Source organism: Aulostomus chinensis, chromosome 6 (assembly GCF_037954235.1).
Source record: "Aulostomus chinensis isolate RoL2024-O1b breed Wild chromosome 6, RoL_Achi_v1.0, whole genome shotgun sequence".
Classification (NCBI taxonomy): Eukaryota; Metazoa; Chordata; class Actinopteri; order Syngnathiformes; family Aulostomidae; genus Aulostomus; species Aulostomus chinensis.
The window spans coordinates 28974314-29099212 of NC_141325.1; the positions used below are offsets into that span (position 1 = coordinate 28974314).

At 45.8% G+C, this 124899-nt stretch overlaps 7 protein-coding genes across 11 annotated transcripts; 4 read left to right on the plus strand and 3 right to left on the minus strand.

Moving 5' to 3' along the window:
* Positions 1-2574: 2574 nt before the first annotated feature.
* Positions 2575-12555, minus strand: ppp2r2aa (protein phosphatase 2, regulatory subunit B, alpha a). The gene is made up of 10 exons (XM_086207415.1): positions 12225-12555; positions 11721-11798; positions 8965-9062; positions 8311-8476; positions 8047-8159; positions 6452-6629; positions 6011-6175; positions 5751-5920; positions 5490-5581; positions 2575-4323 (listed from the first exon to the last, which is right to left on the minus strand). Exons 1-10 carry the CDS (start codon positions 12229-12231, stop codon positions 4044-4046), a joined length of 1347 nt encoding a protein of 448 aa, XP_086063541.1. The 5' UTR covers positions 12232-12555; the 3' UTR covers positions 2575-4043.
* Positions 12556-15262: 2707 nt separating this feature from the next.
* vps33a (VPS33A core subunit of CORVET and HOPS complexes) lies at positions 15263-22332 on the minus strand. Its single transcript, XM_086205511.1, has 13 exons — positions 22196-22332; positions 21951-22016; positions 21549-21676; positions 21264-21450; positions 21003-21119; positions 20736-20910; positions 20452-20645; positions 19460-19586; positions 18838-18905; positions 18506-18643; positions 18121-18258; positions 17875-18043; positions 15263-15762 (listed from the first exon to the last, which is right to left on the minus strand). The coding sequence occupies exons 1-13, from the start codon at positions 22295-22297 to the stop codon at positions 15569-15571; spliced, it is 1803 nt and encodes a 600-aa protein (XP_086061637.1). The 5' UTR covers positions 22298-22332; the 3' UTR covers positions 15263-15568.
* An 858-nt stretch (positions 22333-23190) lies between these two features.
* Positions 23191-45271, plus strand: LOC147260708 (rabphilin-3A-like). Of its 5 annotated transcripts, none has more exons than XM_086207418.1 (20): positions 23192-23753; positions 25036-25154; positions 34663-34753; positions 34866-34877; positions 35051-35176; positions 35267-35396; positions 35549-35632; positions 35722-35890; positions 36020-36058; positions 37796-37975; positions 38086-38238; positions 40210-40289; positions 40428-40502; positions 40868-40977; positions 41094-41220; positions 41703-41759; positions 41898-42052; positions 42598-42679; positions 42791-42887; positions 42991-45271. In XM_086207418.1, exons 3-20 carry the CDS (start codon positions 34680-34682, stop codon positions 43119-43121), a joined length of 1881 nt encoding a protein of 626 aa, XP_086063544.1. In that variant the 5' UTR covers positions 23192-23753; positions 25036-25154; positions 34663-34679; the 3' UTR covers positions 43122-45271. The 5 variants fall into 5 exon arrangements, with proteins under 5 accessions (XP_086063546.1, XP_086063544.1, XP_086063545.1 ...); XM_086207419.1 differs by having other exon boundaries at positions 23192-23694; XM_086207420.1 differs by lacking the exon at positions 25036-25154 and having other exon boundaries at positions 23191-23694; positions 37799-37975.
* A 468-nt stretch (positions 45272-45739) lies between these two features.
* Positions 45740-50788, plus strand: LOC147260709 (uncharacterized). Its single transcript, XM_086205539.1, has 6 exons — positions 45740-46220; positions 47532-47664; positions 48088-48222; positions 49317-49773; positions 50065-50260; positions 50655-50788. Exons 1-6 carry the CDS (start codon positions 45740-45742, stop codon positions 50786-50788), a joined length of 1536 nt encoding a protein of 511 aa, XP_086061665.1.
* A 4554-nt stretch (positions 50789-55342) lies between these two features.
* hectd4 (HECT domain containing E3 ubiquitin protein ligase 4) lies at positions 55343-91792 on the plus strand. The gene is made up of 76 exons (XM_086207421.1): positions 55343-56018; positions 60102-60655; positions 62199-62288; positions 62379-62506; positions 63806-63914; positions 64509-64647; positions 64856-65026; positions 65119-65311; positions 65423-65584; positions 65902-66015; positions 66098-66238; positions 66330-66565; positions 66666-66808; positions 66921-66991; positions 67080-67185; positions 67301-67421; positions 67508-67636; positions 68001-68125; positions 68795-68948; positions 69043-69146; positions 69376-69574; positions 69677-69796; positions 69871-69975; positions 70066-70229; positions 70344-70589; positions 70970-71162; positions 72295-72399; positions 72497-72589; positions 72680-72848; positions 72965-73100; positions 73440-73584; positions 73696-73862; positions 74040-74186; positions 74275-74459; positions 74539-74692; positions 74776-75056; positions 75149-75335; positions 75419-75500; positions 75615-75817; positions 75995-76130; positions 76288-76470; positions 76552-76716; positions 76808-76977; positions 77157-77272; positions 77357-77460; positions 77684-77845; positions 77981-78129; positions 78250-78329; positions 78457-78620; positions 78754-78991; positions 79145-79281; positions 79359-79485; positions 79627-79764; positions 79885-80021; positions 80114-80274; positions 80363-80544; positions 80624-80829; positions 80927-81057; positions 81166-81371; positions 81475-81654; positions 81988-83402; positions 83500-83707; positions 83797-84020; positions 84127-84272; positions 84363-84466; positions 84840-84963; positions 85288-85478; positions 86613-86759; positions 86864-86983; positions 87070-87225; positions 87318-87421; positions 87556-87777; positions 87852-88018; positions 88122-88317; positions 88401-88623; positions 89031-91792. Exons 1-76 carry the CDS (start codon positions 55872-55874, stop codon positions 89165-89167), a joined length of 13374 nt encoding a protein of 4457 aa, XP_086063547.1. The 5' UTR covers positions 55343-55871; the 3' UTR covers positions 89168-91792.
* A 1206-nt stretch (positions 91793-92998) lies between these two features.
* On the minus strand, positions 92999-95099 carry LOC147260711 (L-serine dehydratase/L-threonine deaminase-like). The gene is made up of 8 exons (XM_086207423.1): positions 95050-95099; positions 94732-94948; positions 94615-94654; positions 94395-94534; positions 94214-94305; positions 93679-93906; positions 93485-93609; positions 92999-93398 (listed from the first exon to the last, which is right to left on the minus strand). The coding sequence occupies exons 2-8, from the start codon at positions 94882-94884 to the stop codon at positions 93205-93207; spliced, it is 972 nt and encodes a 323-aa protein (XP_086063549.1). The 5' UTR covers positions 94885-94948; positions 95050-95099; the 3' UTR covers positions 92999-93204.
* Positions 95100-97322: 2223 nt separating this feature from the next.
* Positions 97323-116626, plus strand: txnrd2.2 (thioredoxin reductase 2, tandem duplicate 2). Its single transcript, XM_086207422.1, has 17 exons — positions 97323-97449; positions 98270-98335; positions 98422-98478; positions 98613-98757; positions 99643-99717; positions 100792-100870; positions 101125-101187; positions 101970-102040; positions 105146-105165; positions 105437-105528; positions 105612-105786; positions 109688-109824; positions 111054-111149; positions 111694-111786; positions 113587-113658; positions 113921-114018; positions 115422-116626. Exons 1-17 carry the CDS (start codon positions 97374-97376, stop codon positions 115549-115551), a joined length of 1545 nt encoding a protein of 514 aa, XP_086063548.1. The 5' UTR covers positions 97323-97373; the 3' UTR covers positions 115552-116626.
* Positions 116627-124899: the final 8273 nt, after the last annotated feature.

Below are 124899 nucleotides of genomic sequence, written 5' to 3' on the forward strand. Positions count from 1 at the left end.
TTTTTTTTCTCCCGATAAATTTCCAGGACTTTGGTACCACTTTGAGGTCAGTTTTTATGACCAGACATTTTCTGAAACATCCATTTACACATGAACCAGAACGTCAAAATTTGCCAGCAAATATTTTAAAATATTAATGACAATCTACACAGTCTGAAAGAACATAAACATATACTGCTATATAAAATTGTGCAAAGCAAATTTCTGACTTTTAACAAAATTGATCACGCCTTGGAATTGTCCATTTCCAGTTCCATGTCTTTTCCAGGTTTTTCATGACCCTACGAACCCTGAAAGCAATGCAAGAACACGAAGAAGCCATTTATGCAACCGATAGCTCACACTCAACACAGAGAGCACTGCTTCATTCAGAGTTCAAGTTTGAAATTCTTTATTACTTTTCATCTAAATTGTACTTTATTCCATTTGACAAAGACAAACATAGCTATACAATGAAACATTTGTAGTTCTTTCCCCCTCCCCGAACAGATCACCAAAACTCTCCTTCAATCTTTATTCAAGAGCCCCTTGAAAGAAATAAAAAAAAAAAAACCAAACATACAAATTAATGAAATACACAAAAATAAAAGTGCATTTTGTTTCAACTCCTGTGATACATTAGACATATAATGCTGCTGCAAGTGGAAAAACCTCATAACTCCAATGTAGGCAGTTTCATTGTGATTCCAGTCTTTAAGTTGAAACCAATTCAAATGCTATAGTAGAAAATTCAAAGGTGTGTCTGCTGGACCTGTAAATAAGGCAGTTGTTAGTTAAGTACTGAAGAGCTGCTTGCTTGAAGGTACAAGGTTTTAAAACACGGAGCAGCGGTAAATTCCCCTGAGCAGTCTCCCGTCTGGCTCGCCAGAAAGTTCAAGAAACATACTAGATTATCTGACTTCTCAACGCTTGAAGAAAGGCAACAGGGTTGTTTTGAACGGGTTTAGTGGTTTGCACCTTCGCCTTGTACAGTAGCTATGAAGAGAGTGAAGGAACAGAGATTTAGTCAGTAGGGGAGGGCCCCCCATACTGAGGAGGGCCCCCCCCCCCCCCAGTCCTGTTTCATTACGTGTGACACTGGTGACCGTCTCTGCTCAGCTCAACGATGGTGATTCTTCATGAGGAAAACTCGCCATTTCGCTGTTTGCGTGTGCGAACTTTTTTTTTTTTTTTTAACGTTTACTGTCATAAGAGCAACTGTAAAGATTAAACTGGAAAGAATAAATGTTTCCTTTGGATGAGCGTCAGGGCGAGGCTGACCACTGATCTCACACTCTCAACCAATGTTTGGCGACGTCCTGATGCGGGCGGACACCCGTCGCCTGACGACCCTCACACGTTCCTCGCATCAGACGAAGAAAAGATTGTACGAAGATGTTTGAAAAGTGTCTCATTACTAGAGGACGTTAGCCAGACCCTGAGGAAGTAGCTGAACACCACCTGGTGGATGGTTATCTTGTTGGCGTGGTTGAAAACCAGGAGTGACACGTTAAATTACATAAATATGATCCAGCAGACCAATAAATTTCATGCCCTGATTTAATGGCTTCATCTGTCATTAAAACAGTACTTTAAGAAAGAAAAGTGGCATAACAAAGCTGTTTGCTTGTGACTTCAGAGTCAGAAGAACAGTAGATGTTTAAGTATAAGAAGGATTTCCCATGTCGTCATTCATGACAGCTCCCACACAACAATCATCTGCAAGTGCTTCACAAACTCTCGATGGGAGAGGGCCCCCTGCACCACAGGGGAGAGAAAACCTATACAATAGTTGGAAGCCAGTAACCCTGACTAGTCAATCAACTTGACTAGTTTTAGAGAGAGCCTGGTTCAAAAGTTTCGTGTTGATTAAAAATGCCTTTCCCCAGAAGGCCGACGGGGGGCCTCCGCTTTCACAGCGAGCGAAAAGATTCAAAACCATGGCACGAAAACAGAATCTAAGTCTGAAGCATCCAGATAAGTTCTACATAATCACTTACAGTCAGTCAAATTAAAAAAATAAACTGTTACAGTGCCTTTCTTTCTTTCTCTCTCTCCCTCTTTTTTTTCTCCTTTGGACATCACATGTCAGAAATGACACACTTCTCCTCGATGTCACAAAAAAGTCTCAAGACTGCCAGAATGAGCAACATGAGCCACGGGTCGCCGGCGCGGGCGACCTTCCATCTACAATCACGCTGAGATACTACAGTGATCAGACTGTAATCCTATTGCCTTTAAGTTATACAAAAATAAATCAGCTATAGTGATTACTCTTCTCTCTTAGAGGTAAAGTACAAAACATCATTTAAAAAAAAAAACCTACTAACAGAAACAAGCTCCGGAGGGTGAAGCGTTCATCGGGCAACACAACAGGCTTCGTGGGGAAGTTGGCAGCAGCCACAGAGACATGGCGCCCTCTCCACCTGTACCAGCTTTTGTCCTGAGCTTTTAATGGTGGTCCACACATGTGCAAGGGTGACCAGACTGATCAGGGTCCGCAAGACAGCGTCTATCATAGTTTACAAGAGTAGAGTCCTGGTTACTTTGGCATGATCAGGCCCCCCCCCCCCCAACCCCCCCACCCCACCCCATTTCCCACGACGACAATAACTGCCCGATGTGTGGCCGAGCTGTTCTTGTGTCCGTGCTTGAAGGCCAACGCAGGTGTTTTTGTTTTCGCCCATTAACCATTCGTCACATACACACTATTGCAAACCATTTTCCAAAATAGAGCCACTTCCACGTTCACGGTTAAAATGTACTGAGCTCAACCACCTCTGAACATTCAGTCACGCTGTAATAATGCAGCTGCGAGCAGGAAGTGTTGAGGCGCGTTTTCAACCCGAGATGTTTGTAGTGACCATTGTTATTACCATTATGAATATTCCTAGGGAATAAATCATTTGTATTATTACTATTTACATGGACGCGTAGCGCATTCATCCAGGCAACGAGAAATCCCCCCTTTTTTCTGAATTAATGAGAAAAGCTAGCATGGCAAATTTCTCATTAATTCAAATAAAGAGGGGTTTTTCTCCTCAGGTGATGCAACACACTTCCCTAAGAAAAGTAACAACTATAACAATAACAATAATAATAATAATAATAATAATAATAATAATAATAATGTGCAGTTTTCAACTCTAGTTGCCGAAAAAACACTACAAGCTGGGCAGGAAGAAACTGAAGCCAAAAGAAAAACTTTAAGAAACATTGATGTCATGTAAAAAGCAAAAAAAAAAAGAAAAAAGAAAAGAAAAGAAAGATGAGTTTATTTGTTGCGTTAAATCAATGTTGAAATTTTAGATGCCAAAAGACACGAAAGTAAAAACAAAACAAGCCTCCCTGCTAGCGACTGCATTACCAACAAACCTGGACAGAGACGTGGAGTCAGCCTCTTTCTGAGGGTCAAATAAATATTGGTGTGCTGTGGAAAAGGGTTGGCAGTAATGTTGGTAATACACTTGAGTAGACAACGAGCTCAACACGATGGAACACCAGAACGGCCCTTTGTGAAGGTACTGTACAGTAGCGAGGAGTGGTGAGGAGGGAAGTTGGCAACTTGACAAATACTTGGGAGAAAAATATGGAGCGTTGTACTAGCAGTGTTTCCCCTCAGTGCAAAAAGGAACTTTGTGACAGAAAGATGTATTCACATGAAAAATAAACTTCCAATTAAAACTAATAAAAAGGTGGTAGCTAGAAGAACTTACGAACAATTAGAGCTTCAACATAAAAAGGAATCGTGTCACCATGGCACTAAATAATAATGAAACAACTTGAAATGTGTGTGTTAAACACATTTTCCCTTTGGTTTGGGATGTAGTGGAGTTGTGAACGGCAGCTGGACGAATACTAGGAGATGAAATCCTCCAGTCTGGGCCGAGCTCTGCTAACCCGGCGTGCGTCTTACACACGAGCATTGCGCCGGCCGTGTACTGAGAGGATAACTAAGGCAGAGCGTGTCCAGACCGGAGGATTTAGCCTGATACATTGTTGGTGGCGTGTATTGGAGCGGTGGGGCTGAAGCAGAAACTGGGATCTGAGCGCTTCATCGGACGCTAGTTGAGTTTTTCCTGGAATATGTACAGATTATTGGTGGTGGCCACAGCAATGATGTTGTCCAGGGGATGCCAAGCCGTGTGGAGGATCTTCTTGTTAAAGTCCAGACTGTCTACACTGATCTCATCCTTTTTACGCTTCCCACCTGTGCTTACTTTGCGAGGTTTAAGGACCGACCGTGGTTTGCTGTACTCCCGCGACGCCTCCAGGGTCACGTCCTGCCGGTAGCCTCGGTCAAACATCCTGAAGAAGTTGTTGTAGGAGCCCGTCATCACCACACTGGAGCAGGCCAAGACACAGTCGACGCAGAGACAGATTTGAGTCTCAACACATCAAATATACAGATGACAAGAAGTGTTCCTGCTCAGCGCAGGACTTTTAAAGCCCTCAGTTTAGTCTTACAGATGGGAAGCAAAGCCTGACAGCTATTTATAACTCCTTGCTCCTGACATCTCTGGTGTGGCTCAAGCCTGGTTGTGCATAAACACCCATCAGGCTTTGCTTCCTGTCTGGAAGACTAAATTGAGGGCTCAAAAGTCCTGAACGGAGCAGGAACAGTTCCTGAATGAGGACCTTTGTAGTGTTTGATTACTGATAGACGGACACTCAGCTAACATGTCAATAAACAGACGTGAACTCCTGCTGATACATCGGCCATCACGTTTACATGCATGTTTGCTCCTTAGAGAACCTCAACTACATTTTTTTGTGGTCAAATTTATATAGGATAATAATTTTTAATCACTCCTTGAAAGAATGAAATATTAGTATTATGTCAGTCATATAATCCTCTTCAATAATAAGACCAATATTGTTTATTCTAATAATTTTGAGACAGTTTATCTCCTGCAACCGAACGGACCGAAGCTCTGCACCCTGCTGATAACCACAGGCCACGATAAGGCCGGTGACTCCGGCGTTTGGTGGCGTCACATAAGCAGTCAACCCCAACTAATAACTCAAAGCTGGGAAGTATTTAGCAAAACTAGTCCAGTGCTGTCTGCCATGACCCCAAAGCTACCAAATGTGAAAACATTCCCGCCATTTATTAGTGTCTGATTACCGGAAGGGAAAAAACAACAACAACAAAAAACGCAACGTTCCCCAAAACAACGAGCCTCTGATCCAAATCTTGACCGGTAGCCCCCACTGAGGCTCTTCTCCATGATGGCCAGTGATAACGAACGTGCTCCACCTCCAGTCACTCTCCCTCCCCTGCCGACGCCCACCTCCCACTCTGAAAACCATTCCTGTAAAACTTCAGATTTTGTCTTTTACACGAAAATATCTAAGTAAATTCAAACTCCAAATATGTATATTGTTGGCATCATTTTTTCCCCACTTTGACATCATACCCACAGTGCGATTGGCTTATGCCAGTGTGAGCGGAGACTTGACAATTAATGCAGTCATGATTGCATGTAAGAAACCCAAAAGGTGCCCACCTGTCGTTCCCATTCCAGCAGCACTCGAACTTGTCGAAGATGCAGTCGTTCTCATAAAGTGAACACAACTTACTTCTGAGATATTCATGCACCTGCCAGAGGAAGGTTTGTAGTTAGAGGCGGCTGCAGGATTCAACTCATCAATGTTTCCTTTGCCTAAATTAAACGATTTAATGATTCAAATCACCAGATGAATGACTTGGCTTCATAGACCTGAATGAACTGAAGCCAGACTATCACACGCAGCTTACAGCTACAGACCTGATACGTCTCTACAGGCCGGGTCTCCATGTTGAGGTCCCAGATCTTCACGGACAGGTAGTCGCGGGTCATCATGTAGCGGCCGCTGTGGCTGAACTTGACATCGGAGATGGACGAGATGATTTCAGAGAAGAAGGAGCGATTGTTTGGATCTTCTGGCTCCTCAAACACTACGAAGAGAGGAGAGATGTATTTCAGCCGTCCTCCCAACAGGATACAGTTTTGAAGCAGGTACACACACGTCAAAGAAACCTGCTCACGTTTGGCGTGCTGGTCACACAGCGCCGACGCCCTCATGTCACACATGCGGATGGTTCCCTTACTGCTGCTGTAGACAAACGTGTTGCACTGGTTGGGATGAAACTCGGCTGCTGTGATCACCTCCGTCAGCTCCTCCATGTTGGCTGGCTTAATATCCACAATGTCTGAGGCAGGAAGTTCAGGGCAAACGGACGTTCACGCCGTATATACAGTTTGTAATTCGCTCCTCCCCTCAGGTAGTGAGGACAACAGCAGGTTGACATGTGACCAGCTGAAGTCTAAAACCGAAAAATATACGAATCAAAGTTGTTTTTGCCGTCTCTAAGTTTGGAAAAACCTGTACTTTGACAAGATAAAGACAATGTGCTGCTGCTCCACTGTAGAAATATTAACTGCAGATAAAACCACCAATGCTTCCTCTTACAGAGGAGAAAGGATACTGAAGCTGCGATCGGTGATCTCCAAATGCCACAGGTTGATGCGAAGGTCGTCTGCAGACAGGTAGGTCTCGCAGTCGCTGTTGACGGAGATGGAGTTGATATGGTAGGTGTGAGCGTTGGCAAACACCCTCCTGGGGCTGGCCTCCACCATCAGATCCATGGGCCTGAACACTGGTACCTGAGGAGAGTCGCTGGGTTAATATCACTTCATCTTTGAATCCCGTTTGGTTAAAAAACAAAAACAGGCCCAAAAGCACAAGTGGAAAGAAACGGATGGTGCAGGAGGGGCCATGTGACATGAGGATATGCATCATGGAGACTTTAAACGCGCTCCCATTAATTTCATTGAAGAACAAATCTACTTAACATCAATGGATGGAGCTTCACGTTCTTCTGCACAGCCGAGCTAAAGACACAGCAGCGCAACAGCCTCCCGGTGTCATACTGATCTGGTTTACTTTACAAAGTTGGACACGGACAAGAAAACTGACAAATGCTGCATCGTACACAGCTGGCTGGTCCCAGCAGCTACACACTCACACACTGCTAACCTCTTTTATCAGCTCTGCCAGAATCATGTCAAACATTAACTCATGGAAAGAGTCGATAAATGACAGCAATAAAAGCAGTTAAATGCAACGTTTAAGTAAACAGTACCATACTGAATGTGCAGTGAATGGGCTGCATCCTGATATGCATGAAGGGCAAAGCCCAAGGTGCAGGAACTGAGATGCTTGGATTCTAGATTTCACCTGCATGGTGATGAAAAGCTACACTGTGATGCTGCGATGACTAGAAAATCAAGTATTCTTACTGTTATCACTTCCATCTGCGTGTGTGTGCGTGTGTGTGTGTGTGTATTACAGGTTGATATATCAGCATGAATCTAAACAACTGGCATCTCAGGCAGTGCAGGAATGATTTGATCCCGTACTTTAGTCAGGACAATAACACAGCTGTGGGGTCAAGGGTCAAGTCAGAGCTACTCCAGTTCAGCCCATGTGAGCTACAAAATGCTGGATGCCAAGTTAACAACTATGGATCATTCTAGTTGATTTCTGCAGCCATGTATCTCTGGGATCCCACAGTATTAATTTTCTCCAGCCAAGTAACAACGAACCAGGGGCGCCCCCATGTGGACAAAATAACACACTGCATATGAGACATCTGCCGGCTGGCTGTGGCAGGACCAGCCCAACACACCAGACAGGAAGTCTGTCTATTGTTAGACATTATTAAGAAAATAGTATGAGCACAGAAAGCAGCACAATCTGCAACTCAGCTTTCTGGAGTGCAGTTGGTTCCTGCATCTAAATATTCACCACAATTTCTCATAACTGTTACACTCATTTCTCAGCTTTTTTTCTATCTACGTATAAAATTCAAATATTTTAAAATTTGGCAGGTGTTTTTTTTTTTTTTTTTGCCAAAGTGCATGACACTGCTTCTAACCATTGCCAAACGTGTCGACATAACAGATCAAAAGTTCTCACGGGAAACATCTCCATTTTGTGTCATTCATCCAAGCAAAAGACGGAACAGAATGTGCCACTAGAAACAGCTCAGGTGTGTGTTCTCTGTGTGCTTCTACACACCCGTAGTGTTGTGACTGTATTTGGATCTCTGTATCGGCCGTCCTCCTCCTTCAGGTTGTAGCCCTCAGGTCTCTTGTCACGCTCGCTAATTTTCCACAGCTTTATGGTTTTATCTAAGAACGAGAGATCAGAGGAAACTGTTGAAGCGGAATCAGTTGTGACGCTTAAAATAGCGCAATGTCAGCAAGCGGAAGAAAAACAAAAATACTAAATAATAAGAACAAGTTCTGGAGAGGATCGTTGCGGTAACAGGAGTTAACTGACCATTTGTGGACAAGAGGAACTGCGCAGCATTCTTCTGAGGCAGCCATCGAATCTTGTTGATCTTCTCCTCGATCTCCAAGCTTTTCAGGTAGTCAAACTCTGGCTCGTGGCTCTGGAAAGTGCTGTAAACATTGTATTCCCCACGGCACTGCGGCTGATTCTTACTCTAAACAACAACAGACAACAGGTCAGCCTGCATTCAAGTCCAGCTATGACAGAGAAAACAACAGTGCAAATGACAGGTCACACACAGCGGCGTTTCCTCGTCTAGTGGCCTGCTGTCACGTGTGTGGAATCTTCATTTTTTAAATATAAAATGGTTTGAGTTCCAGAAATGTTCAGCTCAAAATGTGTAAAATCCTATTATGCAGATTTGTGCCAGCAGCAGGCAGATGTGAACAGACTCCACAGAATCATTCCTGACAGAATATTTTTGCTTTTTTTTGGTTGTTGTTGTTTTTGTTGCTGCAACCGCGGGGCTGTGACTCATGAGAGTCAGCTTGGGACACACCGAGTCTCCCCTGTGGAGCTTTATGAGTTTCCCGCAACCAACAATTAAAACTGGTCTCATTTTCATTGACCAGTAGTTTAGCCGACTTTTAGGGGCGGCACTGGTTTGTCATTGTTCATTTCAAATGAATCACTTGAACTCACCTCTGGCTCCTGCTGAAAGATGACGACACGACCTCCTTTGTCTCCAGTGGCTAGCAACTCACCAGAGTGGTTGAATTCAACAGTAGATATGATGTCAGCTGTCAAAGAGGTCGTACAATCAAATGTCATTAATGCTGTACTACTGAGATGCACCACTACATCATGAAGGTGAAGAAGATGTGTCCTTGTTTTGGTGTGTATGAGCAGGGAGACCCTGCCAACAATGAGGAAAACACAACCCAGCAGTGACGTAAACCTGCATGCACACCACCCGGTCCTGGTGCAGCGGAACCACACCAACGCTCTTTTTCTCCCATTAGCAGCTCGACGTCACTTGTCAAAGACCAGCATTCTCATCAAATGCTACAATACAACAATCCCTCCTGTTTACTGCCTGGCACTATTCTGAGCTATCCTTAATATAGGCTAAGAGCTCGGTCCTCTTAACAGCACACAATGTGCCTGATACCACTGCACCCAACACACACACACACACACACACACACACACACACACACACACACACACACACACTAAACCTAACCAGAACCTGATTCGAACCTCGACCCTAAAACCAAGTCTTGACCTTCAAACGAAGTGAGGACCGGCTAAAATGTCCTCACTTTCTAGAAATGTCCTCACTCTGTTGGTTAAATACGTATTCTAGTCCTCAATATGTAGCAACTACAAGAACACACACACACACACACACAATTTCTGCAGGAGTCAAGTAAAACCAGCACACGCTTCTCGATTCTATTGCTGAGCCTTCAGTCTACGTTTGTTTCACTAACCTTCAGTTCATGTGCACTCGCTGAATGTGGGGGGAAAAAATAAGGGGGGGGGGGTTAAAAAAAAAAAAAAGATGGGTTATCACATGGGGAACATCAGGTGCCAACACTGACATTATTCCAACCATGAACCTGCCGGAAAATTAGAAACATCGCCCATCATCCCAGGTCAAATAAACTACTTTGGAATGTGTCTGAATTTAGTGCATTTGTCCATATTTTTGTTATTTTCATCAGAAGCGCGGGAGCTCTGGGTTCAGAACCGGTACCTGCAGGTTGTGTGGCAGAATCAGAACAACTAGATCGGTGCATCTTTACAAAAACAAACCACCTAAAAAAAAAAAATGGAAGAGTTGCATTTCTTTCAGGATTATGAAATAAGGCTGTTTTCCAGTAGTTGAACGGCCAGCAGTTTTTCTGCAACAACGGAAATAAATGAAACCTTGAATGTTGACGCAAACTATTCCTACAGGTGTCCCAACTTCTGCCTGTATCAAAGAAGCGTCGACAGCCTGCGTTACCACACCTTCTCAAGTATGACTTGGACAATATCTCACTGCAGGAAGTCGTAAATTCTATAATGGCGAGAGAAAAGTATGACCAACAATGGCAGAAGGACCCTGCATGTCTTTCCGCTGCAGACACAAAATGTTTCTCCAGCATCACACAGACAAAGGAGGAAACTAGGAAGGGAGGTTGTGAGGTGAACAGCTGACAGGCGACTCGCAGGACAACCCAGCGTTTAGCTGCATGCTAATACCAATAAAGACAGGGGTGGGGGGGCGGGCGCAGGGGCGATCTTACACTTTTGACTGGTAATGTGTGTTATATTGACTGAAGGAGAAGCTCGTATTTATACTTGTGCCCATGCAAAGTTTACTGTAAACAAACTCGTGGTCCTTTGCACACCAATAAGTCCACTGTGTACTGTCAACACCAATACGTACGAGTTATGAATTCTACTGCAACCTTACAGATTTGAGTTTAGCATTGAATAATGACGTGTGTGGGGATGCACGCAGCATTAGCGTTAGCATCACCTGGCGTTATTGTACATTGGCGTGCTTGCAAGTGAAGCCCAGGCTCACTTGTTCCAATTCTTGGAACTGCATTCAGGGGTCAGTTCCCCTGAAACTATTTTCACACCGTATCTGACCACGATGGCGGCAAAATAGCACCGACAGATATTTAAGGCTATGGATGATCCTGTGTTTGTGTGTTTTTTCCCCGTGTTGATGATGAAATTGAAGTTTACCTCAATTTAAAAAACAAAAACTGTGATACCATTTGAAATCTGAGTGACAGTATTTTTACAACGCAAAACACAAAGTCTTGCCGAATGCATTTTTCTACTTTAGAGAGTCAAAAAAAAAAAAAAAATCTTATGACATTTAATATAAGACAGCTTTACTTACTAGGAGAGTAAATCACCCTGCTGGGACTTCTTTGTACTCGCTATGAAAGACATACTTTCTTTCTTGAAGTAGGATTAGGTTGTTTTTAAGACTGGCTCTTTTATCAGAGATAATTCTTGTTAAGTAGCTCTGCCTCGGTTTAACGCTGATACATTTTCTTACAATACTTCAGCATGGCTTTGCGTTTGCGGTGCAGCTGAGGACCACAGGTGTGGCCCAGATGTCGATGTCCTCTCATGCACATTTAATTACTGGTGCTGAGGGCTTCAAACTAAAGCAGTGGCTCAATAACTTACCGTTTTTCAATTCACCCTGTGGAGTGCAAATCAAGTCGTAGTACCAGGGGATTTTACAGGAAGTACTGTGAACATCACCTCTGCTACTGCAGCTGAACAGTTTTTCAAGTACATCAGTAATATTTCAGCGTCCCCGATACTTCATACATGAGCCGAACACAGCGCTGTTAGCATGTAGCTTTACTTCCAAACAAGCGTGCAGAGGATGTCAATGAGCCAGCTCGGATTAGCAAGTGTCCACCACATGGACTCACCTTCAGCGACGTCGTCGTCTATCGCTCCTTTGACTTGGGAGAAGCACCACTGCACCTCAGTGCTCCCACCAACGGCCCCTGCAGGAGGCACACACCCCGGGGTTAACACACCAACATCAGGGAGAACTTTACATTTACGTTAGCTTGGCGGGTGCTCAACTTAGACTTAAAAAAATAAAATAAAAAGGTGAAGTATAGACAAAGCTACGGCTTCATGCTAATGTTCACGTTATGAATAGCGTTAGCTCACAGTAGCGGGAGACATTTGGAGCTTGTTCGCGGGATTCGAGGGGAGAAAAGCTCACTTCCAACTGTCACTGACACACAAACACACACACACACACACACACACACACACACACACACACACACTAGCATCTGGACTAGCATGCGAGCTAACCTCTGCTGGTTCATCTCAACAGTGAGCGCTAGCATCTGGGCTGAACACAGTCGGGATGTAGTCAGGAGCTACACCCCCCGACACCCGTGCCTTCCCCGTTTTACCTGCCATGGTGAGCGACTCGGAGAGTGGGGACCTCCGCAGCGGGCTCGGGCCCTGGACTGGAGCAGTGCTGACCCTGGTCGGTTGGGTGGTTCTGACCGAGGAGGTGTGGAGGAATGAAGCTGTGTGCTGGTAGAGATTTGGAAGACCATGCAAGTCCTTTGCCCGGGAGATACAAGCAGTTAGAACCCGTTTCCAGCCAAACACTGTAGGCTGCGATCCTCGGCACTGTTTTTAGACTTTGCACTCTACTTTGAGATTTCCCTCGCCGCTGCCTCTCCCTGCATTACACTTTCAAAATGGCGCTAGGCGGGCGGCGTTCAGCAGGCTTCAAGCGGGGAGAGCGGCGAGGGAGCACCAGGAAATGTTTCCCTGCCCGACTCCCGAGTCGACCGTTTATATGTATTCCTTTAATGTCTCAATGACACAATATGATTAGTGGCTTTATATCACGTTTAATTTTCAATGAAAAATCTTAAGGATCTTTAAAGGAAAGCTGGTAATGGCTTAACCCCGCCCACGTGAAAAATCCCTTGGAAGGAATCGAACGTCCTAACGTAAGCAGCCTTTTTTTTCCCTCAGCAAAAGCGTGTGAAGTTAAAACACAAATTTCCAACTTTTGGTGAATTTTACTTTTGAATTTGCCTAAGTTCAAATTATAAACATTGAAATTACTATTCAAAAAATGTATCAGTTACATCAATCATAATAAAATATGTTTTTTTTTTAAACGCTGCCCACGACACACAAAAAAAGTCATATTTATGACTTCCGTTTGTTCCTGCAACTGTTTTAAACTGCGCCAGTTTTAAAGTATTCTGGTGCATGGATGCCACCAGTGGGTCCAGGCTCAATGGCCCCTGGCCCCGGGAAAAGAATAGCCAGGGTCCTGGGTGATTACTTTGCAGGGTTGATGGTTCCAGCTCGTCAGGTAGTCAGTTTATCTCTGTCTTTCTTTTTTTTTGTCACTTCCTTTCTAAGAAATTAGGGCTGTCAAGACAAATATAAACACCTTTAAACACACAGGCTCCACCTGACATTGCTTCTGCTGATATGCCTTAAACACACACACACATATTACTGCTGAACTTTGTATCTTTTGCCCATGAAAACACAATTTTAAAGCTCTTGAAAAACAAGGACACACAACAGTTGTGTGGGTTTACATAACCACACACACACACACATTTTTTGATGTGACTTTGCAATGCAGTAAACACAGTTTCTAGAGTGTACATTTAAAGCCATAAATAAGCCAAGTGGCCTCTCGTTGCTCTAATTTCCTCCAACACCTTGTTTCGATTATTCAAAAAGCAACACTGCATGATAGTGGCCTGCAGAGCAGAGAGTGACCAGAGGAAGGTCAGGAACCATCACTTTAACCATTACTGTTGGGTTTGGATCGCAAATCCCGCAGTCATTATTCGCCTCCAAGTCCGAGTGCAGGCTCAATCTTTCAGCATCTTTTTAAAACATTTTGTTTGTTACTTCCCCACCATGAAGTAAGTGGTCCATCGGGCGAGAAGCAAAGCCCCGAACAGCACGGTGTAGCTGAAGAGGATAAACTTGAGGATTTCTCTGAATGTCCGGAGGAAGCGGATGAACAAAGGTTCCACATCCAGAAGCTCCCGCTGCCTCTTCTCCCTAAGACCTGCTGCGGTCGGCCCGGGCCCCATGTTCCCACCTCGACCCATTCTGCAAACACACACATTTATTATCCACTGATAGGTGACACTGCTCACGACAACTCCTAAACAAACATATATTTAAATTCTTTGAATGTGATCACTGGGGCAGTTTCTTTGTTGCCTGTTTACTTAGAAGGCACAATTGCACATTTAGGTGAGCTGCAAATAAATATTTTTCATTGCCTAATGTATTATTAACATTTTGCATCAGCGGTAAATATAAACCTTTTTGTTCTCACTAGATGACTGTTAATAATTTATCTGCAAATTGCACTTAGTGGGTGTCGTATTGATCTGCTTTGCTTCTTGTTTCCAGAAACAACAGAGACTCTAAAACCTCCAGCTTCACTTTTAATGTCCAAATTCACATTCTTTTAAACCCATGTGAAGTAAAGGCAGATTAGAATCCTGGAATAATGATGATGAAGATCTATGAAGATTTCTCGAGTTGAAATGCTCGTGTACCATTTCTACCAGTTTAATCATGTTCCAGGATTTCAATGTGGTTGTTATCGACAGTAAAAGCTTAAACAGACGTCACCTACAGTTAAACAGACAAACCTGAACATGCAGGAGTCCTGTAGGCTGAAGGTACCATTTATGAAGAATAAGATCATACCTCAGTGTTGTTGGAGCAGGGTGGGAGCCGTCCTCAGGGTGGGTGGGCTCCTGTGTTTCCAGCCCTCAAGTCCAAGTTGGTGAGTGCTGCCTCCAGCTTTTCAGTTCCTCATGGCAGAGGAGGAGCCAGTGGATCTGAGCCCCCTGGGATTGATCTAGTGGTGGGTTACGTCTCCTGTGCACCTGCTCCTCAAACAAAGACTTTCTAGTGTGGAATATGAAGCAAAGCTCATATTTGAAGTGTTTTCTTGTGGGTCTAACCAAACCAGATTCAAGCGGTTTAACACGACTGAGGAGGAAATTAATATGGAATGACCAAAGAGGAAAAACTCCCAAAATATCAGCTGTCAGCAGCGCTCCCTGGGTTCATAGTGTAAGGCAGGGAGAAGATATTGACTGAAGCAGATCAAATACCCTCCCGCAGCACAGTTATCCTCAGCCGGAACATGGAGCAAATGGCCTCCTAATTCAATCAGCTTCCTTTGCTGTCAAATCACGGGCTGCTGTGGGTTGAGCTCTCCAGACGGCGCAGGGTCATTATCGGCTGATCGGGAGGCCTGTTGCTGCTCTAATTGCTGCTTTGGAAAGCCGGACCACTGCTGATGGGTGCACTCCCACTTTCATCTCCTCTCCCTGTGATCACAGCCGTGCTTCTGAAAATGATCTACTCATGTCAGTAGCAGCGGCGGCGGCGTCCCTCATGAGCAACCAATACAAAGACTAATTTCACTTCGTTAGGACTTTATTTAATGGTGGTTATCAGGGGAAACACACAAACACTTCAAACAATGGCCAGGTTACATGAATCAAAGTGCTTTTATTAACATACATTAGATATGACAAACACTATTCATACATATTTACAGCAGCTCCGTGACTTCTGACATGTAACAGGACAGAAGGATACACAGATTTATTTATTTCCTTCATGCGACTCAAATACAGGAAACAAGTTATCCAGGTGTTTGACCAGCACAGACATCAATGAGACACCTGCAGCCGCGTGGCGTTTGATGTGATCAGGTGGAGGTGCAGGTGACTTAGGCCATCTGAGCTTCAGGCCGGTCCATGAGGGATTTGATCCAAGTCGTACCATTAATCAGTTTTGTCGTGGCTATGATGTACTCCATCCCACTGTCTTCCATCTGAGAGAGGAAACGCAGGGCAGCAATTTCTGCATACGTGACCCCTCCGAGGAAAAACACCAGCGTGGTCCGATTCTCCCCCTGCTGGCCTGTAGGGGAGGAAGAGATGTCACAGAAAGACGGACTTAACTGAGATTTATGAACGTTTTCCGTAGCAACCTAACCACATTTGTGCAACTGCTTAATTTAATGCAACCCAGCCGGCTGTAAAAGACAGCCAAGTCCCTCTAGTTTAATATTTTGATGTGCAAACACTGATTTAGACGCCATCCTGCCCCTAGATGAGTCCTCCATTATCACCCTTTAAAAAACTAGCGTTACGCAGACATGTAGAAGCAAGTCAACAAGTCTAGTACCGAACCTCACAGTTCTAATTAACACGTTTTAAATTGAGCGCGTGATAAATTCATTATTCACAGCAGTGTAACGCCTCCTGCTGCAGAAAAGAGGGGACGGAGAGGGAGCGAAGGAAAGTCCAGGTGGAGCACAGCATGTTTTTATCTACTGTCCTCCTAAACACAGACGGCTACAAAAAAACAAAACGGACAAACAGACAGCGGAGCCGTAATGCTGTCGGCTTGGTGCAATCAGCCTGTTAGCGTTCGGTGTTTGACATAACGTGAACAAAGCCTGACTCTTATCTCCATGAGGCAGGCAGGAGGCTGCTGAGGAGAGCAGGGAAAACAGAGGAGCCAGGCGGCTGTCGGAGAGTCCCTCCTCCATGAGCTCCAGCAACAATACGAGGGGAAAAAAAATGACCGCGTGGCAAAAAGAATCCAATAAGCGAACGTAACTATGCAACAGTGCGCGCTATTGACAAGAGGAAACTACAATGCTCCAAAGATGGAGTAGTAAAAGCGCACTTCAGCCTGTCACTCGTCACCAAGATTGGAATTTAAATAAAAGATGTTTTTTTAGGATTGCAAATGTGAATTCATGCTCCAATTTAAATGTAATTTTTGTTGGCTTGTTGATAGTAGATAATTCCCAAACTGAATAGGCCTTTTAGGTGTCAGGCAAAAATTGAAACTGCAGCTTGACCCTGTAAATCATTGTCCTGAACGTTAAATTGAACTGGAAAACCGATTACTTAAAACCCTAGACGGCATCTTAAAGAGATGAATGCACGCTATATTCAAATACAAAATTAGCTTTGGAAGACAACTAACAACTCTTAAAACACGCAGAGACCACGATGACACAATGGAATGACGCTGCTCCATTTTAACCCTTGATTTAGCATTATTTTTACAGTATACAAATGAAATGATTTTTTTTATGCCACTCTTAAAAGAAGCAGCCGCTGGAGGAACTGTCCGTCAATCACAGGCCAACTTCAACCAATCAGTCCTTGTTGATTTCGCTGACGCTGGCAGCTTCTACAGTGCGGTACATGCTAATCTCATGATGATGGTTTTCTTTGGTAAACAACAATCCAATGATGTAGGAACGGAAACCCAGAAGTAATTCAGCCCTGTTGTTTGTCCGCCTCCCTCGTCTCAATGTCGATGTGAGGTTGGAGAGCTTTCAGCTCAAGCACAAGCTTAAGGTACTTGCACATGTTGGTTTACTGCATAAAATACATCAGTAAATACCACAACTTGTGAACTTTGAAGGGTGTATGTGTCTTTAAAAAAAATAGCTTTTAAACACGACCATAGAGGTTGCTGAGGTCATTAAAAGGTCATCAGGGGGAAAACAGAAGAAGCGTGCAGCTTAGCTGTGGCGATGTAAAAGTCATGTGACCGTGGTGTGGTTCCTTCGTAGGCTAACCTAAGCTTTGTACTGCTAAAGATTGCATTTTGCCTCTAAAGTCATCAAAGTGCTGTTCTCTGGTGAAGATGATCTTGCTGAACAAAACCTGCAAGTCTCATCAACTTTTGTTTTTCTCCACAGAGTTGATTTCCTGTTTCAATCCACCCATGCAACAGCGCCTCTGGCTTTTGGTTGTGGGAACTCAGAGAGGTGCAAACTAAAATACGTCCACCCTGCGGCACTCATTAGCCCATAGCTTTAGATGCTGTTGTCGTATTGAGCTGTGACAACATCTCTTTTCCTTTTTGTGCAGAATTATCAGGGTGGATCCCGTGTTAGAAAAACCTTAGAAAGGAAGCAGGAAAGCACCGTTCCAGCTCTTAATACGGCCCCCACAGAGATGTAGAAAGAACCCTTCAAACAACCTCAGTTCAAATGGTTCTCACGTTTTTTGTGGAGTCCAGCAGGCAGCTGTTGTCTCTCCTCAAAATGCGGCCCCGGAAGCATCTTCAGCACCTCTTCAATGCTACGCCAGCCCGGCCGGGCCAAAACCTGGGTCAGTCGGATGCTTAGTGGAGCGTAGCCGCTGTACACGTACGAGATGTCGTTGGGGTTCTGAGGAAAGTCAGAATGCAAGAGTCAGAGGCCCAGGTCCCCCTCACATCCTCGTGTTTGCTTTATAAACCTTGTACCTGCTCGTTGGCATCCTCCATCCACAGTTTGAGTGTCTTTCTGATGGTGGGGTAGTTATTCCTGGAGCTGGTCTGGGACTTCAACAGACCCCCCTTCTCTAGATTGTTCAGTGTAAGAATGTGTTCATAACCATAGGTCTTCATGAAAGACAAAGGAGGGAGAAACAGAGTGGCATTATTTAGAAACCTGATGTCTGAGAGTGTCATCACGACATGTTCACTGACCCTTCCCGTCTCCCAGTGCAGTGAGTTTCTACTTTTATCTACTGAACTGTTGAGATTTGAAACAAAGGACAGAGAAATGTGGGATTTGAGAAACTTGACTTCAGACAACGCGGTCTTCTCTGGATAGTCACACAGTCATGGATGGGACCGGCGCCTCTACCTGGAGAATCTCCCTCTTGTAGTAGTCAAACACCTTCTGCTTGAGGCCGTTGTTGCAGACGGACTGCATGCACACGAGGCGCAGAATCTTGATCAGGGGATCTTTTTGGGCAATGCAGTCTTCGATGTACGTGTTCACCTGGATATTCAAATAAGTACGTCAAAGTACATGAACCAGTTTGACACCACAAACACATAAACAAGAAATATACCCAATAAGAGACACCTGTTTAATAGTTTTGCCAGTTAACTGAATAAAAAGAGTAAATACAAATACTAGTTTGCTATGTTTTAATATCTAGATGCTGGGGATTCGGTTACAGGGTGATCTACCTTGTCTGTGTCCACCCCGGTCATGAACTCCTGCTCCACTGTTAGGTTGTCAAAGAAGGCCTCAGATGCTGGAACGAAGGACATCGCGGTAAAACAGATGAGCGAGAGGAACATTACCAGCGAAGGCTGTGCAATAAAATCAATACAGCGACATATGTCAGAATAAGTTGCTTTCACAATACTGCATCAATATTATATCGTAATACATCGTGATAAATCGTGACCCATGAACAGTGTGTTACAGCAGCTGTATCTGGTGTGTTCAGTAAGAACGTACAACTTGGAACTTTGGCTGCTGAGTGATCAGGACTTGTGTTATCGTGTTATTACACTACCCAGGTGGTACACAGCAGGTTGTACTGTTGATGAATTATGTAGAGTATTGCAACATGTATCTTATCATAACACAATATATGGTGACATGAGGCATGAGGTTAAACCTGAGGCACAGAGGACACACGACATGAACGGCGTTAAAGCTCTACTCCCCTGCAGAGTTGAATGACGGCAGCAAACTTGTATCTTACAGAGATCAAAAGACGTTGTGAGAATTGTTCCTAAAATTCAGAGGGTGTAAGGTGCAATGTGGTCAAAGGAAGTAAAAGAGGAATGGGCGGCGTACTGGTGATGTCCTTGATGAGTTCTGCGATGGACGTGTGGTTGGCCAGCGAGCTCCGAGCCGCCTGCATGTGAGGCAGCTGAGACACAAACTGCTTGATTTCTCCCACCGTTTTGGCGTTGTGACGCTCCTGCCGGCAACACACAAACATGACCGTTGGTACGCTTGATGCTGCGGCTCAAAGAAGCCTTTAAAACACAAACCTATATTTGTAACCACAAAAAAAGGCTCTGAGTTCAACAGAAAACACGAATTTACCATAAAAGGAGTATAAAAAATTAGTGAGTGATTTATCTGAATCTGTGTAGGGAAGATTGTCACCAGATTTTCAACACACCATGAAAGTCCCTAGAGAACACACAATGACCAAACACACACGCACATCCTATAACAATACATTCCCTAGCCCCTCACCCTAACCCTTACCATCTCAACTGACTGCCTGACCCTAACCACGACCCTAAACCTAACCTGAACCAGGATTCTAACTTCGACCCTAAAACCAAGTCTTGACCTTCAAACGGCCCTTTGAAGATGTGAGGACCGGCTAAAATGTCCTCACGCTGTTGGTCAAATACGTATTCTAGTCCTCAATATGTAGCAAGTACAAGAACACACACACATACACACACACACACACACACACCAAATTACTTTTCAGAACCTCTCTGCCTGGTGGGCGTGTTTTTCCTTCATTAGCAAAGATCTGCCTGCTGATGCTCGCTACTCTCCAGCGTCAGTTAAGAGCATCTGACTGCTCACCAGCAGTCTAATGTAGTTTGAATAACGATCAGTGCATCTGTCTTCCAGGCTGATGAGAAACTAATAACATCATGGCTTTTGTTATCTTGTCTCTAGTCATCCTTTGACCTCTTATCACTTTTGTGACAAAATGCCACAGAGATGCCAGATCAACTGAGATGTTCTGGTGGTAAATCACACATTCAGGAGGACAGCAGGTACACGTGGAGTGGTGACGTCGAAGCTCCACCAACCTCAAAGGCAGCAGAGATGATTTTGGCCTTCTTGCTGAGCGCCGCTCCAACGGCATTGAAATTTTTGTCTCGGATCTCTGCATACAGCTCCTCTGCCGAGTTGAGCTGCAACTTCTTGGGCTCGGTGGGTAAATCTTTACTCGCCTCACCTTGTTTCTTCTGTGCAAACTTCTCTGGAGGCAGCTTGACATAACCTGTGAGGAGAGAAAGCAACAAGGAGGGTTTGGAGCAGTCAATCAGGTAAACAGAAGTGATGTGAACAGGTAGGAGAAGCTCATCCTGACCGTTATTGATTCCATAGATCTCATCGATTAGACCTTCGTAGGTGAGCTGAGTGGCCAGAGGAGTCAGCAGGTCAACGTTACGGTCCAGGAGGAGCAGAGTGTCAAACACGGGCAGGATCTGATTCTGAATACCAGCAAACTCCCTCTTCATCCTCAGCATCATGTTGGCAACATGCTGAGAAGAAGAAGAAGAAGAAGAAAATGTTCTCTAAACATCTGACTGCAATATTTCCAGTCAATAATCATCCCTGCCTGGACCTTCCTCACCCGAGCGCAATCTCCTTTGCCATAAATCTGTGGGATGGTGCCGTAGAGCGCCTGTAGGGTCATGAGGCCTTTGGCGGTGTGGAAGAGGCTGGTTTGGTCGTTTTCCAGGTAGCATTCCTGTGTGACAGCAAACAGATGATCAGATCAGACATGACCAGGAACAGAACTCTGCTTTCTGCTCTGTGACAACACACGCACGCACACACACACAGTGTTTGCAGCAGAGTGGTTACTTTACATGAATATCCAGGCGCTACACACCCTGAAGGCACTTTCATACTCCATGGACAGCAGGTCTCCATCATAGGGAATCAAGTCCAGGATGTACTCATCTATGTTAATGAAAGAGCCCAGCACGCCCTGCTCCTTCAGCCGCTGCTCACACAGCATGCTCCGCCGTGACACAAACAGAATGTGGAAGTCACGTGACGAATGCATCTTATCCTCACTGGAAACAGTGAATGCAGCGAGGATTTGATATACCACAGAACATGTTAGCATCAGCATATAAAGCATGGATTCTGAAACTGAAACCCAGAAACGAACCTCAGCACATTGTCAGCAATAATATCCATGAGCTCTAGCCTGGGACGGACAAAGAAGATGATATTTTTGACATCAGCAGAGGGGAGCCGCCCACTCTTAAGGGTGAACATCTTTTCCACTTCATGTTCCTGAGAAAGGATGATAAGAATACACTTTTTAAAAAACATTTTTCAAATAAAATGGCAGCACTAAGTGCTTTCCAACAAGAACATGAAAAAACACGATTAAAATCAGAGAATGAAAACAAGAATTCACGACACAAAATGGAAATTAAACTATAAGTGCAGATTATAATGTTGAACAGTTATATAGGCAGGTGCAACTATTGGGTGCTGTTTCCCACAGCTCAACAAAAGAACAATAAAGTGGACTGTATGGATAAAATGTGATAAGAGCACTTACCTTTAGCAGAGAATACTGTGCTATTAACCCAAAAGGTCCCGTCAGATATTCATCCCAGACTATGGCCTAGAGAACAGGGCACACACAGTATTCCATCTTTGAATGAAGATTCAAACCAGTTGAGTGAATTGCAGGATGTGTTTACCAATGACAGCTAAGGTAGAAGCTAGACAGGCTAGCTTAGCCTAGCGGCGCTGTGAGTTCAGCCTCGCTGCCGAAGCCATGTTTATTTCCGTGTTTATTACCTTACTCCCCGCACATTTATCCAAAAACTCTCGAAGCTCTTTCCTTGCTGCTTCTCTCAAGATGTTTAGATTTACCCTTCCGTACGATAGGTGCGCAGCCATTTTTTTTCTTCAAAATGAAAAAAAAAAATGCCGCAAATCAGGTGACTTTAGTTGGGGACTGAGTCACGTGACAGGAAGAGTTCACGATTCGATAGAATTCTCAATAGAATTCGGTCTTAAAATGATTAAAGCGCCCATCTAGCAAATACCAGCGTTTAACATGTTTGCTATAATTTAACCTTTTCGATACCGCTCTAATAGATGGTTCAACATGATTTAAACCGGCGAACGCGACAACTTTCCGTTGGCAGGATCGCTAATTCGTAATACGCATGCGTACTATACATTCCCTGGCTAAAATTAATTTTTGCAGTATCTATATCTCACGTGTACGCGTTTGTGAATTGGTCGAGCACATTAGTAAACATGTTCTTATCAAATCTGAATTTTCAAACTTATAGTTTCTTAATTTGCGTTTTTGGAGCGTGACGCCAACACGGAAGTAAGAAACGGTGTTTATCTCGACATTTGCTGCTTTTCTGCGGCTTTTTTCCCTTTCAGTTTGTGTGGCAAAAAATAATAAATCCAAAAGTTAAAACCGCATTTTTAACAACATTATGTTTGTTTCCGTTACTTGTGCACATCTCACGTGTTATTCTGGAAAGAAACAGAGCGCATTTAAGGCTTCTTTTAGCGCGATGAATAGTTGAACCGTTAGATGGCGCAGTGTCTCCACAGTCGGGATCACGGCAGATGACGGCGGTTACATTTGAGACACTGATGTTAGAATATTAGAGATCATTTGATTTAATTTGTTAAATTCTATATCAGTTATTACAATTTACACAGAAATTACCACAACCCATTTCAAATTAGGTATAAAAAGTGGAGAAATAAATTTATTCTAAATGTGCATGACTGCAATTAAACACCAAGTTGTTAAAAAAAAAACTCTACATATATAAACAACACAGGGGCAAATTATGACAAAAGGAAAAAAACCCGCTGGATTTGGGAGACGAACTGTGACTATGAGAGGACAACATAAAAAGCAGTTGTAAATCAAGATCTTTTGAGACCAACGTCAACATCTCAACAGGGGCGCGCGGATTATGAGGCAGTTTCAGCCACTGGTGCGAAGACGGATGGATCAGGTGATGACGGTCCACTTCAGCATCAGTGGTATCACTTCAGATCCAGGGGTTTCCTTCCCAGGGTATCAAGGGCTTTCCATCCTCCGCCACGCAGGAGAGAAGACGAGTTCCCACGCATTGAAGAGATCCGCCGTGCCTCCAGCAACGGACTAGTCCTCCAGGCACAAAATATATATAAATAAATAAATAAAAAACAGGTTTTGGTGACAGGCACCATGCGCCAGGACTGAGTCCGAGCTCTGATCCAGGAGCCGCACAGACGTTGAGTCCGCACCGTAGGAGGAGGCTGGGCTGGACTCTCAGGTAACAGTCGCCCTCGAAGGATGATCAAGCATTGAGACGTTTCTTCCTCGTCCTGACAGGTTGGTGCCATCGGCCGGTGACTCAGTGAATTAGGATTCGTCGTTTACAACTTGAATGAATGCAGCGTTTCATTCACAAGAGAGGACCGGAGGGGTTTGCTGACTGGAAACATATTGCATTGCCTCTGTTTGGTATTTTTGGGTGAATGAAAGCAGAACATTTGTGCCTGTGTGTGTGTGTGTGTGTGTGTGTGTGTGTGTGTGTGTGTGTGTGTGTGTGTGTGCGTGTGCGTGTGTGTGTGTGTGTGTTGCTCATGCATGAACCTGCTGCTAATTGTGAAGTACAAATTATGTAAATGATCGTTTGATAGATTTCGTTGTTATTTGGTGAAAACATGGGTCTGCTGCAGCAGAAGGAGCCAGTCATTCATGCAGAGGTGTTGCATGTTATTTGTTGCATTTATTTACTACAGCACGCTTTGGTGTTTTACACGCAGTTTATTCAGGAGTGATGAATCAAACTCTTGTTGTTGCTGGATGGGCTGTGTTCTACGGTGTTTTAAATTAACCCTGGTAGCTGGTTGCACCCCAGTAAGGAGGGCTTCCTGGTTGCAGATCTGAGAACCGGGGTAAGTCATGTGGGAGATTGTGTGGTTGCGGTCCCTGGGCGTTGCTGCAGGATTTTTTGGGTGCACCTCCTGGGGTTTTTGCGCCTGTGGACTGGGAGGAAAATAACAATGATGCCCTCAGATGTGGGCAAGGCTGCACTTGACTCCAGGTGATCCAGTCTGCTTTTTATTGTGAGGCTGCACCCATGGGTTACTCTCTGTGTGTGTGTGTGTGTGTGTGTGTGTGTGTGTGTGTGTGTGTGTGTGTGTGTGTAACCCATTTTACTGGACAAAACCTGATTGTTGCTGTTGGTGCCAGAATGGAAGGAGGACAGAAAGAAAGAGCTGTAAATCCGCCTCCTAGTTCCACCATCTCCAACTCCTCCTACAGACCTGGAGCATGGGGATTAAATGGGGGAGGGGAGAAAAGACTGAATGAATGGTCCGAGAGATATCTGCAGCTGCCTCCTCTCACACGAGCACCTACAGTAGTGATTGGATGTTACACCCTTGCGCTGGTGCCTCTCTCTCAGTCAGCCTTTATATTCAGAAATCAGACAGGAAATGAAATTGTCATGTAAAGCATGAAAAAAATGAAAGAGGTGTGTTTAGGGAAAAGCTGTAAAAAAGATGGAGGAGTGAAGTAAATGCTCTGCATGCTAACTGCATTATTTAAAGCTGAACTGTACCCAGAATCCCATGTCTGCAGCTTGTCTTGCTTTCATACCATGCAGTCTTTTCAGCTGGAGAACCAACCGTGTCAGATGCATCATTTCTAGCTGCAGCTTCGGTTTGTGATCCACTGACACTAAAACAGGAGCGCGTTCTGCACTGGCTTTGACATTTGGCTCAGGTATAGTCTACTACTACAACTACACACACACTCACACACACTCACAGAGTTTAATCATTGTGATTCTCTTATCTCACCGTTACCATGGCCACTGTTAGTAAAAGGTGCATGACTCCATGTACCTCTGTGTTCTTCACAATCCATATATGGAGTTTAGAACACGTTGAAGCTTTTCTCTGCATCTTTTTTTTTTGAACATAGATTTATATTTGTTGCACGATTAGTGGCATTTGCATTCAAGCCTCACAAGGGAGTGGCTTCATCCTCAAATTCTCATCGAAGCGCCGACAGATCGTTTCAGCAGCCTCCCTGAAACTGCGGATCTGATCCGTTATATTGAGGGAGATCTAAGAGAGCAAGGAGTCCAAAATCTAAGACTGACCCTCCTGCTCTGCTGGACTGGACTGGGATTTCATCTGTGCGCCTATGAAGATATACACATGCTGTTTATCTTCTTACAATACATGCGAGAAATCTCTCTACCTGTGACTCGATCTCAGCGACTGTTCATCTGATCAAAGTCAGACGTGACGTGTGAGTGGCATGTGCCTTGAGGGCGTGCGCTGCTGAGCTTGAAGTCCAGGCTCTGAGGGGGTCTGGGCTCTGAAAAAAAGACAGACTGATGACACAGACAGGATCCTGGGCAGCTTTTGAGACGACATGGATGTGTGATGTCACACAGCTCATGGCCCCGCCCTCAAACAATGACCACTAAACTATTTTGATTCATTATCATCACCTCTGTTCATATGTTGCTTTTCTCCCAGAGATTCGGGAATAAATAAACCTGTTATTGGGGGTTGGCCAGCAGAGCGTTCCACCAGGAGTTGTAGTGCTGCAGCACTTCTAGACCAGAGGAGACTCTCTGCCAGCAGACCTGCTAAAAACACCCAGGAGTATTGTACCTGCTGGTTGGCTGCTGGGGCAAGAGGGAGGGTGGGATGTCCAGCAGCTGCCAGATCCCACACAAACAAAGCGCTGTGGCCATCACACCGCAGGACTGACGGGGGATCCGTCATCCTCCTGTGTCTTCAGCCATGTTGATGATCTCAACAGACCGCCAGCTGTAGGTTGCTTCGTGTAGAGGCAAATGGATGCGTAGTGTTTCTACCACAAACCTTTTAGCGCACTGATTTAATGCCCCTGTGTTGTGGTACTTGTTTCCCTGAGATGCGATGAGAGGAAATTGAAGAAGCATGACCGGCCGATGCATCAGCGGCCTGTTCTCCAGGTCCCACCTATTACCTCCAGGGCATTCAGGGATGAATCACCATCATCCAGGCAAATCTGAGACTTAACTGCAGGATGCTGCTGGAGTGCAGTTAATTGACTGCTCCATGTTTGATCGCTGTTTACTGTTGTAGCTCTAAAATAAGAGCTGGTTGGAAGAATTCTCAGTCTCCCGTCGCATTTTCTGAGACAGCAATTAATTGTTTTTCTGCAAAATTTGAGGAGGATTCTAATTCAGTACATGTTGATTTAAGAATGAAAGGCTACCAGAGTGTGTTTATGTGTGTTGGGTAGTGCTGAGCGGGATAACAGCGTGATAGCTTGTTGGTCACTGGATGGTCTTTCCTGTTTGTTCCTCAGCCAATGCGGGATCTGGAGCTGTGCCTGCTCGGGAAATGCAACACTTTTCCCTTTGAGAGGTGAAGAGTCCTCACAGATGGTTTTCACAGATGGCACTTATCAACACCGTTGTCGGAGTTAAAACTAATTTGTCAATACCACACACACAAAAGCCTGAAATCCCAAACACTGGTGTTGTTCGTCAAAGTGGAGCTCGGTTCAGTTTGACCAATTTGTGGATTTTCTCTACTTTTACTGTTTGATGGCCATCTGAGCACCATAAAGAGGGGACTCACTGAGTGAAAGGCACTGTGGGTGGGAGTTGTAAATAATTGAGAAATGCTGAGTGATGTTTTCCTCATGCAGTGGAGGGCTTCTTGGTGCAGTGCTCAGGTCCAGGCCTCAGTGTGCTGCTATGCTGGCGTGTCTCAGTCCTCTATGGGGGATGGATGAAGTTATGCCATACAGCTCAGAGTGGGTGGCTGCCTCCTATTTTCGGTCGCTCCCACCGTTTTTCTCCACTTGCCAGGTGTGTGAGCAGCTGAACTCTGTGGGGGGGTCAGTTTGGAGAACTGTAGAGAGAACATTGAAGATCTCTTTTATGTCATCACCTCAGGACGTCAGGATTTTGGTGGCGTTTGTGAGCAGAGCTCAAAAATGATGTGGGTGGATTTAATCAAATTAGGTTGAGGGTTCAGTATGGGCCAAGGAAGAGCTCACTAAGATTTGAGGCAGATCCATTTAACAAAGTGAAAAATTGCATTTATTTTAAAGGGGGAAAAAAAAAGGGTTTGGCTGAGTTCCCTCTATTTTCATTCATGCTTTTATTTAGCCAGGAGGATCCCATTGAGAAAAAAATACATATCTTTTTCCCGGGGAGTCCCAAAACAGACAAAAATAGTTCAAACAATCTCACATGATAGACACCAAGACTACATATAAGCTTAGCAAGGGAAAGATTAAAGGATATACAATAAAGAATAGCAACTCAGTTTTATAAAAAAATCAAAAATGTTCCCTTCCAAATAAGTTAGTTAAAGACCTATCGATGCAGGTTGCCAGGAGGCGCCCTTAGCTTCACGTTGAATATACGTGGCTGGCTCTTTCTGCATTCTGGAGACACAGAGAAGTGATGCAGTCGTTGATTGCCTCACTGTTTTTTCTCTCTCTGCTTGATGTCAGGAGCCGGTTGTACCTCTTGATGGTAGGAAGGTTGTGTGCGCTTCAAGGTGTTTTCATGTTTTTTGTACATTTTAGCGAAAGTCAGCGGATGACTCATAAACGGAGCCCTTACAGTCATGAAAGGGCTTCTTGCAGCATCACTCGTTGTTTTTCAGCTGTTTTTCATGCCTTTTGGCTTTAAAATCTCATTTCTTCTTTATTAAAGTTTTGCAAATGCCAACACTGCCTTGATTTTTGAAATGAGATTTAGCATCATGTCAGCACCTTGTCAGTTTAAGGGATGGATTTGACAGAGAAAATGTGTGAACATAAAACGAAAACCAGTTCATTCTTCTTCTGTTCCAAGGTGTAACAAAACCCTCCCATCATGTCTTCCCTGCTATCAGAAAAAGTTTAAGTTTGCCTCCTGATTGGCTTTCAAAAAGGCTTTATTTATAGAAAGAGCAAATAGTTTTTCACTCGTCCTTGTGCATGTTGTTCCAGATCATCGGAAGCGGGACTTGAGCCGAGTCACTAGCAGCCAGGAGTCTTCAGTCTGAGGATGAGGACTGTGTTCTCTTTCATAATGCATAAAACAATCTGAGATACAGCCAGGCCAGATGGTAGAGCAAGAAAATGTATGAACATGAAATGATTTATCCTCTCTGAAACACAGCTCTTTTGATTCTTCAAGAAACTTTTTTTTTTCTATGAAAGATGCAAAACTGCAAAAACAAAATCTCTTGGAAGTCTGGTAGGTAATCGTAACAATATCTAAATTTAAAGAGGACATCACAGTGTCTCCTTTATTTTTAAGCCAAACACCCCGTCTGAATAATTGCTATTTTTGGATAGACGAATAGGTTTTATGTATCTTGGGGCTACAACTCATTCGCTCCCACTCATCAGGATGAATGATGAATTCATCCGAGGCAGCAGGAGCCCAGTAATGGCTGAGTTAAAAAAATGCTATAGCCGAGCTGGTTCCTTGCAACATTGTGAAAAATTGCTTGTGGTTCCGAGGTTATTAAATCCGTAATGGGAAACGACGTGGCGTGTTACCTCCGCTGAAACATTCATGGTCATGGCAACTTGACAAAGCGTGTATGGCTACATCATGAAGTCAGTGGTGTGTTGATGTGCTGACGGGGACATAAATGCTGGCTTGTATTTAGCATCAGCGCCTTGGTGAAATGGTTGATAGAAGGAAAGTGCTGATCTGAACCAGCAGGGACTCCATGGTCAGGAGGGATGTTGGTGGCCACTTGGAAGGATAGCTTTCCACTGAACGCAGGTTTTACCCCCAGGCATCAAAACAGGAAGGGGGGGGGGGGGCATGATGAAAGATATATTCAAGTGAAATCAGTCTTGGGAATTCACATTGATCTCCAATTTCAATTAACCCATTTTAGAAATGTCCTTCTTGGGGGATGGCGAGGGAATTCTTGCCCTGGAATACAAGCAAATTATTTCAGTGTCTTTATTTTCAATACATTTGCAAATAGGACAGATTAGGGGGTGTACTACAATATCAGGGGAGTACTGCAGCTGCTGTTCTCCTGTTACATGTTTGAAAAGTACAAATTGAGTCAACTTTGATTGAAGAGCTGGTTTGTATTGTACAATTCTACCTGGAGGAATCGACTCTGAGGGTTAGGTTACTCTGAGGGAGGGTAGGGTACACTGAGGAAGGTAGGGTACTCTGAGGCAGGTAGGGTACACTGAGAAAGGTAGGGTACTCTGAGGAAGGTAGGGTACTCTGAGAGGAAGGGAGGGTACTCTGAGAAAGGTAGGGTACTCTGAGGGAGGGTAGGGTACGCTGAGGAAGGTAGGGTACTCTGAGGGGAAGGGAGGGTACTCTGAGAATGGTAGGGTACTCTGAAGGGAGGGTAGGGTACACTGAGGAAGGTAGGGTACTCTGAGGGGAAGGGAGGGTACTCTGAGAATGGTAGGGTACTCTGAAGGGAGGGTAGGGTACACTGAGGAGGGTAGGGTACTCTGAGGAGGGAAGGTTACTCTGAGGAGGGTAGGGTACTCTGAGGAGGGAAGGTTACTCTGAGGAGGGAAGGGTACTCTGAGGAGGGAAGGGTACTCTGAGGAGGGAAGGTTACTCTGAGGAGGGTAGGGTACTCTGAGGAGGGAAGGGTACTCTGAGGAGGGAAGGTTACTCTGAGGAGGGTAGGGTACTCTGAGGGAGGGTAGGGTACTCTGAGGAGGGAAGGTTACTCTGAGGAGGGTAGGGTACTCTGAGGAGGGTAGGGTACTCTGAGGAGGGAAGGTTACTCTGAGGAGGGTAGGGTACTCTGAAGGGAGGGTAGGGTACTCTGAGGAGGGAAGGTTACTCTGAGGAGGGTAGGGTACTCTGAGGAGGGTAGGGTACTCTGAGGAGGGAAGGTTACTCTGAGGAGGGAAGGTTACTCTGAGGAGGGTAGGGTACTCTGAGGGGGGAAGGGTGCTCTGAGGGTAGGTTACTCTGAAGGGAGGGTAGGGTACTCTGAGGAGGGAAGGTTACTCTGAGGAGGGTAGGGTACTCTGAGGAGGGAAGGTTACTCTGAGGAGGGTAGGGTACTCTGAGGAGGGAAGGGTACTCTGAGGAGGGAAGGTTACTCTGAGGAGGGTAGGGTACTCTGAGGAGGGAAGGTTACTCTGAGGAGGGTAGGGTACTCTGAGGGAGGGTAGGGTACTCTGAGGAGGGAAGGTTACTCTGAGGAGGGTAGGGTACTCTGAGGAGGGTAGGGTACTCTGAGGAGGGAAGGTTACTCTGAGGAGGGTAGGGTACTCTGAGGAGGGTAGGGTACTCTGAGGAGGGAAGGTTACTCTGAGGAGGGTAGGGTACTCTGAAGGGAGGGTAGGGTACTCTGAGGAGGGAAGGTTACTCTGAGGAGGGTAGGGTACTCTGAGGGAGGGTAGGGTACTCTGAGGGAGGGTAGGGTACTCTGAGGGAGGGTAGGGTACTCTGATGTTGCTTGAATGTAGAGCATCTGTTATTCAGTGGCCCATCCCACTGGCCAGAGAAACCACTGAATCCATTGAACACCAAATCCATCAAGGCACGTGAGCGATATTAAAGGTTGAATATGAAACAATAATCCAATATGGCTGTCAGCAGGCCGAGGGATCCTGCTTAGACCGCAGTGAAACCTGTATAGTTCAGGTTAATAGGAGTCAATGACATGGTTCCTGACTTACAGTGAGCGGCGTTGGCAGCATCCAGACACACACCTTGCTGGATGCAGCTAATTGTTTCAGTGCTATTCACCTTTTGATAATCTGAAAGCATCGGAGGAAAACCTGATGTCATTCCCTCGGACTTCTGCCTGCTGCCCCCCCCCCCCCCCCCCCACACACACACACCTCATCATGACCCCACTGACTTGTCTTCTGTAGTTATCTTTGGGGCAAGAACCCAGGCTGTCTGTCTTGCAGGTGCTCTTATTCCTCTGCGCTCCTGTAGCCGTCATCTGCTCTGCAGTAATGAGTCATCCACCTGCTATTCAAGACGACTTCAAGCTAGTTACTCATGCTGAGCATTCACTTCAAGTAACCAAGGAGAATGCTTGGCTGTGTTTCTAAAAATGGCTGCCAGTGGCTCTGGGAGGTTTGTACATATGCGTCCCAGAGGATGCACATACGCAGATTTGTATTGACTCTCCTCTTGGGGCCAAAGGGCCACAGATTTATAAATGGGTCCCCCCCACCTCTGTGTGAAATCCTAGACAGGAAAAACGCTGTTGCGTGAATGACTTCTGATGATAAAGCAGACGACTGTCTGAGTAGACGCACTCCTTCTGTTCTTTCCTGTTGTCATTGTATTACACACTTCATCTGTTACTATTAATGCCTGCCGTATTTGTGTGGAGGCTCTCAGGGTTTCCAGAGACCACTTTGCAGAGCAGCGTGTCTGGAACCTTCGTCATAGCCGCTAAGTGACGCTCTTGAAAAAGCCCAAGAGGATATCTGCCGCTCTCCAGAGGAGTATACTCACTCTGACTGAGTCAGGATGCCAACGAGCGTGGCACCAAGTTGGAGATGACGCAGATTAATAACAATTAGAACTGAGTGAGGAACACAATGATGTCATAACCACAGAATAAGGAGGTTCACGGTAACATTTTGGTGGAGACTGCCCCTAAAAGATTAGCCTCCAGTGCATTTTGAACAAATATAATAAAAACTTTTGAGACATAACATCTGAATGCACATGAGGGCCTAAGGTCCAATTGGACCATCACTCACTTAAAAAGCCCACGTGAGTGGAAGTCTGAATGCCTCAGTGTCTCTCATCCACCTCTCCAGGACAATCATTTTTTTGAAAGTGCTTTAATTCTCTTTGGCAAGTGCCTGCTGTTGATGAAATGCACAGCTCAGTCAGAGTAATGTCTGACTCACTGTACTGCTGCTGAAAAGAGAAATAAGACAAGTGCTCCCTGAAGACTGTTGGCTGGATGCAGCAGCAGGAGCATCAGCGTCAGAGGGAAAAGCCCACACCCACAGAGTCTATGGATAGCACAACAAATTTGTTATTATTCTGTGAATCCCACAGGCAGCGCAGCAAGAGATTACAGCTGAGAAGGTATGAGCTCAGACGTTACACGGCGTGATATGAGCCGCTGAATGAGAGAGACAGTGGCGCAGCACCCTGCTTGTGCTCTCCTGTGCTTGTTCCAACCTTTTCATGTTTGTAATTAAAAAAGCTGTTGACAAGAAAAACCTATTGATTTCCCTTTTTGCATTCACACGATCTTTTCCGTCGGACGCACAGCGCCTGCCCTCTTCCTGTCCTGCACCATCGCAGCTCATGATGCTTTTAGTCCGTCAGAGGGGCCATTGTTGTAGGATGCTGGTACTTGCCCTCAGGATGTACACTGCTGCATCCTCGTGGATTGTCTGGCTGAGATCTTCTTCAATTCCACCCCCCACCAACCCACACACACACTCAAACACGCACACTCACACACACACACACACTGGCCCAAGGCACTCACACTGACATCTTTGTAGCACCTTTATCGTGTCACTCTGTGAATGACTTGTCAGTGCATCATATGGACAGGGGCTTTGGTGAGCAACTCAAACAGCTGACAGGTTTCTGTTTCCTGCTCTTGTTCGCTCTGGGTTGTGTTCTGCGGTGTGTTTTTGCAGAAGAATTTCTCCTGTCGTCATGCACTGTAAATACGCTGATGACACACCCATTCCTGGACTCTTCTGACTTTCTTTTTAGCTACAAAACCAGGATTTTTTTCCCCCGCTCATGGAAGGGGATAGCACTCACCTCATGAGTGGTCTTCTGAGCAAATTTATTTGATTCAGTCGACTAGACAAATTTGCTCACAAAGCCTTATGTGAAAGATCAACCTATGAGGTTGTTCTTTCTTCATTTTACCCAGAACACTGTGTTTGTTCCTGTCTTCATCTTTGAGGACAGGCAGATGTAGCAGGATGTCTTTTCAGGCTGAACCTCAGTAAAGGAGAGGTGCGTCTGTTTAACCCCCCACCAAGAAGCTCCTGCATCTCCTGGGTGGAGCAAGAAAACACACACTTACTATCTAGTATCCAAGAGTGTATCTAATGAAGACAACACAGTGTGATTTTGATGCAGATCAAATTAAGTTTGTTCCATAAGGCTTACTTCTTGTAACCACTAGGAGGGGCTATGATTCAGTTTGTGGACATCTTCAGGCCAGGACTCTCATCAAACGTGAAGTTTAGGAAAGATCTGACCACCTGGAGTCCAGTTACCGCAGTTCGCCACTCTATGGCAAAATATCAAACAAGGCCACCTCTCCACGGTAACCCAAGGATTTGCCCGCCCCAAAAATGTCATTGTTTCTCCCTTGGCTAGTTCTACATCCCTGCACCATGGAGGAGAACGTTAGCCACATAGGGTTTGTATACTTCTGCCTACAGGCAAAATAAAAAAATAGACAAACGCCACGACAAGCAGCACCTCCTCAGTGGAGTTCATAATTAAAGGCAGTGGAAGCATTCATGGAAAACTCAGAAATCCTCGTTAGCACCAGCTCTCCTCCTCCTCCTGTGTCATAGGGTAATGAAGCCACGATGCTAAATGAAACCATCTGTTTCCGAGATACACGTTGGGTCACAAATTCTTAAGTTTCACTTAGATAACAAGCGCTGCCACCACCTTATCTTTTTTTAGCACCGATGTTCAGAGTGCAGATAAACCTAAACGACCCCGACCACCCACCTCACTGTCAAGCTTTGTTCCCTTTACCACACACACACACAAGCACACACTCATTTGAAAACCAGTGTATAGTGTTATCTTTGCCATGATTTGCTACACCATGTCTGTGGAAGGGAAAGACTCGCTAAAACAGGCCTGGCAACAAAAGATGGAGCTGATTATTCTGTTAATGTGGCAACAGGAAATGTGCTTACACTGCAGCCACTTGCTGGTATTTTGTTGCTATTTCAGGCTTGTTATTTAAAGTCATTGGAGGCAAATAGATGAAGGGAAAAGTGATTTTCTCCCACTGATCTGTGTCGATACTCATAATTCACTCACATTTCATTTAGCTCCGCATCGCTCCGCAGCAATTAAATGTTTCTTGTTAGTTTCTGTTTAAAACTCAGCACTGTCCCTGTGATGATGGAACAGCTAAGAGTGTGGAAGTGAGGATTTAAATGGCCGTCATTAAATGGCCGTCATTAAATGGCCGTCATTAAATGGCGTCTGACTTTCCAAACAAAGCCACAACTGTGGCATCTTTTCATAACAGAAATCCAAAGAGCGTCTTTCTCTGTGCACCTGTAGACTGTGATAGAACAGCCATGACGGACACGGTGGTGAGCAGCAGCTCGGATCGCTGGGTGTCCAACGACAGGCAGAGAAGCGTTCATGCTAGGTGAGCGTGATGATCGGAACGTTTTGTTGCCATCCCTCTGTATGCCTGCGCTGCCACTAACACTAATCCTTTGTTCCACCTGCATCCCTCTGATGTGTGATCTGTGCCTCAGTGATAAAGAGCAGTGAGTAGATCTACTCAATCTCTCCACATTGTATCTGATTCTGCAAATGCAGCTGTTTGTGTGTGTGTGAGTGTGTGTGTGTGTGTGTGTGTGTGTACCGTGCGCAGTATGATTGGATATCATCCCATAAATCACCAACCGTGTTTGATCAACTGGGGATGTTTGGCTGACAGGGGCAACTGGACCATGCAGCCAGGTCCTGGTCCTGGTCCAGACCTGACAGATGAAGAGAAGGAGATAATAAACAGTGTGATTGCCCGTGCTGAGAAAATGGAGGCCATGGAGCAGGAGAGGATCGGGTCAGTGGGTTTCCCTCTGTGCATCACCTAATGAGATGCAGATAATTAACAGAGACATTATAAGTGAGGTGTCACCCTGTCCCGCTGCAGGCGCTTGATAAACCGCCTGGACGACATGAAGAAGACTGTGTGTGGGGACGGAGTGTCCCGCTGTGTGCTGTGTGGGGAGCAGCTGGGCACACCTGGGGTCAGCTCAGTGGTGTGTGAGGACTGCAAAAAGGTGGGTAATGAGTTGGCCAATTATGATAAAATCAGCCCACCCCGCTGCTGCTACTGATACAGAACTCAGTAGGTCACAGTCTTTCACTCTCTTTGTCATGACATTTTAAAATGGCAAGCGAGTGAAGATCTCTGTTTTCCTCTGCTGTCTAGAACATGTGTACTAAATGCGGTACGCAGTGTGGCAGCCGGCCCCGCGCCGTGTGGCTGTGCAAGATCTGCAGAGAGCAGCGAGAGGTGGGAGCTCTACACCGGCGAATAAATGCATGAATCGACAGGAGGGAAACATATTTTTAGTTGATTGTTTGAGTTGATTTTTTTCTCAGGTGTGGAAGAGGTCTGGTGCCTGGTTCTTTAAAGGTTTTCCTAAGCATTTCCTTCCTGCGCCCATGCCGTTATCTAAACCCAAAGAGACAGGCACCCAGGAAGCAGCGGAACCTCAAGGGCCAAAAGCTGTGGTGCCCAAAGAGGAAGCAACCCAGCCTCAGCCTCCAGGTGGGTGCAGCCAGCTTTTAGTCTGTCTGTAGTCATCATCCATTTTTAATTTGGATAACTTACAGGTTCTTATCCCTGCTTTTAATCGACCTGTGTGATTGTTGTCACAGTCGTTCTGTTCTCTTGTAGGTCAGAGTCGGGCTCCTGCCGCTGACACGCAAGCTTCAGGCAAGTAATCGAGGAATTCTTTTACAAAGCCGCTGGTCACATGTTGTTTCTGTTGATGTGCATATTCTTCACCAGAGGGTAAAACAGCTGGGTAGATCAGCAGCTTCAAGTCTCTGGGTGGCTGTTTGGCATGACAGGAGTTTTGGACATTTGACATGTTGCTAGGAGACACACTGTCAATTGTTGTGTGTTGCTGGAAATCACCAGGGTTGGAGGCCTATGGATAAAAATGTCAATGCCCATGTGTTGTTAGCTGTTAGCTATTTTAGCTGTCTCGTGATGTTGTTGAACCGGAGAATTACGCCACAAAAAAACCCATCCTGATTGATCAACACTGGCGTTGTTTGTAATTTTAACACATTATGCACCATCCCCACCACACAAAGCAGAGTTTACAGTGACACTTCACCCTAAAATGATCGTTTCTTCAGTCAAAACTCTCTGTTACATGCATGACTTCTTGGTGAATCCAGAAAACGCTAGCCACTGGAAACAGATGGAGGCCCACGATGAACAACAGCAATGTGATACAGAACATTTATAATCCAAGTTTTGTTTTTTTTGTCCAGCTGTAAACTTGATATACTCGAATACTTTCAGTAACACGGGAGTTGAAATCCCGCCTCCCAGCTTGTTCATTTGCCAGAACTGGAACCGTTGGGAGGGGGACCAACTGGAGTCCAAAAACACGCACAGGGTTAGGACCACGCGGGGGAATGTAGGAACTGTGCTAGTGTGTTTGTCTCCTGCTTAAATCAAAGTGCTTGTGGATTATTGAGTTTATGACTGGAAAAAGAAAATGTGGATTTAACTGGTTGATTCATTTCAAAACTTTGTAAACTGATGTTTAGTTTAGTTTTGCTTGTTTTAATCTTGGGTCTCTATTAATTTCTAAAAAGGAGTATGCAGTTTGCATTTTCTGAATTCTGGATCCACAGAGAAGTTAAAGAGGTAAAAAATAATAATTAAGAATTAAAGACAACCAACGGCAAATACATGGTAGAAAACTAATTAATATTTTTGGGTGAAGAACCACTTGAAGAGTCGGTAGTACTCATTTCTCATACTTTCACTGCTTTGGTGTGGAAATATTATAACTATACTACGAGCTAGTGTTCCGTCTCTCATCATCGGTACTTTCATCAATACAAACAGCTTTATCTCTGCTCAGATATAAATATTGAATCTCTTATCTGAAATTACTTCAATTAGAAATGAACTTTTTCAAAGCATCACCTCCTCAGTCTAATTAGATCAGTATCTGTGCAGCAGTCCTCTTGCTGCCCCACCTCTCACCCCCGCCCGCTCCCCCCCCCCCCAACCATCAAACCTTTTCATCTGCTTCCCAAATTTGGCAGCACCGCCCACAGATGCAAAGGAGGGAGATGAAGAGCCCAATTAAGCTGTCAAAATGTGCACGCTGTGACACTGGTGGTGCTGGCGCCACGGGCCGCATCACACTTTAAGCGTGATTACCTGCGCGATGTGATGGAGCCGGCCCGAGCAGGTGGCGGACTGTATTGAGAGTGCGTGTACAGTAGTCAGCTGCCACAGCTCCTTGTATGTAGGTCAATGCCTTTGCAACAAAAAGCTGCCACATCAAAAGTATTCCGAGAGACTAGAGAGTATTACTGATTCCTCTGCAGTAAGAGCCTGGAGTGTGAATATGCACGGCTCCCTTATGAATACTGTATGGCTGTGTGTTGATTGTATTACACTATTCCTGATTATTTTTAGTAGCGGAGCCACAGGCCCGGGCCGGTTACCCACCTGTGGCCCCTAAACCATCAGTCATGCGCATGGCCACGGGCGGGGCTGGTCCTGAAGAGGCGGGACAGGGAAGCCCAGTGGTGATGAAGAAGATGGTGCCTGTTCAGAGCTCCAGACCCCAGCCTGGAGCCCCCACGGCCCCACAGGGTGAGAGGCACTGGGACACAATCCCCCGTACATGTCCTCATGAAGGCTTCCAAATATAAAGTGGACGTACTTGTGTAGACTCAGGTGTTTGAATGTGTCTGCGGGTCCAGTGACAGGAGATGGAGGCGCTTCAGAGCAGAGAGCGCCCCCTGCTGCACAGGACAGGAGGCAGCCCACTGCCTACAGCGCCCCCCCTGCTCGGCAACAACCTCCCCCAGCTGAGGAGGAGGAGGAGGCCAATGACTATGACTCTGATGAAGCTAGTGAGTACACCATCTGCTCACTCTTTTCATAGAGTAAAGCGTTAATGCGTCTGCTTTAATATCACCTTGTGTGTAGTTTCTTTCAGGTAAACACCACCAGATGGGGTGTTTTTTTTAATCAAGCTGCTTTAAATAAAGCCAGACATATTGTAGTGACGTGTTGATGTCCTTAATTTGGCAGTGTTGCTCTTCCCCTGAGGGATTCCAAATCACTTTTGGCTTTTAATCTGCTGGTAATTCATATCTATAAATTGCCCAATAGTCTTAATATTATTCTGGCAAAGCCTACGGAGCTGTGTAGAAAATGACAACTGATAAGAAGTGGATGCTATCAAAGCACGGCGATCAATATGAGCAGTAAAACTGCAGAAGATGGGAATCAGAATGAGTCGGTAAATCAATGGCGATAAAAACTATGTGTAACTGCACAGTTTTTGCCCTCCATATACTCCGTTTTAATGAAAATGGTGCCATGCCAGTCATATTCTCCGCCTGCAGCGTCGAGCGGCCTTTATTCTCTCTCGGGGGGATTGGGTGGTAATCTTTTTTTTTTCATTTAGGTCCAGGAATACAAAGCTGTGCAAATAAATTAAAATACAACAGGGCCAATGAGATGTGGATTCCTCTTGTGATTTATCAAGTCCCCTGTGTTGACAGTGGAAATGTCTGAATTTGTGTCTTTGGTAGCTTTTGATTGATTTGAATGATTTAAACATTCCTCGCAGTGCCTTTCGGTGTAAAGCGGCTGATATACAGTATGGCCATTGTTTATCTCTCAAATGTCACGTATGCTGCATTCAGGTATTGTGGAAACGGACAACATGCGTGCTACGCATCATACGTGATCACAAAATGATGCAAACATGGGTACAGGAATTCATGAAAAATCACCATGAAACCATGACTTTTGTCCACTTTTGTCTTGACCTCAACTCAAGCGAGTTCTTTTTCCGGCATGACGGGTTGTTTGTGTCAAGTTACAGGGCTGATCTTTGTCCCTCAGTTTTGGTGCAGACTAAAATTCCATGGTTTATTGAATTCTAAAGACTTCATTCTCTGGCGGTTCCTCTGGGACATTTGTGGCTCAGAGTGAAATATTAGCTGGGTCATCGTGATCTTTGGTACAGACGTCAACGCCCTGATCAGGATAAACTGAATTCAAATAGTGCCAGTATTTACATTTGAGTATCTTAAGGTTTTATAACCAAATAACTGGAAAATGGGCTGTTAGCCTCAGCTGTTCGGATCTAATTTTCCATGTTAGCATGCTCACATCGTACGGAGATGGTCAGGAGACCTTCCTGGTGTCAGTGTCATGTGGGTTTTGACACCAGCATAAACAGACATTGTAAAGTACCTCCGAGGTTTACGTCAGTTCCAAATGAGGTGGAGAAACTTGGTGGTGATCATGTGATAATGGCCTTTGACTTAGCAAGCGTGTTAGCATTAGCATTTGAAAGCACTGAAAGCAGAGCTGAGCCAGCAGAGCACAGAGTTGATCTTGCTGGAAGAACACTGTGCTTTTTGATCAGCTAATTAGTGGTGAAACTCCATCCAGGATAATTAACATTTGTACTAAAGAAATTAAGCAATGACATTTGGATACTTTTCACTGACAGATATATTGGAGGCAAAGAAACCCTTCCAAAGAAAACCTGTGTGGGCAGCAATTTCTTACTTTGTGGATGTCTCCCTTGGAGACGTGTGTTTATTTGATTTATTTTAATTCTCCCTTCTCTCTAATGAGATTTCTCCATTTACTTCAAGTAAATTAAAGACTCTGAACTTCTGCACGAGCGTGAATGGTCTGTACACGTTTTGTACTTGTAATGCTTGAGGACATGTATCCACAAGCTAAGTGTTGTTTAATTAGGAGAGCATTGCACCCTGTATTTGTGCGCTTAATTATTCATGAGCAGGATCGCTGGCTCTCCGCCGTCTGATGTAACGACTGGTGTGGGTCTCTTTCAGCCACTCTGGGCTCTCTGGAGTTCAGTCTGCTGTACGATCAGGAGAGCAACAGCCTCCACTGTGGCATCCTCAAAGCAAAGGTACCACCGTCCTCCTCCGACTGTCACACATAGGAACAATTACAACCGAGTGGATTGTGTGAAATGGCTCCTGAGTGGTACTTAAGAGAAATTGCTGTCTCTGCTGCTCATGATATGATGGATGCTCTTTATCCCCAGGGATTAAAACCCATGGATTCAAATGGACTGGCAGATCCCTATGTCAAGCTTCATCTGCTGCCAGGGGCTAGTAAGGTACAAGACACACCTTGCTAACACCAAGCATGTCCCCCATTTGAAAGATTAATGGCCTTAAAATCCTACGAGTAAGGCAAGGGGAAGGATAGTGAATTGAAACCCCTGTGGCCTTTTTGCAAGCTCAAGCCTGACACCTTGTGGTTTGATTAGATGGAAAATGCAGTCATACAATTGGACACTGAGACGATATAAATGAGTGTTCAATATTATATTACTGGTTGTGCACATTTCCTGCACAGGAAACTGTTGATAGGGCGGGTAACCTTGCGCGTGCGCCCTGTGTTAGGATAGCACAAACAGCACGTGTGAGATGTTGCAGCGTGCCTGAAGATGTTCCCCTGTCCTCTTCTACCCTCTAACAGTCCACCAAGCTGCGCACAAAGACCTTGAGAAACACCCGTAACCCCATGTGGAATGAGACCCTCACCTACCACGGCCTGACAGATGAAGACATGCAGCGTAAGACCCTCAGGTGAATACTGCGCTGAGCATCCCTGAATTCATGTTTCACACTCAATCTGTCCTGAGCTGTCTCCCTAAACGGTGTAAGCTGTCAGCGTGATGAAGGGTGTCTTCTGATTTGCGCAGGCTGTCTGTCTGCGATGAGGACAAGTTCGGGCACAACGAGTTTATTGGGGAAACCCGAGTGGCGCTGAAGAAACTGAAGCTGAACCAGAAGAAAAACTTCAACGTGTGTCTGGAGAGAGTTGTTCCTGTGAGTGAAGTTCAGTTAGACAGGATGATGATGCTGTGCTCTCCTGGTGCTCAGAGCCAAAAGATCTCCAAAAGAAGATCATTATCAATTCAGTCGTTACTTGCTAATCGTTTGATGAGTGCTCTCCTTAAAGGTCGGTCAGACAATGGCGTCGCCCCGACATCTGTCCTCGCCAGATTCATTTATTTCTCCGATATTTTAGTTTGACCTTTTGTGTCGTTGTCTTTCGTGAGTACTTTATCTGCACTCAGTGACATGAAAAGTAAACATGAAAGAATGACCACGCATGAAGCGAGCAAAGAGAAATACAGTTCCGCAACGCTGAGCTGGCAGCACGGGGGGACCCTGGTGTTCTGAGCCCAGGAACCTACCTGGTGTGTGGCACGGTCACATTTCAAGTGACTTTGCTGTGCAGTATTCATGTAATATCTAGAACATTTTCTTTAACCCTTGACCTGCTGGTATCTCCTTCCCCCTCACAGACGAAGAGAACTGCAACAGCCGGGGGAGCGCGAGGCATCGCCCTCTACGAAGATGAGGCAGTACTTTTATCTTGAAGCATGTTTAAACGTGGCAGATTCCTCCAGATGTTCTCACAAATCTTATTACGAATCTCCCTAAAGTGTGTTTGGACTCGCTGAATTCTGCTGTGTGTGTGTGTCCGTGTGCGTCTCCAGACCTGTAAAGATGGCGCCGAGGTAGAGGAGCGCGGCCGCATCCTGATCTCGCTCATGTACAGCACCCAGCTGAACCGCCTCATTGTGGGCGTGGTGCGCTGCGTCCATCTGGCTGCTATGGACGCTAATGGCTACTCTGACCCTTACGTCAAAATGTAGGTAGAGGTCGTGTTTGGTGGTGTGAAGACTCTTTAAACAGTAATATACAGATTCCCCCTAAACGTGGGGGAGGGGTGCTCCAGGCAGATTATTCATAGTGGACAGGAAATGACATCTTTTTTATACACTTTGATGTCCTCCCTCTGGTGGGTGGAGTAGAATCAACTAACGGTCAAGACCATCTTAAGAACTCGGTGATGAGTCACTGTGAAAACTGAGTTTTCTTTTACGGGTGTAACCGTAGTGAGGCGGCCATGTTTGATATTTGACCATAGAACAGGACGTTGCTCTGATTGGACTCCACCTGATCAGATCTTTTGGGAATTTTGATGAGAGTCCCAGCCAGACGACGTGGAAGCTGAATTAAAGTGACAACTGGTGGTTTAACCAACATCACAATGACAGTGTGTTGTCCTCACCTGGTGTACAGTAACCTGTGTAGTCTGTGTGTGTGTGTGTGTGTGTGTGTGTGTGTGTGTGTGTGTGTGTGTGTGTGTGTCTGTCAATGCAGAAATAACAGAATGAACTCTGTATCTCACAGATGTCTGAAACCTGACATGGGGAAGAAGGGCAAGTGTAAAACTCAGATCAAGAAGAGGACTTTGAACCCAGAGTTTAATGAGGTTTGTATGAGAGTTGATGGTGAAAGGACACGGTTACTGCCAACGCCATACTGCTGACGTTGTCACCGAGGTTGTGTGCCATCACTAGTGAGAGTCATGATTACGTTTCAGGAGTTCAGCTACGACATCAAACACAGTGAACTGGCCAAGAAGACCTTAGATATCTCTGTGTGGGATTACGACATCGGCAAATCCAACGACTACATCGGTGAGTATTTGGCGCTTGCTTTGATGACATGAGAGGAGCGTTGTCACCTGCCCAGCAGCAGCTGCTTACCCGTCCCTCCTCCCTCCTCCCTCCTCCCTGACAGGCGGGTGTCAGCTGGGCATCACCGCCAAAGGAGAGCGGCTAAAGCACTGGTACGAGTGTCTGAAGAACAAGGACAAGAAGATTGAGCGCTGGCACACCTTGGCGAATGAGAACCATACCTCTAGTGATTAACCACCTGCCCCCGCCCTCACCCTCCCAACCCCACCCCTTCCCATACAGCATGAGCTATGACGTCTCCTCCCTACTTTTAATTTTTCCTACCTGACCATCATACAGGTTCTCATGCCTCCTCTTCTCTAGTGTAGTGGACTTGTCACCCTATTAACTATTTCTCTGCCTGTGCCGATACTTAGTCTGCCTCTGGGACAAATCAATTAATGTACCTGAGACATCTGTCAGTGAGCAGCTGCACAAAGACCATGGTGTCTGTCAGCGATGTTATAGCCTTCAGTGTGCTGACACATTCTCCTCTAAAGAAAAGAACGCAGCACTGGCAGAGAACAAGAAAAGCAATATGTTACAGCATCAACCATCATTCAAGGTCATAAAAGCCTGGGTTGAGCTCATGCCTGAAATCCATTAGACTGTCAGGGTATTAATGTTGTTGATCTACTGTGTGATTTTTATCACACTGCAGTGTAACACTTGAACTGCATCAGCATGCCAAGCCACAGGAAACATGCAGCTGCACCTCCAGATATCTCAACAGTGCCCGCCGTTCCTCAGCATATTGTATATTTCCATGAAGAAATGTTTACATACTGATACATTGCTCAGGTTAGCATAGAGATATATAGATGAGCTAGATGAATCTTTCACCAGTTGCTGTTAATTTGTGATTTAAAATTAGAGCACACCTAGGTAACTATTAGGAGTTTTCTGTATTCAAGCTGTGACATTTGAGTTTGTGGGAAGTATTAACTCTCTTCTGAAGGTTGTGGACACCTCAGAGGTTTTCTACAGCAGTTTTTACACTGAATGCACACGGTCAGGTTTCTTACAGGTTTCCCTAAATGAATTTTCCCCGCTCCGTTTAACAGGAAGAGAGGGTGGAACTGTTTTTTTTGTCATAAGTATGTGCAGCTTTACCTGCATGCACTGTGCTCGTGACTCTCGTGTGCCTGGGGCAGCCGTGGCTCGCTTTTACACCCAAACACCCTTTGCACAAAAGCAGGGTCTTTTCCCCTCTGCCACGCCCCCACCATTCAAGGCTTTAGTGTGTGTTTCTTCACTAATCACAGCAAAACCAAGGAAAGCACACCTTACAAAATGGAATGACCTCAATTTATACCGCTGTTTGCAAGGTATTCCAAAACAAATACACTGACAAAAAAAAAATCCTATGCATGAAATGTCTTGTGGTTCAAGATATATATTAAGATATATTAACTTTGTAAGAAATTAATGCTGTTGTAATTCCATTAATGTTTACACCCATGACATCCCTGTTAATTCTTTAGATACAGGAGGCCGTATTCTGCATGACTATGGCGCAATCTGAATATCAGCTGACCTGATAGAATCCGCAGGGTAGAGACGGAGACACTGATATCAACTGAGCACATCAACAATATCCAGCGCTGCAGGTAGCAGACGTTGAGATTCACCCGTTTCTTTGAATGCCTCTTTCTTCTGTACAGACGCAGGAGGATCTCTCCTGCACCCGGTGGTCTCTGCCCCCCTGTGGCAGTGTGTGAAACACCTGCCAGTAGCATCACACGTGCTTCTATGTTGTGCTTCTTAGCCTCACGTGTTGCTCAACATAGATGATATTCGCCTGTTTTTTGGTTTTGTTTTGTTTTGTTTTGAGAGGTTTCTCTCAGAGCTGAACCCACCGCTGTCTCTACTTGATTCTGCCGGTTAAGTGGAATGTTTCTTGGTTTCTCTCTCTATTGTAAATAGTTATACTGCATGCACTGGAAACATGTATGTTTGCAAATAATGTTGCATGTAAAGATTTTGCAGAGAGTTTACACAGATGAATAAAACCTGATAAAAACCCAGGAGCCTCATGTGTATGGAAGTGTTGCTGCTGAAACTTGACGAGGATCAGAAGAGGAAATCATGTATCAGATGAGTGATTGACACAATGATGAATCAACATAAACAGCTTAGGCAGGTACAGGAATGGTGGAGCGCTAGATTTACCTGGCTCTCAGGTGTCCTCATCTTGATTTGATTATTTGTACCATGCCTGTTTAGAAACATGGAGTTACGAGTTTTAGACTTTATTGAATTTATGTGAAGGCGATTGCATACACAAAAACATATAAAAGAGGACATTCAGAAATCCTATTTCGTTGAATCGTGTGCATCATTAAACTACTCAAAGATTACAAAATACAAAGTATGAATTTGTGTCTTGTCTGACTGTCTGGTTGGTTCTGTTTAGTTGTGTTTCGTCTTCCACAGTCACAACATATGGTTTTGTCCAAAAAAAAACCTCTCTCTGCACCACACATGACATGTTAATATGAGTGAATATGAGTGAAAAGATATATTACCTTGACATCAGGTGTTTTACACACGCACACACACACACACACACACACACACGCAGCAGTGTCATATTTCTGCCGAGCCTGCGTCTACAGACTGATAGCCAGAGCCTGTCAGCTCACACGACCGCTCCATAGACGCCGGCCGCTGTTCATCTACGCGCGCACACGCGCGCGCACAACCATATGTTTCTGTGTGTGTGTGTGTGTGTGTGAGTGAGAGAGGGAGAGAGAGAGAGAGAGATCACTTCTGACACTGATCTAACAGGAGTAAACTCTCTTTGCACTGAGATGCGAAACGAAGGTGCGCTCCACTTTGCCTTATCAGCGCTGGTTTTGTGGGCAGTGCGGGATGTGACCGGTTCAGGTCTCTCGTGTCTCAGATCAGGTCCCTCTGAGGGAGGACAGACGCGCGTCACCTTCCTGCGGGAGGACTCAGCCGGTGTGCGCTCCCTCTACCTCACCCGGTGGTCCGAGGATCTGCGCCTGGTGACATGCGAGGTGAACACCAGCCCGGCGGTGGTGGAGAGCTACGTCAGCGAGTGTGACGGACTCGACACCCAGAGCCCAGAGATCCCGCAGCGATTTATGAATCTCAGTATGCAGTTGGATCCGGATGATCCTTGCGCACTCAGCTCCAGCGCGCCAAAGTTTGCCAGGCGCACAAGAAGAGATGGAGGACAGGGGACACGTCGGAGTAAACGCTCCTGGATATTCCCGGGGACGCTGTGGTGCGGCTCTGGGAGCCGAGCAGGTGGATACGAGCAGCTGGGTGAGGACGGCTCATTCAGGTCTTTTACACTGAGGTTGAAGTTTCTCCAGTTTCCATAATGTTCAGAGAAATGATGCTTACTCACATCAGGCACTTCCGACTTACATAACGCGGACAACCACATGTCAGGGGCCTTCAAGTGGAAAACGACCCTCCGAGAATGTTAGGGGCCCCTCAGCTGCCCTTCTTGTGGTCAGGACAGAAAAGCATTCGTACTGCGTTGACCTGCAGGATCCAAGAATGCCATGATAGAGTCATCGTTTCTCAAATCATGTCCTGAAAAGGCAAGATCATCACGGTGAATTTATCAAAGCTGTTGAAGAAATGATGTTTTCATCATTCGATTTTTCCTGAGTGATTTAACAACAACAAAACTACGAATCTGATTTTTTTTATGGCTCCAACTCCATCTTTGGTGATGCCTTTTGGTGGCCAGTGTTCATGTTTTTGACCAGTCAGGCCCAATCCTGCTTAGTATACGAGTAGAACCAGGAGAATGTTTTTAGTCGACTTGTAGTACTCCTAAAGCCCAAAGAGTCACTCATAGTACTAGTAGCCCTAATGCAAATGAATAAGGAGGGATTACAACCAAATACAGCGCTCTGATTGGTGGTAATATCATCGAAAGCCAGTGGGAAGCTCTAATTTTCTTTTTCCCACCCGATTATTAGAGTATAAGGCTTACTTGTAGTACTAGTAAACATTTTTAAGTCCAGTACTAGCACTAGTAAACCCAAAAGAGTGTACTAGTAGAACTCGAGAACATTTTTCAGTCCACTAGTAGTAGTAGTAGTAGTTTTGCGCCATTATTAAAGTCTTCTGGTGCACTAGTAAACCAAAATTGAGTACATGTACTCCAAATTTGAGTACTAGTAGAGCTGAACTACGGTTGATATCACTGATATCAATTTTATGCCCAAACAGCTTTCCACATACGTGGGTATTACATCATGTAAGACGACAAATTTACATTTATGTATACCGGGAAACTGAGGCTGTGACGGCTTTACTCTGGGCTCTGAATGTACAGACACTCACATTTCCTATCTCTCATGATTGTGTTTGTCCCCTGAGCCAGATCTGCTCCAGTGTGTAACGGTCTCTTTGTTGGCTTTGTTGTTCGCTTTCGAATTTCATGAAAATCAGTTTGTTCGTTTTCATGTGAACCTGCAGACAGACAAACTAAACACAACCTCCTTCGTGGGGGCAGCAACAGTGGATTTAAGTAAATCTGGAGGCACCTGAATAGATCCCAGAGGTGCACCTGCTGCAGACTCGGATGATGACGTTTGAGTGAATTCTTCTGCTCAGGGATGTTTGAGGGTGCAGATCGATGCTGCCGTGAGCACGACCACTGCCTGCACGTCATCCCTGCTCTCACCATTCACTACGGAGTCTTCAACCCCAACTTCTTCACGGTCTCCCACTGTGACTGTGACCAGAGGTGAGGTTCTACTCTGTTGAAGTGGGTCTCGTGTCTGGAATGTGTGGATCGTACTCCTTTTGTCACCACGCTCATAAATTAAGCTGTTTTAAAGGCTGTGTGATGCTACAGTTCATCCAGGGGCAATGAATACATCCCTGCAATCAGCTCTCTCCAAAACCTTTTCATGTCAAGAGTGAACATGTTGCTCGTTGTCCTTCTACTCGCTGCGAGGGAGCATTCCATTCTACCTTCACTATGTAATATCTAATCTAGCTATTTTATTTGCACCCTCTCTCTAGTGCAGACAGGTGCTTGTGAGAGCGTCCAACTGTTTTGACAACTGAAAACTTGTTTTCACACTCTCTCATTTTGACATCCCTGTTGTATCGTTGTTTTTTTTTGCTTGACCGTGACCCTGGGTGGTTTTCTGCCTCTCGCCAGGTTTCGAGATTGCCTTCTTGGAGTGAATGACACTATTTCCAGAATGGTTGGCTACAGCTTCTTCAACATCCTGCAGATTCCCTGCTTTGAGCTCACTCAACTGAAGCGATGCACTGAGATGTACTGGTGGGGAATGTAAGAGTCGACGTAGAATATCTACAACGAATCATGAATCCTGTGAGGTGCAAGGAGCAAATATTCTTATACGGGAGGTAGATGTACCTCAGTCAGAAAAAAAAGAAGGCTCTGTCTTGTAATAACATGCCTGACATTTGCCAAAGTCAATGTAATAATGACGGGCGGCGAGCCAAACCTCTGCTGCAGTTCCACAGCGTCGTCTGTCAAATAACTAACAAATGCTTTTATAAACAATGAATGATTACTGCTTAACCTTACCAGGGTTGAGAGTATTCTGTAGACCAGAGGATCTCAAAATTGTATGTTCTGGTCTCTCAAACTGGACCCTCAATAAGCTGCAGACCCTTTATTTGAAGTACTTTTCCTCAATAAGCAGGTGCATTTCCTCTGGGGGTCCCAGGCACATTGGACCAGAACCGTAATTTTTGTTGCAGTGGACTAATTTAATCAGATGTGCTCGGGCCCTTTCAGATGGGCCTGCTTTGCCTTCACTGTTGAGACTCCACTGTTTGAGGGGGCCCTTACCCTTGGGGACGTCTGATACAGATGTGATACAGCATCATTAATCTAACCCCCTAAAACTGAACTAGTTTTCAAGTTTTGGTTGTTGTTGTTTTTTTTGTGCAAAGTTGCACATTTGCTGTTTGTTTTCCTGCTAGAAGTTTGCATGTTCTTAAGACGTTATTCGAAAGCAAATGAGAATTTCTCTTAAATCACCTGAAAACTAACATCCATCAGTGTTCAGAGCCCATCAGGCACGTACAGAACATGAAAGTGAAATTCCACCATCCTTCATTTTACTGGTGACCCCCTGGAGGAGTCCCTGGACTCCACTTCTTTACTACGATAACTATCACTGACACTTTGAGTGTTAGGAAGGGACTCCTCAATTTCCTCCTGAAGCACTGTAATTAGCTGGTAAGAAGGAATACGGTACCTTCACATTATATGAAGCACTCTGAATAGTAAACCAACATCAGCAGTTACCTGAATATGCAAGGAATGTAGTAAATGTCAGTTTGAAAAAGCAGTTTTCAGTGAGGGGGTCTGTTCCCATGATTGGGTTTTAACAAGCATTTTACTCTTCATAGGTGCAAGGCAGCAGGAGAGGCTCCGTACGCCGTCTTCAGACGCCCTCTGTCTTACAACACCTCACGTGTTTCTGGCAAACATGAAGACGCCACCAGCATCAACAAGTCAGACAGTAGTGATACGCAGCCTGTCACTCAGAGTCCTGTAACCAGCAAGCACAGGACGTCGCCCAGAGGCGACCATGGATGTAGATCCAGAGGCCGAGCAAGAGGGGACAGTTTCTCCCGTCCAAGGATGAAGGGTATCGGATGTAAAAGGCGCCAGAAATCATCTTCGGAAGCACAAATGCTCCTAATATCACAGCCGGACACCACTACTCCTTCGCTGAAAATGGCTCTTACAAATGTTTCTGAAACTAGCACATTGATTTCAAACAAGATAAGAGTGGGAAAGAGGAAGGGAACCAGAAAGGGCCTGTCGACTGACCCGACTCAGAGAATTCAGGAGTCGTCCCAAGTAACCCATCGACGAACAACATCCACAACACAACCTGCTCCAGCTGCGACTCAGAGACCAGCCCCTCAGTGGCTCTCATTGACAGACATCCAAACCGTCAGTAGTGGCAGAACCACTCAAAAACCGGGTCGCTGTTGTGGTTCTGGGACGCTTGTGAGGGGCGACACTTTTCAGCATCCTTGTGCAAGTTGTCAGGAACAAACTGCAATTGTTAAACCCTCAGCAACTATAGACAGACTGTTGGTCAACGTGACTCCAGCTCGGACTCAGACAACACTACCACCTTCCCAGCACACTCTGACCAGACCCTGGACCACAGCTGCCCCTGCAAAAGCCACCACTTTTAAGGACGGCAGGCAGCAGGAGAAGAAGGATTCACGTCTGCTGTGGAATGAAGTGAACCAGGAGCTGCTGCAAGAAAACAGGCTGCAAAGCCCCCACTGGGAGAGAGGCTCGAGAGAAAATAAAACATTGCATAATCTGGCAGGTGAGAGCATGCAGCTAATGGCCCCCATCATCTCTGCTGGGGCCTGTGCAGCATGAGACCACCCATCTGTCAGGAGAAGGCACACTTCTGTCACTGCCATGATAGAAGCAGCAGCTCTGACCAGTGAGGCACACTTGTGCAAAAAGCATCTATCATTTCATTTCACAACATTTCAGGGAGGGACTTATAAGGTTTAAATTCTTAAGAGGCAAGATACCAAAAGGTAAAATATTAAAAGGCCAGTTTTCTTTCAACAAAGCTACTGAGCTATCTAGCTATGCCCCCTACAGGTGAGACCATGCACTCTTCCACCTCTAATAAGCTCCTTCAGAGCCAAGGAAGAGTCTCTTTGCTACGTGTGTAATGTAACGTGTGTTTATTCTTGCTCCTGCAGACAGTCGGCTCCTGTGTAGAAGCCTCAAACATCTGGATGAATGCAGGTATAAAATCTCCCCCTTGAAGAGGAAGTATGAGCTACAGAACACGGAGAATAAGACAGCCTACCACTGTGACTGCACCAGCCGGTAACTTATCTCTGCTTTTTAATGATTTTTTTTGGTTTTTTTACTGTATGTGTATGTTTCCATATTCATATGAAGTCCTAGCTTTTTATAAATAGTGTGGGCTAGATTTTTGTTTATCATCACAGGACAGCTGGAGATTTGCACAACCATGTGATTTTTCTTTTAGTTTATGTTATACTCTGGATTACTGATTTCTAATTTAGTCCCTTCCACATTGGATTCCTTATACTACCGACTTGGAGAGATCTCAACTGCAAAAGCAGGTATTAAAAATCTCTGACAGAGCCAGTTCATGAAAAGAAATGTCGACAAGTTCTTAACTTGGGAATTGTTTTTGTAGCGTTATTTATTCTAGCTGCTGAAATCAGTATTACTTCATATGGTCCTCTGAAGCCTTATAAATCAGACAAATCCAAAAGCTCTTACCCAGACAATCTATAATGAGTGTGTGTTTTGCACTCCAGGCTGCAGGTCGCAGTGAGATGAGGTAACCAGGGCAACTCAGATGGAAAATGAGAAGTCATGATGCAGGCGGAGCACGAGGGAGCGTTTTTTAATTAAAAGAAGGATGTTGTGGCGATTATTGTTTTGGCGCCATCTTCAGTAGAGCAGCCCTTTTTCTTCGATGGTGGAGAGAGAACACAAGGTGGTGATAAATCTGAGGGCACATTTCCCAAAACAATGACATCACATTACACAAGGACAGGATTGTCCTTCAGACATCCAGATTTTATTGGTTGTTGTCTGGTTGCACTTACGAGACATTTTTGCAAACCATAACAATGCAAAATAACCTGTGCAATGGACACGTGTCAGCTGACTACTTCCAGAGGCTCTGTGGAATAGAGCCTTTGCTAATAATCCTAAGCTTTTCCTGTTATGACCCATTAACCCGTGTCTTCCATTGAAGAGTGGTAGCAGGCAGAGACGGGGAATAACCACTAAATATGGAGACACGGAGAAAAAACGAGTGGGAGACTTGAGACTTGCCTTGGACTTTAATCTTGCTTTGGACTCGTGACTTGGATTCGCAAGAAAACACATGCAAGCATCTCTGATTTCAGTTTACCGTCCCATATCATTGATTATGATGTTCATCGCCTCCTTATTTCTCAACTGCAACCTTTAAAAAGAAGGAAGGAGGAGAGCAGGTCCCCACAGGCAGCTTCTTCATCTGAGCCTCTCCAAGCTGACAAAGACGATGCACTTGTTGAAGATTTCTTTTATCGGGGGTCCAAGCTCGGGGGGTGGGGGGGGGGGTGGGAACCATATTGTAATTATGATTATTATTAATAATCATAATAATATTATTATTGATATGGTTGTTGTTGTTGTTAGTATCATAGGAGTATTACATCTATAAACATGATACTACAGCCTAAACCTATTGACGTGAAACTTTCAGGACCAGTAAAGACCACTGCACGAATCTCAGATGCAAAAAACAAAACAAAACAAAAAGCCAACACATATTGTCACTCCTAGATGGCGCTAGAATCAAGGTCAAAATGTTTGGTCTCATCTTGTCTAACGATCTCAAACTTTATATCCACATCTTTGCTGGAGTCAGCTGAATGTCATGAGACAGGCCACGCCCATTTCTGCTAACGGTGGCAAAGAATATTGTTTAATATCCGAAACAAAATTTGAACAAAGGCAATGAAACTTACAGGAGGGTTGCAGAAAGGGTCACCGATGACACAAACCAAATAGAAAAAAGTAGATCTGTAGGTGCCGCTGGAAAGTAAACTGGTTTTGGCCGTAACGCCAACATGGAACATTGCACAACTGCAATTCTTGTATCCCGTATTCCCTGAATCTGGTGATACATTAATTGCTGCACTTTGTTGCAAATTTGCAAATAGACACAATACTACTTTTTCAGAATCCTCCAGGTCTGAGTCCAATGCGTGTGAAACTTTGTATATTTGATCTACAGTCATGAATTAAAAGTATCAGAGGGATTTGGATATCTTTAAAACAGTAAAAGCTATGACACGACTTCCTGTACGCTGCAGTGGGAACATGAAGAGTTGTATATCTACGCAATAGTTGGTCAGATTAACCTGAGAATCTGTCCATCACCGCAGGTGCAATATTGAATACGTGTGGCAAATTCGGTGCAAATTGGATGGACAAAAATGTGCGCATGGTATAGCAGTACAGAACCACAGAGTATCTGCATTCCCGACAGGAAGTGTTGAGAATCTTGGCTTCATTTTTCCCGTTGACATTAAATGGGGCTCTGACTGACATCATGGCCGCTGAGCGCCAGCTTCGGAGCTGTGCAGGGCTCGGACCCTGCTCACACTTGCCTGCAGGTTTGTTTTTTATTTGGTTCTGTATGTAACGTTCTAAAGGACTCCGTCTTGTCTGTCTGTCTATTTTACAGCCTGGCTGGTCAAATTGAGATCTTTAAGCAACCCGGGATTCTCTCTTCGCTCCTGATGGATTTCATGGCTCAGTACTGCTTTACACTGCCAAAGGAGAAATGCTACGGCAGAAAAAGGTTCTGACTCATGTATTCATGTTCATGTGAGACAGCTTTGGTGTGCAGCAGGGGCAGCTTCCCATCTGACACCTTGCCTTTATCGCAGATTATTAGACTGGCCTCTGTTTTTGACTTTTAAAATATTTTCTTCTCCCCCAGCTGCTCTGGAGGCTTCACCAAACCCTTTGACCTACTTCAAGCACTTCAGCAGAAAGACACTTCTGGGGAACGAAATCCAGGAACCGCAAGAAAACGAGGGATTCCTGTCCGCCTGTATAAGCGATGCCTTCGGCTGAAAAGAGAAGCTGATATCACGGCACAGCTCATATGATTATAGAATGAGCTGCTATGTACTCCATAGGTTGATTTGATAGGATTTATGTTTTCAGGCATTTTCTGTACCTCTCAAACACTGTAAATACCACTATGAATGAAAAGTTCATGGACTGAAACTCTTTGTACAGCAGTACAAGACAGTTGAACTGAAATGGTTTGTTTTGATTTCTAATAGTATCATGATGGGCGGCACGGTGGTGCAGTGGTCCTCACTGTGGCCTCCCAGAAAGAAGGTTCTGGGTTTGAGTCCCGGCTCAGGCTTTGGGTCTTTCTGGGGGAGTCTGCATGTTCTCCCTGTTCCTGCTGGGTTCTCTCTGGTACTCCAACTTCCTCCACAGTCCAAAAACATCAAGAGGGGACCAGGTTAATCCAGACTCTAAATTGACCGTAGGCGTGGCTGGGAGAGCCAATGGTTGTCTGTCTCTATGTGTTGGCCCTGTGATGGACTGGTGACCCGTCCAGGGTGATCCCCTTCTTTCGCCTGAAAGCGCTGGGATAGGCTCCACCCCCCGCTCCCCTCAATCAGGAAAAGTGGAAGAAAATGGATGGATGGATGGATTTGTGAGTATCGTATCATCTCATATCTCTTCAAAGATGATAAATCACTGGAAACGTTCCCGTGGTTTTCTAGAGGAACCAACGCTACGCAGCTTAACGAACATGAATCAGCATGTTTGAGGGCCATACTGTAAATGTTGAAATGCGACTGAAATAAATACACATCAGCATCTTGGTACATTTTTTTCTAATGTAAACTAACCTGGATTTTTAATTTGTAAGCTCAATAATGCATCTGCTACTGTAGTCCACCCTTGACATTATGACCACCCATGTGGTTCATAACACTGATTATCTCATTATAATGGCACCTGTCATGGGGGGTGACATGGTCAAGCATGGTTGTCCACAGCTCACTGATGCGTGCGGGGAGTGATGGCGAGCTCATGTTGTCTGATTCCCTCAGAAGAGCATCTGTAGAACAAACCGCTGGTTCTGACAGAAACGTTTCAGAACACACAGGTATGAGGCTGCGTGTCATGGACATGTATTCCCTCCTGGCTCTGGCTTTTCTCCCCTGGATGAGGTTTCCTGCCGCTCGGCAAAAACAGTTCAGGGATGGTCTGAGGAGCACAGTGGGTTCAAGGTGTTGACTTGGCCTCCAAACGCCCGGGACCTCAGTCCACTCAAGCTTCCCTGGGTCCAACAAGGCTGATCAGAGGAGGCCCTGCCCGCCTCCCTCACCAACGATCTGCTGTTAACGTCTTGGTGCCAGATACTTCTGTTAAAGATCTGGTAGAGTCAAAGCTATTTTGCATGCTAATAGTGGACATAAACTAAATTAAGCAGGTGGTAAGCTTAAAAAAAAGTTTAAAAATTTATATATATATATATATAAGTTGAAGCCTGTTTATGTGAAGGGACTGTATTCTCATGTCAGGGATGACACTTTGTGTGCCAGTAACCCCAGATGAAGTCACTGGTGTATGAGTTCTTTGACCAGTGACTTCATGACATGTTCATCAAGGTTAAGTGTACACTAAAGTATAGTTTGTACATGTACACGAATCAGGTTGTAATTTAGGATTTATAACCTGATTCATTAAATACACGACTGATGCTCAGTCCACGCGTTATTTATCAGTTTTGTTGATAGACTCCAAGATGAACTCATGAATTTTTGACAGCTTTTCTTCTGGGCCGCGGTGCATGCTGGGAGCAGCTAGATGGCCTTGGAAACATGGCGTCGCACTGACAGCTGGGACTCTCGTTATCTTCTCCAGCTACTGACACAGTGGCCGGGCCGGTGGCGGAGCTGACTGCAGTCTGGGGTTCGCTGTGAATTCACCTTATTGCCGAAGCGGTCTCGACCCTGACAAAGCAACGGGATAAAAGGTGCGGCGCGATAACGGATTTAGAGCGAGTGTCACGCCCACTCTGGACAGTAACGTTAACGACGCCGCTCGGTGAGTTAGCTCCGCTCCCTGCTAACCCAGCCAGACAGCTAGCAGCGACTGTTAGCACGGCCACAGCAGACATGCTATGTGTAGCGGAGCTGACACCGATGTCTGCTCATTGAATGGCTGCCGCCCGTTAGCCTGCACCCGAGTCCCACAGCCAGAAATCATCAAATCAGACGGCATCGGTAACGGCACCTGGTTATTGTATAGCTCTCTGGCAACCTAGCTAGGGCGTTACTGTCTCTCTGTTACTGAATTTTTAATGTTCGACCCCTTTGGCATCACTGTCGGAGGAGAGAGCGATGGGCTCCGGGGCTGTGGATTCGTCCCAGTGGCTTTCGGTGAAGGAGGAAACCATTTTCCTCCACGACGGGCTAATTCGGGTCACGGATCTGGCGGAACTACCCAGTGAGATCGGTGTGTCGGAGCAGGGGGACACCGAGCAAGAGGTGGGTGAAGGCTCTCACACTCAGATGTTCATAACACTGCAGTTGCACGGCACACAACAGCAGCAGTGACAGGGTTGTGTTATGTTTCCTTTGCAAGGGTTTAGTGTGTTTTCACTGTCTGCAGCAACACACCCTGCTCAGTGATAACGATAGCGCTAACGTTGGCAACTTTCGCTTCCCTGGTTGTTATCTACTCGCCATCAAACTAGCTTCTATCAGCGTGGGACTTCCGGCTGGGTTTTTCAAAGTAAAACGAAGCCGACTACCTGCAATATTGTGGGTACTAAAATTTTACGTTGTAATATAATGGCATAGTGTTATAAAATGTGTGAAATATATGATATATTCACTTTCTACCACAATTTAATATTAATAATGGGTTGAATAAGATCTAATTGTAGATGCCATGTTGATAGCAAGCAGTAAAGCTAAAACTACTTAGTTTTTTAAAAAATGTTTTCATCAGAGCTGCACAATTATTTCAAACTACCTGCCACATAGTCTGCTGCAATTTTCAAATCACAGGAAGGTGCAGTATATAAAGGCTGTTTGTGTGTAAAAATACCTTTTCAGTCAGATATTGTGGCGCCTCAGGCATGTCCAACCCACACATCCTCTACGACAGACAGAAACATTTTCAAACGTTTTCAACAAAAAATAATAATAAAAGATAAATTCCAACTAATTTTGTAAATTCTGTCACAATATCAGTCCTCATATCCTCATTTAAATGTTTTTCAAAATCATACATCTGTAGGTTGAGCATTGGCTGCCATTCACTTCAGTTGTTTGGGAGGTTACTCTGACGCCTTTTACTGTGAAACTCACGCAGGGCTTTGTAGATTTAAAAAAAATAGAAAATCTCCCATCCTTCCATCACCATTAGGAATAAATAATGATGTGAACCATCCCTTTAAATTGTCCACATTTAACCTAATTAGTATTGCTACTGCCAGTTCCAAGCCATGTGAACCGCATGAAATGCTATCCTGCTGGAGTTCAGGCTTTTATTTTGAAGGCGTCGTGTCCTGTGTTCTTAGATAACGGAAGCTTTACGCCGATGCGGATATCAACATTCAGCTAACGGTGAAGATGAACGTTCTGGATACCTCAGTCCTCTGCTTTAATGAGCCCCAGAGCCTTTAGAGCAGGTTTACAGCAGTTAAGCCTGTGGAGCCGCCGTCATCAGGCTAATGTGTGGTCGGAGCTGATCAGGCAGGGGCTGACAAAGATGATGAACCTGTTTGAAACACTAGAAGGGCTCCGATAAGTTTAAGAGCCCACTCTTCTACGTCATGCAGATCTAAATATATTATGACTACTTAATCTATCAGATTTTTTTTTTCCAGTAAGCAATCAGGCCATGTTTGATGAGACCTGAATTGAGATGTCACATAATGCTCCATCTTGCAGGTTGTATATCTTTTAATTGTGCACGTTTTCATGAGCGTGTGAGCCCAATGACAAGTGTCCGTCATCACTTGATAGGCAAGACCGTTCTTTGTATCTTGAAGTAAACGCTGCCTTCGTCTGGAGCCGGTGGACACCTGCCTACCAGCTTTCAGGAAATGTTGTCAGGAGGAGGTTGTGACCACTATGAGAGGGGTTCGCTCATGCTGAACAGAATAAACACAACGGAAACATGAAAGTAAGAGGGGAAAGAAATCCGCCATCTGAACTTTGATTAGAACTGGACCCACATGTAGTCCGCGGCTCATGGCTTACCCCTCCACCAGGCCTCACCCCTCCAGCAGGTCTCATGGCGAGCGGCCTACTAGATGTTGCATGAAGATAAACCTGCAAAGTACCAAGCAAATGATGAAAACCTAACCACCATAGTGGTAGTAATTCCTTATACTTGCCAATATTAGTATATGTATTAAGTAGTAAACATTATGTAATGGTGATTAGCAGAAACCCACTGCAACTGAGATGTGTTTAGGTCATAAACATTCACGGCTCCGGTTAATTGCTAAATGACACACTGACTAACACAACAACCTTCGGCTGATGCGATGGTGTTTCCAATCCCTTCAGCTACCAGCAACAGCAACACATTTCTTTCACAGTCTTTGCTCCTGCATGTACATGTACTGTATATTCCTTTAAAAGTGTATTTTTATTCAGCCAACAGAGAACCGTAAAACTATTGTTAACCTTTACACTGTGACTGGCTGCTGCTACAATGCTTATTGTGTAGCTTGAAATCCATGCTCATCGCTCTGTGATGGTCAAGAGTGTGTGTGTGTGTGTGTGTGTGTGTGTGTGTGTGTGTGTGTGTGTGTGTGTGTGTGTGTGTGTGTGTGTGGTGCTTTCCACAGTTCACACCAGTCTTTTACACAGACAGTACACTGAAACTGATGTAAGGCTTTTGTGCTCATCAACAGACGCTGCTTTCTGGATTTAATTGTCACAATGCAGTGTGTTTCCTTTCTCTGATTCATTATCACTGCTCATTGAGTGCCGTCCTCACCAGCAACCTCCCATTCAAGGTGTGTCACAACATGGCCGCGCAGCTTTGTGCTTTGACTCGCCGCCATCAGCTGTTTATTTGGGCTGATATTAAGGTTGCTATTGTAGGAGCTGTGACAGATGACTCACCGGTGGGTTTTTGATAACTGTGAATGAGCGAGTTTGGATTTGACCGCTCACATTCTGCCAGACATTCAGTGTACAAGACTGCATCAGTTTCTTGTTTAAACTGCTCTGTAAGAACGGTGGTGACATCACAGTTACCCACACCTGACCAACGGTGTGTGGGCTCACGCTATTTAACATGGATGTTCAGGTAAACGGAGCATTATTCTTTAATGTTCCATGGAGGTGTGCTTGCAGGCCATGTCTGGCTCCTACGTGTGATCGCCCTGGTGGTTCTAACTCACTACAACGTGGTGATACAAACATTTGGGCATGTTTTACGATCCTGTTCTTTATTTTCCATTCAATGAATATGAGCTTTTTGTGATTGAACACAAAGAATAGTGACCGTATCCAGAGGTTCATGTCCCCAGGAGAACCTAAGGAAGTAGGGACGTGTATGTGGATGTCATCAGGTGAACGCTGTAATTAAAGCTTACTGAACACAGGGAGTTGCTTGTGTGAGGATGTCATGCTGAGCTGGAAAAAAACCCAGAAAGTTTACCAAAGTTCATTACGCGTGTGAACTGAAATCTTTTTGGTTTCACAGGGAATTTTTTATCAGATTGTTTGTTTCCATTGATTGTGCCGTGTGCACACACACACACACTCACACACACACACGTGTAAAGATGGCTCATCAGCTGAGAAACTACGGAGACGAGTCCAGGCACTGATGTAATGGCGACCGTGAATGACAGCAAACACAGCAGCGACTATGTTTTATTCATCTCTGCTCATGCTGAGGAGGTTTTTCTTCTCAGTTCTGAACAAACCAAAACCAAAACTGGGACCCACAAACCGACTAGCCAGTAGGAGCGTCTGCTATGAACCAGACAGTTGCTCCAGCCTGCTGTCCTGGTTGTCAGTCACTGGTAGAAGAACAGCTTCTTGGATGGTTTGTGGTCAGGGTTCCTGAGTTCTACTCTTATTCTCCACAGATCTCTGCGTCCAGCTAGAAGCCTGACTGGGTCATTCACTTCTGTTGTTGTCGATGTTGAGATGTGGACTATTTTTATCCTCCTGCAGCCATGTTTTGCAGAGCAAGGTGCTGAAGGCCCAGCATCCACTCAGGAGTGTTACTGTAACATTAGTAGATTTACCGAAATTTAATCAATACCGACTGTGCCTGCTAAATGGCATAATAGTTTTTTCCATGTCTGTGATTCATGGGCTTCAGAGTGTAATCAATATCTGAAATGTTGCCTAAGTGCACATGAAGCACATCGCTTCACTTCTGATAAGATATTTTAAATGTACCCTGCTATCCCTCACCAGCAACTCACCATATACAGAACTACACTCTGAGATGTGCTCTTCCTTTATTTTTGAAGAAGTGTAAAACATTTTTATTATGGAAAATCTTAAAACGTTATTTTGCGGTTGTCTGAACTGCTGCTGATATAACGTTTTCTTTTCTGTCTCTCCCTCTGTCTTTCATTCCAGATTTTAACGTTTGAGACCAAGAACCCGGTAGAGCTGGCCGAGCGTCTGCGTGCTGTCTGTGGTAATCAGAGCAATGCATATGCCCGCCTGCTGGAGTACCGACTCAATGCTCTCCGTGGCCTGTGGGGGGCGCAGCGGCAGCTTGCACTGGAGGAACAGCAAGAGCGTGAAGGGACTGGAGGGGCTGATGAGGAGACCCTGGCCTTGCTCAAGAGACAAGGTCTACTCCAGCAACCCGAGCAGGCGCCCTTCACCTCCAGGGTCGGCCTGCTGCTGGTCTTCCCTCTTTTACAGTCGCAGACTCGTAGCGACCCAGCACTGTGCGGCGTCACAGCAGAGGTACTGCTAGCCTGCCTCCGGGACTGTCAGCCGCTCAGCCTCAGCAAAGAGCCTGCCGACTGTCTGAATGGCCTGGAGGGGCTGCTCTGCTCCTGGCTGGAAGACGGCGTTCAGGAGTCGGGCCAGAGGCAGGGGCAGACACAGGGTCAGATCCTCCACACGCCCAGACAGAGGGAGAATGCTGCTGCTGCACTGGTGGCACTTGCCTGTGCCAGGTGAGGACATGACATTCACCCAATAAACTCAAAGACATATCAGGAGAATGTCAGTTTTTTTTTTTTTTTTTAATCGTCTCATTCCATCTCTGCTGTCCCACCTTCACATTCTTCCTGGGATTGTTTTGTTGATTTTTGAGTTGATTTGAGTGTGCAGAGGGCCTTTTCATCCATCAGTTTTCTGTTCAGGGTTATTGGAGCAGCCGGAGTCTGTGCATCAGGCCTGTTGTTCGTTTATTAATAAGCAACAGACTCACTGAGAAGTGAAAGCAGTTGAAATAACATTGCTGGAAATGATGTGGTCATTGAAACGCTCAGTGGTGTTGCTTCATGGGTAGCATGACCTTTATAAGGGTTATTCCTGTAAACAAAGCTGGAACTGTACTCCCTGTCACAGTTTCACTTAGATATTTGCATTCTGAAACAAAAGACTTGCAACAGAGGGTTAACTACAGTATATATTCTGACATTTATGGGAAAATCACAGTATAATCACACTCTGAAGTAGTCTGAAGTACTGTAAAGTACGCTGATGTACCCTGATGTAGTCTCCGAGGTACCTTACCCCAGCCTTCACCAGAGGAGCTCAGTGTAGCCTGAGCTGGCTTCTCCTGCTGAGGAGGCCAGATGCTCTTCGTCTGAATCTCACATAAGCGTGAGCCATAAAGCCGGTGAAATGTATGAAGATACAGCAAGGGATCATGGGAGACAGAAACGCGCTTACATGAAAGGGATTTTCCTGTAATACATGACAAAAGAAAGGATGCTTGTGAATTTAAAACCCGGGGTCTAGGTTTGTTACCTCCCCCACAGAAGAAGAGTCCAGGAGGGTTTTTGCGTGTTCAGGCTGACCTCTGGCTTCTGCTGGTGACAACTGATCTTGACTTGTCAAAGCCAGAACTCTCCGCTCTTTGTTCAGCCTCTGCTGCGACTGAGAGCTCTTTGTTGTGGGGAACCATCCAGCCCTGGTGCCTTTTCAAAGATTGTGGGTGCTGATTAAAGAGCAATCAGCCCTTCTCCCCCTCACCTCTGATGGGATGGTTAGTAAACACGTGACGCCCTGGGTTTGTAGGCAGAGACGCTCGCTCTCTGCTTTGATTCAAGCTATTGAAAAGGTGTTAAGATGATGAGGTGGACACAGCCTGACTCATCACTGGTTTGTTTAAAATGAGGTCATCGCTGTAGTCACTGTGGCATCATGTTGTTATCTGTGCTTCCAGTTTCTTCTCGGTGCATAATCTTCAGCGTGAATATAGAACTGCCTCAGATGAGGCAAGGCACTTAATGACCATTGCACCAATTTAAGTAGGCTGCCCATGACACCTCACAGACAGTCGCAGTGGAAAATAATGGTTTTTGTCTCGTTCGAATGGAAAAGAGCCTTTTCATTTAAATTAACAGCATTGCATCGTAACTCCACGCAGGCATGCTACAATCGACTCGCCTCCATAACTCAAGCTAGACATTATTCCACTTACCGTACAGGCTTAGCAATGTGCTTCCCTGCTGTGGCCTTGTGAATAACCTGCCAAACTGTTTCCAGAGGATCTCTGAAGACCTTCATCCACACGGTGCACCTGCTGCAGAAACAGTCTGACCTGGGCCAGCTTCCTGTCTCAGATGTCCTGTACAGGTCAGGGAGCAACTTTGGTGCGCCTGCTAGGTCATCGTCATTATTTTGACCTTGTAGATGTGTAACCGCCACGTATCGCTCCTGCCTCAGGCTTTTACTCTTGGAGGGAGGCCCAGGCTCCTCATCCTGCCTCTTGGGGGGGAAACATAGTGTGTCCTGGGGGTTTGAGGACATGCTCCCCACACCTGACAACTCTGCCGGGGGAGCGGAGACTAAAGGTAAGAAGTCTGTCAAATATATTGTCATAGAATTGACTATTGACTTTAGTTATTCACTTTTCTAGTATACTGTTTATAATTCACTTTGTCTGTACTTCTGGGAATAACTGTAATACTCAATAAACAGATTATTCAAATATCAAAGGTTTGTCACCAGCAGGTTCACAAAATGTTAACAGCTCTGCATCCTACATACAATCAACAGTTACAAAACATAAATAATGATATAATAAACTGCCACAAAAAGTGAATCAAGAAATAGTAGAAAGAAGGAAGAAGAAAAGAAACAAAAAAATATAAAACCAGTTTCTGTCGGGGGTTGATTTCCTTCATGTACTCTTACTGTGTCACAAAGACTAAGGAGTTATATGTTATTCTTGTTCTTTAGAAGTAACAAATGGTTGGGATTCACACATCAGACTCATCACAGGAATTCTGGTCTTTCTCTCGCATATAAAGATCCATATTTCACATTAATGCACTGGAAGCACATCCTCAGATCTCATCCATTCATACCAGTTATTCCCAAATGTAATTTGGACAAATAAGCAAGGACACATAAGCAGTAGAAAATGGATGGATAGATTTGGACAAAAACAAATGTTCTTCAGTGTCATCTGCACGACTACAAAATGATGGGACATTTTAATGTCCATAATTTAATGTTTATTGTGACTTTCTGATAAGGATCCTCGTTGTGCAAATCAGATTCCCTCTGGGGCAATAAAGGTTTTCATTCATTTATTTTAACTACATCTGTTTTTGCGTGCTGCTGCTTTCATGTTCTCTTTCTAACTGAAATTGGGGAAAAAATCAGGGGATTAATTTGTTGGCACACTTTATTATTGCATTTTCTTTCTAAAATGCTAAATCAGCAATATCTGCATCCTGTGTTACCTTTGGGAGCACTGCTTTGCACATATTTATATCCTGTGAAGACGTTCGGGCTGATGTTGATGAGTACATGACTGCGAGAGGCTCAGGGTGTAAAGCAGAGGACAGAGATGACTCACTTATTGATTAGCGGGTCCATAGAGCAATGAAGTTGTATGGGCGGATTTATCAATAGAGTAATTTTGGATGTGTATATTTGAGGACAAACTTGACACAAGCTGCTGTAAGTACTGAGTCTTTGCCTGATCTCAGAGGACAGTACTACGCTAAAATTGAAAACTCAAACAAGCTAAACAAACTCCTCGTTTAGCTTCCCAAATTTCTCATCCAGTTTTGCCTGTTGATACCTCCCTGTTTTTGATCGTGTCTGTCATTCCCCTCCTGGAATTTGCCCATGTGTTACAGACACTGACCTGGGACGCTGTCTAGCCACCGATGGGCTCTATCTATACACCACCAACTCCTCCGGGAGGGGACTCAGCAAGCTGGGCTCTGGCTTACATGGGACACTGAGGTAATACGACACTCCCTCCAGCTTGCCTTTCTCTATCTGCAGCATTCAGAAGAGCAAGACAGAAAGGGAGTGAAACACTAAAAATATCTCTTATCACTGACTCATCCCAAGGCAACAGTGTGACTACGCCATTTCCTCAACTTTCTCAAACCATATCTGCAGCGTACACTAGTATCCAGCATAAATGTCTTTGAGTGATTTGATTTTAAGGCAGACAAAGGACACTGTGTATCTGTGCAATAACGCCACACTGTGGTGGCAGATTATCCAATTTGGCAGCTGTTGGCAGCTTCATTCCTCACTGTGTTTTTGAGAATTGAGAGAGTTCAAAGTTCATCTTCTCCACTTGTAGAATTGCTTCCTGAGAAGATCCATGTACCAGATTTAGGCCTGTGAGTTTGATGATTGTAATAGAGAAGTGGTTCTGTTTCCTGATTGTATTTGGCTTGGAAAATAGATTTGATTTGGATGTGCTTTAAATGACCGACAGCAGTGAGCGGAACTCCTAGTAATTCTTCAGCTGGATCTCGAACATGAAAAACTGTGTAATTGGAAATGTTAACAGAATAAAGAACGAAGTACCTACGGTTTCAGGGGTTTTGTTTACTGCCGGAATGAAGAGTTGGAGCCCGGCTGGGTGGTGTTCAGCAGTGGTCGCCTCCTCCACCGTCCTTCCGCCTTTGATGCCAAGCCTCATCAGCTGTGCCAGGTCATTGACCCCTTCACCCTCCAGGTAATGTCCCATCAGTCCACTTTTCTTTATCAAACATTCCCTGTTCAGAATGCAGGTTTTGGGAATAGTGTGGGCGTGCGTACAAGAACTTGTGTTAACACAGGAGTTACATAGAAGTCATTTTCAGGCTGCTTGTGGCTCCTTTAAATTCTGTTGAAGATGACCAGTGCAGCATAGGCTAAGCTAACGTTAGCTACGATCTTTCTAGGTGTGCCAGATTGTTCCCATGCCAGCCCATCACTTCCCCGTGGGCAGCACCATGACCACACTGCACCTCTGCTCCGACGGAACCTACTTGTATTGGGTCTGGTCCCCAGCCAGTCTGAATGAGAAGACACAGAAAGGCCACTCTGTCTTCATGGATGTGTTTCACGTGTCTGTGAGTATCACACACCCATCAGTGTACAGTAGCGTCACTGGGATTCAGCTCATTCATGTGTGTGTTTGGTTGTCCTCTTGTCCATGTTGCAGACACAGACAGGGTTGTGCGTCGCAGACATCTTGCAGGAGAGAGTGATTCTTACTCGCAAGGAGGGCGAGTCTTCCAAGTGCTTGAATGAGCTTCTCTTGAGTCGAATGTCACGCTTCCGAGCCTCTCACTCTGCCACTTTGGCTGCTCTCACAGGCTCTGCAATCACCAACACTGTCAAAGAGGAACAGTCAGGTGATTCATCAGGAAAACTCAAATCTTTTACTCATCCATCTTAAATTTAATCTGGATTCTCTTGTTATAAAATAATCCGTACTGATATATTTCCCTTACAATTTTTCATAGCGGTCAACACCAGCTGTGGACTCCCCCTGAAGACCCTGAGAAAGACCCCCATGTACGTGTGTGGAACATATCTAGTGATGCTGGTCTCCCCTCCGGGTGTGTCAGGGAGTTCTGCTACACGCTCTCTGTTTGGAGGTACCAGCAGCCTGTCCTCGCTTAAAAGTAAGATCATGTGTGTGTGCATGATCACGCACACGCGCGCGCACACACACACACGCGCGTTCACACTCTCACCCACGGTGTTGTGATGCTGAGTTTTTTAGACCTAATTGGTGATTTCTCAATTTTCTACTCCAAGAATTCATCAGAAAAATTGCATCAAGTGTGTGAGAACCTGGTGATTATCCAGTTACAGTTAATTGTAGCGAAGATGGCAATTTCTAAGAGACCCTAATTTAAACCTCTGTCCGTTAAAACAGAAAGAGCCTCCATAGTTTGTTCTATATTGTAATTTATTCATGACATTGTTGTTATTTCAGTATTAGCCTCCAGTCTGGTCTTTAACCTGGCTGATGGCCAGTTCAGCAGCCGCGCTGACCTCATCGACGCACCTGGCAGCTCTCTGGGCCGGGGAGCCCAGGTGGCAGGGTTAGGTGAGCACAGTGGACAGATAAATGTTGAACTTACAGCAGAAGTGCTGCCCAGCTAACTGGCATTTATTTCTGTGGCTTTTAGGAGCGTGTTATGATGCACTGAACAACTTGATCTGGACCTGCTCCAGTGACTACATCGATCAGTGGTGCAACCCTGGCAACCAAGCCTTTCATCATGTGTGCTATCGGCTCGGCGTGAGCCATGTCATCAAGGAACCCAAAGGTAAAAAAACCTTCCCTGGCCACACCAAGTGCTCTTTGTATGCGGTCAGATATTTGGTCATGTTTGAATGTTTGCCCGTCTCCTTTCACAGAGGAAACTGTGGCCACGAGCGAGGTGATCAACCAGCTGCTTCATCACGTAGGTGCTATGTGTATCCACCAGCTCAACCTGCTGGCAGCCAGCAGCAACAGCCTGCCTCTGGGCGCCTTACTGGGCAAACAACATCCCATCGAGGCTCGTCACTTCAGCAGCATCTGTGATATAATGGAGAAGGCCATGGTCAATGGAGACACCTGCATCATCCGCTGTATTTTAGTAGTGTTCCAGGTTAGTTTCAGGTGCAGCTGCTGACAAATTTAACAAAAGAATGTCCTATTTTTTTTCTTATTTTTTTTACAATTCCTTTTTGGTTTTCTTTCTCCTCCAGGTTGTTTTTAGGTTTTTCAATCCTCAGTCGGAGCAGAACAAGGAGAGCGTGCGAAGGTCAGGCCTGCTCTTGTGGCAGCTGCTCATGGCTCCAGTGGATCAGATAGGAGCAGAGATACAGAGAGAGGTGTGCCTGGCCATCAGGTAAGTTAGTGTGACATGGAATTCCTATCATATTTCAGTGTATCTACTGAAATAACTAATAAGAGAAGAGTTTTCTTGAGGTTGGTCATCTTTTCCTTCTCTGTCTCTGTAGCTCAGGCCTGAATACTTTGTACCAGGGCGAGGCTGAACTCAACAAATTGCTGAAACTAGTTCTAACTGAAGGTGATGGCTAAAAAACACTGATTTGAATTCAACTGGTGCTTCTGCAGATTTTCCAGCATATATTTGATATGATTCATGTGATATTCAGGTGAAAGGAACAGCGGTCTGTCTCAACTTCGTGACGTGATTCTGACCAACCTGGCAGACCAGCTGCAGAAGAATAGATTTGGAAGTGAAGAAGATGACCACTACAGGTGGATGGCAATATCATTTAGAATAGCCTTGAACAGTGTTTGGTCTTGCTTAGTAAAGTTTGGTCTGCGTAATTCTCCAGCTGTTAAAGATGATAAAAATCTTTCTCTTGTGCAGGCTGAGTGATGAGCTGCTGCACTGTATCCTCAAGACTGTAGTTCGGGAATCCTGCCTTCTCATTACCAAATGTCAGACTGTCGCTCGAGACGACTTCCAGAAGCTGCTCTCCACTGTGCCAGTATGCGTAGAAATTGTGTGCTGACCAAGATCGCACAGAGTGTCAGATCCCACTTACCAATGTGAGATGGCTTTCCCTTCTTGTAGGTGGTCTCACCTTGCTTGCGCTACCTCATGGCTGTTCAGAACCACCTCCTCAGTAACACCATCCTTATCCGTCCAGATGATAATGATGACAGTGACAGCTCCCTACAAGGGGAAACAATGAAGGTACAGGTAAACATCCCCTTTAAATACCCCTTCCTCCGTCCTCGTGAAGTCGTTCTGCCAGTGAGGGATGAACGCACACAATGGAGTAACAGAAGATGGATATTTTGTCATTGCGCTGCATGTTAATTTACTCTCATTGCAGTTTAATTGCTATGATGTATTAAGTATGTGTTGTTTCAAAATGTTGTAATTAATGGTTACTGGTAAAAGTCTGAAAAATAAAACAGTTTGGGTTGTGCTTTTCGATGGGTGTGTTTATCTGTAGAAATGAAATAAAAACAAGGCACTACTGCATGAGAGCAATACACCCGGTGACAATCTTGGAAGCAGAGTTACCGAAGTGTGGGCCTATTCTGTGTGTTGTTCTCAGGAGCTGCAGAGCAGCATCTTGTCCTTAGCAACAAAGATCCTGGTGGGATGTGATGAGGTGCTGGAGACCCTGCAGCAGGTGACCACAGCACTGATTAACAGCGACATCCTTGACAGGGAAACCAGGTGAGCTTTTCCCTCCACTTCAACTCATTTACGGAGCAGGACAATGGGCTTTTATTCTCCCACACACAGTGGTGCTTGGCATCTACCAGCCCGTTACAGTATTTTATGACAGCATGCTGCATAACCAAGTCTATCTGTTGTTAGCTTTATCACCTTGAAAATGCATTTGAGAGAAAATTTAACTGGTGCCGTGGTCAGCACTGTCGCCCCACACAGTTCCGGGTTCAAGTCCCGGCTCGGGCACGGGGTCTTTCTGGGTGAGTCTCCATGTTCTCCCTGTTCCTGCTGGGTTCTCTCTGGTACTCCAGCTTCCTCCCACAGTCCAAAGACATTAAGAGGGGACCAGGTTAATCCAGACTCTAAATTGACCGTAGGCGTGACTGGGAGAGCCAATGGTTGTCTGTCTCTATGTGTTGGCCCTGCCATGGACTGGTGACCCGTCCAGGGTGAACTCCGCCTCTCATCTGAAGGCTGCTGGGATAGGCTCCACCCCCCGCCACCCTTAACAGGAATAAGCGAAAGAAAATGGATGGAAATGGAATGGAGAAAATAAAACCAGGCGTGCGTTAATGCAGTCAAACAAGATTGTAGTAAACCTGGATAATATTGCACACTCCTAATGACTCATTTTCCTGCCCAAGATGCATCATCTGTTCTTGTTAACTGCAGGTTGAAAGGTCTGGAGCAGATAACCAAGGCAACCATGCTGGGGCACTTGCTGCCAGTGTTGCTGACCTCTCTAATGCATCCCAACCTGCAGACCCTCACTCTGGCTGACGCCCTCATGCCTCAGCTGGTCCAGCTGGTCCTCTACACCAGCCAGGTTGGAGTCTGACAGCAATACACATTATTTTAGATAAATAAACAACAGTCTTTATGAGTATTATAAATTCATGTCACTCCATGCTGTTTTCCAGACTGCCCTGTTGCTAAAGACTCAGTCTTCACTTTTTACTGAGGACCCTCCACCTGTGGGTGGCTCTCTGGGGCAGGGGGCGAAGGCGTGTGCTGCTGATGACAAGTACGTTTCTGGAGTCCAGCCAAATAATGAATGATTAATGCTCATGTTTATTGCGTCTGATTTTTTTTTTTTTTTTTATTGGAGCTCTTTCTGAATATTTCATGCACGTTAATAAGAAACATCTGTTTCTGTAGGATTTTTAGAAGGCGGTTAGGCGACTCGGTGAGAGCCCTTCTGTCTGCTCTAAGCTCAGTTTTCAACAATCAGTTGTGATTTCTTTGTATTCTAGAATTCTTGATGAACGTGAGGAACCGGGCTTCTTGACTGGATTGAAGATTCCTGCCCCATGGGCTGCTGGGAAGACAGTTGAGACGGTGCATCCGGTGCGAGACAACTATAAGTTCAAGGAGACCGTACACATTCCAGGCGCACGCTGTTTGTACCTTCGCTTTGATTCCCGCTGCTCCTCACAGTACGACTATGACAAGGTAGTGAGATCATGGTTCTTCTCTGCTTAAATGGATCATTGTGTTTTTGTATCTGTAGTTTGCTTTTTTGTGCAACTCTGACCTTACTCTCTGTTGTTTTAGTTGGTTATCTATGCTGGTCCCAACACCAACAGTCGTAAAGTAACAGAATATGGAGGAAACACTCTGGGATATGGCAGCCGCAGTGTTTTGGGGACAGGATGGCCCAAAGACCTCGTCAAGGTACAATGGAATAACACAAACAATGGTCCTGCCCTGTCTTGGAGAGCTACATTTCTATTATTGTCACGCTTTAGGTTGAAGGGGACACTGTGACGTTTTCCTTTGAGATGAGAAGTGGACGTGAGCACAACACCCCTGATAAAGCCATGTGGGGGTTCTCTTGCACTGTCAGAGCTCAGGTGAAACATTGGCATGTTCCAAACATCTGTACATTTATTAATAAAAGTAGTTTAGAAGAACCGCTGATACTTAAGACGTTTTGTTTTCAGGAGTCCTCTGAGGATGTCTCTGGGGGCCTCCCCTTCCTGGCAGACCTGGCCCTCGGCCTGTCGGTGCTGGCTTGCTCTATGCTCCGCATACTGTATAATGGGCCAGAGGTAACCAGAGAGGAGGACACCTGCCATGATTTACTCTGTTCAAAGCTGCTGCAAAGGTGATAAAACTCTAACTCCCACGCACTGCTTGCTATACTGTTTCATCAGTATGTTAAAGGTGAAAGGGGATGAAATCAGAATGCTGATCAGTGACAAACTTTTCTATTGTTCAGGTGTCAGTGGCAGGTGGAAGCAAACGGTGCAATCTCTCCTGCTCTCACACCGAGCCCCTCACCACTGCCGCTGACCATCGAGGAGGACCGGGAGTTCACTTACCCCTCCGATGTCCTCATTCCACCCCCGGGCTTTATGCCAGGCACCTACTTCGACTTGCCTCGAATACGCCTCCCTCCTGGCATCATGGGACGGCTACGAGAAGTGTCTGGAAGAGCTCGACCGCAGTTCCGTCCCAGCATCAAGTAAGCGGGTTGTGTTGTCACAGTGTAGCGGGTATGCATGATGAAGCTCAGGAGGGGTGAAGCAGCATTAAGAGCTCAGTGTTCTCAAGTGCTTTTTTATTCAGAAACCATCATCATACTACTTTGAAGTCATAGTATCTGTGATAATGCTGATACATTTGAAGCAGTATATTGGCCCCACAGACCCTTGGGCTGTTTGCATGTATATACTGTATTTGTTTCCTCTCAGTGTTGGAACCACACTGTGTGCTTGTGTGTGTGGGTGGTAAGGGAACATCTTTCATGAAAATGTTATGTCAGTGCAAACCTTCTATAAACCGACAGTGTTGTTGCCATTTTGTTAAAATTACAGTCATGACACTCGCCTGTTTTTCTCTAAGGGAGGTGATCAGGCCAGATGTCATGGAGGAGGTCATCGTGTCGTGTGTCATCAAACATCTAAGCCTGGTTGACGCTCTCCAGTCACTTGTCAACTACCAGTACAGAGAGGATCACACAGAGGAGTATGATCTGGTCTGCAAGATCATGGCTGAAACATTCAAGAAGATTAACGCTATGGAGCGTCAGCTGCAGGTGAGCTGACGGGACAGTAAACACACCTGTGTGCCTGTCAATCAACAGTGTTTATGCCACCCAGACCAGCAACACATATTCACTCTCTTCTCTCAAACAGTAACTTCACACACATGCGCACGCACAAATGTACACACACACACACACACACACACACACTGTGTTGTGATGCTGAGTTTTTTAAACCTCATAGGTGATATCTCAATTTTCTAGTCCAAGAATTCATCAGACAAATTGCATCAAGTGTGTAAAATCCTGGTGGTTGTCCGGTTACAGTAAATTGTAGCAAAGATAGCAGTTTATTACAGACCCTAATTTAATACAGAAAGAACCTCCATAGTCTGTACTCTATTGTAATTTATTCATTAAATTGTAAGCTTGCAAGTTACATGCTATATGGGTTTGGGTGCAGCAGCACTATAGATTACAGATTCGTGTTAATTCAGTTTGTTTCAAATCCCTTAATTTAAGAGCTCACCTGAGTGAGAGAGTAAAGTATCGTTTAGAGGAGGAGAGCGAGACAGACGTGTTTTTATCCTAAGCACATTCATTCTTGTGGAGGTAAGACATGCTTACACACTTTGTCCTGCAGGGTTATGGCCTTCTTACATGTCTACTATGCACTTTATTCACAGGGTTTATAGTTTTAGAAATGTTTTATTGTGACAGTGTGCTCTAGTTTAACTCTGCTTCTCTGCTAAAGCTGGTGCACTCATCTCTTTATTTATAATGAAATAATTAATGTCTGTGCACGCTGTCATCTGGTGAACTGAATAATCTCAGCAAACTAGAGTGAACCAGCTCAAGTACAAAAATATATTTAAAGTCTGAAGAGTCAACTTTCCGAGTCTCCCCCACAGCAGCTGTAGCTAACGTTAGCATGCACTGATGAGAAGGCTGGAAATTGGACATTAGTGGAGTATGCATGAGAAATATTTCCATCACCAGTGTTTAGAAAAAAGAAAACACAGAAGGAAGAAATAAAAACACCAGGAGAGGTTATGGCAGTTGTTAAGGTTGAAGTTGTCAACGGGACCCGAGTATTGAAGACATCACTGAATCTATGGATGTGAACAGCAAGAAAGAGCAGAGGACATGTTCTGTCTTCGCTAATTGTCTTTGTTGCTTCCAGAGTGTAGCAGAGCTGGAGCAGAAGTGGCAGAATGAGGTGGAGGAGGCCCAGCAGGGAAAGCTGGAGAACAACACTCCTTTCTTTCACGACTACCACTTCTTCGAGGTATCCTGCCCCGTAAACACTCTGCAACCTTCTCTGCACGACCAATACAACTTGATGTAATATCGATGATTAACTTATTCATTTTCTGTTTTACCAGAACAAAATAAAAGAGCTTGAACTCCTTTGCTCCCTGAAAGAGGTCCCTCTCGATTTTAGCGACTTGGAAAATGTTGTTCTTGGATTGAGGCAAGTCATTTTAAATGGTGCCAGCAATTGACACAAATGCCATAATGGTGGTATAACAGTGCTTCTAACGTCGTATATCTGCACCATCAGGGAGAAGTTCTTTCAGGAGGTAAACACCATGCACCTCAGGAGTAGCACTCCACTAGCTAAAACTAAAGCTCTGGTGAAGAGTCTGATGAACCGCACTGAGCTGCTGCTGCACGTGACCATCGCTCCACACTGCAGAAGCCTCACCACCACACCTGCGGGCACTCCAGGCCAAGGTATTCTTCCATGAATAAATACTTAAAGATTCTGCATCAACCCTGTATGTCTGTGTCCATATTTACCTGTGTCAGTGATCGTCTGTGAGTTTGATCTTCACTTCTGTTCGTTTCAGCTTCTAAGTCTGTATCGGATGCCAAGACTACGATCCCCATGGTGAAGCAGCCTGTCTTCCTGCGCAGCATGTCTGCACCCTCTGACTTGGAGATGATTGCCAACCAAGACCTGGAGTTTACACACTCTGCTCAGAGGTATCTTCCTGTTTTACACCTCCACTGCTGTGACAGGTATACGTATAACAGGTACACAGGTAATTTGTCATTCAGAGTTGAGGAGGAACTGATTCAGTTGAAGTCGTCTAAGGTCACTGTGACTGCATAAAACACAAACAAATTTCACACAAATATCTACTACCAAAAAAAAAATGCTTGTGATGACATGATGTTGATTACACATGATGTTCCCCATAAACCCTCTTTCACTGTGGAAGGTCATCTCAGTAAGGTCTTCAGGGAATGATAATGTGTTCCATTTCTGCAAAAACAACACTTGAAAGCTTTTATTGAACTCCACTGTTCTGTTCCCTGCAGGAGGCGACACCACCCCACCAGTCACCGCAGCAGCTCGTTCACGCTGCTGCAGTCTCTGGCTATCGAGGACAGCCGTGACAAGCCAACTTACAGCGTGCTGCTGGGACAGCTCTTCGCCTTTATTGGCACTACACCGGATCAGGCCGTACGTCTTTGTCTATCACCTATCCCTCTTTTTAATCGAGTCATTCAATAGCTGCAGGATTGAAGAGGCGCTGTTGGTCTGACACTGAGGTCGTTTATGGGATTTTTATAGGTGTCAAGCAGCAGTTTTCTCTCAGCTGCACAGACGCGCTGGAGACGTGGCAGCACACGGAGGCAGGCACTTGTTCACATGAGAGAGTTGCTGACGGCTGCTGTCAGAGTGGGTGGGGTCACCCACCTGGTGGGGCCTGTCACCATGGTGTTGCAAGGAGGCCCAAGGTCAGAAACATGACTGGTAGCATTCCCACCTCATTCTTCATGTGCTTACACTCATTAATCCATCAGTACATTCTTTGATTAACTGCTGTCACTGTACTGCATTTTTTAAATGGCTCAGCAGGACACTGATCACTTTCGTCTGTTCACCTGCACGCGTGTTTTGTGGGATCTTTGCAGAATTGAGGAGCTGACCTGCGGTGGGATGGTCGAGCAGGTGCAGGAGGCCTTTGGGGAGACCATGACTTCCGTCGTGTCACTGTGTGCTCGCTACCCCATCGCTTGTGCCAACAGTATTGGCTTGCTTTGCACAATACCCTACACCAGGCAAGAGAAGTCCTTTCACATTGTCCCTCTGGTCATACGTCCTGCGTTACAAGACTCTCTCCCTTATTTGTTGTCCGTCTGACCTCAGGAGTGAGGAACAGTGCCTAGTTCGGAGTGGGCTGGTGCAGCTCATGGACAGCTTGTGTAGCTTGAGCGGCCAGAGGGAGTGCAGCTCAAATGAGAAGCAGACCAAAAAGCAGAAGGTGGCAACCATGGCCTGGGCAGCATTCCAGGTCCTGGCCAACCGCTGCATTGAGTGGGAGAAAGTAGAAGGTAAGTATATACATATGCTCGCATGATATATGTGATATATAATGATCAGTTAGAATTATTCCCCTTTCTCTTCTCAAAGGAGGGTCCACAGACGCGGTGCACTCTGGTCTGGCGCGGCAGGTGTCCAGCCTGCTGACCAACCACTTGGCCAGAGCCACAGAGTGTTGCGGCAATCAAGCAGCTGGTAATGATGCCTTGCAGGATGTTCTCAGTCTGCTCAATGACCTTTCAAGGTGAAGTTTTGTCACACACAAATAGGATGTATTGATTGCTGTCTTTTATGTATATAATGTATGAATGTGTTATTGTCTTGCAGGAGTCACATAGGGAAAGCAATCCTGAGCCAGCCAGCTTGTGTTTCTAAGCTCTTGTCACTGCTGCTTGATCAGAGACCCTCCCCAAAGTTGGTACTCATCATCCTGCAGCTTTGCCGAGCTGCCCTGCCTCTCATGAGTGTGGAGGACTGTGGTAACGTGGCGCTGCCTTCATGGAGCTACTCTATTAACACTCTAGATACTGAGCAACAGGATGCTAGTGACCCCGCCTCGCGTATTGCTGCCTTGCTGCTAGCCAAGCTGGCAGACTATGTCGTACCAGGTTTGTGTCTTTGCAGTGAGTACAAGATAAACATTTCAATTAGATAAGCATAGTTGTGAGGTCAATATCTGCTGCCGTTACCTCCCTGCCAGGCTGCCAGACATTGCTCTCGCCCAGCTCCTCGGAGCCAGACACCAGTCTGTCTCGAGCCAGTTCTAAAGGAGCTCTGAAGTCTGACGATGTTGGTGAGGAGGGAGAGGCAGTGGATGGCAAGTTGTCTATCTTCATCCACAAGAGAGAGGACCAGTCATCCCATGAGGTCCTTCAACCACTTCTCAGGTAGGAGTGCCCCTCAAATCAGTGATTAGGTTTATCCACTCTAGTGTTGTCTAACGTTTTCCTCCACCCTCTCTAAACTGCAGCAGCTCAGAGGGACGCCCCTTTCGGCTCGGCACCGGGGCCAACATGGAAAAGGTGGTCAAGATGGACAGAGATATGACTAAAGTAAGATCATCAAATGACAAAAATTTACTCAGAATTGAAGTGTGCATTTAAGATACAAACTCACCTCTGTAGATTTACTCCAGGGTTCACCGTGGCCTCTGCTGTTCTCTCTAGAGTGGAAGCTGTGAGGTGATCACAGAAGAGGCTTCTGCTGCCCTGAGGAAGGCCAACAAGTGGGCCCAGTCCGGTTTGATAGTCAGTGTCGGTCCTCCTGTGGAGACTCTGACCCAAGAGGCTCCTGGAGGCGTCACCACTGGTGACAAGAAGAAAACTGCTCAAACCTCAGTGTGTAGGGACAGGAACGCTGAGCTGGCCAGGTAGATATTTAGTTCCATCGTTACCAGTTTAGCGTCCTGACTCTGACCACGTGTGGCATTATCTGTCCGTGTCAAACGATCAGCCTGCAGTATTTGGGCCTGGCAACATGAGTCTGTGCCTGACCTGACAGGCTTGATGGTGGTTTAACATCTGACATCTACACTTGCCCTCGACAGGTCAGACCCTGTCAGGCCGTTCATCAGTGGCCACGTCGCCAACAGTATGGCTGCTGAGGTCATTGCTCTGCTGCATAGTCTGCTCACTGCCCCTGAATCCAACACGGCTCAAATCTGGACAAGCACCGCTGAGAAAGTAAATGAGCCCGTTTGTACCTTCATAGAACTGCTAACGTGCTGGGAAGATGGTTTCTACTGTGTTCTCATTATTTAATTTAGATTCTTGCTGCCGTGTGCTTGGATGTATATGAAGCTGTCTTGTAAAGCTCATGCTTCTATGGTGTTGATGGCAGGTTCTCTCCCGGGCGTTGATGTTCATCCCTCAGCTGGGGAAGTACGCAGAGAGTATTTTGGAGAATGGGAGTAGCAGTGGCAGGAAGCTGGCTAAGCTTCAGGCCATTGGCAGGCAGGCTGTTGCTGCACTCTGTGCTCTGGGGGGCTTCAAAGAAACTATTAAGATCGGCTCGGAGGTCCAGGTTTGTAATATTAACTTGTGCTTTAACTAACGACCTTGGTAAAAATGTATCAATGTGATGTTTGACACCTCTGCTCTGCAGGTGGTGGGTAAAGGCGTGCTGGGCAGCGTGGGAATAGTTATGTCCATCAATGAGCAGGAGGGCATTGCAACAGTCAAATTCCCCTCCTGCGAGTACAGGAGAGCTTGTAAAGCCTCAGACATCCTCACAGTACCAATATCACGCCTGTGCACACCCAGATCTGAGGTGCGACCCTTGTACATAGTCCCAAACATTCCTCTAATGGAAATCATCAGCCTGAATCTAACCAGTGTCTTTTTTTTGCCTAACTTGTCAGGCGCTACCTTTGTACAAGCTCTCAATCACAGAAAAGGTTGTACAAGCAGTGCAGTCCATGCTTCTGCCACAGGAGGGCAGTCTCTCCATTCACACTTCTCTGCCAGCCACTGGAGATGGCTCCAGCCCAGTCATGGCTGCAGTCCGCTTGCTGGCTGAAATCAGGACCAGGTTAGTGAACCCCAGACTCCTTGCGCCTTGTCCCTTTACAGGGTTTTATTATTTTTATTTCCTTGTTCTGATTGGCTGTTGAAAGTTGAGCTGTGTTCTTCAAGTGGTATATTTAAATGAGTGCAGATGAAACCCTTTGATAAAAGCTGCTAAGGTGAGTGTTCCCTCTGTTTTCCCAGGGCGTGCCTGGTGATGGCTCAGCTCCTGGAGGACAGCTCCTTCTGTGAAGAGTTCATCCAGCAGTGTCCTGCTGCTGTTGAGGTGCTCAATCTGGTAGCCCAAGAATGCAGCCCTGGTGAGAACATAACCCAGTTGGTCGTTATTAGATCAGGCACCAGTTTGAGCTGCGTCTTTGACGGATTTGTGTTTGCTTGTGCAGGGGAGCGACTCGGGATGGTTGAGGCTCAGTGTGAACGGGTGAGAATGTTGTATCGGGACTGTGCTCGGCCACCACCTCCACCACTGCAGACGGACAGACGCCAGGTGGAGTTATCACATTTACGATATCATTTTTGGTTTTATTTGTAAATTTACAAAAATATTCAAGTGTCATTTGTAACATACATGTAGAAACGACAAAGCTGATTAAGTTTTCAATGCCTGACAGTCCAGCACAAAATCCTAACATTTGAACTTATTTTGATAGCTGAAACATAACAAGAATTTTAGGTTACACACTGTTTTTTGCTTGTGCTTTTCTCAGCAGCCTAAAGAGATCACCTGGTGTCCATCCCGAGTGTTCCCTCCGGTCCGGGCCTGCATGTTCTCATCCCGTCTGACCTCTGTTACCTTCTTGGCTGATCCCAGTGCCGGAGGAGGGCTACCCAGGGGCACCTTCATCTACGCCACCTCTCCCGTACCAATTCAGGTGGGTGTCACTGGACTGACGGTGAAATAACTCCGGTTTTAATCTTTGTTTCTTCAGATTGTTTGAACTTATGTCAGAACTATCAAGGAGATCCCACAGCCCATCCACATTGTTTCCCTGGTCTTGTCCCCGCAGGCCCCGTCTTTTTACTGGGAGATAGAAGTTGTCTCCTATGGAGACTCTGAGGAGGACAGTGGCCCGATCGTGTCCTTTGGTTTTGCCACTGAGGCAGAGAAACGAGATGGAGCGTGGACCAACCCTGTTGGCACATGTCTCTTTCACAAGTATGTTACATACATACATCATGTACAAAGACTCCATCTTGCTGCTCTGTGTCTGCCTGGAGTGTGGCGGGTAATCGTCTTGTGTTGTTCTCTTGTCTGTCTCCTGTCTGTCTGTGGCAGTAATGGCAGGGCTGTGCATTATAATGGCTCCAGTCTGCTCCAGTGGAAGAGCGTCAGGCTGGATGTTGCTCTGCTTCCTGGTAAGACGGCAGACAAAAAGTTTCTTTTCCACATACACATGTAAACTTGAGCTTCAGTTTAAAAGCTGTTGATATTGTGTTATTATTGAGAAACTAATATGATATGCGTGTATTTGTATTTACACAGGTGATGTTGCTGGAATAGGCTGGGAGCGTTCTGAGGGCACACCTCCACCCCCTGGTCAGGCCCCTAAAGGGAGGGTCTACTTTACCTACTGTGGCCAGCGGCTCAGCCCCATCCTTGAGGATGTAGCTGGTGGAATGTGGCCTCTCGTACACATTCAGAAGAAGGTGGGTATCTTGATTACTCCATGCTTTATTACAGTCACACATCTACAATTTAGTATCTTTACAGCTGCAGCAACACAAGTTTCTACCAGTATTAATGCAGGTTATAATCTGTTTATCTTTATTCTTTTTTTAGAACTCAAAGATCCGTGCCAACTTTGGAAGTCGACCATTTGCATACGCAGAGGGTCAAGCACACAGGAATGCTGCTGACTTGTGTGTGGACCTTGCAGAGGAAATAAGTGCAAATTTTGAAGCACTCCCATTTGCCATGGCCTCAGACAGTGATAATGATGCTGGTGCAAGTGTTACCTCTGACTCTGGATCCCATGGACCCCCCTGTCGGATCGCTGCAGTGGCTGTTGCCCAACAACGTATATCCCTTATATTTATTTCTGAAATACAGTAAAACATGCATGCTTATTTTGTAGCTGTTTGATTTTTCCCAGATATATTCAGGGGTAAGAGGGGAATGCTTCTCACTGTTAGTCTGTAACATGTGTGTCCGTCTTGTCTTGTTGGTACAGAGTACAACAGTGACCTATCGTGCCATTACAAGGTGGAGCTGAGCTACGAGAACCTAGTCACCTCTGGGCCTGACCCACACCCTCCGCCTATCGCAGATGACGAGAGTGATGACGAGGATGATGATGATGTTCCAAGAGTGAGTGAGCTCTTTGTCTGTAATCGCTGAATTTTTGAGTGTATGCTTGTATATGTCACTGCCTGTTTTGGCCTCAGGAGGACCACTATGCCTTGCTGGTGAAGGCCTGGGAGACCAAAGTGTTCCCAACCATTCGTAGGAGGTTCCGTAATGAAGCTGAGAGGAAGTCTGGCCTGGACCAAATCAAAGGAGCTCTGCAGCTTGGTAAAGAATACATTTGATTTAACCATGAAGTCTAATCCACTCCAGAAACTATGGCAGGAACTATCTCTGGTCTTATTATTACATAAATGGAACAGAGTGAGAAGGACACTGTTACTCTGTGGTGTGTTTGAATGGCAACAGGCATGGTTGACATTGCAAGACAGACAGTAGAGTTCCTGTATGAAGAGAATGGTGGCATCCCCCGGGACCTCTACCTCCCTACCATTGAGGATATCAAGGATGAGGCCAACAAGTTCACTATTGATAAAGTTCGCAAAGGTACTCTTCAGCTACGTGATGACTCCTTTAATCAACCCCCCTGGAATCCCTCTGAAAGGCTGATCAAAACATTCTTCATTTGGCACATTGTTTTCTGCTTCCATCTGCTTGTTCAAACAGGCTTGACTGTGGTGATCCGCTGTCCAGACAGCAACAACACCAACAGCACTACGGGGGGGACGGCACTGCCTAAGTTCGCCATCCGCGGCATGTTGAAGACATTTGGTTTGCATGGAGTGGTGCTGGATGTAGACTCTGTACGTGCAATGGTTTGAGCATCATCAGATATTCAGAGCTTCATTCCAACTTGTTTGTTTCCTAACCGGTTTTATTGTGCGTTTTTATCCAGGTGAATGAGCTGGTACAGGTGGAGACCTACCTGCGCAGTGAGGGCGTGCTGGTGAGGTACTGGTACCCCATTGAGATGCTGGAGCGCCCGCCTGCTGGATCTCGCCGCACCGCAGCCAACGGCTTAGTCTCCCTGGACAGCAGCAACATTCAGATTCACAGGTAACAAACACCATCTTGAGGAAGATAATTCAATACTTGAATTCTGCTCTTGAGCTTCAGATTAAACTGTTTTCCTGCTTTGTTTTAGGGAACTGCTGCGCTGCGAGAGCGCACTGGCTCGGTTATACTGCCGGATGGCCCTGCTCAACATTTTCGCCCCCAAAAATCCCCACACCTTCACTCGTCTCTTCCATATCCCTGCAATCCGTGACATCACTTTGGAACACCTGCAGCTTCTGTCCAACCAGCTGCTGGCTCCGCCCCTCCCTGGTGAGTTAAATACTTTGTGGAAATGAGCTCCTCATTCCTGCTGTGCTCTGTTAACTCACTTCTGTGTTCCTGTCTGCAGATGGCACCATCAGTTCTAGTTCGATCCTTCTGGCCCAGTCTGTGCTTCACAACCTCCAGGGCCAAAGCTGCTCTCCCACAGACTTGTTCTACCAGGGCAACGCTCAACCCATCCGGGAGTGGCTGACGGTGGCCATCACCCGTGCCTTGCATCAAGGAGAGGAAAGCCTCCTGGAGCTAACCAAGCAGATCTGCTGCTTTCTGCAGGTCAGCTCTGCCACTCTCGGTTTGGTTGAATAAAATTATCCCTAAATACAGACTGATGTTGTCAAATAGTGAATTATCTTTTACAATGATTTCGCAGAATGCACCAGAGCAGTTTACATCTGAGGAGTTTCCTGTCACAGAATCAAAGGTTAGCATGGACGTCAGCTTTCCCGGTGCTGCGTTCGTGATCGTATCCTGCAAAGAGAGCCAGCTAGGCTGCCGCAAAGAGTGAGCACATGTGCAGTTTTCAATATTTGCAATATTTCATCCTCAACCCTGTGTATTACTGTCCTGTAAACATGTCCAATTTATGTACTTTTGCCCTCTTTCCATCAGTTCAAGCCTGTACAAAGCACCCTGGGCACGTGTCATGGTGTATGGCCTGGGTCACAAAGTGCGCAGAAATGGTCAGCTTAATCTGATGGAGGCTGTATGTTATCCTCTGGATGCCTCACCAACCAACACGGGCCTTACTCCCCCTCCAACCACCAACCAATACCCCTCTGTTATTATTCCTACCGATAAGGTGCACATAAAACTGGGTATGTGTTTGATCCACTTTCCTACAAGCTGCGTTAAATGTTGTGTGAACAATTGTTATTCTGTTGGAGCAGAAATGGCATTAAATAATTGTCTTGATTTTAGGTGTGTCGCCCCCTCCTGGTGCTGTACTGGTGCTGCATTCCTTGCCACTGGAGTTCCCTCTGGCCATGGCGTTTGCTGAGCAGCTGTTGACATGGAAGCTGTGTGAGAGCAGCGAGCGATCGGAGGACGAGCTGGACACAGTGCCCTCGTCGGTGCTGCTGCAGGTGGTAGAGCTGTTGGGTAGGTTCCTCATCAGTTGTTACCACACATTTATTAACCTGTTTGTGTAGTTGGTCCATTTATAAAATGATAAATCTGTAAAAGAGCCCCAGTGGATTTTCCAAGCAAAATATAAAATTGTGTGTTTGGCTTGTCAAAGCTTAATCTGACGTGTTGTTCCTGAGTCAGTGTAACCACACTGACCTTTTACATCTTTCTGTTTTGAATGTCAAGTCTTTCTCAGTACACCAGTGAAAACCACATATTTATTATCCCTGACAGCTAGCACCATTCATTAATAACTCTGTCAACTTTCTCTGTGGTCTTTGTTGTGATTTATTCATCTCGTTTTAGGTGGCTTGCTTTGGACCACTGATCTGGCTCCTTCCATCAAAGAACTTGTTTTTCACTTGCTGGCTGAACTCTTGAGGAAGATTCATCACTTGGAGCAGCGTAAAAGCCCGGCTGGCCTGTCCAGCTCCATCGCTCTGCTGCTGAACCCCTGCCTTGCAGTGCTCATGGCCCTGCAGACAGAACTCCGAAAGCTCTACGACCGGGAGACTCAGGGATGGACGGCCGGGGGGGCAGGGGCAGGGGGGTCTTCGTCCGGGGGCATTGCCCTGGCTCTGGGAGCGGAACAGAGCCGGTTCTCCACTTACTTCCATGCTCTGATGGAGGCGTGTCTGGCTGTAGCAGAGGTGACTCTTCCCCTCAATGTTGGAGGCACTGCAGTTGGTGCCCTGTCCTCCACCAGTGCCCCTAACCTCAGCGACTCTTCGTCATCCTCATCCTCATCCCCAGGCCAGACACCTCAGAGCCCCAGCCTGCTGTCCAAACGTAAGAAGGTGAAGATGAAGCGTGAGAGAGCAGCGGCTGCAGTGGCAGCAGCGGTCTCTGGTAAGAGAGGGAGTGGCGGCACTCGTCTGTCGGAGAGTGACAGCGCCCTGCTGAACATGGCAGGCAGCAAGCCTGAAGACATGCTGTGGTTCCACCGCTGCCTCACTCTCCTCATGATCCTTCGGCATCTTGCCAACAAGGATCCCCAGGGTTTAAGTGTGACCAGCGACGCCGTGACGGACGCCTGCCAAGCCCTGGTGGGTCCCACTGCCCATAGTCGCCTGCTGGTGCTCTCAGGTATCCCCACGCACCTGGAGGAGGCAGTTGTTCGAAACGCGATCCGCAGGGCCTGCAACGCTCATGGAGGGCTCTTTAAAGATGAGGTCTTCATCCCTCTGCAGGAAGAGGACCCCAAGAAGACTAAACCTGGAGCTGGGGTCTCTAGCCCCCAGGACAGCAAAGTTGGTACTGAATCTGAACGCTCTTTCCCCAACAGTGGAGGTCCAGAGAGTCCGGACAGCTCCAGCAGTGTGACTCCAGCTATGAGTGTGAGCGCTTCAGCCTCCACCAGCCAGACCTCTATCTGCAGTTCCTCTCAGGGAGTCTCTCGCACTGCCAGTGAAGTGTCTGTGGATCAGGAGCTTTTGGCTGTTCCACCGCTCACACCTGCTGCTGCTGCTGCTGCTACTGCGTCAGCTGCTGTTACATACCCCCAGCAGGGCTCCCAAGACCCCCAAACTGTCTCTAGTCAGGAGAGTCTGGATACCTCTGTGTGTAGTACAGGAAGCCTGGGAAGTCTAGGAAGCTTCGGGGAGCCTGTGGACAGCGCAGAGACGCCATCAGTGTCAGATGGGGGCTCAGTGCACACAGTCACCTCACAGGAGAGCAATGCAGTTCTGGCCAGGCCCATCAAGGGCTACGCTGTCATTGAGGTGGGTTGATTCAGAGCCCCTCTATATATTTCAAGTCTTTGTGGGTACTTAAATAAGATTGTTTTAATTCAAAACCAAAATCTTTTGGTCAATATAGGTTCGCTCTCGAGCCAAAGTGGAAAAGATCCGTGCCAGTCTTTTTAACAGCAGCGACCTGATCGGCTTGTCCAGTCTGGATGGTGAGGAGGAACTGATGGAGATGACCAACGAGGAGATCCTCACAGCCTCTAGTGTCAACCAAAGTCTGTTTGACACACAGGGCAGCTCAGCTCTAGAAGACTACTTCCTGGACAAATCAGTCAGGGGTTTGTATTTGACTCTGATTCGTTCTCCTCTGCTGACGTTGCATCTGCTGGCGTAAGATCGCAAGCAATCTCTCTCTCTCTGTTTCCAGGTGACAAGCTTGTTCCCGGAGCTCGAGATGTCCTCACAGATATTTTCAAGAGCTGTGTGCACTCAGAGCAGATGCTCAGCCTCACACCAGCCAAGCCAGTCAAAGTATCAGACATTTACCTCAGCAAAGAGCAGATCAACGCTCAGACCCCCGGAAACCTGCTGCATACATTCTTCACCAATGTTCGCCCTCCCAAGAAGTTACTAGAGGACCAACTAACTCAGGTATATAAACAACACTCTATAGAACAGATGGCAAATTCCTAATGATCCCCTCTAGAGTCAATATCCCAAATACACTGTTCATGTGTCAATACTTGATTTAACCCAGATCTTGAGGAAGTATGGCACTCCCAAGCCCAATAAGAACAAGTACAGCAAGGCAGGAAAAGAACAGCACCAAGGCAAAGTAGTGAGCACCAAGAGGCCCATCACGAAACCCCCCACCAAGGAGAAGTCTGTGCTCAACAGTGTCAGGTAAACCACTGCAACTACACTTGCTTCTGCGCACAAGTTAAGTCACATTTACTTTGACTCAGAAAGAACTGAACGGAATGCTTTTGTTAGAACTGCACTGAGTGAGAAGAAGACGGTTCTGAAGCCCAAATCTCCAGAGAAATCCAGACCTGAGGAGAAAGATGTGGAAAAATCTCCTGCTAAAAAACCTGAAGGTTTGACAACAAAATGCTTTATATTACTCATTACAATATGTGACTGTTGGCAGTATGATTGAAATGTTTGGTTTTATTTGAGACTGATAACAATAGACTTACACAGAAATGACCACCGTCCCCTCGATACGTTTTTTTTTTCTTTCGATCTTCTTTCTAAAGTCAGATTGATTGGTTTTCTGGTTTTTAAATACCTCGATCTTATAATGAAGTCAGTTTGTCAGTCCAGTGCCAGAAAGTGAATTTCTAACTCTTTGGTTGTCAGTGAAATCCAAACATGTTGTGGTAAGAAAGTTTGAGCAGGTGAGGATCTTGTGACTGACGGTAAGTCCCGAGCTGGGAGCTGCCTCACATACCAGTTTGTTTGCTCCAGTTCCAGAGGAGAAGTACCTGACACTGGAGGGCTTCCATAAATTTGCAGTTGACCGAGCTAAGCAGGACATCCGGAGCGTCTGGAGGGCAATTTTGGCTTGTGGTTATGACCTTCATTTTGAAAGGTGAGACATAGAAAATCCTCCAATAACAGGACCCCCGAGGACCAGCACTCAATCTGTGGTCACACACTTTGACACTCTGGCTCCAGTTGTCCAGGGTCCACTTTGTTTGTCACTGAAGAATACAGCTGCTCATATGCACCTCACCTAAGACACTGATGTAACCGACTCAAACCCGTGGTTTAAATCTGGTGAAATGATACAAAAATGCAGGTGTCGCCTGGCCCACGAAAATGTTTTATGTGTTTTTCATGTCGGCATCTTCGGAGATGTAAGTTGACACCTGTGGTATAAGTGAATGAACACAGTGGGAGCTCTGATCCACAGGTGCACCTGTATAGACACACGCCACGCCCAGAAGGCCTGCAGGAAGTGGAGTTTGGAAATGGACGTGGCATTGGTCCAGTATATCAACAGGCTCTGTCGTCACCTGGCGATCACACCAGCCAGACTCCACCCCCACGAGGTCTACCTGGACTCCAGTGACACTGCAGATCCACGTGTCAACTGCCTGCTCAGTAAGTGAACCCTGTGTTCAGTTCTCACCGGTCGAATTCATCCAAGCGTTTCAGAGATTTGACAGCTAAGTCTTCAGGCAGACATCACCTGTAATGAGGGTAAAGCGGGTTTTACCAGTGTTTTTCTGTATGTACAAGATGTAGCTATGTCATAGCAATGCATTTGATAAAGATGGTGTCAGCACTGGTGAATAATCAGTCCCTCCAGGAAAACGCGATAATGCAATTGCATAATTCAACGCACAATCAGCCAAAGTCCACGCATTTATGCAGGGGCCGCATTTTTTTCAAAGAAGCCGCACTTTCCCCGCACAAATCACTGATTTCCATGCAAAATGCAGAAAATATGCGGGACTTGCATGATTTCTTCACAAAAAGTTGAGAAATGTTGCGTGTACTTCGCACAAGACCAGCCATTTTCCTCCTGTTGCCTTGGTAACGTTGTGAAGTAATGTCGTCGGAAAGCTGCTAGTCTCGTTTGCCAACACAAAGAAGCTTGGAAGTCGTTTGACCCGTCAATGTTTTGTAAATTTGAGCCGTGTGTTTATTGAGGCCTGAAATAAAACAAGATGAGAACTTAATGATTCCCAGCACTTCCTGTGACGTAGAACGCTTGCTTATCATAGCAAGTCATGAGAAACGACTCTTTACATTACAGCAGGAGCCTAGTGAGAACAGAGTGCTGGGGGAAGCACTTTTTCTTATTCATCAAACTGCAGTTTTTGCAAATTCCCGCAATTTCATCGCATAAAATTGCATAAATATCCCACATATTCCATCGCATTTTTTAAGGAAACGTGCTGCATAATCAAGGATTTTTGCCCGCAACAACCACAAAAAACTCCACATTTTTCTGGGAGGACTGAATAATAGCTGTGGACTGACTCACTAAGCTGGAGAACAGCAACAAACATCCAATCTTGTGCAAAATACATGAATGGCAACATGGCTACTGTCTGTGGCAAATGATTTCCTCCACAATCCCATATTCTCAAAAGATTCAAGCCAATGAGGCCAAGAATGGCGTTGTTGTGGTTGTTTGGCTCAAATGTGCACGTTGACATCAGTGGTGTTATTGTCAAGCGTCATTCTAGTGCAGAAGCGATTCACTTTACTGTTAACGTGTGTTTCCAGATGTGCCTGTGGAGAGCCTGCGCCTGCGCTTTGCGCTGCTGCAGTCGCTCAACAACACCCTGGAGAGTTTCTTCCTGCCGCTGGTGGAGCTGAGGCAGACGCACACTTACCAGAACAGCATCGCGGCACTGCTGTGTGAGGCCAAAGGTGAGCGAGACCTCCACGTGGGTCAAGTTACTGGATTAAAACGAAGCAGTTACCTCTTTTCTTCTTCTGCTCACTACCTCGTCCTCTCTTCTCACTGCATACAGGTCTAATTTTTTATGACACCAAGGTCACCATCATGAACCGAGTACTGAATGCCACGGTTCAGCGGACCGCTGACCACGCAGCTCCAGAGATTACCCTGGACCCTCTTGAGATTGTGGGAGGTACCTGTAGGCATTCATTTCACTTGTTCCGCCTCACGTCATGTGTGCTGGAACTTCGCGAACGTTCTCTCTCTGCCATCCTGCAGGTGAGATCAGATCATCAGAGAACACATACTTCTGCCAGGCAGCACGCCAGCTGTCTTGCATGCCGTCCTCTCAGCTTTGCGTCAAACTGGCCAGCGGAGGAGACCCAACCTACGCTTTCAACATCCGCTTCACTGGAGAGGAAGTTCACGGCACAAGTGAGAATTTCTGCTTCTGGTTATTTTCTGTGCAGCAGGACAGGTTCGGTTAGTCAGAGCTGGCTGAAGCTGCGATGGTTCTGTCTCTCCAGGTGGTTCCTTCAGACACTTCCTGTGGCAGGTGTGTAAGGAGCTACAGAGTTCTGCTCTGTCCCTGCTGCTGCCTTGTCCCAGCGCTGCAGCCAGCCGCAACAAGGTGATCTCACAGCTGACTGTTTCCATGTAACTGAAGCTGATAACAAATCAGCTGTGTGTTCTGTTCCAGTCCCAATCACAAGAGCACTGTCTGTGTCTACGGTATCACACAAACCCTTGTCTTGTTTTCTTCAGGGGAAGTACATCCTGACACCCTGTCCTATCAGCTATGCAGAGGAACAGTTGCTGCACTTCTTCGGTCAGCTCCTGGGTATCGCCATTCGTGCAGATGTGCCACTTCCTTTGGACCTTCTGGGCTCCTTTTGGAAGGGTCTGGTTGGCGAGTCTCTCGATCCAGAGCAGGACCTGCAGGATGCAGACATGCTCACCTACAACTATGTCAAAAAGTTTGAAAATGTAAGAGATGTCATCACATCCTGGCGTCTTCCCTCCTCAGTCTGGGACCATAACTTTGTTCTTTGAATCAGCAGGTGAATGATGAGACGGAGCTGGAGACGCTTTGTGCTGAGATCTCCTCCCAGCATCACTCAGGAGAAAGCCCTGACTCCCCCAGCCGGCCCTGCTGCACCTTCACCTACATCACGATGGCGGGGGAGGAGGTGGAGCTTTGTCAGGGAGGTCGCAGCCTCACTGTCAGGTACGGGGAACCACCTGAGATGATAATCGTCATGAGGTGTGAACTTTCTTTTCAAATAGTAAATTCTGATGTCTTTATCCTGGATGTTCCTGCGTTTGTGAAGCTGGGAGAATAAGGACGTGTATGCGCGGGCAGTGCGGAGCCTTCGTCTAAGGGAGCTGCAGAACGTGGAGTGTATGGCAGCAGTACGCGCAGGGCTGGGCTCCATCATTCCCCTGCAGCTGCTCACCATGCTCAGCCCTCTGGAGATGGAGCTGCGCACCTGCGGCTTGCCTTACATCAACCTCGAGTTCCTCAAGGTATCACACGTTAGGCACACTTTCAAACCTGTCCAGAACTCATTTTTGACCTCAGATTTCATCAGAGCTGGGTTCCTCTGTAGGCTCACACCATGTACCAGGTGGGTCTGATGGAGACGGACCAGCACATCGAGTTCTTCTGGACCGCGCTGGAGATGTTCACTCAGGAAGAGCTCTGCAAGTTTATCAAGTTCGCCTGCAACCAGGAGCGCATCCCTTTCACTTGCCCCTGCAAGGACGGGGGTCCCGACACTGCCCACGTTCCGCCGTACCCCATGAAGATCGCCCCTCCTGATGGAGCAGCAGGTAACGACTCCAGAGCGTCATCTGTGCGCTGTTCGAGTAGAACCAACTCATAGGAATGATCTTAGCAGCTCATCCAGACTTGGAACATGTGGCTGACTCACTCAGGCTCCTGGCTCCCAGCGGAGCACCGGCAAACAGCGCATGTTGTTATCCACAGCTGAATAGTCACGGCCAAACGATCCACATGTGCTCGTAAGAAGGCGCGTTGTTGCAAATTAGCAGCGTGCATGTGGGAGCTGTCTCCCTTAGTTTACAATCACAGGCTTAAAGATGGTCTACTGATGTTTGCCACAGATACCAGGGCGTCTCGCTCCAGTCACCCATGAGCAGATCCACGGAGAGCGTCGGTGCTAAACAACAGAGGAAGACTTGTAGGGTGATCTTGTTGTGTTCTGTGTGCTCACCAGGTCAGCCAGACTCGCGCTACATTCGCGTGGAGACCTGCATGTTCATGGTGAAGCTGCCCCAGTACACCTCTCTGGATGTGATGCTGGAGAAGCTGCGTTATGCCATCCACTACCGCGAGGACCCTCTCAGCGGTTAACACCTGACAACCTGACTTTCCCCAAGTACCCGTCTGCCCCTTTAACCCTCCGCCTCCCTTCGCTGGCCAGGACCTTCCCCCGACACACAGCCCTTCCTGCTCCAGTAAAGTCACATTTAGTTTGTTTTATGAATACTTTGTTTGCATGGTCACTTTTGCTTTTACTCAAGCCTCACATGTCAGGATTATGTTTGATGCATAGTTTTGAGGAATTCAGGGATGATAATCTGTACCAGCTCTTGTACTGCTGACGAGTGTTCTGATTGCACTGATTTCAGAATGACATTGAAGTGAAACGACTGTGACACTGGTTTCTGATCACCTGTTCCCTTCCCCTCTTCCTAAGATTCTGTGAATTTAAAACCTCCGCTGCAAGGTGAACACACGTGTGCTGAAATGGTTCTGCCATGATAATTTAGCATTCAGCAGGAACAAAGTCCATGGGATTTGTCTCAGCAAGTCTAGTCTCCGTTGCTGGATGAGGAAATGCTGTGAAGGCCTCCGTTCAAACTAACCTAGCTGCCTCCGTCTGTCTCCCCTCTGTGGGAGGAGTTTCTGAAACTTGCCTTTGCTGTAAGAGCCTCATGGAGGGTGACGGTGGGTTCGTAGAGTCACGTGACGCATGGAGGTACAACTGCTTTCAGAACAAGTATGAATACGTTCAAGGTCACGCCGCCCGATTCATTCGCTCGCACTCCGACGTCTCGATGAGATCACAGCGTGCTCGCCGAGGTCAAAGTAGAATTCTGTGCTCAAGGAAATGCATTGTTTTTGATGATGATGTCATGAGCCGTGCAAGCCCCCTGATGACATCATAGCGTCCACTGCTGGAGAGACGTGATTGGCTTGCAGCAATTCATTGCACATTTATTGGAATTTAAGGTGTCTGGGGTTGTGTGACATCACCAAACCTCTCTGACTGATGTTGAACTCTGACCTTTGGGATTCCAACTTAAACCACCGAGTTGGGGCTTAGAGGTCTGACTTTGATCGGGCCCGTCACCTGGGCGGCTGACGTCATCCAATCACAATGCTTCATGGAACTACTCCTAGCTTAGCGCCCCACCCCACCCCAGTGACCGAGTGTGTGGCCTTTACAGGTGGTTCTCTGGGCCCGGCCCACCTCGAGTGCCAGGGCGACAAGTGTGATGCTGCCTTTTTTTTGACCACATCTCAAAGAGCAGGCGGTGAGCTAGCGTCATACGGGATGTTGTGTGTAGTTTACTGCCTGGTAAAGATAAACTGCTAACGGGCAAACTGAACTGATGCCTCTGTACACTGAACACAACGTATCCCAGTCTCTGAAGAGAGGTGATTAAGCCGTCATAAAGTCATATTAATCTTTTAAATTATGAAGTCGTTCTTTGGTGTAGACCATCTGAGCAGGAGCGCGGCGGGTCGGGACGGCCGTCTGTAAGACGAACCTGCTGGTTCAGAGATTCTTACATTTCAGGTTTGTGACACCTGTGTTGCTCTGAGAGAACGGAGGGAGAGGAAGTTCTCCAGAGCTTTGTTACTCGTGTGCTACGTCTACTGAATGTGCAACGACCCCCCCCCTCTCCCCCCTCCATCCCTAACATACACAATTCATCACACACACTCGGGGAGGGGCGGCGGATCATCTCAGTTCTGCCTTTTCTTAGTTTTTTTTTTTTTTGATGAAAGAAGAACAAGGTTCTGCCGGGTTTGGGGGGGGGGGCAGGGTCATTGTTATTTTATTTTACCCATAACCAAATGTTTAGCTGTGTAAAAATTAAATAGAAAAAAATGTAAATAGACTGAAGTTCTGTTTGACTGCAGTTTTTATTAATTGCTATTTCACTTCACCTTAACTTTTGTTTTTGGTTTGCACTACTCTTCCAAGAAAAGATTCTAAAATGAGCAAACTATGTGATGTCTGTTGGATATCCAGTTTGTTGTGTTGTTATTTTTTAAATCAATTTTTTGGAAAATACCAGTAATCTATCACTTTTTGTCTTGTACTCAGATGGATTCAATTTCTTCTACTCATGGTGAAACATGTTTTCTTGTGTGAGTAAAATCGCCATTTTACTTGATAGAACTGAAAAACACACCTGAACTGATATTTCAGGCATATTGAATTGTTGATGCTTGCCACTTTGGTTTTGATTCTGTTCTTTTGAAGGGTCAATATACCGCTGCTAACAGGGACGCTCTCCATTCTCCTTCTTCCTGCGCTGCAGGGAGGACATAGATAAGGTTATTAAAAGGACATATCCATAGAAAGAGGTGTTGCGATAAAATATGTGCTGTACATTTACTTGATATTTATTACAATTATTTATGGTTGAATTAACTTAACTTTTACTGTCTTACCTCTGCACATTGGAAACTTAACATATCTAAAATGGATTATACAGATGTAAAAATCAGATGGCATTTGAGATTCCTGTGTCACAATAAAAGAAATGTCTTCATGTACAAACTCTGCTGTCTCTTGCGCGTCAGACCAGATAAAATCTCTGTGTTTGTAAAATGTTTTGATATGGATGTTGTTGACGCGGCTCAAACAGACAGACAATGAGTTCAGAGCCTGATGAATGATTCCTGCGAGGCACGTTTTGTCTCCTTGGACGTGCTTTAGCGGCGAGGCGCCATGACAGACCCTGTCACAAGGTTGCGTCATGACTCCGTGTAAACCAGACACCTTTTCAAAGCAGCGAGTACCGGTCCAGACCAGTTCCAGCTGGATGCCCCCTCTGCTCCTCAAAGACTTTCCCCTCAACTCCAGTAAAGTGCTACAATTGGAGTATTCCAGTTCTTTGCCCCCTCCCCAGCTGAGCTATTATAGAGTTGCAGGGGTCTATCACACAATACAGTCGCTGCTAACAAGAATTACTGGTGGCAACAGCCGGGTGTCCTCAGGCGTCCCAAGAATGTCTCCAGCATGTTGACCGGATGGTTTCAACTGTCTTCCCTCTTGGTGACATAAGGGCCGGCCACCCCTCTTTTGGTAGCCTGCAGACCAATAGACAGTCAGGAAAGCTGCCACGTCCCTAAAGCACCGGCCTATGGAGCACCGGGCAGGTTGGTGACTTGAGACGGTGAGGCTGCTTCAGCCGCAGTTACACGACGTGCAGCTGACCCACAAACAGCGTCTGGAGCATACCAGCTGTATTTTGTTGCAGTGAAGCTGCATGACGGGAATAAACTGCTGTGCTATGTAATCTTGACCTTAAGAAGTGTGGAAACATTCTTGCAGAGGTCACATGATCCCTTGTCAAAAGTTAGAGGTTGTACTTAAAAAGTGATGAGAGGGGAACACAACCATTATTTGGTTCAGCTGGTTTCAATCATCATAAATCAGCTGCATCAAACAGCTGACCTGCAGTTCTGCAGGGTAACAAACAGCCCAGTGAAAGTGTGTCAGCAGTCGGACAACAGAGCAGCTGAGAGGAGCTTCTACGAGCTGGGGGTTTATTTGTCGGATAAAATACAAAAAATGATGCTAAGCGTCGGAGCGCCCGCTGCTCTCTGCCTCTGTACAGATGATGAGCAGACCTGAAGTGGATGTTTGCCCACCTCAGTAAATCTGAAGTATGAAGATGAGAGCTTTAAATACCAGGACAAGTCCTGTTCATATACTGTGCCCATGAGAAGCGCTTTGCTGTTACGTAATTCATAGACGTGTGTTCCTGTGGTGATACAGACTTGCGCCGTATCAACATGGTGACTGTGGGAATCTAGATGGCCAAGAGGTGGAAATAATGAAACGCAATATTCAGAAACATAATTTATTAGTTTATAATACATTTTAAAGTGCAAAGAACATGAGAAAAACATTTTAAAAAAAACAACGACAACACAAGTTAAATACAAATATTTGATTTTTCTAGGAGGGGGTACCTAAGCTGTAGCAGTGCTGCAGCAGAGTTACTACGCTACAGGGTCAAACATCAGTCCATCATCTGCGTGTGTGTCGGAGGGTGTGACAGTCTGGAATGATTCGGTGTGTGTAGCACACAAGCTCTAGATTCCGGGGCTGAGACCAGATGATGGAGGAGAAGGTCGGCAGGCTAGTTGATACCCAATTGTTTCTTTAGTCTCCTCAGTTGCTCTATGCTGATGTTGTTGCCGCCACACACCACGATGACCACGGGGCCCAGCTGCTGCGCCAGCTTGCCCTCGTCCTGCAGCCTTTTGATGATGTCACTGTAGACAGCAGCGAGAGCAGCGCCGCAGGCCGGCTCCACCAGGACCTTCTCATCATCTGAGGAGAAGCAGGAGAGATCACTATCAGACACTGGCTATCGAGTCGGAGCTGGTGTGTGTCTCTCTGCCCGCCGTGGCACTCACCCAAGAATCGCTCCACAGCCTCTACTGCCTCCTGGTCCGTGACGACCTCTGAGAACACGGTGTGCTCCTCCACCAGTTTCATGGTCTGTGCGGAGACTCTTGTCAGGCCCAGCGTGGTGGCAACACTGGAGAGCAACAACCAGGTCAGAGGAATCTTATTTGTGTGCAACAGTGTCTCTGGTTACATTGTGTACCTGGTGATTGCAGGTAAAGTGACCAGCTCTCCTGCCTTCATGGCTGCGTTCAGGCTATGTGCTCCTAGGGTCTCCATGGCTACGACAGGTACGTCAGCCCAGCCGGTGCGGCGCAGTCCCTCCACCACTCCATTCAGCAGGCCTCCGCCTCCCACCGACAGCACGATGGCTCCTGGTTTCTCCCTCATGTCCTGCTCCAGCTCCTTCACCAGAGATGTGTGACCTTCCCTGCAGTACCATCATCATCATCATCATCATCATGTAGTTAATGGGATTACACGCAGGTCATATCAGACGTGATCAATAGTCCAGTCTGACTGGGACGTCTGCGGTGATAAGGCCCTGTGTCTGCCACACCGAAGCCCCTGCAGCTCCTCCACAGAGCTGATAAGACGGGTCACACTATCAGTCGTTCACACATTTTCAAACACTTGCACTTCCTCATGAGGAGGAGCGAATCTGTCTTATCCCTGCAGAGACGTGCAGCAGCGATGTGAGAGCCGTGCGATTGACAGGCAGGCTGTGGTGGGCTCACCAGATGAGGGGATCATCGAAGGGGGAGATGAATATCCAGCCAGGGTTGTTGGCCACAAGCTGCTGTCCATATTCAATGCTTTCGTTAAGAGCCTGAACGACAAACACACCAGACAGTTGGATCCTGTGTCTGCTCTGCTTAGCTCCTGTTGTGCTGTTCACACATGACCAGATGGACTCACCTTGCCGTGAATGACCACGGCGGCCCCCTCGTCTCTCAGTCTCTCCACTGTGGGGTTTGGCGTGACGCTTGGCACCACGATAGTCGCAGGAATCCCGAGCTGACGGGCAGAATAAGCCGCTGCCATCCCGGCGTTCCCTCCTGTTGGGATGAGATGCATCAGAATTGAAACTGGACATCATGGCAACCGCAGCAAACGCAGGCGATGAACTGCTGCTCACCTGAACAGCAGACAAAGTGCTCGCATCCTCGCTCAGCCCACTGGGGTGAAGAGAACACGGTCAGAACCTGAGCTAGAACACTGAAGAGCAGAAGCCAGAGGAGAGGCGGGGACTCACGGTTCTGCAGAGGTGTCCAATGCCTCTGATCTTGAAGGATCCTGTGGGCTGAGAGCAGTCCAGCTTGAGGTAAACAGAGGTCCCCGCCAGCTTGGTCAGGGCCAGACTGGACCTCACCGGAGTGGCAACGTGCAGAGGCTGCTGGGTCTTCATGTCTTAGGACTCAAGATGAGGAGCCGCTCAAAGTACAGTTGGATGAAATACTTGAGCTCTATGACTGAAGGACGGAGGAAGATAGTAAATAAATAAAAGACGTTAAAGATACTAAATGCAGACAAAAATAGAGACACATTTGGATGAATTTGTCTTTCATCTTACCAGAGTGCGATGGATGGCAGGATGACAAGCTGTGAAGAATAAAAATGGTCCGAACGCTTTTATTCCTTTGCCCCCTGCAGCTATATAGCTGCTGGTGCTGTGGGCTTGGCAAAGGAGGCCCACTTGTAAACCAATCAGCATTTGGCATTCTGCCACCAGACCCCGCCCCCAGTGACTGTGAGGATGAGGCAAACTAGGATGAATGAAATCCTCCTGGTGACATTACTTCTCAGACGGTGTTTTTAGGAGAGTTCTCGTGCTGGCTGGGACGCTGATGTTGTTGTTGGCTGACAGGAGTTCAACTCAAACTGGACCGAACAGTCGCATGGAACTTCCGGCTGTCATTACTGAGAGTGTGAATCCAACTGTGTGTGATGGGGATGGTGGAAAAAAAGCTCTCCACTTTCACCATTCTTACATAATCTCTGCCTTCCTCTCACCTCCTCAAACCCCCCATGACATTTTTACACGCTGTCCCCTGCATGTTCTCCCCTCTAAAGGAGGTGCAGACACGGCTGCCATTACCAAAAGAGTAGGGACTATTTTGGTTCAGATTCTCCACTACCAAAAGAGTCTCCTGGAGCAGCCTCAGGGTGACGGCTCAAACCTGAACGATCCAGTGCCCCGGTGGGCGGTGCTGCCCCAGAACGCTGCTGCCATAAAGTCAGTAGAACTGAGGTTTTCCAGGGTGTGCAATGTCTGTCAGCAGGGGCAAGAGAACCTGGTGAGGCGCAGAGCGGCTGCTGACTTTCCTCCTGTCGAGTTTTGTTCTATTTATTTTCTGATGGTTGACATTGAAGATGTCACAAAACCCGATCAAATGTTTAAAAAAATCATGAAATGGGATGATTTAATTGTGTGATTATTAGGTTGGCAAAATAACGGATTAATTTCAATTAATTACTTCAAACGATCAATAAGATTTAAATTAATTACTTCATTTGAAAAATGAATCAATTAGAGAATGTAATGCAATTAATGGCGCTCTTGACCCTTGACCCTTAGGGTTGGGTTTAGCTGTAACCAGTGGAGGGCAACAGCTCACCTTGGCTTGTTTATTCCATTTATTGACATATTTATAAAATCTATTAGAACTGAAATATTTAAAAGGCTTGTCATGGCCAAAGTGGATTGTTGCGATCAATTTAGATTCATAGCGAAACATGTAAACATTTGGATTCATTTAATTGATTGACAGCCCTGCTGATGACGCTGTTTGCTCGTCAAACAAGTTCATTCATTTGCTATAATAAAACACCAAAAAGTCCTCAGTGTAGTGATGGTGTAGATGTACGTTAGGCTTTTTAGTACACACATTTTTACTACTTCAAGTCTCTGCAGGAAACTCATTGAAGGACTTTTTCAATCTCTGTCTAATACATTGGATATAAACCATTACTTGCAATGTTTCAACAACAAGCCATGCTTTTACTACGACTATTATTCTTGAAAATACTTCGCCTGCAATAACTGCTTTTGGCAGTAAATAAACACTTTAATGTCATTAGATAATGAAACTAGAATGAAATTTGAAATTTTTTGCATATCTTTATATTTTGTAGAGCTCAAGAGCCGAATGTGGCAGAAGGTGTGCAGCAGGCTTCCTCAAAGCTAGAACACTTGGATAGAGATGTGAGTTCCGAGCGCCCTCCAGTGGTCGGTAAGTAGTCGGGGAGTGAATGTGTGGAATTTTTTCAATTGGTGTTGTAACTGGAAGATCTTATCACACAGAGGGCCATATTTTGTGAGATCAGACTACAATTTTATATTTTAAGTTATCCTTCACGCTGCATCTTGTTTCCCAGCTTTTTCTCTGTGTCCAAAATTATTCTCAGCAGGAGCCAAACAAATTAAAACAACCAAAATATCAAACAAATAAAACAAAACACGTATCTACCACAGTGAATGAAGGCAGGGAAAACTATGCTGAGTTAGGCTTTAATGTATGGATGTACCTCAGGGCCCAGCACAGGTTCACTAGTCCGACAATGTAGCCTTGCTATGTATAATATTTACGTTTACATTTTTATTAATGACCGTATCGACATCTTCATAAAATAATTGCCTCAGTGGTTTTTGACATTTGTTTTGCCTGAATTCACTCGTTATGATGTTTTTTTTTTCTCCTTTTGGAGGTTTTCTGAAAAACTTGAAAAAAATACTTTGGCGATTATTTTAAGAAGGAGACGATGTGTAAATGTACATTCCCTATCGTGAATAATTGTTGTTTAAAAGTTGTACTTTTTTAATCATTAGTTTTTTTTTTTCCTCAGGCATTTCTCTGCACACCTCACACCAAGGCGGGGTCCTTTTATAACAACAACATGGCTGCGTTCTGTAAAGGCAGACACCGGTGGAAACGGACGAGTTGGTTTCATGTTTTGTCGAGAACTCTGACCGGTAACATCTTCTTAACTGTTCTACAGTATCTTGAGTTTAATGTTACTATGTTGAGCTGCGAACCCGAGAGAACGTTGCTGTCAGAGAACCTAAAGAACGTCAACGTCGCAGTTACTAAACGCGTCTGCTGAGTGTTTCACTCTCGTTTATTGCTGTAACTCCAAGTGTAGCTTTCGCCCTGATATAAGTTACAAATCTGAGGACACTTGTAAAATTAATGACATTTGTTAGGTGATTAGTAATCGGTTTGGCTCGTGTAAACGGCCCTCGCCGGTTCTGAGGAACTCGAAGAAGAACCTTTCGTAATCTAGGACAAACTTTTGCTTGTGTGAACTGAGGTGCGTTGACTGCTGAAATTAAAGCCGGTGTGCAGCCGAGTCCAAAACAAATCTGACAATGTGCTGTTGGTCAAACACGTTGTGAGAGCGACACTGAGAACACAAACTCCTAATTTCAATGTCTGCGCCCATAAATTTGAGTCTCTGACGTCCCCTGTGCAGTCAGAGAGGCCAGGCATTGTGATGTGGGTTAGCTTCCTCTCCAATCCTGTGATTCAATGAGCTGCTTGGATTTGATGCCCCTTAACCCATGTGAATCATTGAAAGCACCCCTGCATCTGCCTCTCTGCACCCCAACAACCATACTCCTGGTGAGGAGCGTGATGTCAGTCACAGCGCAGTGGGCTTCTGGGAGGGCGACAGGAGTCCTAATGGCCCGTCTGTGATATTAAATGGAACTGGGAAAGACGCCCAGTTTTCACGTGTTTTAGTTTTGTGTGATTTCCTGTATTTCCTATGAATCCTTCACGTTGCTCCTGCAGGGAAGTTTGATTATGACCTGGTGGTTATTGGTGGTGGCTCAGGAGGGCTCGCCTGCTCCAAAGAAGGTGAGATCATCCTGAACGTACCTCTGTTCTCTGCCCAGTGGTTTCTACCTGCCATAAGAACCTGACTGTACATCTCTGATTCACAGCTGCACAGCTGGGACAGAAAGTTGCTGTTTTAGATTACGTGGAGCCGTCAGTTAAAGGTAAAAATACACGACTGAGAGTCTACGCTGTCTGTTTATTACAAAGAAAAATAATGATTTTCACTGCATATAACATATGGAATGATTCAAAGAGATTATTGTCAAGTAAATGTGGGGGATACTTCTCCAAATAGGCACTAAATGGGGTCTTGGTGGCACATGTGTTAATGTTGGCTGCATTCCTAAGAAGCTGATGCACCAGGCTGCGCTCCTTGGCGCTGCGGTCAAAGATGCGAAGAAATACGGCTGGCAGATCTCAGGGCCAATCTGCCACGACTGGTAGGTCCAACTCTGCTTGTTAGTTGGGTAATTAGTTCTCCTCATGTTGAGACGCTTGCAAAACAGGAAATAAAAGGCTGAACAGCACCATCTAGTGACATAACGGTTGTAGTACACAGACAGGACTTGGGTGGAACATTAATGAGAATGGTTGCCTTGTTTTCCTTGTGCAGCACATTTATTGTCTTTGGCATGCAGCAAAATAACCTTGAGGATACTTTGGCCTCATTCATGAAATGTTCCTACTCTATAGCACTGTTTTAGCCCTGGCAACCACTCAGCCCTGCAAAGACTTGAATCTTACAGTCACACATCAAGGAGTTAAAAATAACCATCAGGCTTTGCCTTCCATCTGTAAGACTAAATGAAGCACTGAGTTCATGTTAAACTGTGACGTGATTGTGCTCATGCAGCTATCTTTATGTACTACATCCACAAAGAAAATGTACACAATCTATGAAGGAAGAAGACAAAGGTAGAACACGTTAGCTCAGCAACCTGGAAGAGACTTCTAGATGGTGATGTGTCCTGCAATCAAAGCAGGAAAGACGGCTGTGTGTGTGTGTGTGTGTGTGTGTGTGTGTGTGTGTGTGTGTGTGTGTGTGTGTGTGTGTGTGTGTGTGTGTGTGTGTGTGCTGTGAATCTTTGACTTCAGCCCATTCATCAGATAGTTGGGCCTGACTTCTTCAAAGAAACATTCATGTATTCAAATCCAATTCATCCTGTAGTATTTTTTTTCTGCGTTGATTTTAGTGTTTTGGTGTCTGTGATTCAATGATGTGTGTGAGCCTCCACACAAAGTAACGACATGCTACCCAGAGATTTTCCTTGTGTCAGTCCACGTCTGCAGAAATGTTTATAGTATTCAACCTTGTGTGCTATCAGGGCCACCATGGCAGAGGCTGTTCAGAACCACGTCAGGTCTCTGAACTGGGGCCACCGGGTTCAGCTCCAGGACAAGTGAGTGACCCCTTAGATGTGATGGTTTCCTGTCCTGTGTATCTCTGGTGTTGTGGGTGATGGATCCTAGATGTCATGACCATGTCTCACCTTCTTACGGTGTCCTACCTCCTGCTTTTCAGTTTTCTCTGTTTACTGTCAGAAAAAAACCCAAATTCCAGATAACTTTCTGAAGTTATTCTCTTATTTATGTAAAGAAAAGTTGCTGAAGGTACAAGAGACCAAACAATGCCCATCCAAGTGTTCCTCACAAATAATAAACGGTGGGAGTGACGGAAGCACAAAATGTAAAATAGAATTTGAAGTATTTTTCATAAAATGTTTCAGTGGATGATTCAGATTGATTGAACCTCCATTTTCCAGTCAAATAGCACATCGTCATTAACCTGCCTGTTTGATTCTGATCAAGGAATTAAAACAAGTAGGAATTAGTTGGACGCTCCCTCTCACTGTCACAAACCTCTGCTGGCTGCTGCCCCTCACCATGACCCCTGCAGACTTGTCGGCAGCTGCAGTGTTTGAAGTTTCCTCCCTGCAGACACGGCTGCATTTCACTAATTCTTCAATCAAGTGCGATTCCATTGTTGCTGTAATATTTTTGAGGTCTTAAATGATCAATGGGGACAAAAATGATTGGCAGTGGCCGAATACAGAGGAAGAATGATGGAACCAGCTACTGTGAGATGGAGTCATCTTACAGAGCACTTTTCCAAGTGTGCATCTTCTTTTTGCTACTGAGAGACTCAGATTGTCACTGTAACCGTCCGAAAACTCAATGTGCCGTCCAGAGACAGACCTGAAATTTGTTATTAATTTGAGTGATTGCTTTTGTTGCTAAGATGATGTCGTCCTGCCATGTTATCGTGTGCACTGATGCCAGTTCAACAGAAAAACTTTCATTGATAATGGTACATTGATACAGAAAGTGTTGTCATTGCACCGTGTCACAGCCGGGTCACTGCGGCGGTATTAGCGCCCATCTATGTCATTTACGCCATAGATGGCGTTTATCCTAGGGCGTAGACCCAGCGTACAACCCTCAATCTGGTTCTAGAGTTACCTTCTGTGCTGCAGGAAGGTGAAGTACCTGAACGTCAAAGGAAGCCTGGTGGATGAACACACCATCAAAGGACTCAGTAAAGCAGGCAAAGAGGTGGGCTGCTATTTCACACCCAGTGCGTCCCAATCCCATTTACCACTGGAAACCAGTCACAGCTTCACAAATCACTGGGAGGATGTCTGTATCTTGGTGTAGCTGGTATACTGTGTTTCTGTCACCTGCATATTCTCGTTAGATTGAGGCACATGAGAGTGAGCTTTCACAGAATACTGACCGTTAGCTGTCGTCTGGCAGTTCTGTGCATGAGCAACGGCAGTTATTTCCCACGTTCCTCCCCTCTCGTACAGATGAACCTGACAGCCAAGAACATTGTGATTGCTACAGGTGGACGGCCCAAATTCCCCACGAATGTAAGACGCACTGCTTTCATCACCTACACCCTCAATGGGTTCCTGTTTCTCTTGTGTTTTGATAAAAGTTTCATTGATAGCAACAGAAAATCTAGAATCATTCAATGTTAATTCAGTTAATTCAGACGCTGTAGATAAAAGATTAAAGTTTGACATGAAACTTAAAGCGTTGGGTCGTGAACTCTGTACTTTTAATTGTACTGGTGGAATTATGTTTCTACCACCAAATACGACTGATATCAAATCAGTCTACAATTTCAGCAGCTGAAAGCACATCTGGGTAAGAGAGTAAAGTCTGCTGTTGCTTAGGAACAAGAAACCTTGTGACATCATCCTTTTAACCTGCTCAAGCACAGTCAGGTCAGAGCAACGGGGAGCTGAATGTGGTCTGAGGTGACATAGACAACTCTCTCTACAATATTTGTAAAGGAAAATTGAAAGTCAGGCATGGCAGCTTATCTCACCTGAGGAAACACCTGGTCAAGCTCAAAATACATCTTAAAACTAGAGAGTTTATTGCCTGAGAGTCCGCCTCTGCAGCCGCTGTGGCTAACGTTAGCTACATGTGGGATTTGAGATGTTTGGACTAATTTTTCACAACTGGACACTTGAAAGTAGCTGAAAGGGCCATGTGTGATGACACTGGTTCAGAAGTGACGATATAAAACACACGTGGTTTGCTATTGGAATAATGGAACTATTTATATTTCACATGTGCATTTATAGTAACAATTCAGATGTGATGATAAGGTTGTAAGAACTCTTTGGAACTGTCATTGCAGATCCCAGGAGCTGTGGAACACGGGATCACCAGTGATGACATTTTCTGGCTGAAAAAGTCACCCGGCAAAACGTGAGGATGCCTCCCACGATCTTACCTCCAACTTAGAGAAACGGGGTTGCTAAACCCATACCAGCCCGTTTTGTTTGCTTAAGAGTTAATGACATCAACTCCTGATGAAACACTTTCTTACTCCTCTAGGATTGTTGTTGTCCCTCTGTAACTACAAGGGAAACTGAACTTGTGCTGTATTACTAACCACCATGCCATCTCACACACACACACACACACATGCACACGCACACACTTCATCCCACTGTCATGCACTGTAATCATTCATCGGTGACATGTAGTTTGTTTTTCTCTCTTCCTGTCAGCCTGTCTTCACCTCGTGATTCAGATTAGCAGCGTGCATCCTGACTTTAACAGAACGAGCCCTTTAATCCAGCCATTTAGCGGCTGTCATCGCCTGGTTAATTGGTCGTTCCCCGACGTTTCCTCTTGGCCCGGCATCTAGACGGTGACTAGTGATTGTGGCGTACCTGGGTTGTGCTGCTTGTTTGCTTGATGGTGACAGATGAGCTGAAATAATGATTCTCATATTCTTGTTGTCATCTGGGACAGATTCTGATTGTTTTTGGCTAATAATCAGTATTGTTCTCAGTAGCACCTATTTCCCCCTCGTCCATTTTGTTTAAAAACACCATTCATTTTTTGATTAATCAAGGTGCAACTTAGTGTGCAGTTCAGCTTTTCTACCACTTGGAGGCAATACAAAATCACTCATGGTCAGTGAGGTGCTCGTGGCCAGTCTTGTGAAGGTGAGGACACTACAGCCACCCTTAAACAATTACTGCTGGAGCATTCACCCATTCAACAAAGCCTTTGTATACCAAGCTGAATTATCCACTCAGAGACACCACTTGAGCTCAGGAAGTGCTTTGATGCAGGAATGAGTTGAAACCACCCTGGAGGCACATAGAGTTTGGCTGTGGGATAGCGTTAGCTTTCGCTTCCTCCATAAGGGTACTACCATGCACGCTAGCTGGAGCTGAGGATGTTGTTGTGTTGCAGAGCTGTAGTGTGCAGGTGAGGCTGTTTCTGCTGGCAGGGATGAATTGGGAAGGGGGTCCAGGCGAGTGATGGGTGTCTAATGGACCTTGGAGCACATGCACATCTGAGTGACAGATTTGGCCTCAGGGCCGAAACCCTGGGCTCACTGCCATCGTCATGTGATCAGGGGAAAGTGGTTAGCACGTGCCAGCAGGACTCTGATACTAGCCAGCAGCGGAATGAGCTGGAACACAACATGGTGGTGAAGAGAGGGTTGAAGGCTGCACCACAGACCTCTTCCAGTCTAGTGCTTGAGTAAAACAAAAGTTAAATGAGGTAAGAAATTAAGTAATAACTGGAGTTATTTTTCTCACAGACTTAATTATAGTCAGACTTCTTCTTGTAGTTCCCTTGGAGCCGCCTCCTGCTGGCCTTGAGCAAGAATGCAGGTTTAAGATGCTCCGCTTTAGTTACACATTTTGACCCGAAAGCTCCCTTTACTTTTTTTTAAAGGACTCCACTTAGAGACCCCGAGGCAGCCTGCCATCGACCGCCAAAATGCAGAAAATAAGAGCCATACAATCAGTTTGTGTTAAAATGTAGAATACAGGCTTTGATGAGGAAGCAGATGAATACCACATTACAGCATATTAAAAACAATGAAGGGTCTTTGTGTCAAAATAAATGCTTTTATGGGTGTTAACAGAAAAATGGTCTTCTCATCATAATTTCTCATAGCATCAGTAACTGTGGGTTGCTCTGAGAAGAACAGAACTGGAAAAAATATTTTTTAACAAATGATCTGTGAGCAGAAAGGTCAAAGCTGGACTGGCATCAAGCAAAGCCAGACTCGGGACAGAAAAATCCATTTCTAATCATCGTTGAGACTACGTGGAACTGCTCAGGGTTGATGGGTAGCTCCTTAGCATGCACTACCACTCCAATGTCAGATGTCAAGTCTTCAGAGATTCATAATCTGTCTGTAGGGCTTCAATTGGAACTGGCATGATAAGATGAGTAGCATCAAACCGGAGTGGACCAGACAGATTTACTCTCCCCTCACTTCTGCCCTTATCAGACATGTGTTTTTTCACTGCACTACACCACGATGTGCCACGCACAAATGAAAGTGGAGAGAAAGGTGTTGAAAAGGTTCCAGTGGTTAAGCAAATTCCCACTCATTCATCTAACCAGTTTTAGTATCTATTCTACACATACTGTTGCATGTCGCTCGGCAGTGTTTTCCCCCTTTCATTCCTTTTGTGTCTTAATTTCACTGTCATTGCAGTGCGTCAGGGTCTCCTGAAATAATATTTTGTAGTTGAAAAAAATGTGTAGCAGCTGCACAGACTCCAGACCAGAGTGAAATAAAAAAACACAATGAGGAGCAAAAAGGTGAGGCGGAGAGGAAACAGTTTCTTATTGATGAAAGTGTGGCATCAAGCTAAACCTCTCTGCCTGATCTTCCTTAAGCCGCCTCACAATACGTGCTAAGTGCAGCTGTGCATTACACAGACACTGGGAGAATGGGCAACAGGGCTTTTAGTAGTTAGTGTTAGCATGGACAAGGGTGGGATATGCCGCAGGCACCCCGAGCTGTCAGGTAGAGCAGACCTGAGGGAAGGAGGTCTGGGTTGGAGCCGTTAAAAACAGGGCAGAGAGGGGCCTCATCGGTGCGGGTGACGTGCTTCACTCAGCAGGCTGATGTGTGGACTTGAGCCCTGAACATGGCACACCCCATCCGCCAGGATTAGCTTAAACGCTAGAAATTAGCCGCCCTCAATGCCGCAGATCTTAGGGTTGGATTAGAAGTGTGATTCACCTGGACCACACACACACACACACACACACACACACACACACACACACACACACACACACTCACACACTCATAAATAGCTTTTACGGTCCCCATTTTTCTACATTTTCTTCGCACTTCTCCACTTCTCTCTGAAGTTCTGTAATTCATCACCTCTCTAATTCTAGGATTTTAAGTAAACAATTTTAGCTTCAGGTCTGATTTGTTTTATTTGGCCAAAGTACACCACAAAGAATGGCTGTCACATGCACCAGCTATATTTGGATTGTTCTGCTGAAGAACCTCTCTTTATTTGTGTTTTGCAGGCTTGTGGTCGGAGCCAGCTGTATCCTTTGCTCATAAATGGAGCCACTGCAAAGAGATTGCTGATTATCAGCTACGAAACAGTAAAATTATGAACTTCACATTGGCACTGGCATCAGACCTGTGTCAATTATTAGAAATAACCCCGTCACTCAGTTGGAGGTGCTACACTTACAGACTGTCAGTGTCCGTAATATTAATAAACTTCCCATTTGTGAAATGAGTTGAGATTTGTCCAAATGCAACTTTAAATGCAAGAAAACCACAATGATCCTCAACCGGGGTTTGGTCAGATGTGGCTCTGGAGTGTGCAGGCTTCCTCACAGGCATCGGCTTAGACACCACAGTGATGGTCCGCAGCATCGCCCTCCGGGGGTTTGATCAGGTACTGCATGCTCCTGGAAAAAACATGATGATGGTGATTTTTTTGCCTTATTTGATGCCAAACGTTTGTTTTGATTCATACAGCAGATGGCAGGTCTGGTGACAGACTACATGGAGTCTTATGGGACCAAGTTTGCATGGAAGTGTGTCCCCAAGAGATTAGAGAAACTGTCCTCAGGAGCCTTGCAGGTGACCTGGAATGACACCCAGACAGGCAGCGAGCACAAGGACACCTTCGACACTGTGCTGTGGGCAGTTGGTGAGTGTGACTATCTCACACTAACCTGCAGTAGTTTAATAATGTAAAATGTCTCGTTTTAGCACCACGATGGATTTTGTTACAAACTGCAGAAGAGGGTGAGGTCAAATAGAGAACAACACTATTTAAGAACCATCACAAACCAGTTAGCGGCAAGTACAAATGGACCATAAAACCATCGTCAGCGGTGGCGACACGGTGGCCGATCCATTTCAGTAATTAGGGAAAAGTTTTTGTGCAACTGAGTCAAAAGATGAAGCTCACATACAAACACGATGTGTGTTGTTTCTGTGTGAGGTAATAAAACAAGCAAGAACCGGAACGCTGGTGCACCAGCTCTCTCCACCATAACCCGCTGTCGTTGTCATCCTCATTAGAGTTCTGTGTCAGCAGATAGCAGATAATCAAGGCTGAAAACAAAGTAATAAAGCCTGAGGGATGGGGACAGCCAGGGGAAGTGTTAATCATCCAGCACTGGCACTGTGGTTGGAGAGAGGCAGGACTGGGCAGGATGCACCCAGGCACAGGGTCACTGGATTCCCCTCTTTGTTCTCCCTCGCTGGGTCTTCCTGCTCATGCCAGCCCTGAGGAAACCAACCCTGCATCTGTCACTGCCATCCCTGCCCGCAGACATTGCTACCAGGCCTCCTCCTCTATCCACTCCCTATTCCATCATTTCACTTCTTCCACCCCATCAGTAATGTAACAATGAGGGAACATCCGTCAGGGTTACAGCGTTCACAGACAGCACTGTGCTTCCGAATATCTGACTACCAGGCTTTTTCAGTTCTTTAACCTACCTTATGTCGGTGTGTGTGTGTGTGTGTGTGTGTGTGTGTGTGTGTGTGTGTGTGTGTGTGTGTGTGTGTGTGTGTGTGTGTGTGTGTGTGTGTGGTGAGAGGGGGTCCCTGTGCCCTGAGCGTGCGACAGTAACGAGGATGTGCGTGACCCTGCAGCTGAAATGACGTTTGTTCTTTCCTCCCGCGGCTGAATTCCCACCTTGTCTCAGCGTGAGACTGCTGGTGACAATATATCGCCGGGTATGTTCACATGCGTGAGATGCTGCAACCCTCTGGTTTCCTCTCTTCTGTGGAATGGGACTTCGTACCTCAGCACAGCCAATAAAACAGCCGTGTAAACTATTTTGGTGTCATTCCACAGTGCACAAAACAAATTGTATTTTAGCCTGTTTTACAGTTCCTGAATCCTTTGTTATTTTCATTGCTGTCCTACAACTCGTATCAAAACAAGGTTACATGTTAAAAGGCTTTTCAGTAGCTGTCCTAACTTTGGCAGCAGGTTTGTGCCACCAGATTAAGTCTATCGGGGTCTCAGTTTGCCGTATCCATGACTGCTTTTGTTCCCAGTGAGAACCGGTAACTGCGTGGCTGTTGCTCTTTGATGTATACGTGCAGGAGTTATGAGTACAAGGCCACTTCCCTTTACACTGCCCTTACACTGGAGGCCAGCCAGGGTCCCAGGCCTCTGTGGAGTTATTAAAGGCCAGGGGGGACCGGGGGGACAGTATCACCACTGTCTGCTACATCCTTCTCCCTGGCCCTGCCTCCCTCCACCTTTCCCCTGTGCTTTCCTGGCTGCTCCCTTGTCCAGGTGTGCCCGCAGCAACACGCCAGGAAACAGAACATTTCCACACTTCCTGTCTGCATGCAGACTGTGGACACATCTTCCTCCTCACTGCACACCACGGTACTCAAGGATGTCATTTAAAATAAAGTCCCATGTTTTTACAGGATGTTTGAATCATTATTGCCCTTTTTCAAAGGTATATTAGGCAATGATGACAGGCCTGGAGGCTGCTCCTCTGTCCCTTCGACTGTTTTGTTACCATCAGGATTTGTGAACTGTAGAATTCAGGGAAGTAGCAATGGAAATGGTGCTGAACAAATAATCCAGATATTACTGAGATTACTGAGGCAAGTGCAAATGGCAGGAGCTGCAGTTGAAGGCAGTAAATGTGTTAGAACTGCATGTTTTATATGAAGTGTTGTTGTGTTTTGGCGGTTCCCCGGCCTACATTTCATACTCACCAAATGTAAATCCATAGAAGTAGTTTTGTTTGTAAAAACACGAGTTTATTCCCTTCAGCTCTCCACCAAAATCCAACAATCAAACACACCCTCACAAAGAAAAGTAAGCACAGAAAGAATTTTATTTTGTTTTTGAAGCATCGCTTTGAGCCAACATTCATTTTTAATCGAGTATAACTGAATCTGTGTCAGATGAGCATGAGTGTAATTTATATTTGGCGTGCTCTGTTACTCCGGGGGCTTCATTTATGAAGACTTCGACACTCTGATCGACCCTCAGTTAGAGTCAATGAACACTGCCACAAAAAGCTGCTCTCATGAGGCCAGAGCCCCGTGTGTCTTTGTAGAACCCTGTCACTCTCAGTAGAATGGACTGCTTCTTTAATACGTTTTCATGGTGCTGCTAATGAGCCAGAGATCTGAGCAGAGTGGCTCTGAAGGTGGGAAGGAGTGAAGAGAGCTGAGGAGCTCCTCTACGACCACCACAGCCAGCGACCGCTTTACAACGCACTTTTTTTTTTTTTTTGTTGCTAGAACACATCACTTTTGATATCTTGTGTGACATGTTTCCCCTAAGACCCCCGCCTCTACCTGCCCAGCACACGCACACACGCACACACACGCGCACACACACACACACACACACACAAACGCGCGCACACACACACACTGCCGTCCCTTTTGTCTTTGTTCATTTGATTGATCAGATAAGTGTTCAGCTCTCATTTCAACTGATGGAGGTTTGTTGTGGCTAATTAGTCCAGCAGTCTGGAGGCTTTCCCCTCGGAAGCTTTGTTCTGTGTGTGTGTGTGTGTGTGTGTGTGTGTGTGTGTGTGTGTGTGTGTGTGTGTGTGTGTGTGTGTGTGTGTGTGTGTGTGTGAGAAGGAACGTCACTCACCATGCAGCCCACTGTTGCTGTGTCCTTGAGATACAATGGAGCAGAGATATTTAGGGAGAATGTCTATATTTACACTGGACGATTTTAAATAATAGAGAAAATCTGAAGGTATTGATTGTATTTCTGGACAGTGGTAAAGGTTCTAAAACAGAATATTAATCACTCACTCTCAGCTCTGACCTCTTCCAATGTCCGGCTGTTCTGATTTTATATAAAGAATAATATGCAAAAAACAACAACAAACAAACAAACAGTTGATTGGATTGTTAAAAGGTGTGCGTGTGTGCGTGCGTGTGTGTGTGCGTGCGTGTGTGTGACTAAGGTGTTCCTCAAAACACAGAATTCCCATAAAGAATCTTCACACAGACTGTCCCAGTGTTGTGGCCACACAAGACAAGAAAACATTTGGAAGTCCTGCTTTTGGGAATTGGTCTTTGCTGCCCTACTTCCCCTCTCTCCTCCCCTTCTGTGCTTTCCATCCCTTCAACCACCCATGCTGAGGAGTCGACAGGTCCCTGTAGCCCCCCTGCTCTGAGAAGAGCAGGAGGACGTTGTTCTTTGGCTCCAGCCAGGAAAAAGGGTCTCGGGGGTTTGTTATTTTTGCTGTCCGATAGCATCTACATGGGTACCTCAGGGCCGGGTGTTTATTATGCTGCCCAGGCAGGTTGTGTGGAGCGATTGGGGGGGGTGCGATGGGGGAGGGGGGGTGTGTGGTCTCTGCTCCATCACCATGGAGACTCTGTGTCGACAGCATCAGTCAGTTGTCCCCTAGGAAGTGTCAGAAATCGCACCTTAGGTTGTCCCTTGATGGGCTGATGGGAGTCCAGCTGCTCCTTAGATTATCATCCTCGCTGCGTTCTCCATGTCACCTTTGCTTATTAAAACAGGTCGACATGGATGAACACTTCAAATAGTTTGAACATTTAAGAATTAATTATTCTCCTTGTATCTGCAGGAAGAGCCCCAGAAACCAAAGCCCTGGGTCTGACCAAGCTGGGTGTGCAGCTCAACAAAGAGACAGGGAAGATACTCGTGGCTGCGGACGAGTCTACGTCTGTGCCAAACATCTACGCTTTTGGTGACATAGGCGAGGTGGGACACACACGCACGGCAACTGTCTGCATAGTCATGTTGATTTTGATTGTTTGCAGCAAGTCCAAGGCCCTCACATAGGTTCCTTTAAACAGCTGGCAGGAGATAAAAGCTTACACCGTTGTTTAAACTTTTATTGAGACAGAAAACGTGAAACAGCCAAAGACGAGCAGAGAAGTGCCGTCAAAGACGACGCTGAAGCTTCCTAACTTCATGCTTTCAAACACGGTAGCGGTACTAAAAGTCAGCTTTAATTTTCAACAAGACCACGAAGACACACGTGCTGTAAAATGTTGCACTGCTTTTATGAAGTCATGCAGGGTAGTAATTATACATGCATATGTATTTATAATCTGTAAGACTGGAAAACTGCTGCGGGATTCCGAAGGCAACCTGGTCATCCTCCCACAGCGTTTGTCCACCAGTACTTTGTTGAATGATGCTAGTTTGGTGTGTGTGTGTGTGTGTGTGTGTGTGTGTGTGTGTGTGTGTGTGTGTGTGTGTGTGTGTGTGGTGTGTGTGTGTGCGCGCGTGTGGTTATTCATTGCTTTCATTTAATCATTTGTAACAGCGCTGGTCATGTAAATACTAGTTATCCCTGCTGTGTAATGTCAGTGTTTCTTTTTCACCACAACCAGCTGTGTGCTTCCTTCCTGCCTCCCAGGCCTCATGACACACACTCACACACACACACACACACACACACACACACACACAGTTGCAATGTGTCTTCTTGATTGACAGCTTGCTTTGACGAGTCGTGCTTCATCCCAATCTGTCCATCAGCTTCCCGCAGCAGGAGTTTTTTTTTTCCCCTTTTAAGAAGGATGTTGCTATGTTCCTCACTTAGGTTCTTGTTTTTTCTTCTCCTCCTTGATTGGAGACACCTCCAGACTGCCAAGAAATGCATTATGATGACGTGTGCTATCTGCTGTGTTAACAGTTACTGGAATATCAGCAAGCACATCCAAATGTATGCAGTGGATGTTTTGGACAACAGGATGTTGGTGTTGGTGGTGATTTAACAGGTTGAAGTCATGCCTGTAGAATTGCCCCCCAGCACTACTGTTTCCTGTGCTCCTCAGTGTGTTTCGGTGTGTGTGTGTGTGTATCCATGACAATGTTTTTTTTCCCCCTTTTTGGCTGACACCCTGGGCAGTAAGTCCCAAACACAGCAGCAGAGATTTACGGTTAATTACCCTGAAATAAGTGAGTGTTTATGGTCTCAGGGTCGTCCTGAATTAACCCCAACGGCCATTAAAGCAGGAAAACTCCTCGCCCGCAGACTCGCTGGTCACAGCACTGAGCAGATGAACTACGATGATGTAAGAAACACACACACACACACACACACACACACACACACACACACACCATCTTTCCACAGTTTGCATCTGTTGGGCTTTTTGACCTAAATTAGCTGTTGATATTTATTTTGTAGGACTTTATGCAATGCAACTCACATCCACATTCCTCCTTGTGCAGGGGTAACGGTGTAGTTTATTCAGGAATTGCCATCTTTAAAAGCACCACTTGTTCTTTTTCAAACTCACAGTTCTTTACTGAGAACTGATGAGATCTATGGTCTATGGAGCTAAGCTAAGCTAAGCTAACTGGCTTTAATGAACATGTTATTGATAATGGACTGATTGTTGACTGTTGCACTGATAGCTGATATTGTTCTGATAAGAAACGTGTCAAGATTATCTCAATGTAGTGTGTGTGTGTGTGTGTGTCCGTGTGTGTGTGTGTGTGTGTGTGTGTGTGTGTGTGTGTGTGTGTGTGTGTGTGTGTGTGTGTGTGTGTGTGTGTGTGTGTGTGTGTGTGTGTGTGTGTGTGTGTGTGTGTGTGTGTGTGTGTGTGTTCCAGGTGGCCACCTCTGTGTTCACCCCTCTGGAGTACGGTTGTGTGGGTCTATCTGAGGAGGAGGCCGAGAGGAGGCGTGGAAAGGACAACATCGAGGTAAGATCCTGGAACTGAGATTAGAAAGAAAGGAGCTTTTGTATTTTTCATTTAAGACTCCCATTCATTTCGAATTTAAGTTCAGGTTCATTTAAATTCTTGTAACGTTAAACTCTACATGTGAAATATTAGCATGGCTCTCCAGGTTTGAAGCACTGGAGGAGCTTCCCCGGATTGTTGTGCCCCTGTGATGGTCAGGAGCGTCAGCAGCATTAAGCTAAAATTCACATTTTTTAACATTCATGTAATGTTCTGCCTATCAGGGACAAAAAGTGTTTTTGAAAGTTACGACCTCAGAGTAAACAGCCAAAGTAGAAGTGATGGAAATATTCTCTTCATGCCGAACCGGCTGGCTTGGTTTCTTTGGTTTGGGCATGACGGGCCCTTGACACAGCAGCCGTGTTGACAGGTTGCTGCAGGAGAGACATCTGGGTAAGTGATTGATTCGGCTCTACTCCTTATCATGCAATCTGCTTTTCTGGAACAACTGCGACACATCTTCGAGTGGGACCATAATTAATTATATTAAAGTCAAAATGGCTGCAGTGAAAAGGGACCTGACAGAAGGAGGAGAGCGCAGGTCGTGTTGGGAGGTGTTTGGTTTTGAGTTTTACCTCCGTCGTCCTGCCTTGTTCGAATCATGTTGCAACAAGTACAGTTTTTTTTTTTTGGAATAAAGTCTGGTTTAATTTGGAAACCTTTATTTGTATGAATCAGTATTTGTAAGGGTGAAGCCTTGCATTTCAATCTGTGTAAAGATCTCACCAACTCTGGAATTGTCGTACCTGCGTCCACCGACATGAAGACCGTAGACGGTCCCCTAACCTCCGAACACATATTGAGACACACAGATAATGTCACAGTAAGCGGCTCTGTGTATTCTGATATTGTGTGCGTGAGTGGCGTGCCAGATGCTAGCCAACACCTGCACAAGGCCGTCGATAAACGGTTTAGCCGTCAAAGTGGGGCTCCTGGCCGTGACTGACAGGTGAGCAGGAGGCCTGATTGAGGTGTGTATGGGGTGATGACAGGCACGCTTAGATCTGAGGAGGAGCTGCAGCTCCGGCCCCCAACAGCTGCACGGCCCTCCAAACTTGTGTCGGCACGCTCGCCTGTAGAATAAAACACGTTACACACATACACACACGTCTTCAGTAAGGGGTTTGAAATCCATCACCATAATGGGCAACCACTGGGAGTTGTGCTCAGATTGTACACTGTTCTACGCAGGGGGCTTGAATTGTATCCCACTGCTCCCAAGATGAAGTGTTACCATTTTTAACCGGTTCTGTCATTGACGAATTGTTGCTGTCCGGTTTCCTTACATTCTGGAGGTTGCAGAGATCAGCAAGAGGCTATTTTGAAATCCCTGTGAAATATGGATGGGTTGCAGACAGATTAGAGGATTAATGTGCTCAGAACTGAGGTCCAGTGTTACATTCCCTGTCCTTTCTCCTGTTTATATGTTTTTAATTGTCCGTTCCTGCGTTCCGTAAAGGGAATTTATTCATATTTGGCACAAATGTCCATTTGAGCTCAAGCATGTATGGGGTTGTCCAAAGTCAGGGTCTAGTCTCAAGTCACAACACAGGTTTTTGGCCATAACTCATGAATTTGTGCGCTGAGTGTTGCAAAATTTCACACAAATGTCTATTAGGATAAATGATGACGTGCAGGTCAAAGTTCACCTTCACTGTGACATTGTAATGTTTTACAAAAATATTTTTCTGGCTGTTATTTGCAGAGGCATAAAACTGTGAGACAATAATTCTAGTTTTCTCTGTGTTTATGTCTGTGCAGGTCTACCATGCCTTCTACAAGCCTCTGGAATTCACAGTAGCAGAGCGCGACGCCAGCCAGTGTTACATAAAGGTTGGCTTCCTCTGTGTTTTTAAGCGAAATACACATTGTGTAACGTGGGTTGCTGAGCTGCTGCAGCGTATTTGCCTCGCTGCTGCACAAAGTTTGATGAGACTGAGGAAATGAAATGATCTCAGCAGCCCCGTGACTTGCTCTTCTGTAGCTTGAGTAGCGGCTTTAGAAATGATCCCTGAAAGCTGAAAAGCGAAAAAACAACCGTTCACACACCTGCAGCTTCAGCTTCGGGAGCGAAACTGATTCTTGGCCTCCTCAGGTGATCTGCGAGCGGGCCGGAGACCAGAAGATCCTGGGTCTGCACTTCACGGGCCCAAATGCTGGGGAAGTCACACAGGGCTTTGCTATGAGCTTCCAGTAAGTTGAATCATTCACGCCCAGGATTTCTCTTTAAATGGGTTTGTTTGGTTGTCGTTACTCTCTGAAAGTCATCAGGATGCGGAAGATTTTACTTCATTTTTCAAACTCAAGTTCTTGGCTCACAAAAAATCAAAAAATACATGACCTTATGTTCAGTTAATGGTGCCCTGGATTGTAAAGTCTCCTTTTTTCAGTTTTAGTAGAGAATAACTTGAGCCTGGCTGAGTTGCTCTACCTGTACTTCCCCATAGGATGGGGCGGCAGCACCGACGACAACAACAAAGCTAACATTCTCACTGATTTGTATTTCAGTGCAAGAGTCAAATTTAAAACCTTATTCTCTCATCATGAATTGATTTGCTGATGTTATCAGGAGCAGATTTGATGAACTCATTAAGAGGAAACTTGAAGACCTTAAACTTAGATACCGCAGGGAATTGAATTGCATAGTAAATGTTGTGACTCGTTTGGTAAAAAGTTAGGATAAAAAAACCTTCAACAGTATGTTTTGTTTAATAGAACCTCTAACACCAGAAAATATCTTGGGCGTTATTTGTTGGGGTAGATAAAACTGTCTGTTTGACACACATGTAACAGCCATGAAGCCATCAATCACCCAGACTGACATCTATGACTCACTGACGGGGAAACATAACCCTGCCCCACCTTCGTGTCTCGAGCTTCATTGCTCTCATTTATGCTGGGGAACTGAACTCTTGTAAATTGCTCATTAAACTGAAAATGAAATAGATTACGAAGCAAAGACTTGTCCGGATGAGGATGGGAGAAACGTTTTATTGAAGGATTGGAATAATATTCATGATAACTGCGTTATTTACGCTTACTTTTTTATTTGTGTACACATGAAATAGAAAATATGCGATTGGTCAGGAGGGATCACAAAGCCACAGTCTTATATAAAAGACCAGTAACCATGAGTTGGGGCATAATTGACGGGGATAAAGGACAACAAAAAGCTGACGCTTAAAAAAACTAAAACAACTGCAAAGAAGGAAAGGTACACTAACATTTAAGAAAATAATTAGACATGTAATCAAATGTGATGACAGTGTGAATGAGGATAGGAGCTGGAATTAATCCCAGCTAACGCAGATGAAACTAAACAAGATGCCATTGATACTCTTTGTCCTGTGCAGATACTTGATTTATTAGAATCAGGTTCTTATGATGAGGGGAACAAAAGTCTGATAGATAGATTTAATATCTAAAAACACAAGAGTCGCCTGTAGATGCTGTCAGACTCTTCAAACTGTCACTCAGCCTCAGTATCGCAGCACGAGCAGATGGTGCTGCATCAATGACCTGTGTGTGTGTGTGTGTGTGTGTGTGTGTGTGTGTGTGTGTGTGTGTGTGTGTGTCTCTCTCTCTCTCTCTCTCAGGTGTGGAGCGACATATTCCCACCTGTTGAAGACTGTAGGCATCCACCCGACCTGCGCTGAGGAGCTGATCAAGCTCAACATCACGAAACGCTCTGGCCTGGACGCCACAGTCACGGGCTGCTGAGGTTAGAGCCCCTCGGTCTCTGAACGCACCTGAGCACACGGGTCTCTCGGGGACAGTAGGCCGAGGTTAGTCGGGGCCCAGTGACAGCCTGGGTGTGTTCTGCTCTCTCTTGTTGTCTCTGTGACCTCGGCAGGTCTCTCTGGCAGGTTAGTGTCACTGAAACGTCCTGTGGTGGTTATCAGTCATACATGCAGGTTGTGTTGTCAGAATCTTAGACTGTAGATCAGGTTCAGCCCCGGCCTCAGAGTGAGCGTCTTTTAAATAAACAGACTCATCAATCAGGATTAAGGCCCGGCGCTCTGCGTTTTGTTGAAAATCTACTAGAAACGTGGACCGGGTCTTCGTGTTTTTCTGAATGTATATTCTACAAATATTGTTGTTTCACTGGCTGTACTTCCTGTCCATTAGTCTTGGAGGTGACACATACCATACTCCCCTCTCCCCGCCCCCTCCCCATGACACTGATGGATGGCCTCAGGGCCGTCTCAGCAGTGACACCGCCCCATTTCCCATGAACACACACACAAGCAGCTGGGGGACTGGTGGTCAGTAAGGCAGCTGAGACCTGAGCAGGGGTCCCAGATTGCAGCAGATCCACTCTGCTCTTCAGATGAGAGAATAGAGGAGGGCTACAAACGCCGCTGCCACAGGGTTGTCGCAGCCAGGGTGGGCACCGCTACAGTGTATTACTCATCTTCACCCAAAGGTGGCACTGTTGCCCTCCATTTCTCCTGTTGTGCCAGTGGAAGACAGGATAAAGTAGTCAGTGGATAAAACATCAGCTCCAAAGCATTCAGCTCGCGCATTTAATTCCTTTAATCCCCACAAACAACATGTGCCTTTGGATGAAGCTGGAAAGCGGAGCGGCTCTGTTGGTGCCAAGCTGATAAGAGTTATCTGCTGTGTATTTACATGGATGGCAGGTTCGCTCTCGAGAGTCATCACACTTTGAGATAAGATGAGTTGTTTATACCAATAAAACAGTTAAGAGACCCCACAGTTGGCGCAAGTGCTCAGATGCTGCCTGTACTGGACATCTTCAAGAAACGTTTCAGGTTTATTAAGCAGAAGGGGAGGGGAAGGGGGGTGGCGCTGTCAATAAATGGGGGGGGGGGGGGGCCTAAATGGAGGCTGGTGGGTGTAGTTTATTTTTATGAGAAGTCTAATCTACCCCGGCTGATTAATGATTCTGATGAGGGGAGTGACAGCGTGCCAGGAGATGGAGAGAGGAAAAAGAGAGAGCGGGCTACCAGGTTTATTTGGACCTGGGCCGGGGGAGAAAGAGCTGAGTTTCAGCTGGGTTAGGGAGAGAAGGGGGGGGGATTCCTGTGTGCTCTGTTCAGGGCCGAGGTGCTGACTGAAGGACCCTGACCTCCGCTCAGCAGGAACAGCTTGACTCTATCACTCTGAGCACAGAGGGCTCACATGCTGCACGGCAGAGGGGGGGGGGGGGGGGTTACGGATGTTCTGTGGGATGGACGGAGACACCAACCAACCAACCAACCACCACAGAGAGGTTGCACGGGGTAATTGAGTCCCTGTTCCTGAGCTTAACAAGCCACTTCAGAGACCTCAGGTTGGGCCCGAGGCAGCGTGAGGGAAGTCATTCAGACCATCAGTGGAACTGTAATGTCTGTTTGCTTTGTGGCCTCCTGCTCGCCTCAGCTCTCCGTCGTCTGCGCTGCTGTTTTACTCGCACGACGTGAAACTGTCCATCCCACAATATCATCAATATCATACCATTGGTGTGACTCCAGGAAACCAGCAATCCTCAGCTGTGCCCCGTGGGGGGAGGTCAGGGTTCAACTTTCAGGCCAGCTAATGATGACCTGCGCTAAAACCCAAAACTGGGGAGTGCAGGCCTGATGTCCCCTGGCCACCAACATTCGTCGCTGTAAATAGAGAAGTCTCATTTTCCATTAAAGCTTCGCTATACATAATTTATATGTAAAGTAATAACACTGGAATGATGCAGTGTCACTATTAAAGTAATGATGTCCACTGACTGAGTGCTCGGTGTTCTACTTTACTGCGTCCGTGCGTATGTGCACATTCATGTGCAAGTTCTAGTTCATCTCTTCCCTCAGCTGATGCAGTGCGTGTACACCAGGTTGAAACTGATACCTGTGGTTCTGAACTGAAGCAAAGTGCAGACATGAAAGCTGAACATTTAAAGAGACACTCCTGAAACTACAGAATTCTGGTTAGCTTAGCTTAGCACAAACAGGTAAATAGTAAGCCTGGGTTCTCTCTAAATGTGATCGAAATGGGTCCGCACCTGTGGGACTCCTTCGTTGTTCATCAACAAGAAAAAGCCCCATCTGACGTTTTTACACAGACTTGGTTAACTAGAGCTAGCTAAGATGTTTGCTTTAATGCTAAGCTATTGTGCATTCCAGTTGGACTCCAAAGTCCCAAGTTCTTAGTTGGAAGTTTCAGCTGGAACCCCCCTGAGATGGGACTTCCTGATCGGAAGCTTGGAGATAACTTGACAAATCTTGAGCTTCCACTTTACTCAGTTGTGCTGCATCAAATCATTTGAACCCTTGGAACCGTTCATCTTCTTTCCACGGTGTTGCTACGATGTCTGCATGTACGTTATTGTTTTTTTAATTTAAATTTTTTACTGGCAATAATGTCTTTACTTTCCTCACTTTGAACGTGGTCAACTCGGGTGTGATGTCACTCCCGTTTGCTGACCATTAAGTTCTGAGTTTTAAAAAAAAAACGAAATAACGAAATGACTCGCTGCTGGCGGTAGCTCGATAGCTCCCACACAGACACCACAGTAGCGACCTCTCTAACTCCTGACAGGGAAGTGATTCTTGAGAGGAAATGAACCACTCTGACATTTAGCAGTTTTAAATGGACCCCCCCCCCCCCCAAAAAAAAGAAAAAAGAAAGACAAGGTGATATTGTAAATATGGTCCCTCAGTTGATTTGTCCAGGTTATCTTAAAACATGCTACATGGCTCAGCCTTCATATTAAGCTGTGTCAGCGAGGGTGGTCACACTTTGACCCTGAGTCGTCTCTGCTGACAGGCTGCTCTGCTATGCGGCCCTGTCACTCAATCCTCTACACCAACAATGGCAGAAATTCCAGTGTGTTTGTTTGGTTAAGAACAGCTCTCTGAAACCCCTGAACCTCCTCAGGATCCACAGCAGCCTCACTCACCCTGAGAATGAGGCTGGTGTCAGTTCTAACCCAGACAGCGGGAGTAAAGTTCAGCCGCCGTCTCAAGAATAGTCAGCCCCATTTAGCAATTGTGTCTCTTATGTCCCTCTACAATGGAGCAAACAGGCTAAATCCACCTTGAAATGCACTTAGTAGAACATGTCAACATGTCAGGGTGCGCTCGGTTCTACGCTCCATCTTAATCCAGCCCATTGAATGCTGACAGTTGTCTGTGAGTCAGACATTCACAAGGCCTTTGTCACCTCGGGTCTTGAGCCGTAGCAGCCTCGCTAGAAGAGCACACGCTAAAACACACATGTTGGCTATAAAGCCCCGCAGCCGACGCAAAAGCCTCAGGAGGAGGAGAAACCGATACATACCTTGTGTAAACATGAGTGAAAAAGGGCTATGAAGAGAAAAGGCTGGAGCTGGGTGAGGATTATCCCCGAGAAATGAATAGGGGCCAATTATGACTGCTCTGTTGTACTGCCAGTATCTGGCTCAAGAGCTGTCAGCCTGAGATGCCTGCAGGGTCCGGAAGACGTCGGATAGGGTCCTCAGGAGGCTCGATGGAGAGAAGGGGCCCTCAGACTGGTAAGCCTTGGTGGGTCTCCCTGCTGGTCTTGTACATTTTGGCGTTTTCTCCCTCACCTGGCCTCCCAAGTTCAAGACAATTAGCTCAATTACCCAACTCCAACCAGGCTCTCAGCCTAATGGTGGACTCCCTTGTTGCATGCACTCCTCTGGCCAAGGACGCATTTTTGACTGAGGGACTGTGACTCCCAGTCAGACTGCCCCAAGGTTGTCTCGCTTGTTTCTCACATCTAAAGACGACATATTTTACTTTGCTACAACTGTTGCTGCAGTCACCATGTAACCAGCCTCCCTTCTTGACTTCTCCTTCAACCACAGACGCTGAGAGAAAGATCAGCTCTCATCAGAGTGCGGACCTGGTGGGAGCGCGGCTGAGGTGAGGGTCTGTGAAATGAGCTTATCTGACCCCTGATAAGAACAGGATGCTCTCGGGAGTAGGCTCAGTACACACGGCTGCTGCAGCAGCCTTTATCTGAGGGGGTGTTTGAAAAGGAGCTTGCTGTAGCTCTGTGGTTGAGTTTGGACTGTCCGGACGGATCCAGCGGGCCACAGCCTGCCGGTGCCTGTGGCCAACAACATAAAAGGGTGTACAACGATGTGATTGTGGTTTTGATCCCCGGATGACATAAAGAGAGCCGTTACAGTTGCCAACCTCAACTCCTAAATCATTTAGTCAGGTCTTTTGCCACACAGATAGTCGTCTTATTACCTCTGGAAGTTGTGCTTTGATTTATTAGGCTGGTGTTTGATGTCAGCATACAACAAAGGAGGTTGCGCGCGTGCCAAACCACAGTGATTGGGTCAAACACAACACGACATACACTCTGATGTTTGGAGCTAAACAGGACACGTCTGAGGTCTGCTGATCACCGTTGCACATCCAACAACCGCTCAGTCATCGTCCCTTTGATCGGCAACACTTTTTGTCATCAAAACAAATGACATATTTTAGATTAATTGTTTAATTAATGTCACAGTATATCACTAAGTATTACTTTATAGTTTCATACGTTATCACCAGGCTGATCTGAGTAACGCTGTGAGGTTTGATCTGGCCCGCGAGACGTAAAAAAACAAAAGAACTGAACATAAATACAGATGACATGAACAACTTGTCTGATACAAAAAATGTAGGGTGCCACGTGCATCCCTGCTGACACAGCTTTCTTGTTATGAGATAAAATTACTCATTCTTTGTTTTTATAGTTTGTCAGGCAGCAGTTTACTTCGCACCTTGACTTGAAATGTGGACCTGTAGTATAACTGAAGCATTGTACATTTTTTTTATATTTTATATAAATATATATGACAAATAGATTCAAGTTTTTATTTGTCACATGCCTAAATATTTCTATAAATTATATTTACATGTCATATAATATTTAGATGTATGTATGTAATATATTTAAATGTCTTATATTCACATAAATATACTTTCCCAAGTTTAAACTGCTATTTAATTAAGAGAACTTTAGAAGCATAGAAGCATTTTTCATGTTTGCTTTTGGACTGCAGTCCAGCCGTCAGCCTCCGTTCTGTCCCTCCAAGGGAGGAAGTTGAGGCAGCCCTGCTTTAGCACCAGAATTAAGCAGTGTGATGTGGAATTATTTCAAAAGTCTCGGTTTGAAAGAATCTAACAAACTAAACAAGGATTAATCTCTTTGAGGCTAATTTAAATCTCCGGCTAACAGACCGAGTCAAGCCGGGTTTAAGGGCTTCTTCATTATGAGTCAGCCAGCTGAGGTTTTATGGCAGGGACATATTTTGGTCATGGAAACAGTGAGATTACGGCTGTAAACTGGGATTAGCCCTGGAGATGAGATGAGGAGCTCAGAGATCCAGAGGAAGCTCAGTGTAAAGCCACTAATGCTTTGCTCTCCTGTGACTGATTATTGTTTATTGAAGTACAAATGTTATGAAACAAGATGTACCAGCTCTCGCTAATTTTCAAACTTACTAATAGTACCTTTAAATCTTTTTTTTTTTAGTTGAACAGATTAACAGGAGGGTAGACCTGATTTTCTGAGGCTGGCTTGGCTTCACTGGTAACGTTTCTTTATGAAAGAATATATTTGAATATTACGATACACGAGGTGCTGACTGGTCCCCAGAGGACCGGCCCCCTCAAATGACCAGATGAAATGCTTGATCGCTTGGGTTCCAATAAAAATCTGAGAACTATTTTCTGGAAAACTTAAAAATAAATATCTCCATCAGAAATGCAGAGTCGTCAGTTTCTATTTAGACGTGTCTGTGGGGACAAAGTGTCATCAGTCTGATTCACATCACATAACCTTCTGTGATAGCTCCCACTACCCCCGCCAGAAACATCTGGCTGAAGTTTTGGCATTCCTGCTGATGATGTGTTCAGTCCATAAACATGCACATGCTAAGAATACACACACACACACACACATACACACAACCACACACACTAACGGGCTAATCTGCAGGGACAGGCTGGTTATGTGATGCAGATGGACTGCGTGCTGGGTTCGCCCTCCGGCTGCTGTCGATGCCTCTCTGACTGATTTTGTCTTTCCTGTTTAGCCAATAAAAGCTGCGTATGCTGGGACAAGCAGCTTGTGAATGAATTTCACACTCACACACGACACACACTGCTGCGAGGATCTGTATCTGATCTGGAGCTCACAGTTATGCCTGCCTCAGTTTATTTGTTGTGCACTGATCTGATGAGAGATGGCTTGCGTGGCATGTTGTCAGTGTGTGTGTGTGTGTGTGTGTGTGTGTGTGTGAGGTAGGGGAGGGGAGGGGCAGGTGGGAATGTGTGTGTGTGTGTGTGTGTGTGTAAGCTCTCTTGCGTATGACTTTATTTGTATAGATTGGCAGGGTGAGTACACTGTAGGCCTGCATTCAGTGCAAATGAATACTCCCTAAAAATAAAGCTGTGGAGAGCTGTACCTCTGCTTCGTGTTTCCAAAACAAATCCAGCGTTTTCAGACGGTCCTAACAGGAGAGTCCCTGTCACAGCTAAATTATGGTACACGCGCACACACGGAGACCAATGTGTATATAACCAGCTCAGTAATTAGTCTTCACAAAGTGACCTTTGGCCTTAATGCCATCCTATAGGACAAATAAAGTAGCAGCAGCAGCATGAAGAGTGTCATTACTGGACGTGTGGAGGCGTGCGCCGCCCATGGTGGTGCACGTCTCCGCTCACAGTTCTGGGTCATGTTTGAGCCTCCTTCATCTCTATGCCTTTTGCTCGCCAGCATGGCTTCGGTCTCCGGATGAAAAATAGACACTCAGCTGGCGAAAAGAGGAAGAGTAAAAATGTATTTTTGGCCCTTATCTGATGTAAGTTGCTACCCACTGTCACGTAGCCTTCCAGATTTTCTTACAAACAAATCATAAAGACAACCAGGTCAATAAAATCTTGATATTAAAAATTATTTAAAAGAATTAGTGCAACCACACAACACTAAGTAATGAAGAAAATGAACTCATTTGAAATATTTATCAACAATGCATTGTGGAAATCAGTTAATTGTCTGATTCTGCTGATTTAGTGGACTTAAGCATGGAGCCTATAAAAGATACTCATTCAACTACAAACACAGGAGGTAGTTGTACAAATAGGAATGTAAAAGTGTAGGTATAAATATATGTAAGAACACTGACTGAATAGTTGACATATTGTACCATATTTGTAGTTAAGAAAGGTTATGACTGATTTTAAATACCACGACCAAAAATCTTAATTTGTTCACCAGTTTCTACCTTTTTGCCTCCAGCAGGGAAGATTCCTCCCTCCAGAAGTTGACTTGCACCACCCAACAGAATGTGTGAGCTGAGTTCAAACACACGTCACAAAACACCGACTGTTCAAGTTGCAAAGCTTTTAGTCACAATCAAAGTATTGGTGGAGTTCTGAGCCGTGACAAGAAGATTTTCGATGTGATGGACAGGATGATTTCTTTGAGTGTTTTGTAAACCGATGTTTTCTGTTGTGATTTGTTGGTCTCCATTAGCTTCCAGCTTCAAGTATGAGGCTGACGTTTCCTGAGCTGTGGATTGACAGAGAGGTCACGCCGGGGGAAAAGTTTCCTCCATGAGTTTAGGATAAAGTATCGCTCAAAAGAGGCATATTTTCACCTGTTTCTGCAGCGCCAGGCTTGCTCACTGAGTGGACGTTGAACCGGGAATAATGGTAAAACGACGATGTAGCTGCTTTGTGTCGAAAGACTAATTATACTCGTTAACGCAGGAGGCTGTTGTGTGAGGGACATTTTGCAGTTTCGTGACTCTCTTGACAATGGTTGCTCTGATGATGAGTGAGGGATGCACACTTTTACTTCTGCAGTTATTGACTGGGATGTTTCTTCGCGTCATTCCATCGCTCACTTACCCTTCTTTGGAGTGACACTTGTCGTTGAGTGGGACCAAGCCTGCTGTGTGGTCCTCGATCTTGATGAGGTGGTTGGAGGCGGACTGGGTGGTGCAGCCCTGAGTTGCAGGGTCTGAGCCTGCATCCCTGAGGAGAGCTGGTGCTTCTGTTAGAGAGGCTGTAATGGAAGGTTTTAGTATCACATTGCGTTTCTTATGCCTGAACTGTGATTGACCTCAGTGTTGTTTTTATGTTTGCACTATGTTTGAACTTTATGATTGAGTGACCTTAAGTTTGAGGTGGTCGTGTGTCTGAAAAAGCTCTGGTCGTGGACTTCCTGTTTCTGCATTGAGGCGATAAGCTTTCTATGATCTTGTTTCTCTGAATTTTCATGTCTGGCAGGTTTGCAGGCTGACAAGAGTTCAACTTCTACTTCCTCTTGCATATGACAGCAGATTTTATGCTCCTATAACCTTAAAGGGTAATCCTTAAGGGTAGGCGGGTGTTAATCTGCCCGGCAACAAAGATTGTATAAAAGTTCCAGTGACCCTGTCCTCTGTGGATTCTTCTTCAGCACGTGCTCGTTGTGTGTTGGACAAACTTCCCTCCTGAAGAACTCAGCACCAGTTTGTTTGAGTGTTGTTTCTCATCTCACCACAACTTGGAGCCTCTCGTGACAAACAGCGTGTCCATCTTAAACATCTTTGCGCCACAGAGGCCAGTCAGTTTTAGGAGGAGAACCACTGCAGCCAGGCCTGCTACCATCATGGGCCAGGAGCCCAGGACTGTGGAGCACTGCTAGTATTTGGGTATTCACTGCTTTTGAAGTATATGTTGTACATACTGTTCCTTTTCAACATTCAGCTGTTGTCTCTCTTAATTCACAGCCTGATTTGAAAATGCTGCTGATCTGTTTTAAGTCATTCCCTTTGTATCTATTTTGGTTAGCTTCTGAGAAGTTGAAGACTACAGCTCCTTGGTAATTTGTAACATGCCTTATCTGCTGGTATGTGAAGCAACACATCCGCAGACATTCGCTGGATCTGTTGACCACATTTGTAGCAGATTCTTCAAAACGTCCCTCTTTCTTGACTGGCTACCGAGCACAGCTACACCGACCGGACCCAATCCTGTAGAGAAATTCTGTTTCTTTCAGGATCATTTTCCCTTGTCCAGTGATGGAGAACAGGTAGAACTTGAGTGTGTGATTGATGAAGTTGTCGTGAAGTCTAGA

Bases quoted from the DNA above. Each gene is read 5' to 3' on its own strand.
- ppp2r2aa (XM_086207415.1), bottom strand. The intron at 6,176-6,451 runs GTATCCTTTCTC...TTCCTGCCTCAG, and splicing joins GATCACCGATCGCAGCTTCA to ACATTGTGGATATTAAGCCA. The intron at 4,324-5,489 runs GTGGGCACCTTT...GGCCTGCTCCAG, and splicing joins TGCTGGAATGGGAACGACAG to TGTGGTGATGACGGGCTCCT.
- vps33a (XM_086205511.1), bottom strand. From the start codon at position 22,297: ATGGCTGCGCACCTATCGTACGGAAGGGTAAATCTAAACATCTTGAGA. The intron at 20,646-20,735 runs GTCAGGATGAGC...CTCTCCTCACAG, and splicing joins GATCTATGGAATCAATAACG to GTTATGTCAAGCTGCCTCCA. The intron at 18,259-18,505 runs GTAGAGGCGCCG...TCTTTCATGAAG, and splicing joins ACAAGAGGGAGATTCTCCAG to ACCTATGGTTATGAACACAT.
- LOC147260708 (XM_086207418.1), top strand. From the start codon at position 34,680: ATGACGGACACGGTGGTGAGCAGCAGCTCGGATCGCTGGGTGTCCAAC. The intron at 41,221-41,702 runs GTGAGTGAAGTT...TCCCCCTCACAG, and splicing joins GTCTGGAGAGAGTTGTTCCT to ACGAAGAGAACTGCAACAGC. The intron at 42,053-42,597 runs GTAGGTAGAGGT...TGTATCTCACAG, and splicing joins TCTGACCCTTACGTCAAAAT to ATGTCTGAAACCTGACATGG.
- LOC147260709 (XM_086205539.1), top strand. From the start codon at position 45,740: ATGCGAAACGAAGGTGCGCTCCACTTTGCCTTATCAGCGCTGGTTTTG. The intron at 47,665-48,087 runs GTGAGGTTCTAC...GCCTCTCGCCAG, and splicing joins CACTGTGACTGTGACCAGAG to GTTTCGAGATTGCCTTCTTG. The intron at 50,261-50,654 runs GTGAGAGCATGC...TTGCTCCTGCAG, and splicing joins AACATTGCATAATCTGGCAG to ACAGTCGGCTCCTGTGTAGA.
- hectd4 (XM_086207421.1), top strand. From the start codon at position 55,872: ATGGGCTCCGGGGCTGTGGATTCGTCCCAGTGGCTTTCGGTGAAGGAG. The intron at 72,590-72,679 runs GTCATTTTAAAT...ACCATCAGGGAG, and splicing joins TTGTTCTTGGATTGAGGCAA to AAGTTCTTTCAGGAGGTAAA. The intron at 77,273-77,356 runs GTGAGAACATAA...TTGCTTGTGCAG, and splicing joins AGCCCAAGAATGCAGCCCTG to GGGAGCGACTCGGGATGGTT.
- LOC147260711 (XM_086207423.1), bottom strand. From the start codon at position 94,884: ATGAAGACCCAGCAGCCTCTGCACGTTGCCACTCCGGTGAGGTCCAGT. The intron at 94,535-94,614 runs GTGAGCAGCAGT...TCATCCCAACAG, and splicing joins GCACTTTGTCTGCTGTTCAG to GAGGGAACGCCGGGATGGCA. The intron at 93,399-93,484 runs GTGAGTGCCACG...GCTTCTCCTCAG, and splicing joins GGCTGTGGAGCGATTCTTGG to ATGATGAGAAGGTCCTGGTG.